This window comes from Vipera berus (genome assembly GCF_964194415.1).
Source record: "Vipera berus genome assembly, chromosome: 4".
Classification (NCBI taxonomy): Eukaryota; Metazoa; Chordata; class Lepidosauria; order Squamata; family Viperidae; genus Vipera; species Vipera berus.
Window position 1 is genome coordinate 91899474 of NC_138206.1, and position 144179 is coordinate 92043652.

The 144179-nt window shown below is 38.6% G+C and overlaps 5 protein-coding genes and 1 pseudogene across 7 annotated transcripts in view; 2 read left to right on the forward strand and 4 right to left on the reverse strand.

Moving 5' to 3' along the window:
• Positions 1-5422, reverse strand: part of CHAMP1 (chromosome alignment maintaining phosphoprotein 1) — an 8619-nt gene extending 3197 nt beyond the window's left edge. The window contains exons 1-2 of the mRNA XM_081327566.1: positions 5264-5422; positions 1-635 (exon numbers count right to left, since the gene is read on the reverse strand). The exon at positions 1-635 is cut by the window's left edge and continues 3197 nt beyond it. Of these exons, the coding sequence (XP_081183692.1) occupies positions 1-609 (609 nt within the window). The 5' untranslated portion in view covers positions 610-635; positions 5264-5422. The remainder of the gene's footprint in view (positions 636-5263) is intronic.
• Positions 5423-11609: 6187 nt separating this feature from the next.
• Positions 11610-20649, forward strand: LOC308667415 (F-box only protein 36-like; annotated as a pseudogene). Its single transcript has 4 exons — positions 11610-11709; positions 12113-12225; positions 20060-20230; positions 20485-20649. The product of its transcript is annotated as an F-box only protein 36-like (transcript).
• Positions 20650-23889: 3240 nt separating this feature from the next.
• Positions 23890-41385, reverse strand: UPF3A (UPF3A regulator of nonsense mediated mRNA decay; the record flags this gene model as incomplete). Its single annotated transcript, XM_081327748.1, has 10 exons — positions 23890-24088; positions 27139-27377; positions 30591-30748; positions 31952-32110; positions 32202-32257; positions 36199-36309; positions 36410-36508; positions 38191-38297; positions 39965-40071; positions 41236-41385. The coding sequence occupies 10 exons, from the start codon at positions 41383-41385 to the stop codon at positions 24021-24023; spliced, it is 1254 nt and encodes a 417-aa protein (XP_081183874.1). The 3' UTR covers positions 23890-24020.
• A 1108-nt stretch (positions 41386-42493) lies between these two features.
• CDC16 (cell division cycle 16) lies at positions 42494-66226 on the reverse strand. The gene is made up of 18 exons (XM_081327733.1): positions 66043-66226; positions 64942-64996; positions 63721-63818; positions 63186-63224; positions 62363-62503; positions 61793-61952; positions 61409-61503; positions 59910-60043; positions 57894-57973; positions 56063-56112; positions 54660-54733; positions 54357-54482; positions 52840-52992; positions 51782-51845; positions 46518-46579; positions 44220-44355; positions 43730-43820; positions 42494-43243 (listed from the first exon to the last, which is right to left on the reverse strand). The coding sequence occupies exons 1-18, from the start codon at positions 66088-66090 to the stop codon at positions 42981-42983; spliced, it is 1869 nt and encodes a 622-aa protein (XP_081183859.1). The 5' UTR covers positions 66091-66226; the 3' UTR covers positions 42494-42980.
• Positions 66227-73688: 7462 nt separating this feature from the next.
• CFAP97D2 (CFAP97 domain containing 2) lies at positions 73689-90340 on the reverse strand (the record flags this gene model as incomplete). Its single annotated transcript, XM_081327774.1, has 5 exons — positions 73689-73844; positions 81793-81985; positions 83943-84061; positions 84758-84838; positions 90248-90340. 5 exons carry the CDS (start codon positions 90338-90340, stop codon positions 73689-73691), a joined length of 642 nt encoding a protein of 213 aa, XP_081183900.1.
• Positions 90341-99181: 8841 nt separating this feature from the next.
• Positions 99182-144179, forward strand: part of RASA3 (RAS p21 protein activator 3) — a 152102-nt gene continuing 107104 nt past the window's right edge. For both annotated transcript variants that reach the window (XR_014026323.1, XM_081326879.1), the window contains exons 1-2: positions 99182-99374; positions 143446-143563. Coding sequence is in view for 1 of the 2 variants with exons in the window: in XM_081326879.1 (XP_081183005.1) it covers positions 99320-99374; positions 143446-143563 (173 nt within the window). In the remaining variant the exon portion in view is untranslated. The remainder of the gene's footprint in view (positions 99375-143445; positions 143564-144179) is intronic.

A 144179-nucleotide genomic window follows, 5' to 3' on the forward strand; every position in this document is an offset into this window, starting at 1 on the left:
CAGTGATTCTGAGGACACAAGTGGAATAGGATTTGGAAGTTCTGGTACAATAATAGTTTTTTGTGTTTCCAAACATGCAACTGAAAGAAACTTCTGATGTTCTATGGATGTAGCTGAAGTAGGCTTCTGTATCTTGGAATGTAGTCCCACATCAGACTTTAGCAATTCAGGGGGAGCAGGTTTTTGAGAATCGGGAGACACAGTACATTTTTGTGTTTCAGGAGATTGAGAAGGCTTTTGAGGTTCCACAAAGACAGGCTTTTTGAGGGATTCAGTTTCCAACATACCTTTCTGATCTTCCTTCCGTTTCTCTGGCAATGAGTGCTGTGCCGTGATATGATAATAGACATTACAGTACATTTTGCTGGTGAAAAAGCATTTGTGGCAGTGGAATAACTTTGCACTTTTTTGGTAAAATATGAGTTTCCCCAATCCTGCAGTATCCATTTCATCACAGAATTCAGGGTGAATAGTACCCATATGAATTTGTATGTTCTCATAGTCAGAGCCTCTGAAATTACAGTGATCGCATTCTAGGCTTTCTGTTGTTTTATGCAAAATCTTCAACATGTCCATTTTTCTACTGTCAGATTGCACAACACTACACATGTTCTGGACTGCAAACTGCACTATACCTGAAATAAAAGTTTTTTAAACAAACAATTAGTTCATAAATTGTTAAAATATAATTTGACTCTTAAATGGTTGCTCAATTTTTAAAATATAAATTGATTTTTGAATGGCAATTCACCCAAAGACAAAAATGGGTTCATAACAATTAAAGTTTATAATATCACAACCCAGCTAGAGAAGAAAATGTTAATATTTTCACCGCTTCATTCTTTATACAAAGTTTTAATATAAATCTCTGCACTGTTTACAGAAGCATCAACATACTTTAATAAATTTAAGCTGTTTTTACCAGTTCCAAATGGCTCATTTTTTTGTAGAAAGACTAAAAAATAAACATTGTATAAAGAAGACCCAACAAGTCACTAAAAGAAAGGAAAAGAAAGAAGCTATTATTAATACTGTTCTTTATCCATTTAAATACATGGGTTGTGAATTAGGTTGAGTGTCGTTCTCAATTTGGCTGTTGATATACTTTATACTATTTTTGGAAGGGGTCATATAAGCATTCTGATGGAATGTTCCATAAACAAACCCCAGATGGAGGAATATGTAACAATTCATTTTATGTTTGCAAATTGTGCTCAATTCCAAATATATGTAAAAGTATTATATTCTACTTAAAATAGTGAAACATATTTTATTGAGTCCTTATTTTAAAATCGGTAATTATACCTAAAAGACAGATGATTTAATGTTTATATTGCTTTAAACTTATCCAACTCTATTAGAATGGATGTCATAGTGCTTATTAACACAATATAGCAGATTCAGGAGGTGCAATGGAGAGGGAAGGGAAAAATAAGAGAGTTGGATTGCATGAATTCTACTGATACTATTTTAAAAATAATCCAAAATACCTAAATTATTTTCTGCATTATATACAATTATATGCAATGCATTATTTTACTATATAATATATAATGTATAAATTGTGCATTAATAATTAATGTATAATGTACTATACAATGTATACTTAGCTTCTTTAGAAAAGTAATATATAATTCATATTAACGTACACTCAAATGGAATTTGACACTATATGAACACTATACACTATATAGATCAGACACTATATCTGATCTGGATAAATCATCTTATTTCAGCATTTAATAAACATTTCATGTTCACTAAATGACCTTTGACTGTAGCATTGCTTCAAATTCAAAAGAACATCAAAATGGTCAAGAATCTGAATTCTATACAGGTATGTTTTGCTTTACAGAAGAAAATACTGCTTCTTTTACACTGTTCACCCATTTAGAGATTTAGAGATTAAAGCATTTAACAGTTTAGTTTACAGAGAACAACTGTAATGACCACTTTCAGGTACATTGCTATTTACAACTAGTGTTTACCTATGGTTTCCAGCAAAAAATAGCCTATATAGGTTTGCTTAATGACTGCAGCATTTGCTTAACAATCACCAGAATAAAAAGCTCATAAATGTGGATGGGGTGCGTGTTACGTGATGACTTAATATCATAATTGCCTGGCTCAATTATGGTCATAAGTTGAGGACTATCTGTAATAAACAAAATGCCCATCCAAACTTTTTAGATTTTTTTTAAGTCAGACATTTAAAAACAGAACACTGTATCTGAACATCAATACTGCAGTAAATGAAGTAGTTATATATTTTAGATTTGAATCCTATGCCATGAGATTTTTTTTAAAGCTTGGTTTTTTTTAAAAAAGACAGCCTCAGAAAATACATTTATAATTTAAGATATGTCAGACTAACTTTCTGAATCATTGCTGTTTTCTACTTTCTGTCATATTTATTCTGAAGATTTGTCTATGCTGAGAATAGTTTCTCTGTTCTTTCATATTTTAATTCTTGCGTTGGGGTATTTCAATGTATAGAATAATTTATTTCATTATCTTTATGAATCATTTAAAATGAAATTAGGAAAGATTTCGTTTTCCCAAAGTTTTCAATTTTTTAGACAACAAACAGATTTTCCATATTGACAGAGGAATACAAGGACCCCCCCATGTCCCCTGTATTCCTCTGTATCAATATGAAAATTGGTAGATATATCTAATCTTAAAATTAATATTTGATACTGCAAATAGATTTTGGAAGAATGGAAACTTTTCACAAAAGCAATAAAAGGTTTGAAATTTCCAAGTGGTAATATCTAGACCAGAGGTCAGCAACCCGCGGCTCCGGAACCACATGAGGCTCTTTCATCCCTCCCAGTCCTCCGCCACCTAAAAAAAAAAGTTCAATCAATTCCAACTTCTCATGGAAAAAAAAGATCTCATGAAGGTGGAATTGACTGAACTTTTTTTTAGTCCCACAAACAAAAGAAGTTTATGGGACTGCCCACAAGCTTTTTTTGTTTGTAAGACTGCACACGGTGGTGGCAGAAGTGATGGAGGACCACGTCAGACCTGGAAAGAAGGTGCCACTTGGGTCCAATCGAGGGCACGGGGTGGTGGTGGTTCTGCCAAACATCTTGCACGGAGCTGGGGAAATGGACCAGGTGGGGGGAGCTGCCAATTCTGCTGCCATGAGGCTTGTCAGATTCCCCCCAGTGGCCATGATCCCCCCAGCCAGCCAGCCAGCATCGCCTGACCTACCCCTTACCTGGCCGGCCAGCTGGCACAAAGCCTCACCGCTCTTCTCCTCCCCACTCTGCTCCATCCGAGTTGAAGAAAGCATAGATGCAGCAGTGGGATTGCTCTCAATAAGGCGGGCGCATACAAGCGAGCAGCGCACCCGGCTCTTATCGTTTGAGAGCAATCCCTCTGCTGCGCCTCCACTTTCTTCAACTCGGATGGAGCTGAGGAGCCGCTGGGGGCCTCTTGAGTGGGAAGGACGAGCTTTGCTGCTGGGCCATGCCTGGGCTATGTCCTGCCGCTGCCTCCCATACTCCACCTTTACTCCTGGGGAAAGCCACAGTGGCAGGGCGCTCCACGCGGGGGAGGTAGAAGGGAAAAGTGGCGGCAGGGCACACTCCATCTTGGGGAGGTAGGAGGGAAAAGCAGCGGGAGCGGGGCGCTCTGTGCAGGGGAGGTAGGAGAAAAAAGGTTGCTGACCCCTGATCTAGACAATCTTGATCTCAAAAAACTTAATACTAGGGATCATACCTACACAGTGCTTCACCAGGAGACTGCCAGGAAATTTGCCTATAAACTAGACTAGGGAATCATGAAAACGTCCCAACAGATAGCAAAAGCAAACCTCCTGATACTGCACCAATAAAAAATATACATATCCCTGTAGTAAGAACTAAGAATAATTTAAGTAACATTTTCATCAAATCTTCAAGACTCAACCATAAAGAAATGAACTAGCAATTTTTTGTGCATATGTATGCACACCTTGGAGTCAATCTTCATTCTTAAGGACTATTTAGAAAACTCCCTGCAATTTCCTTTTTTAGAAGTGGTTTGTCCTTGCTTTCCTCTTAGGGCTGAGAGAAAAAGTTATCCACCTGGCTTTGCACTTAAGACAGGACTAGAATTAGTAGTTTTCTGGTTTCTAAGGAGGTGCAAAATATTCACTGTACAAATTGTTCCAAGGGCAGAACAATCAGTTTTGAATAGTCCAGACCCTACTTAAATTTACCTATTTGAGGCTGGATCCATGCAGGAAATAAAACGGGGTTATTTTAATCTGAGCAGATATAGAGGTGGAGATCAAGAATACTGGTGGCTAAAAGAGGGACTGGAAAGCAAGTTCTGGGAAGGTCAGTTATTGGCAACCTGGTGGGATATGCTGTTAACATTTCTTTTTAAACAATGGATAAGTGTGTTTAAAAAGAGCTGATGGACACACGTTTAAAGATTTTTCCATATTTAATTTTAATTTTAATTCCATTTATATCCCGCCCTTCTCTGAAGACTCAGGGCGGCTTACAAGCTTAGCAGTAGCCTTCATTCTATGTATATGCCTGCTTATTAGGGCTTTCACACACACCCCAATATATAACAACAAATCCTAGATGATTTGTGATTTCGCATAAGAGCAATTTAACAGGATTGCGGTCTATAATATAGCATCGTAGTTAGCTGCCGCCTGTATCTTTGTGCCCTCCAGATATGCTAGACTAGAGCTTCCGTGTTGCTCATGAACATGGCTCGCCAAGAAGAATGAGGGGAGCTGTAATCTGGCGCAGCTGGAGAGCCCCCCCAAACTCGGGAAAAGGTTTCTACTCGCTGGAAGAGAACACGCTGTAACCTGACGCCATTCTCTTCCCCCTCTTTCCCCCCCCCCCCCGTCCCCAGTGTCGGAAATATATCAATCCGGTTAAAAGCTCAGCAGAATAGAGGCAGGAATCCGATACGGCCCCGGATGGGGAGGGGCAGCGCTCCCGCGACTCCCACAAAGAAAACCGGGGGGGGGGAGAAAACAAGCGCCTGAACCTGAGCAGCTGCGCGCAATACGCGCCCTGGACGGAAAGGCGAAGGGGACAAACCTGGAGTGGTGGCAGCACGAAAATGGAGCAGGGCGGGACGCGGGGGGGGGGGGAAGGGTGTGTAGGGAGACTCAAGAGTCACGCTGAGTCCGAGCCTCGCAGAGGCGCTCTTTCCGATTCCCTTTCCCTCAGAAGATTAACCGACCGACCCTCCCTCCCTCCTCCCTCCCGGTGCCAGGCAAAAGAAGGGGTAAAATACCTACCAGGAGAAAACGATAGTTTACGGGAGGGAGACAGAGACAGAGAGAGAGAAAGAGAGAAACGCTCCGACCGAACAGCCTCTCGACAATGGCGACAGAATCGACAGACCAGTGAGACGGGAGCTGGGGCGGGGGGCGACCGCAGTGGATGGGACAAAGAAAAAAGAGGGCTGACGCGACCGAGGAACCGCTTGTTGATTGGCTAGCGGCGCCCACTTGATTCCCAACGGAGGCATGGAGCTAGCCCCTCCTCCACTGTTAAGCTTGGCGCAGGCGCCAGGCAAAAAGAGGATGGCGCCCTCTGAGGGTGAAGGGGCTCGCGCGCTTTTAGTTGAGTGGGCGGCCCTGGGGTCGCGTGACGTGGGAAGCCGCGAAGCGTGCCAGTTCAAGTCCGTGGGTTATGTTCACGGGTCAGTGTGTTCTGGGGACCCTGAGCGTTGGGTTAATTAAAGTACTTGAAGGCAGGACAAGAAGCAATGGATGGAAAGTAATCAAAAAGAGAACCTAGAACTAAGGAGAAATTTCCTAACAGAACAATCAGTGGAACGACTTGCCTCCTGAAGTTGTGAATGCTCCAACACTGGAAGTTTTTAAGAAGAGACTGGACAACCATTTGTCTGAAGTGGTTGATATAGGGTTTCCTGCCTGAGCAGTGGGTTGGAGTAGAAGACCTCCAAGGTCCCGTCTAACTCTACTACTACTACTATTAAGAGCCTTGGTGGAGCAGTGGGCTAATGCCTCCTTAAGTAACACCAGCTGCCTGCAATTAGTGCAGGTTCGAGTCCCACCAGGCTCAAGGTTGACTCAGCCTTCCATCCTTCCGAGGTAGGTAAAATGAGGACCCAGATTGTTGGGGGCAATTAAGCTGACTTTGTAATAATGCCGCTTGGGTGTGTGTGTGTGTGTGTGTGAAAGCCCTAACAAGCAGGCATATACATAGAATGAAGGCTACTGCTAAGCTTGTAAGCCGCCCTGAGTCTTCGGAGAAGGGCGGGATATAAATGGAATTAAAATAAAAAATAAAATAAATAAATAAAATAAATTATTGTTGTTTAAGAATTATACTGAGCACCTCGTCGGAGTAATGACTATCAACTTAGAGGCTTTTAAAAATTGATTAAAGAAAATGAATAAACTTTTCTCAAGGATTATTATTGATGAAACTCTTCATGAGCTAGATACATTTGAATCCAAGAATCCTAAGCAAGGCTTCCACCAACACAAGACACTTAACATTTCATTGAACATGTGAATTCACTATTTCATTGGCTCTATTCCTAAATTGTATGAATGAGGTGCTAATTAATGTTGAAAGCCCATTAAAGTTTATATCACAATAATTTTTTTACTGTTTCAAATGTCATTATGCTTTTGCAACTTCACACAATACAATTTTACACAATGCAGATTTGGCTTTGACTTCCCAGTTCAGGTTCTGAAAGCACAAATAACTCCTCAGTGAGTTTTGAATCAAATTATATAGTATTACCTAGTGGTTAAAAGGAACTGAGGCCTCAACATGTAAAGTCCCTTTGTAAGTTGTAAAAGTTCAACATAAAATAAAAGCAAGCACATTATTTTTTTTTAATCCAGTTGTATTTCCCAAGGCATGTGAAGCTAACATGGCCACAATTATTACAGATAATTTGGTTTTACTTTTAGGTATGAGCCAGATTTTTTAAAGTTAATTAACTAAAGCACGGATGTCAAATTCACCACATCACATGACGTGTTGCGATGTAGCGTGACTTTTTTTTGCATTGCGGGAGCTGGGGTGGGTGTGACCTTCGCATGATGCAACCAGCCTGTAGGCTGGCAGTTTGACACCCCTGATTGTCTGCTGACCTCTAGTGGCTGACAACTTTACAATTAATAGCGAAACACTGGAGCTGAAGTACTGTACAAATGTTCTGAAAAATTAGAAAAGCCTATTAAGAGATTTTTCTTTTTTTTAACTTAAAGCATTAAAAGAAAAGAAAGTATGTCTCAATGTAAACAAAACACTATTCACAGGGCAAAAGTCACATATGTCTGGACCTGAGAATTATCTAAGTTCCTTTTAAAAATCTGCTATGATTTATTTATATCCCACCTTTATTATTTTTACAAATAACTCAAGGTGGCAAAGATCCAACACAATTTCCTCCTATTTTCCCCACAACAACCCTGTGAGGTGAATTGGGCTGAGAGAGTGACTGGCTCAAGGTCACCCAGCTGGCTTTCATGGCCAAGGCAACTTGAACTTATAGGGCAGGTTCCTTAATCACTAGACCAAACTGATTCTCTTATCCAGTATAAAGCAGGTCCTCTTCTACTATATAAGAGAAAGAATTAGTGTAACTGGGAAACTGTGAGTTCTGGTCCTGCCCTGAACACAAAGCTATCCAGATGATCTTATGCTAGTCACTTTCTTTCAGCCCACTTCTGAAAAACCTTACCAAGAGCCTTGTCTCTGCAGTCTCCAAGAATTAGATATGACTGAATGGAAGAAAAAACCCCTATTTCTGTGTATTTGTGTCTTGCCTTTCTTTCTGGAGTTCAAGATAATGTTCAAAGCATTTCCTTGTCCATTTTTCCCCCTGAAACAACCTCCCTGTTAGGATAGTTGGATTGAGAGTGACTAGTCCATACCCACAGTGAGTTGCCATGGCTGGGGGTGGAGCTGAAGTTGGTGTCTCCCTGTTGCTCATCCAAAACTTTACCCATTCCAGAAAATATTTCTAATCCTAACTACAGCAACATAGAAGAGAACTAGTGATATGATTGAACCAAGATTAAACATTTCAAACTTCCATTGATTTCAATGGAAGCTGCCAACTACAAGGAATTAACTGTAACAACTTTAATTTGAAGAAAGAGCCTGTGAACCTAGTAGCAAGTTCTTCAGGTAATTTTGTTTAGCAGATCAAGTGCTAATTTGGTTTGCAAAGTTGCCATTTAAACTTTCAAGGGTTCTATTGAATTGAATCTTATTGTAACTGGGAATTTCATGTACTAAGCTCCTTAAAGAAGTAGTTTACTTTTCCTTCCACAATTCTTTAACAAAATCTTGGCAAGGTTTTTCAAAAGTGGTTTACCATTGCCTCCTTCTGAGGGCTGATCTTAATTAGTCATTTAATTTTCTGCATCTATCTAAGAATTGGCTTTTGTGATGAAAAGTATGATTACAGGTCTATGGAGATTCTCAGTCATCCAGGTCATAGTTAACCCAAAGATGCTTTTTCATGAGGCAACTGGACTTTCTTGCAGGCTGGCCTGGCATGATAACGTTAATTGGGGTCCCAGTTTGTGTTCATTAGTGTTTCTTATTATTTTATTGTTCGGTCTGTATACCTTCCTTCCTCTGTACACCGCCCCGAGTCCCTCGGGAGAAGGGCGGTTTATAAAAACAAACAAATAAATAAATAAATAAATAAATTCTTTTAGCAAGTTGTTAATGCTACCTGGAGGCTTATCTGTGTCTTCAGGGTCACCTGAATAGTGGAAATGAGCGTGGAGCCTTCTTGGAACTGTTGAAAGGAATGTGTTGTAGACTGCTGACTCTTGTCCTGATCGGTTTGTTCTCCTATGCTGTGCCATATGTTTATGAAGTTGTTGTTTTGTTTCCCCAATGTACAGATCTGCACATAGCTTACTGCATTGTACTGCATATACCACGTTGCTCAGTTTGTATCTGGGTGTTTTATCCTTGGGGTGGACAAGCTTTTGCCTTAATGTATTCTTGGGTTTCAAGTATGCACATGTGTTGGTTGAAGATCCTCCTGAGCTTTTCCGATATTCCTGCAACACATGGAATGACTACGTTGCTTCGTTTATTGTTTTCTTCATCTTTTATGGAGGAGTTCTTGCTAGGTCTTTTTTGAGATTTGATGAAGGCCCACTTGAGATAGCCACATGTTCTGAGGGCTTCCTTGATGTGTTTTATTTCTTTTTCTCTGTACTGATAACTTCCATTTTGTGCTCCAGTGGGTGGTGTGAATCAAAATGTAAATATTGATCTTTGTGTGTGGGTTTTCTATAAATTTCAATGTTAAGGCTTCTGTCTTCCTTAATGTATATAGCACAGTCTAGGAAGGCTAGACTATTTTCCTTAACATCTTCATGTGTGAATTTGATGTATCTGTCCACTGAGTTGAAATGTTTTGTGAATGCTTCCAATTCCTGTGTTTTGTTCTTGACTCAACTATCGTCCACATACCTAAACCAGTGAATGAGTGGAATTCCAGTGAAGGAGTTTAGGGCTTTGGTTTCTATCTCTTCCATGTAGAGATTGGCCACAATGGGGGACACAGGTGAGCCCATGGCGCAGCCGTGTTTTTGTCTGTAGAAACCTTCACTCTATTAAAAATAGGTAGTGGTCAGGCAGAGGTCCAGGATGGCACATATGTGGTCTGGGCTGAGCTTGGTTCTGTCACATAGGGTGCTGTCTTGTAGCAGACATTTTTTTTCACTACCATGTCATTTGTTGGAATGCAATTGAAGAGGGAAGTCACATCATAGGAAACCATGGTCTTATCTGCGTCCAGTTTTATTTTTCAAATCTTGCTGGTGATGTCATGTGAATTATTGATGTGATGAGTGGTGTTACCAATTAGAAGAGCTAGTATGGCAGTTAGATATTTTGCAGTGTTGACCAAGTTGTTGCTGCTAACAATTGGTCTGAGTGATGTTCCCCCTTTGTGGATTTTGGGGAGTCCACATACACATGGCGTGGCTTCCCCAGGGTAAAGATGGTAGTATGGTGGCTGGTTGATGGTATTGTCCTTTAGTAGTTGTTGCAAGAAATCAATGACCTTTTTCTTGTAACTGCTGGTGGGATCTCTCTTCAGAATCTCATATGTGTAAGTGTCCTTCAGAAGACTGTTCACCTTGGAATATGATTACAGGTAGTCTTCAATATACAACCATTTGCTTAAACAGACCCCAAAAAAACTACCGGTACCTATAACCCAGATTGAAAATTCTGACATCCAGACCCCATCTGTGGTCCCATAACCACATTTATGATGGTTTGCAGTGACCCATGCTCACATGACCACGATTTACATTTTTGTTTCTGGTTTCTGGAAAATAAGGAGTTTGCTTAATGAATTAAGTTTACCTAACAACCATCACAAAAATCACATAAAATTGAGTGCAATCACATGGTGATCTGTTTTATAATCATCATAACTCACAACCAATATAATCATCATAACTCACAACCAATATTACAGGCTCAATTGTGATCGTAAGTCAAAGACTACCTGTATACAATATCTGGGGAAAGAACCATTATTGTTATTAGTAATTTTGTATTTGGCCTTTCTCACCAAAAGAGGTCCTCAAAATGCCTAATAATAGACAATGAAATTAGAAAGCAAAGTAAATGCAATTTTTAAAAGTGACAAATTGAAACATGCTTCTAAACTTTGCTAAAATGCACAGTATGTTCTCTAGGCTTATTCTGATGCCCTTTTGACAGCAGCTTCTAGAAATACTAAAATTGCTCATCTAAAGTGTTTTAATAGCTTGAGACTGTTATATCCACTAAAGATACCCATTTTCTCATTGGAATATGGCCAGTGACGAGGAAAATGGTTTGGGGGGGAGAAGGAAGGGGATTGATTTTAAACTTTCCCTGCTTTCTTTCTGCTTGCTTGCTTTATCTCTGTTCAGCATACATTTGGTACATCTTTGTCCAATGAAATGGACCTTTTATATGAGTTTTGAAGACTTGGCTCTTCCCCAGATATTGGGCTAGGCTAGGATATGATGGGGTTCAATTTTTTTGTTGTTACATTGTTTGCTACCTCCTGTTGGCCCTTTCATTTTTTGTTGTTGTCTGACTTATGTTTTGAATTTGTACATACGCAGAGTCATTTTGAGTAGTTGGCCTACAAATGTGACAAATAAATAAACTTCTCTAGAACTGGGTAACCTGGAGCCAAACACTGTTTCTCAGCAGAGGAAGCAGACAATGGCAATCTGCATGCCAAGGAAGCTGACAAATCCAGGTTGCCAGGAGTCAAGATGGACTCAAAGGCAGAGAGAAAGAAAAAGGAAGGAAGGAAGGAAGGAAGGAAGGAAGGAAGGAAGGAAGGAAGGAAGGAAGGAAGGAAAATTATTACTGCATAGTATTACTTAAATCCCCCCCATCTCTAAAATTCAAACATTAAACAGACTCATAGCTTTTCTTTTTTGTTTTTACTATTGCCCAACTGGTGATGAAAACACTATTCACCGGAACCCTCCTTAGGTAAAGAAACTGGTCTCAGTAATGTAAACACAAGCCAGTTATTTATTTCTTGAGCATATAAAATAGGCTGAGTTCAAGCTCTACAGAAGGTGTAGAAGCAACTTTGGGACATAGAATGTCTTCACTACTGCAGGAGAAACTTTGTGAAGTTCAGATTCAGGCTCCTGCTCCCCAGAAAGATTTTCACTACTTCACCATCACAAAAACTGAGGTAAAATGACATAGATCTTATTATTCTGAAATTAGAAACTTTATTGTATATTTTCAAAAAAAAGTGAAGATATGAGAAAGATGCACTTTTTAATCTTCTGTATAGTCAAGTGTCTGTTAAGTCAGCTAAGAGAATAAAATCTCAGGTAAAAGAGATAGCAGTTCCAAACAGCCATTCTGACAGATATGCCAGAGTTACGTCTGTATATATATATTGTAGTCATGGACTCCGAAACAAATAACACCATTCGTGTGCCATGTTTCTCTTTTCCTACACAATGTAATTCAAACACAAATGGTTGCAAATGATGTTTTCGATTTCTTGCTTTATGTTTAGATTATTGACAAAAATGGGAAAGGGCTAATAACTTACTGCACTCTTTTAAAAATTCTCAACACTGTAGGTTATCTGGAGATCATGGCAAATTACTTACCGACCTAATCAAGAAAAGATTTTTCCAAAGGAATTGAAGAAGACACACAGAGATTTTCTATTGGATGAACACTTACATAGCAAGTATTAAGTGGGAAAATAATTGTGTACCTCTCTCTCTATATATATACATGCATGCACATACAGTCATACTGCATACAGTCAAGGCTCCACTTGGCAGAACTTCATTCCTTAAATGAAATTAGAACTCAGTTTCCTGATTTCTAGCCTGATGTCTTAGCCATTAGATCAGACTGGTTCTTCATTATTGTTTGTTAATGTTATTGTTTGCAGCACAAAGATTTGATCTTCGTTGTGCTAGGATTGATAGGCAAACCTCCCATATAAATTACTCAAAGAAATTTTACCTTCTGAAGGTACACACAAATATAAATGGCATTTATCAGCATAACTCATCTCTTCTATAAAGTATAGCATCTGAACTTATAAAGATCTACAGTATCTTTTGCATACTATTTCTACTTATCTCTTTTCTTGTCACTTCTTATACCACTCTCATTTCTTCTAAAGCTGTTTTATGTAAGTTGCAAATCGGGGCCTTATGTTTTAGTTTAGTAGTATAAGAAACAACAAAAAGATTATATAAGATTGGCTCTAACTCTGCTGACCTTTCAAAAATACCTTAAAGACTTGGATGTGGTCCCAGGCATGGGGTTTGGTGGTTAGTTGGAGACTGGGAGGCATTATTACTTTATCAGATCTGTTTTTATCTTGGTGACCATTATAAATGTTGGGTCTTGATTGTTTTTAGTATTTGTTTAATTACTAGACAACTCAGGCCCCATTGGGTCATCATTTCAGAGATATTTGCTTACCTAAACTGAGAAAGAGAATATGGGAAACTGTCAGGAAGGATCAGAAACTCTTCCTTCCTCCCTCCCTCCCTCCCTCCCTCCCTCCCTCCCTCCCTCCCTCCCTTCTTTCTTTCTTTCTTCTTTCTTTCTTTCTTTCTTTCTTTCTTTCTTTCTTTCTTTCTTTCTTTCTTTCTTTCTTTCTTTCTTTCTTTCTTTCTTTCTTTCTTTCTTTCTTTCTTTCCTTTCTGTTCCTCCCTCCCTCCCTATCATTCCATCATTTCCTTCCTTCCTTCCCTCCCTCCCTCCCTCAAATTCCTGCCCACCTTCCCATTATTTTCCTTGTGGGAAGCTTGCAGGGAGAAAGTCAGAGAGGAAGCCAGCAAGTCTAATAATAATAACAACAACATAACAACAACAACAATAATAGCTTTATTGTCACTTTGAAAGTACACCAATCAGCATACATCAAAATGAAATTTTGTTGCATAAAGCTCTCAAAGGGTCACCACCTCCAATATACACTCCTTGTTTGTGGCCAGCTCAAGCTTCAGAATGTCCATTTTAGTCTTTAGGGAGCGAACGATGGCAAACAGGACAGATGGAAATGGAGCTCTGTGTAGATTATCCCTCAAATTAGCTAGTATTCCTGCACGACAACCTCGCCTCCTTTCCTTTTTCTGATCCTGTTTCTTGCACCTTTTCCTTAAAGGGGCGCCTGCCGCCTCCAACTCCTCCAAAAGCCTCTCTCCCATCCTCTGGGCCTACCGACAGCCTCATCCAGTTCCTTTGCTCCATAAGCTCCGGGACCTCTCCACCTCTGCCTCCTTCAGAAACAGCCCTGATTTGAATGGCTTCCGGTGGCGACGCAACGCCGAAGACAGCCGTTTTCGGGCTGCCCGCTCCGCAGCTGTGTTTTTCCATCGTAAACAGCGCCGATCAGCTGTTTAGATGGATTTGAAGCCCCCTCCTCGGGAGAAGAGGAGGGGGTGAGGCCCCAGGTAGGGGTTGAGCTCTCCGGGGCCGCCTGAGCTGAGAGTTTGGGCGGCTGAAGGATTGAGCCCCCCCGAAGCCTGGGTTGCTCCGAGCTGCGCAGCGCCCCTGCTCCGGGATTTATGGAGCAGAGCCAGGCGTTAGCAACCACCCCTGCCAAAAGGAAATACCTTTGATTATCAAGATGCAGGCAGAGCGGTACAGGAGGTCAAGGTGATGTGGACTCTTATCTTTACTCTGTAGCTCAATGGATTTTATAGCTTCAAAGTGAAAGTGCGCAATAAGTGAAAGTGGGGGAAGATGGCGGCTAAAACTTCTAAAGCTCTTCGGAGTGCGGGGTCTTCCCTGGTGCAACAGACCTCATTGCAAGCTTTGCTTCCTCCTGCACCTCCTCCGGCATTGACGCTTAAGGATTTACAAGATGCTCTTGGAAAGCATTCACAATTGATGTCTGACATGATGGATGAAAAGCTGAAAAAGTTGGAGGAGAAACTGGAGAAGAAGATGGAAGAGAAATTTAGAGCAATGAGGGTGGACATGTTGTCTATGATTGAATCTGTAGCTGAATGTGTGCAACAGCTGGATGAAAAAGTGAAGGATCTCAGTCAAAAGAACTCTATATTAGAAGCAAAAGTATCAGAAAATGAAAATATAAGGGATAAAATGGACGGAGAATTGAGCCTTGCTCAGTATCATCAGATGCAGTATGCTATTAGAATCAGGGGTTTAAAGGAGAACTGTAAAGAAGATTTAAAGCAGCTGATTTCTGAGGCTCTGGAAGGGGTATTGGGCCAGCCAGCATCTGAAATTGAGGGAAATATGGACAAAATTTTTCGTGTAAATCATGGATTGCAAGACAAAGGAAGTTACCCAGAGATGTGGTGGTCTATTTTACAAAGAGAGTAATTAGAGATGAAGTTATTCAAGCTGCCTATGATACTAAACTGGTAGTGGCTGAGCAAGAAGTCTTGGTTTTAAAAGAGATTCCTCCGAAGATTTTAAGGAGAAGGAAAGATTTTGCATTTTTAGTACAGGAACTTAAGAAATGTGATATTAAGTTTAGATGGGAGATTCCAGTTGGACTGGTGGTGACGCATGAAGGTAAAAGACATCGTCTGGTTACTGTGGCCCAGGCACGTGATTTTTATAGCAATGTGTTAAAAGCAACCCCCTTATCATTTTTGGAAGCTGTTAAGGGATACGGCGAGGGAAAGCTTCAAGATGTTGCAGACAGACAGATAGAGGACAATGGTGTTGGAGGGGATCAAGATACAGTTTCATTGGATGTTGCAGGAGGCCAGAGGAAGACGCGTGCCGCCTTAAGAAGAGCGAGACGAGAGCAAGAGCAAGACCAGCAGATAGTTATGGAATCTCCAAAGTGTATTTACAGTGAAGATGTGGGAGGGGCGCGGTCCAAAGAAGTTTTGGGGGTCATGACAGACATGCTCCAAAAGTTTTGGGGCGTTAAGATTGCTGATTAAATTTTTAAATTAGTATCTTAATGGATTAAATTTATCATAGAGGAGAAAGAAAGTTTTTTTTTAATATGTAACACAATTTAAGATGGATGTTATTTGCTTGTTAGAAAAGTATATTAGGGTTATGGACTAAAAGTGTGTGTTGAACTAAGAATGGGTATGCAAGCTCCTAATTAACAATAAGTTGTCTTACAGACTGCTTAACCCCTTTTTTTTTTTTTACTCTTTTTATTTGAACTCAAGGATGACCTGGAACTGCGAGACATTTGGTGTGATACATGCAAGAATTATTTTTGATTATGGTTTAGTTTGGTTGGAGATTATTAAGGTTAATAGATAGGCGCTTTTGGCGCGTAACTGAGAATTTGTTTTTTTTTTTCTTTGAAATTAATATGAATAAGGACTGGGATTAAGAAAATCTATTCTGAGTAAAGCTTTTTTTTGTTTTTCTCTTTTTCTTTTTTACTTTATTTGTAATATTAATATTGTTTGTATTCATTTTACATGAGCTAGAGGGAGATAGAACTAATAGTTTATTGCTGATAACATAGGGGTGCTTATGTTTGTTTTTTGATTTTATACCCTGTATTTAGCTCTGGGAAGTCGGGGGGGGGGGGAGGAGGGAATGGGGGGAAGGGATAGGGAGGGTTGGGTGGGGGTGGGGGAGGGGGGGATTAAAGTTAAAATGTATTGTAAAACTTTTTAAATAAAAAGAAACAGCCCTGATTTGCAATAGAATCTGTCGCTGGGCCAGCAGTCAGAACTTGTTGCCAGCAGAACAATTTCAAACAGCGTGAACGACTTTTAACGGTCTCACCAACAGTTCTGAAACAGCTAAAAACTCACCATGCCAGCAAATATTGTCGGTTGTATGTTAGCTTAGTCCCACTATGTTGCTCAAACACATTAAAATCTTCCTGATCATGTGGTCTATATCCCTTATATCCCTCCAAAAACTTTTCACCTTCGAGAGCCAATGCAGCCGCAGCTGATCCAGGCGTTGCCATCTTAACCAAGAACAGAAGGAAGGTAAGTGGGTACTTCTGAGAGGGGGAGTGAGTGAGGGGGTGCATAGGGAAGTGCCTTGCAGGTTGGGAGAGATGCACAGGTGTGCACAAAAGATGTCACATGAATTAGGGAAGGCACATGGGTGGGTTACATGAGTTGGTAAGGGTGTATGAGGTGCATGACAGGTGCCAGGTAGTTTGGATAGAATGCATGGGAGTTGTGAAGGTGTGCAGGAGATGCCCTGTGTGTCGGGGAGGGCATGTGTGTCAGGGAGCATGCACGGAAGGAAGTAACAGATGCCTGTGAGTGCTTGGGAGTGTGCAAGAGGTGCCATATCAGTCAGAGATGGCATCCTGATGGTGGCATGGGGCAGTAATAATGAGTGGTAGTGTTCTTTTTTTCCTGTTTCTCCCTCTCTCCTGCCTTCCCTCCCTCCCTTCCCCCCTTCCTTCTCAACAGTCAGATAAGAAGCTGCTGCTGGGTGGGGGAAGGAATGAGAAATTGTGAGAGTGGCTGGGAAACTGTCACAGCATGTTGAAAATGATCACATGACCACAGCAGTGGCCCAACAGCGTTAAAGCAGCCACAACTCTCCTAGGTTTCATCCCTTTGGGCATCACAGGTCCTGGATTTTGGAGACATTTTGTAAGTTAGCCCATTTGAGGTGCCTAGGTTCAAAAACTGTTGCCCTACAAAGCACTGTTTTGAGTTTTAGCAGTGTATAGATAGGATGTTTTCATCTGTTATTAGCTACCCAAAGCCACTATAGCAAGATGGCCATGATATAAATCTTATTAAATATTTTTTTTAAAAAAGTAATGACAGAATATATACAGTATATTAGAGGGACGCGGTGGCTCAGTGGGTTAGGATGCTGAGCTTGTCGATCAGAAGATCGGCAGTTTGGCGGGTCAAATCCTGAGTGCCGGGTAGCAGAGTGAGCACCTGTTACTCGTTCCAGCTTCTGCCAACCTAGCAGTTCGAAAGCACGTAAAAATGCAAGTAGAAAAATAGGGACCACTATGGTGGGAAGGTAACAGCGTTCCATGCACTTTTGGCATCTAGTCATGCCGGCCACATGACCACGGAGACGTCCTCGGACAAACGCTGGCTCTTCGGCTTTGAAACGGAGATGAGCACCGGCCCCTAGAGTTGGAAACGACTAGCACGCATGTGCGGGGGAATCTTTACCTTTACCTTTATACAGTATATTAGCAAGCCTTATTTCGTCCAAAGAACTACTTGACATTAATGAAGTACAGTGCAAACAGTTAGTAGGTTTTTTCCATAGAGTTCATTTAATTTCTTTCTATCTCTTTGTTTCTGGAGCACTTATTCTTATATAGAATCAGCTGTTCTGCTTATGTACTTAATGACTGGTGCCACACCTGCATGGGGATGGTTGCTATAGAGAAATCTTTTCATCATTGCAAATATCTTAAGTACATATACTGAAGCAAGGTCCTGAATCTTTCATGATAAATATCATTATACTTCAGGACAAATTCATTTATATATGGAATTTAAAAAACTCTCAAGAATGCAAAGTACTGCTGTATGTATATCTGTATCGCTTATGTACAAGAAATGCTTTAGTCATAATTATCTAAGGACAAGAAGACAACTTTCATATGAATTACCCAGGTAATCCAGAATTAGCATTCTCTTTCATCAAGATCAAGGCACATTACTTTTTACTTAGTGCTAATATGCTTTCTTACTTATATATTAATGTATCTTGGGTGGCTTTGGTACTATCTGAATTTGGTATTTATATATCTAAATAATATCTGAATAAATAAATAAGTTTTGTTCTGGCAGATTTACACAAATATAATTTCTACTAACAATTTGATGTTCTGCAAGCAATTGCATTAAACCATCTGATGGCAAAACTGCCAAATGGGTTGAAGCAGCCGACTTGTACATTGAGAAGCATTGGTTATAATCCATAGAGACATCATTGGGGGCACATGCTCCTCCATAGTATGTTATTGCATAACTTTATCTCATACTATTTCAGAAGGTATATATTATTTCAAAGGGGTTTGTACACACTGAAGTTTTCTCTGGACTTTGAAGCAAGTGGTTCTTAATTTGTGAGGATCTATTTCCAAATACACCTAAGCATACATAAACATATGGCAACTTCTTTAGAACCTGGGAATGCTACTTTATTTAGTGTGACAGGACGATGTGAGTACAGCAGTATTCTGAAGAGGAACGGAACATTTTAGAACTCACCAGAAAATTATTTCTCGAAGGGATACGTTTTGCAAATCTGTACTATGAATATTCTCTCAAAATACTAGGATATAAGGTTATCCAAAAGAATGGAATAGCAGGAGATTCTTTTCTAGGTTATTAATGGCTTTTCTAGTATCTAGAATAATTTTTTTTATCAAGAGCTATGTCCTTGCTCTGCCTTCAAGCCTTCTAGTTCATATCAATCTAAATGAAGCTTGACAATCTGACATGTTTGTTTTTATTTAATTTTTATATCACCAATATTTTATTCTACACTGGTCTGTGTACAATAAAGTGTTGACACAAAAATGCCCTGTTGAATAACCATATCCAACACTAAAACTATCAATAAAAATATCAGTCATTGACTAGGTGTCAAAAACCTATTTAAAAAGATAGGTCTCCACCTCAGTATCTGCTTGAAATATGCTTGTGGTATGTATATGTAACTAAATATACTTTAGATTTCTTTGCCATAATAAATCATAAATTTATTAGAGTATTTATAGTAAAGACTGACCCTGTCATCTTTCACACCATTTTTATAAGGTATTGGTAAAACATAGATAAGACATAGAAAAGGTAGATTCCATCTCATCTACTCAGAAGATCAATTGAATATAAACAAGATTTTATGTAACAATAGAATTCTTACAAACAATTGTAATTAATGTAATTTGCCAGGTCTCCAACTTTTTCCTTTCCATTTAAAATTATAGTTTTGTTTGTAAGTTGCTTTCACTTTAAATTGACAAACCAAGATTTTGTCATGCTAATCATAAAGGACACAACTGAAACATAAAAGTCATAAAATTCAGCTCTACTATCTAATTCTTTAAAAGGCTTATACCCTAGTCTCTCCAGAATTCTTGTTCCTTCACAATTAACTCCCTCCCCACTAATAGTATTCAATTTATATCACTAATTTCAGGTTGGCTCAAACTCAAATAATAATAATTCCAATCACTGCTAGCAGAACCCTCTCCATTCAAAAAGAAGCCACATTGTGTTCCATGAATCTGACTCTTAAGTAAATACAACCAAGTTTTATTGCTGCCTTCCATCTTCTTTTAGTACAGTAAAGGTTTTTCTCTTTTTATTCTTTATAGCTTCTTTTTCCAAATTATTTCTCCTCAGATGTAGATGTTTAATTGGGAAGGCTAATATATCAAAATTGAAAAAAACAACGCAGTACAGTTGTAGTCCCATCTAGCAACTATCTCTACAATTTATGAGGTGACCAGTGTTTTGCAATGACCTTTATTGTTAGAGTATGAATCTGCATTATATTGCTGTAACCATAATACACAACCTCACTAGTGTTTATTCTTACAGCACATGTGCTAAAAGTTTTCCCCCCTCTACTTACTTCATTCAGAGCACGTTCAAAGCATTTTTGGGAAAAACATGCTGAAGTACACTCTCAACTTGTGTCAAGGTCACTACGATTTCTTAGTTCGAATGCCTGAAAATCTGATTGTTCATATCATGTCATTTCTTAATATGGAGGATATTAAACAGTTGTCAAAAACCTGCAAAAGGTTTCAGCAGGTAACAACTTTCATTCTATTTGCTGTTTTAAATAATTGTCATAATATATAGTCTATAATTTATATGGTGTGATACAGAGGTTATAAGTCAACTAACACACTACTATGTATAAAGAGAAAACACTTAGCTTTGAGATATATCAAAAAATTAAGAATCCAATGGAGATGAGGTAGAAAAATCTATTTTGATTAAGATGATAATTTGATTTACTCATATGTAGAATATAATAAGCATTGCAGATATTTATCTTTCAGCTGTGTAACACCGATGAATTTTGGGAAAGAATAAAAAAATTGCAAGATAAATTTACTCTTGATCTACAGTCAGCCAAATTTCCAGCTTATGAAAAGCAAAGGAATTTTCATCAAAGAAAAGGCTATCTGACACAGATGCAGAGAAGGCACACCACATTCTTCTAAAATGTCGAGTTTATATTATATCTTCTTCTTAATAAAGACTAATATTCAGACTGCATAACATTACTGGGCCATAAATGTTTCATAGCATCTGTGGCTTCTGCTTCTTTCTTCTTCAGTCTTCTATTGTATATGCTCCTCAAGATACATCAATTCCTCTTTTCAGATGCTTGTATTATAACTTAGATTTTTTTTATCCTTTGGCTGTGTTGGTTTGGAATTCTGGGAGGTGCAGTTTCATACTCTAAAATGATAACCTATTGTGTTTATTTCCCAGTTAAATGAGAAATGATTTTCCCAGTTAAATAAGGATGACTTCAAAAGTTTATAATTAATACTTTTTAAAAAAATTATGCTCAATTAATAAAGGAGAATATTTGTAGCTCAGGGTTGACATAAGGGGTCCTTAATGCTCTCTGAGCTTGCTTCTTTTCTTGCAGACATTTCATTACCCAAACTAGGCAACATCATCAGTGCTAGTGATGATGTTATCTAGCTTGGGTAATGAAACATCTGCAAGAAAACAAGCTCAGAGAGCACTAAGGACCCCTCATTATGATCAATACTTTAAACAGAAACATTATGTACTAAAGCAGGACAACTCAGCATACAAAGGTTGTATCATCTCCCCTGGTTAGAAGGGAGAACAACTATTCCGAAAACAAGAAATTACATAAACTGCCAATTGACATGTTCATCAGTCTATAAATTACTTCCCATATTTTATTGATTGATTGATTGATTGATTGATTGATTGGGACTTATATGCCGCCCTATCTCTCGAAGGACTCAGGGCGGCTAACAACAATAACGTATAATAAATACAGAAGTTAAAATAAAAATAAAAATTAAAGGCCCCTGTAGAATAAATAAAAATTAAAATAAATTAAAAATTAGAGTTAAAAATTAAAAACATAATTAAAATCCCTGTCAGTCCAGGTCAGCCAGGTGGAAAAGGAGTGTTTTGAGGCCGCGGCGAAAGGACTGGAGATCTGGGGCCATCCGAAGCTCAGGGGGGAGCTGGTTCCATAGGGCTGGCGCTCCCACAGAGAAGGCTCTTCCCCTGGGGGTCGCCAACCGACATTGTCTAGCCGACGGTACCCTGAGGAGGCCTTCTCTGTGTGAGCGTACTGGGCGATGGGAAGTCGTTCCTGGCAGCAGATGGTCCTGCAAGTATCCCGGGCCTAAGCCATGTAGGGCTTTAAAGGTAAGTACCAGCACCTTAAATCTCACCCGGAGGACAACCGGTAACCAATGCAGCTCACGCAGGAGGGGTGTAATATGGGAGTATCGGGGTGCTCCCATCACTACCCGCACGGCCGCACTCTGCACCAGCTGAAGCCTCTGGGTGGTCTTCAAGGGCAGCCCCATGTAGAGAGCATTGCAGTAATCTATACGGGAGGTAACGAGTGTGTGGGTGACTGTACGTAGGGCATTTCTGCACCAGAAGTAAAAAAACCAAACAAAATGAGCCAATATTTAGATGACTAGATTTCAGTTTAATCTTCCAATGGCTGAAATTAACAAAAAATGTCCTTTATTTACATTGAAACAAATGCTGATAATAAGTAATAAAAAATCAAAACACAAGGTTAAAAAATAGTTAACAAAGGCCTGCATTTCTTATAAACAGAAAGCATATCAACATTATTGGTTTCCTGACTTGCCCTTACAACATATTTTTTTCACAAAAATGAGAAGATATATCTCATCACAATATATTCTAATAGCATAATGACCAGAGGGAACCTGTGGCAAGTACGGTACATTCTGCTGTATAATCTATTTATAACCCAAAATAGTTCCATCAATGACATGTAAAAATATATTTCATGAAATATTTACATACAAAAAACAGCTAATAAACCCACATATTGAAAAAAGGCAAAAGGATTTTAAAATGTCATTTCATGAAAGGCTAATGTTGCATTAAATATTCAGATTTAAGTCAGCCTTTTTTCAGGTAATAGAATGAGATACTGTTCAAAAAAGTTAAAAATAGATTGACACTTACCCAACATTTTATGAAACTGAAAAGAGACTAAATATGATAGGGTAGGCCCATACATCACAACTGTGTTTTCTCTGAAGTCCTATAAAAATGGTCTGAAGCTAGTGCTGAGCCTTCCTTTGCCCACATACTCCCCACTGAAAACTATTTTGCTTAAGTTGCTGTTTTGTTGGTGGCTATATGAGGCTGGAAGTCAGGGAAGAAGGTCCTGAAAAAAATAAGTCTTAAACAGCCCTTTTAATCACATGAATGTTGTGCCATTATGTCCTTGCAAACTATCAGAAACCTCATCATCTTATCTGTAAACCATGATCTTATAGAAGATCAAGCACTGTCCTACAATAATGATGCAAACACTGCATTTACTATAAACATGTTGATGATTCATATTAAAAGTTGTAGTTGCTGTAATTATTACATATTGGGACAAAACTATTGACAGGACAAAATCTAAGGTACTGTAATTGTCTTTCTCTCACTCACAGATATACTGTAAATATAGTTAAAGTTTCTACAAGACTTTTTTGTAAGTACATACAAACCTAGGAGTGTGAAAATGTCTATGGAGACATTTGAAAAACACCTTTGGGACTGTTAATGTAATTTGTAGAAGACAGTAAATATGCTTCAGTGAAAATGTCTGGAAATAAATATCTTAAATATTCCTTTTTTTAGCAGATGTAGCAATTTCTCAAAACGTTTTATACAAAACACTAAAATTTAAAATATGTTTTGAGTTACTAGAACTTCCAAACTCTACCTTCTAAAATATAGCATAATTTTCAGCAATATTGCCTCAAAAATCACTTCTCTATGTCTCAAATGAAAATCCCTTTGTTTTTAGGAAAACAACTCCCATTATGCAGAGATGCACATATGAATGTGTAAGAAGTTATTGATGTGTATGAAATTAATCCTAACACAAATATATATGATGACCACATATGTATCTATAGACATTTTGAAATAATGTTTTTTCTTCATATGCTGGCAGCATATAGCCTCATACTTGGGGGAAAAAGAGAATTGCTTTAATTTGATTCCAAGGGTGACAAATCCTTTCCTTTTTTTAAAAAAAGACCACATTCTTATTTACTTTATGTGATGTTTTATGTGGTTCAGACTCCGTACAGACTTTTAAACTTTTAAAACTTATGAGGTTGCCTACTAGAATTTTCTTGGCAATGCCGGCCAAGTTCTAAGAACATTCAGTTCTCTGTAGGGCACTAGATCTTAAGGCTGAATGTTCTGTCCATTTTATTCTGCATCTTCACTCTTCTCAGAACCACCACCAGCTGAGTTGTCTGCCTCATACCTTCTGTCATAAACTTCTTGAGAAATTTTTTCAGCACTGTCATAGAACCTACTTGTAGGTCCCATATGTGTTCGAATGCGAATTCCTGGTTGGTACAGCTGCATGGCTGGGCGATCCTGTGCAGGAAAAAAAAAGAATAAAGAAAGTACGTAAAAGTTCTGATAAAACTATTTAATTGCACTGGGGATCTCAATGCAGCCTAAGTGAATGAATACAGGTGAAACTCAAAAAATTAGAATATCGTGCAAAAGTTCATTTATTTCAGTAATGCAACTTAAAAGGGGAAACTAATATATGAGATAGACTCATTACATGCAAGGCAAGATAGTTCAAGCCGTGATTTGTCACAATTGTGATGATTATGGCGTACAGCTCATGAAAACCCCAAATCCACAATCTCAGAAAATTAGAATATTGTGAAAAGGTGCAATATTCTAGGCTCAAAGTGTCCCACTCTAATCAGCTAATTAAGCCATCACACCTGCAAAGGGTTCCTGAGCCTTTAAATGGTCTCTCAGTCTGGTTCAGTAGGAATCACAATCATGGGGAAGACTGCTGACCTGACAGTTGTGCAGAAAACCATCATTAACACCCTCCATAAGGAGGGAAAGCCTCAAAAGGTAATTGCAAAAGAAGTTGGATGTTCCCAAAGTGCTGTATCAAAGCACATTAATAGAAAGTTATGTGGAAGGGAAAAGTGTGGAAGAAAAAGGTGCACAAGCAGCAGGGATGACCGCAGCCTGGAGAGGATTGTCAGGAAAAGGCCATTCAAAAGTGTTGGGGACTTTCACAAGGAGTGGACTGAGACTGGAGTCAGTGCATCAAGAGCCACCACACACAGACGGATCCTGGACATGGGCTTCAAATGTCGTATTCCTCTTGTCAAGCCGCTCCTGAACAACAAACAACGTCAGAAGCGTCTTACCTGGGCTAAAGAAAAACAGACCTGGTCTGTTGCTCAGTGGTCCAAAGTCCTCTTTTCTGATGAGAGCAACTTTTGCATCTCATTTGGAAACCAAGGACCCAGAGTCTGGAGGAAGAATGGAGAGGCACACACTGCAAGATACTTGAAGTCCAGTGTGAAGTTTCCACAGTCTGTGTTGCTTTGGGGAGCCATGTCATCTGCTGATGTTGGTCCACTGTGCTTCATTAAGTCCAGGGTCAACGCAGCCGTCTACCAGGAGATTTTGGAGCACTTCATGCTTCCTTCCGCAGACGAGCTTTATGGGGATGCTGACTTCATTTTCCAGCAGGACTTGGCACCTGTCCACACTGCCAAAAGCACCAAAACCTGGTTCAATGACCGTGGGATTACTGTACTTGATTGGCCAGCAAACTTGCCTGACCTGAACCCCATAGAGAATCTATGGGGCATTGCCAAGAGAAAGATGAGAGACATGAGACTGAACAATGCAGAAGAGCTGAAGGCCGCTATTGAAGCATCCTGGTCTTCCATAACACCTCAGCAGTGCCACAGGCTGATAGCTTCCATGCCATGCCACAATGAGGCAGTAATTGCTGCAAAAGGGGCCCAAACCAAGTACTGAGTACATATGCATGCTTATACTTTTCAGAGATCCGATATTGTTCTATGTACACTCCTTGTTTTATTGATTGCATGTAATATTCTAATTTTCTGAGATTGTGAATTTGGGGTTTTCATGAGCTGTATGCCATAATCATCACAATTATGACAAATCACGGCTTGAACTATCTTGCTTTGCATGTAATGAGTCTATCTCATATATTAGTTTCCCCTTTTAAGTTGCATTACTGAAATAAATGAACTTTTGCACGATATTCTAATTTTTTGAGTTTCACCTGTATATAAAGAGATCTTTCTGTTATTACTTCATATTTAGTACGAATTAGTGTCTCGCTCTCGCTCTCTCTTCTTCTCTCCACTGAGAGGCAAGTATTCAAGCAAACTAAAAAGATGCTGGAGAAAATAGAACCTGAGAAAAATTGATAAGACAAATAGCACCAAATTAAGTCATGGAAAATTTTAGAGTCCCCACTCATGCTGATTAGAACAATTGCTAGTTAAATTCATACAAATATGGATATAATAATATTCAAAAAAGAGACTTAATAGTTTCTGGCATAAAGAGTTAATATTTTTAAGCTAATATTTTCAAGCTAATAACATTGGTCTGTCTAGCTAGCTAATAAGCACGGAGATTGGGATATAAGAGTGCTACAGAAATGATCACCTTGTAGCCTTTTGCTCAGTACTTAACAGTCTTCATAATGGAATGGCAGAGAAAAATGACAACTCAGATGTAATCCTAGAACCAATGGTGTAAGATTAATCCACAATTTAAAACACACTTACTTGTGTTGGGAATGTACTTCTTGGGAAACTGATTTGCTTTTCAAAAAACATGTTTAAAGCAAAGCTTCACATTCCTGATAAATTAACTTTTTATAATCAGGTTGCAACTGACAAAGGTTGCATAATCCATAATGGATAGTACTGCCGTTGCTGCTACATCATCAGGATAAGGCATTCTTTTTGCTACAGCTGCATATAGCCAAAGAATAAAGTGCCATATCAGAAAATACCGATGTTCTAAAAACAGAAGTATCAACAATAAGGCTCTTACAGAGTAAGTGTTCTTTTAAAACATTTCCGAAAAATAAATCTCTGCCTTTTTTGAAAAAGGATAATTTGCCCTGGCACTCATGTAAATTTGCTTTGTGCTCTTTGTTATTCACGAGGATCAGTGTTATTAGACTACTGTGGCTAATAGGCTTTTTAGAAATAGCGTATTAGAATATAAGGTCAGGATTTTTTGAAGTGGATAAGGTCCTGATAAGTTCTCATTAAGAGAATAGACACTCAATTGTGTAAAGCAGGTGAATATATTTTTTATTTTAGGAAGAAAAAAAATCATAAGAAAAAGGTTTTGTAATAATTTTATTTCAAATGGGGCTTGTAAATAAGCAGCAAGGGTTTCTTAGCTGCTTTGGTTTATAAAATGTGGATTTTTTTTCATGTTATTTCAACATAGTTGTTAAAAGTTTCATGCTAAGATGTCAAAAGCAAATCATCTGTGCCCCTGATGTAATTTTACTAATGAAAGATTATCCTAAATGAATAAAAGAACCTTATTTCTTATGCGCTCCTTTTTGGATGCCATGTCATCACACTTGTCCTCTTTACCCAGTTTGTCTACTGTGTCCACAGTGAAGCTGTAGTTGTAGTTCACTTTCTTTCCTCGGTCTTGGCTGTACCCTTTCTCCCACTTCGGCTCATCTTCGTTCCGTCTCACATATTTGTCAAATTCATAGTGAGTTCTGTGCTTTCGGCCATCTTCCAACCGATACCTTTGTCTCTCAGGTTCTTTTTCACGAAATCTTCTCTCTGAATCTCTTTGTTCTTTATCACTATCATTTTGTGATCTGTGTTTTAAAGGTGAGTAAACGTGAACAATTAATCAAGTGAACGTAAATTTGGTTATATTATTATTAGAGATGACACAAAAGGAGAAGTTATTGGCTGGAGATGGCTGGTGCAATAATAGAGAAGGCACCACCACCTTTCCACTCCAAACCTGTGTTGTCTTCTTTTAGTTTGCTGTAATTTTTTTGTAATTTTAAACTCTTTTTATGTTTATAATTATTTTTATAGTCATATGTTTTATTATGTGGGCTGCTCAAAGACACCTTGAACCCCAAGATGAGTGGCATATGAATTTAATAAATAATAATAAAAGGAGGCTTACCTGGGTTTAATTTTATATTTTGCATCCAGTTGAAAAAGAAAATTACAAAAAAGAAAGATGTATAATGTAAATGCTCGTTCCAGAATTTCAGCATTTGGTTAAATCTTTTCTTTGTAATACTTTTTTATTTTTCTTTCTAATCCTCTAATATTAAAAGCTATGGAACTTACATAGAAAAAGCAAAAGAAATTGTGGTAGTCTAATAGGTAATATACAAAAATTCCGATGATCAAGCAATATTTTTCCTAGAGCCATTCTACTTTTTAGTAAATAGTGAGCACTATTCTGATTCAATAAGCCTAATAATGATTCTGGAGAACCCAAATCTTACTTTCTAACTTCATTTATGCCTAATTAAGATAATGCCCCACTATAAATTATCAGAGAAAGGGACAATTTACTGAATCAGATAGTAAGGGGACTAAGGAATCGTATATAACTGGCTATTTGAAAGGGTAAACTAATTAATCTAGATTTTTTTTAAAAAAGCAAGTCAATGAATAAAATATATCTAAATAATCATATTCTTATAATAGAATGTATAAATATATTTTAAACTGAAGAAGCTAGTTAAATAGTTTTGAGATAGAGAGATGAAAGATAACACATTGCTACATTTATTTCTTTTTCTTAAGAAGACTGGTTTTACTTAAAAGAAGTTAAGATTTGGCATTTTCATTACAGAATTCTAATAACAACATTAGATATTTCCTCAATAGCTGTACTTTTATATCAGTGAAAAATGAGTTCTTTCAACATTAATTAAAATATGTACGGAAAATGCCATTCTTGGTTCTATAAAACTGGATATTTCCTCCATGCTTCCTGTTAGCTTGTCACAATGCCATGTTTGATTACAAATAGGAGAAAATCTACATTCCAGATGCACCAGATGGCTGTAAAGGATTGGAAGTTTCTTAAAAGAAAGCAGCTACGTACTAGTTTGAACAAATAGAACAGGACATAATAAGAAGCTGCAGAAATAATGAACATGCAGCCTCTAAGCTACATATATCCACTTATACTTCTATGTGTTATAGAAGGAGGAGGCAATCTTTTTGCTACCAAGAGCTGCATGCATCTATGAGTTGCATATTGGAGCCATATTCTAACAAAAGACATAGCAAGAGTAAACAATGGGCAAGGCTTGGTTTCTCACAAATGCAGAGCCTTCTTCACTGTTTATCATACACATACTTATTCTTCTGCCTTATCTGTACTTTTAATTTCCCGGAAATATTGCTAAACAAACAAACAAAAACATTTTGCTCTCTCGCTTTCCCAAGATTGCCAAAATAGAATGAATGCTATATTTCTGTACTTCAGTACAGCAGAATACAGTTTCTGCTTCATGCCTATGCAAAAATTTGAATGAGAGGGGAAATGTGCTGGAAGAAAAAAAATTCAAGAGATTAAACGCAGATCATGAATTTTAGTGTCTACAAGTGTCTTACAGCAATCAGACCAATGCCTGTGAGATGAGTTATATAATAATAATAAAGTTGGAAGATGCCTTGGAGGTCTTCTACTCTAACCCTCTGCTCAGACAGGAAACCCTACCATTTCAGACAAATGGCTGTCCAATCTCTTCTTAAAAACCTCCAGTGTTGGAGCATTCACAGCTTCTGGAGGCAGGTTGTTCCACTGATTAATTGTTCTAACTGTGAGGAAGTTTCTCCTTAGATCTACTGGTAGGTTGCTTCTCTCTTTGGTCAGCTTCCATCCGTTGCTTCTTTTTTTTTTAATCCCATTTATATCCCGCCCTTCTCCGAAGACTCAGGGCGGCTTACAATCTAAGCACAAATCAATGTGCTTAGCAATAGCCTTCATTCTATGTATATGCCTGCTTATTAGGGCTTTCAGCCCCCCCCCCCCAAGCGGCATTATTACAAAGTCAGCTTATTGCCCCCAACAAGCTGGGTCCTCATTTTACCTACCTCGGAAGGATGGAAGGCTGAGTCAACCTTGTCTTGCCTTCAGGTGCTTTGCAGAATAACTTGACTCCGTCTTTGTGGCAACCCCTGAGATTTTGGAACACTGCTATCATGTCACCCCTTGTCCTTCTGTTCATTAAACTAGACATACCCAACTCCAGCAACTGTTCCTTATATGTTTTAGCCTCCAGCCCCAAATCATCTTTGTTGTTCTCTGTATTCTTACCAAGGCATTGTAAAGTGGTATCAACACTTCACATGATCTTGATTCTATCCCTCTGTTAATGCAGCCTAGCACTGTATTGGCTTTTTTGGCAGCTGCAGCACACTGCTGGCTCATATTTAAGTGATTGTCCACTAGGACTCCGAGATCCCTCTCACAGTTACTACTATTGAGCAAGGTACCACCTATACTATACCTGTACATTTGGTTTTTCTTGCCTAAATGTAGAACCTTACTTTTTTCACCACTGAATTTCATTTCAGTCAACTAAGTTTATTTTAAAAAATTATACCTCATGGTTTAGCTGAAAATTCCCAGTACAGTTTACAGATCGATAAAAATATTTCTGCCTTCAAGTTTACAGTCTAAAATAAATGATAAGAAAAAAAATAAAACACTGAAATGAGAAAAGGGAACAAATGTTCAGGCACCAACTTTTAATTTTGTAAAGATCTTAGTACCTCTCATCATCCATCCACCCATCCTCCATCCTTTCTCTTTTTATCTCTCTCTCTCTCTCCCTCTTTTTTTCTCTGATATAGTCTCTAGGCCAGGAAAATAAAAGTTAGCTTATCATTGCCACTCACCACACAGCTCCAGCAAAATGATTTACTGTAGGAATTAAATTAATTTATTATTGCTCTGTAATATTAAAAATTTAATTCCACAGGTTTAAAAGAATTAACAAGATCTCAAAGCAATAATCAAAAGTGCCCAATAAAGAAATACTCACTTTTCCTTAAGTTCCTTTAGAGAAACTTCCAATGGCTTGGATTTTAAACTCCCATGTCCTGGTGATTTCTCCCATTTGTTGTCTTCAATATCACATTTTTCTTTTTCTCTGTGCTTTTCTGTAATCTGTTCATCCCCCTTTTCAGGTTTCTTAAGAAGCTAAGGAATATTTTAATATATATGTAGTTATTATAATATTTATCAAGTAGGTACCAAGGCAGTGAACAATAACTGAAATGAGGAATGGGGGAGAGAATTGAGGGTACTTTTTTATTTGAGTGTTTGAGTGTTTTTACTGATCTTTTTCATGTGTTTCTTATAAACACACGTAAAACTGAGTTTTATCAATTGCTTTTGGTGAAATTAGTTCTTTGTTATGTCGTCACTATTTAGTATTTTTTGCCAAATAGTCTCCTGGACCCCCATACATACAAGGAAAACAGCTCCAGGTCAGATTTAAGTAACTATTAATTCAATTGTTCCTCATTATTCCCTCTGATAGCCAATTCCATAGATTTCTGGAAACAATGGATTTAAATTGGTTAAATTAAGATTCATCTGTATCTCACTGCCAAGCTCATCCAATTCTACAGTTTGTTCTCTAGTACTCATTTTATTTATGTTAACAATATCTTGAATGTGAGGATAAATGACTTTTTAAAAGTCAATGTAATGTTCCAGTTGCCACTTTTCTACCACTGTCACCTGAAATGGCTCTAATGAAGCATTTGAGATGAAGGAAAAGCAAAGTTGGAAACTTTTTTCTGATGAAGTCCCTTAAATTAATTTATCTTAGAATGTAGCTCTGCCTTGAATAATGGGACTCTTCTCCTATAAAACTCATTCAGGAGTAGTAGACAGGAGTAGACAAGAGAGATTGTAAGAATGCACTGAAATAAGGTCATCTTACAAGCTAAACCAGCCCTATGATACTTGCTATTTCAGATCCTACTGAATTCTCAACACACCATTAGGATTTGTAGAACGTTAACAGTATATTAATGACATAGATAATAACAAATAACATAAATCAAGTGTACTATACAAACGAATCAGAGGTGCCAAGTTTCCTATGAATAATTTGTACATCTGTCTGTGTAATGAAGGAAATGGTTTCCCCTTCACAATTACCTTGCATATGGAGGAAATAACTTGAATTTTTAAAGATAAATGTTATTTATGGTCCTCCATGACAAAACTTACACATCACTTTTTTCTTTGTGAGGGAAATATTGTATAAATTCATTTATCATTTTAAAAAATGTTTCACAAAAACATGAATTAATCTAATATACTGCAAGCTTAGTATCATTAAAAGCACTGAAAACATACTGAAAAATATATTTTTGTTTTCTGCATTACCTTGATTCTTATTTCTTTTTCAGCAATTTTCTTTTGTTTCTCAGCTTCTTTTCTTTTGCGTCTTTCTTCCTCCCTGCGTTTCCGTTTCTCATCTTCTCTTAGCCGTTTTTTTTCTGATTCTCTTCTCCTTCTTTCTTCCCTTTTCTCTTCTCGAATTCTCTGAAATATTGGTAAAGGTTACGTTGATTTATATTACTATTACAAAAAACTGAAGTCAATATTTAAGCTATAGTCCAAAATACTAACATACCTGTTTTTCTAATTTTCTATTTTTAATATATTCCAAAAGTGGGGTGGTTCTTCTAGCTAAAACACAAAAAATGTGATGTAGTATATTCCATTCCTAAAATAAGCATGTTTTATAATATTTGTTAACATTTAAGCTTTAACAAGATAATTAATAAGAGGTAATTAATATTTCATTTGGTCTATGGGTTATTAAAGAAACATTTGTCTGTATTCCCATTTATCATATTGCTAATGAGTCTAAAAATCAATAAAGTAAGCCTCATAGTTGCAACACCAATATAGAAGTCTTAATAATAAGTTTTATTTTTTCCAACAAGTACTTTTCCTTGTATTTTCAATAATTTGAGTACAAAGAACATTTATTTCACTTTTGATCTGATGGATGAGAATTTTTTATAGCTTATACCTCTTTTATTTATGTTTAAATTATTGAAGTACATATTTGTACAAAATGTATATTTCAAATTTCTGTAATGCCATAGCTACTGATAGCTATTAATAACATTAATAACAGTTAACTGCTGAGTACAATATAGAAAATATTAACTTGTCTATGCTGCTTTTTTATTTCAATGGGAAAAATAAGGAAGAAATCTTTGGTAGACTTATAATAATCATATGCAGCCATGGAGAAAAGTGGAAATTATTTCTATTTCAGTTCATTATAGTTTTATATATTAGTGAGGACAAAGTTCCATTTCAAAGATAAGACATCACAAAAGGATAGCTATTAATAGTACCTATCTTAATATCTAAATGTCATTAACATGACTGCTTTTTAGAGATTTCAGGTTAAAACAATAGTCTATATTTTTTTAACTCTTTCCTAAAAGTTCAATGTGCTACATGTACTTTAACATAAAACATATTATTAACCAGGTAATTTTAAAATATTATAACCCAGGTAGATTGCGGTCACAAGCAGTTTTGACAGTAATTGCAAATGTTGGGGAGGGTTGGATTACACATGCAGAACATGATCAATGCCAGAACCTGCTTCTGCTTTGTTTGGGCAGTCACTTATCTAAAACAGTAGCACAATCCGATGGTTTCCAATTGGCTTCCTGCCTTCACTTTGCCTCCAACAGCTAGTGTTTGCTCATCTCTGCATCTTATTCACAATCTTCCCCTTCAGTGAGTGTTAATGTAAAGTTAGAGGGACCCATGGCATTGAATTTTCATATTTAGTTCACTATTTGTAAATAAGACTCTCAATAGGACTTTGCTCAAGGCCAATATATCCACAATGAGTGGTCTACATGCATCCATCAGCATTTGTTGGCTGTACCATTAGAGTGGCGAAAAATATCAGACCTCAGGTGTAAATAACGTGAGAGTAAGGAACAATTTTAAAAGAGCTGATGACTCAAGGATAAAAGGAATCTTAGCCATTTTTGTTTTGGGGAATGAAAAATCAATAATCTATACAGTAGAGTGACAGTTCTATACCTTTTGCAAAGTACTTCATATCCTCCATGCAATGTACGGAGAAAGCCAGCTTTGAAGCAAGTCATTGCTGAGATTTCAATGATAGCTTGCACACGCAATCCCACAGATTTTGCTCATCTAAAACTGGATTCCAGCTTTGCATGGAGAATCCATTTAGCTGGCACATCCATAGCTAGATTACTGATTCTAGATGAGAATTTGCTCCCACTCTGCCTGTCAGCTTGTTAAAGCAACATGGAGAGAAAAGAACAAAGTTTCCAGCTTTAGGTGCAGAATTTGCACAGCATGTGCACCCAAAGCTGGATCTCTATTAAAATATACTCCCACTCTATCTAGACAAGTTGGCAACAAGTTCATATTATTCTATAGTAATTGCTATAAAGAGATTAATCACAATAAAAATAATTACCATAAAAATAAAAGTGATACAAGAACTGAGGTTGGCAATCAAAAAAACCCAAAACCCTCAGAGTTGAGGAATTATGTAAATTTAAGTAAGCTCATCTTTCCATTTAAAATTATTTTTAAAAATGTCAATGCTTTATTGTATAGCAACAATGAAAATTATTATTTTATAAAGTTGCCATGTTTATGGTTTTATTTGATATATAGATTAAAATTTAATTGTTAAAAGTGGTAGATTTATTTCTTGTCCACTTCTAGGCAAAATGAAATCATTCATTTATTTCATAAAAATGGGAGAAGGATGTCAGATAAATTAAATTATCATTTTAAGGGGTCATGGCAAGTAATGTTAGGGAACCTTCATATAATCTAGCTAGCTTTTTCCTAAAAATATGAAAAGTTAAAAAATGCTAAAATTAGTACTGAATGATTAATAATTCCTTGCCTTAGCAATTCAATGGTGAAAAAAGTAAGGTTCTACATTTAGGCAAGAAAAACCAAATGCACAGGTTTAGTATAGGTCAGGGGTGTCAAATTCTCAATGTCACGTGACGTGTCACAACATATCGTGACTTTTTTTCCATTGCCGGCAATGGGGTGGGCATGGTTTTGGCATGACGCATCCGGCCCGTGGGCCAGCAGTTTGATACCCCTGGTATAAGTGGTTCCTTGCTCAATAGTAGTAACTGTGAGAGGGATTTCAGAGTCCTAGTGGACAATCACTTCAATATGAGCCAACAGTGTGCTGCAGCTGCCAAAAAAGCCAACAGAGTGCTAGGCTGCATTAACAGAGGGATAGAATCAAGATCACGTGAAGTGTTGATACCACTTTACAATGCCTTGGTAAGGCCACACTTGGAATACTGCATCCAATTTCGTTCACCACGATGTAAAACAGTTGTTGAGACTCTAGAACCCATGGCTCCGGAGCCGCATGCGGCTCTTTCAGCCATCTCCTGCGGCTCCCAGTCCTCTGCCATGTGCAGTCCAAAAAAAAAAAGTGGGACTAAAAAATTTCGACCAATCAATTCAAATATGCAGGGTAGGTGCATATCTCGCCTTGGCTCCACTGTTCAGTCAAACCCTGTTCTGCGCATGCGCGCATGTACGCGCATGCACACACATTTTTTTTGCGGCTCCCAGTTTTTCCTTTTGTGAGGGAACCGGTTCCGAGTGGCTCTTTCACTGTTTCAGGTTGCTGACCCCTGCTCTAGAAAGAGTACAGAGAAGAGCAACAAAGATGACTAGGGGACAGGAGGCTAAAACATGTAAGGAACGGTTGCTGGAATTGGGTATGTGTAGTTTAATGAAGAGAAGGGTGAGGGGTGACATGATAGCAGTGTTCCAATATCTCAGGGGTTGCCACAAAGAGCAAGTCAAGTTATTCTCCAAAGCACCTGAAGGCAAGGCAACCTAGAACTAAGGAGAAACCTCCTGACAGTTAGAATAAGGAACAACCTGCCTCCAGAAGCTGTAAATGCTCCAACACTGGAGGTTTTTAAGAAGAGATTGGACAGCCATTTGTCTGAAATGTTATATGGTTTTCTGCCTGAGCAGGGGTTGGACTAGATGACCTCCAAGGTTCCTTCCAACTTTATTATTATTATTATATTTGTGAATCGTATGTGGACATTATTGTCCAAAGGCTATTTTTACTTTTTTTCCCTAACTTATTTTAATTATGGGTTAACTTCATGTTAATATCTTTTTTATGAATCTTAACATTTATACAAAAAAGGAAGATTGCACCGAAATACCACAATGTAATTGTGCTAGTAATTTATTTTAGGAAAACAATAAAGCATGCAATAACAAAGCTCATTGGAAAAAATACTACTTAATTGATGGCATTTATTCAAATATCAAAAAGACAATTACAGTGGCCTCTGAATCCCCAATTCATAAAAATTGTGTGTATTTAAGTGTATCGCTATTAGATTCATTCAGGATTTAAGTACTATTTAATATATTTCCTAGACTAGCCATAAAATATTTATATGGATAGTTCCCCAAATTCATCAATACGTTGTCTGTACTTAGTGTAATGTCCTTTAGAAAAGCTGCCATGATCATAAGGTAAAAGCATGAACACCTAATCAGAAGAGCTTTTAATTACTGAATGGAAAAAAATCAGCTTAACAAACCAATGAGTTCTCTTGTTTTTGCCTCAATTTCTCCCAGAAGCGTTTCAGGGTTGGCACATATTTTTTCTTCTTCAGCGCAATAACTTTCTAAAAATTTTCTATATTCTGGATCTGTGAAAAATATAGAAAACAAAGTATTGCAAAAGAAGTTTATCTTAAATTACAGTAAGTAAGTTGGGAAACTGTTTCTACCATCAACAACAAAATGTACCATCTTCTATGCTTCCAGATTTTGCATCTTTCTTCTTTAGTTTCTTTTTAGAAATCTTTTGGAATGGTGCAAATTCAACAACAGCAGGATATTCCAAACCTTTAAAAAATCACAAAGGAACAGAATTATAAAGGATAATTAATTTTAAAAGTGAAATTCTTTTGAGAACAAATGTCAGAATCAAAATGGTTTATCCTATTTTTTCTGACCCAAGCTTATTACACATAACATCAAACCAGAAAAGGAAATCAGTAGACAAGAGCAAACTTCCATGAATCCACCAGATTTACAGTAACTGATCACGTCAGGATCTTCTTCATATTGCTTGAAAGAAGTTTTCTTCAAGTCAAGCTTTATTCCAATGACATCCAGGAAGGTCCTTTTTTTAAGCAGCTGAATGGGAATAGTTTGTCATTACCCTTTTCTGAAGTGATTTTTTCTATTGTGGAATTTAGATTAGACTTCTGGTAGTCCTGGTAGTCTCCCCTCAAAGTACAAAGCAACTGATGCCAATAAATATCTTTGTAGCAGTCCACCACAAAGGAACTAACTTTTATGTAAGATATATACTGTATGTTCTAGTTCACTTGACCTCACTTTCAATCATACAGCCAAAGCTTTAAGTATTGGAAAAGAATGCAACAAAAAACCCCAAAAACATTTAAATAGAATTTTGCTTTCAAGAATTCAGTGGATAGTTATCAGTGAGATCTACTGTGGATCCACAGGTCCAATCTGTGCTTCTATACTTGTACTACAGGTATTCCTTGACTTACAGTTTATTTAGTGACCGTTTGAAGTTTATTTTTATTTATTTATTTATTTATTTATTTAATTTGTATACCGCCCTTCTCCCGAAGGACTCAGGGCGGTGAACAGGGCAATACATAAAAACAAGATACAAAAATTAAAAATTATTAAAAAGTAATTAAACAGTGCCCATAGTAAATTAATACAGATTAACAGTTAAAATCCATTTATAAAATCCAACCCCGTCCCATCAGGCCAGGCCAGCTTGTTCAAAGAGATGGGTTTTAAGATCGCGCTGGAAGGAGCGGAGATCGGGCGCCATCCGGAGCTCGACCGGAAGATGGTTCCAAAGATCCGGTGCACCCACAGAGAACGCCCTGCCCCTGGGGGCCACCCGTCGGCATTCTTTGACCGGTGGCACCCTGAGGAGGCCCTCTCTGTGGGAGCGTACTGGGCGGAGGGAAGTTGACGCCGGCCGCAGGTGCTCCCCAAGGTATTCCGTTACAACAGCACTGAAAAAAGTGACTTATGACCATTTTTCACACTGTTGCAGCATCCCCATGGTCATTCGGATTTACATTCAGATGCTTGACAACTGGTTCATATTTATGATGGTTACAGTGTCCTAGGGTAATGCAATCCCCTTTTGCAACCTTCTAACAAAGTCAATGGGGAAGCCAGATTAGTAACAACCTGTTACTAATTTAACAATGTACCTAACAAATGTGGTAAGAAAAGTCGTAAAATGGGGCAAAACACAAAACAAATTTTTCACTTAGCAACATAAATTTTGGGCTCTATTGTAGTCGTAAGCTGAGGACTACCTGTACAATCAAACATCCTATGGGTTTTGGAGGTTACATAGGTAGGAATTGTCTGAAGCTCTTACTATAGCATTCAAAAATATGAAGTATTACATTATGATTGAAATTTTTGAGGAAGCACAAACCTCAGTGTTTCTTTAGCTCCATGCAACTTTTTATAACTCCAAAAAATTTTATGGATTCTTGCCACAGTAATTTTTCAGTTACCTTTATTGTCAATGAAGACATAGCCATCAAAGCGATCTCTAAAAAGAAGGATGTCATCGGGATTTCTAAAATTAATATATGCTCTTGAGTAGAGGTGGGGGAAAAGACTGCAACACAAGAGTGAATTTCAGTTACTTGTATGTAACTTTTAAAAGGAAAATTATAAAAATATATGTCTCAAAGAAAGCAACAATTATATTTATATATTTAAAGAAAATTCAGGCCATCAGAAATGCTATGGCTAATGAATTCTTAATAATCATTAACCTCTGTACAAGTGTGCTATTATTCAGCCAACTTAATTTTTTGTGGACTTTACCTTCAAGGTTTGAAAGCCACTATTCCTATTTTGGCTGCAAGTAAATTGAACAAAAAAGCCCTGGAAAACAGTGGAGGCAGGTTAGATCAAGTGGCCTTCCATTAAAAGAGAAGCGATTCTGAGCAATAATCAAATGATGAAAACTAAAACTTCTTTTTGGTACTAGTTTCCAATGAACTCCACAGTTTCCTAGTAACATCTTATACTAAGGAGTGATTTAACTTTTATTAATAGATTGCAACTGCTTGGGTTTGTACCCATACTAAATCATGACTCATGTGCTAAAGCCATAATGGCAGGTTTTGTACAATACTGTATGCCAAAATAATGAAACCATACTAAGGCCTACTACTACCGTAGTCTGTAAACACAGGTATACGATAGTGATCATATATGCTATAACGAGGAAACAACTTAAGATTTTATATCAGGACAGAATTTTTCCCTTTTCCCTTTCCTTTTGATGCCTTTTACAATCTTGCACACTTTAAAACTCTTATGGTAACATAGAGAAAAAATATACATTTGCACTAACAAACATGGTCCTCATGATGACAGAATCAAACAACCAGAATGCTGTAAGCTGAAGATTTGTGCTATTTCATATTATGAAGGTTTCTCTAAACTGGGAATGTTTCAATTGCTTTTTGAGGAACACATCACATCATAGAACAATGATCCATTAAAAATCCAGATTAAAAAATTTACATTCCAGTCTCTGAAATGGCTATAAATAGCCTGATAGTCTCATTAGAGGAGGAAGTAGTAATATATGATGTGATTTAGTTTTATTTAGTTGCAACTCTTCACATAAGAAGATGATATATATGGGAACCAGTTTGATCTAGTAGCTAAAGCAAAAGCATAGAAATCAAGGGACTGTGAATTCTAGTGCCACCTTAGCCATGAAAGCCAGCTGGGTGACCTTGGGCCAGTCACTCACCTCATAGGGTTGTTGTTCTAGGGAAAATAGGACGAGGAATGTATGTTGGATATGTTTGTTGCCTTGAGTTATTTGTAAAAATAATTAAGGTGGGATAAAAACAAACACATACATCCATACATGAATAAATAAAATTCTCAGAAGATCCACTCAACCTCGCTATATGGTCAAATGTTGTCCATTCTTAAACTATTTTTAGTTAAATACATTAGAAATACATTTTAATGTCTTAAATATGCATGAGAGAATATTCCTAACACATCCAAATCCTACATGATTTCTGCTCCCTGCTGTGAATCTCCCCAAATCAATTTGATTGATTTGAGTTCTAGTGCTATGATTACAGCAGCACATTCTGTATAAAATGTGTCATTAAATGTGTTATTAGTGAACAGTAATTTTTATACATACTTTGTATTAGAAACATTTTAGTTTAAAATGCATCCTATTGATGTTAATAGTAACAGACAAACTTGAAATAAACAATTATCTTGGTTTATACAAATACTCACCTGGGATCAGAGGAACAAAATTCAAAATAATCATGAGCTGGAAGTGGATGGAGTTGTTCTTCTAGCTGCTCTTTAGTAAAGTTAGGAGGAAGCCGGCGTATAACTACCTGCAAAATAATACAGGTAAAACTGTGAGCATACAAGTTTTACTCACGCCACTACACTCAAAACAAGCTTACAGTTGCTAATCTGAATTTTTGAAAAATACACTTCCCATTAGAAATACTCCTATATTATATAATATTCTTGAGAAGCACAATGCTGTCTCCGTCTCATTTCGTTACAACTTTGGGCCCTGGTGTTGTCTCTCAGCGTCCCTCATTCCTGACCATTCTGTCTTGAAGTGAGTGGCACTGCATTAATCCCACTTGAATGGCCACCTCTTTTCCAATCTTAGCGTCCCGATGGTACATGAGGCAAAGGACAAGGATGATGATCACGATGGCTGTACTGGTTGCTTCTGTCCTGATGAGGATTTGAAAGGAGGGTCCTATTTGCTCCAGGCAGACAAAGCAGACCGTTTTTCTGGCCAGGAGGGGGCCGGACTCAGGCTAGAGTTTTGGTTTTGGTAATGGTTTTTAAGGCCCTACATGGCATGGGTCCGGAGTACCTCGGGGATCACCTGCTGCCGGCGTCAACTTCCCTCCGCCCTGTGCGTTCCCACAGAGAGGGCCTCCTCAGGGTGCCTCCGGTCAGAGAATGTTGGCTGGTGGCCCCCAGGGGGAGGGCCTTCTCTGTGGGCGCTCCGGCTTTATGGAATCAGCTGCCGGTTGAGCTCCGGATGGCACCTGACCTTCGCTCCTTCCGACGCGGTCTGAAGACCTACCTATTTGAACAAGCCAGCCTGGCCTGATGGGGGATGTGTTGGGGTTTTTATTGTGGATTTTTATATTACTATCTATTGTTTTAGCTCAGGCTCTATTTAATTCTTTTTTAATTTTTGTACTCTGTATTTTTATATGTGCCCTGTTCACCGCCCTGAGTCCTTCGGGAGAAGGGCGGTATACAAATATAATAAAACTAAAACTAAACTAAAAACTAGAGAACCGGAGCCCAACTGCACCTTTCAGCATCGCTCCGTCCTCTCCGCACGTCCCTGGCGCGGTCTCCTGTACTCCCCCACCTTCCCCGCTTTGTCCCTCGCCAAGGCCCCTTTGTGCTCCAGGTGCGGTAGCCCCTCCCAGTCTCCCCCCCCCCCGGTCGTTCTTTCCTCGAGCACGCTGTCCTTGGTGCTGGAGGGCAGCCCTTCCCTTTGCCGGCCGGCGTCTCACTTTACTCAGCGTCGCTCTTTTCTCTTCCCGTTGTTGCTTGCCCGGCGGCAGCGCCAGGTTGGAAGGCGGCGGCGGCGGCGGCGGCCCCGGGGAGGAGGACGGCGTCTCTGACACACGACGCGGGGATTCTCGCTGAAGTGCAGCCTCCATGGCTGTATGACAGAGCCTTGCGATCCTTAGCCCGACGGTTACTCCGCCTCTTTAAAGCTTCAGCCCAGCTTCCTTTCAACCGCCGACCTTTGCCGGGAAACATCGCGAGAGCGGCCCCCGTGCCCAAGAGGGTCTCGCGAGAGCTAGGGGATCGGGCAAGGGGTTGGGGTTGCTAAGGGATGGCCCGCACCCAGGCTCTCGTTCAGAAAATCGGCATCTCGGCTGTGCTGCACCGGTCGTCTTTCATGGCTGCGAAATTGGCCCAATTAGTTCTAAGCGCCTGATAACCCATCATGTACTCATAGTTCATGGCACCATCCGTATTTCTATTTATAGTCTCTTCTCGATTTGTAGCCCCTATTAGAGAAATTGAGATAATGGTGCTTTTTGGTTGTCTCCCTCCCTTCCGCCCCCATCTCTTGAGTTTTCAGGATGTATGCGTTTGATCAGTATAAGAATCAAAAAATAATGTAATGCAAACTCACCTGTTCCATCCCATTTTTTTCTTGCAACAGCCTACCTGCAGGTCTTTTTTCCTTGTTTTTATGAAGAATAGTGTTTAATACAGCAGACAGCAGGAAAACAGTTAAATAATAGGCTACCCTCTTTGACTATGGCTATAGGACAGTTGAAATTAAATTTCAGAATTATTATGAAATTCTTGTGTTGCCAGAACTCAAGAGCATTTGGATCTGGCTTAGCAGTATTTATATTACAGCTTTCAATGGTACCTTTACTTATGTGAACTGCCCTGAAGCAACCTGAGACAACAAAATGCTTCAATATGTACTGCTACCCATAACTTCTCAGTTGTTAAGGAATTCATATTTACGAGCCTTGCTAGGAACTTTGCTGTGTAACTGCAGGGGTGACCATGAACACCTCTTTCTCTTCAATCCCTTCTTTCAAAATTTTAATCAACTGTGTTTGACTTCTGAGTTTTTCTGTGGTTTTGCCCCTTTACCGATACTCAGTACTTACAACCCTACTGCTATCTTTGACCGTAGTAATTGCTTAAATCTGCAAAAATACATGAATTATTTAGCCACTAATCTCTCCAGGGTGAGGAAGATAATCAAGAAACCATAGTCAAAGAAAGTGACAAATATTAGACGGGCGGCATATTTACTATCACAGTAAAAACGATTTGCCTACAATTCAGTGAAAAAAATGAATTCAGTTGATAATTTTTAACAATTATATGTAGAGATCAAATGAAAAATTTAATTCTGAATTAAAGAATAAAATATAATATCAAAACTACTTTTTTCAGGACATTCTGACACATAATTAAGATGGAAAAAGGCAAAGCAGCAATTTATCAGTTCATGGGTACAGAAACATATATATTGTAATCCAATTTGATTTTTTGTTTGTACATTCACTGTCTAATAGCAGTCCCACGATGCAGTGAAAGTTAAAAATACATTATTTTGAATAAAATTGATATAAACAGAATACTGTCACCATCTTAGACAGTTCTCTGATGGCCACATGGTATACATAGTTATATAAAACAACAAATTCATAAAGGGATGAATGATAAATTACTTAATGATTCTGCACAGTGATGAATCTGCACCAATATTCTAAGGTCATGTACTATGGTCTGACATGGATGTTTCTAACATCATGTCACTTTCATTCATTTCAATTTCAAAAGTTTCATCTAATGGAGGGGGTTCTTCTGTGGTTTTTCTTTGATGAGGTGCTTCCAATGCCATATTGCTTTCTTCTGTCGTTTGCCTTTCTATATCAAATTCCAATGCACCCCATGCAGGGGAGATGATGTTCTTCAATGTCTTCATAGTATGCACATCAAAATCATAGCATCTGAGTTTATCCTTAATTGCAGTCCCTAAAAGAAATCGCTTAGGTTAATTTTTCATATAGTTAAGATCTGTTTGTCATGTCATTTTTCTTTGTTGCATGTTGAGGGATTTGAGAAGTTTATCAGTAGTGAAGGAACCTTGATTTCAACTTGGAAATATGTTTTTGCAAATATAATGTTTATTAAAACTTTAAACAAAAAGGTAGAAGGTAACACAGACAGCAAAAAAGGAAAAATAAAAGAGAAAGCAAGAAAAAAGCAATGTGCAATACAAGGTCAAGAAAATGGAAAAGAAAAAAGTACCAAGAAGTGACTTATGATATTCTTCACAACGATTATAATATATATATTAAATTATATTTTTATCTTCATTTTATTATTATTATTAAGTCTGGTCAATCATTCACTATGCTAAATAACTACATATCATGCATGTTTCTTTGAGGTAACCACCACAGCCAGTGTGGGAAGACACGAACAAATATAAGGAGCAGTACTAAAATAACAACTTACCAATGTAGGCTTCAGAATCTCCAATATACATTTCTATGCAATGTCCAAGCATAGTAACTGAAAACGTATCATCCCTCCTAAGACCAAGGGCCTGTTTCAAAAGGACAAACAAATAAACCTAGCTTTTCAAGTATATCTAACAGATTAAAATTCTCTAAATGATTGTCCTTTGTAGCCAAAATAGTATCAATAACATACAAGGGAGAGGTATCAGCATATTAGGAAGAATTTTTCACATGATTTGCCACAGACCAGGGTCTTTTAGAAATATCCGATATAATTCATTCCTCCCACCAAACAACTCAGGTGAACTAAGCAGCATGTTGAATACAAACGGAATGTTAATATAACGTTAATGGGCGAAGGGAAACAAGTAAGGGAGTGGTGACAATCCTGAACATTTTGATATCCTATGCTTTGAAGTTGTGATTCTTTAATGCACATTTTTGTTTGTACAAATAAATATATACTGAATAAAATATACACATACTGTATGAAAATAATCAATTGCACTTTCAAAGTTTCCCATTAGACTGTGTATGTATCCAATTGCAGAATACGTGGAAGCATTTTGAGGGATCAAGACCAGAGCTTGACGATGATATTCAAGAGCTTCTTCATATTTCCTTTTAAAATAAAGATAAATAATGCATTTGACAAATTACTACAATATAATTAGCAGGATCCTTTAATATTTCTGTCTTATGATATACATTCTGCATTCTTCCAAGAACTCAAGGCAGAATACAAGGAATTCCAACTTCTACATTTTTTTCCACCCACAATAAAAAGCTGGGCTATACGGGCTGTGAGTTTTTATGGGTGAGGATACAGAAATATTACTCAGTCACTTGATAGTGAGCTAGCTGGCATATAAATTTGATGGATAATGGATACACAATCATAAGTGTGCACACCCTCTTATAAGTTTGGAAGTCGCTATATTCAGAATTAACCAATCACATTCAAACTGATGTTTAATAGTAGTCAGTACATTCTTGCAATCTATTAAAGTGATTCTGATCAACCCCATATAAAGTTCAGCTGTTCTAGTAGGATTTTTTTGACATTTACTCAGTTGCCTCTCACAGCAAAAGACATGGTCTACAAACAGCTTGGAAAGCATCAAAGCGATCCCATTGTTGGAAGGTAGCCAGGAGAAGGGTACAAAACTATTTCCAAGAAATTGGATAAACCATGAAACACAGAGAAGACAGTCATCAAGTGGAGAAAATAAGGCACAAGGACATTTTCAAGTACTGGATGTCCATCCAAATTGATGAAAAAACAAGAAGAAAACTGGTTCAAGAAGTTGCCAAGAGGCCTACAGCAATATTATAAAGAAGCCGTAGGAATATTCTTCATATCTGGACTGTGAAGTAGGGTTGCAAGACAGAAGCCTTTTCTTACAAAGAAAATCATCCAATCCCAGTTACATCTTGTAAAAATCTACATCAGGTCTAAAATCTACATCAGGTCTAACAAAAGCATGTGAGAAGATGTGTTATGGTTTGAATCTTTTGGCAATAATTCCAAAAGGTATCTTGGAAACATTATAAACACTGAGCATCATCAAAAGTACACCATACCCACAGTGAAGCATGGTGATGGCAATATTATGCTTTGGGGCTGCTTTTCTTCAGCTGGAACTGGGGCTTTAGTCAAGGTGGAGGGAATTATGAACCATTTTGGAACAAATCTTCAGGTCTCTGCTAAAATGCTGAAGATGAAGAGGAATTTATCTTTCAACATGACAATGGCCCAAAACATGCCTCCAAATCAACAAAAAATTGGCTTCACCAGAAGATCAAAATTTTGGAATGACCTAGCCAGAGCCCAAACCTGAATCCAATTGAAAATCGTTAGGGTGACCTGAAGAAGGCTGTGCACAGGAGATTCCCTTGCAATCAAACAGATTTGGAGCTCTTTTGCAAGGAAGAGCGGGCAAAGATTCCCAAGACAAGATGTGTCATGCTGATAGGCTCTTACCCCAAAAGACTGAATGTTGTCATAAAATCAAAATGTACTTCAACAAAGTATTAGTTTAAGGGTGGGCACACTTATGCAACTATGTTATTGTAAGTTTCTTTATTGCTAAAAAGGTAAAGGTTCCCCTGCACATGCATGCTAGTTGTTTCCAACTCTAGGGGCCGGTGCTCATCTCCGTTTCAAAGCCGAAGAGCCAGCGCTTGTACGAGGACATCTCCATGGTCATGTGGCCGGCATGACTAGACGCCAAAGGCGCACGGAACGCTGTTACCTTCCCACTGTAGTGGTCCCTATTTTTCTACTTGCATTTTTTACGTGCTTTCGAACTGCTAGGTTGCTAGGTTGTTATTCCCCTCCAAAAAAGATTTGACTTTGTTTTTCAATTGTATTGTACAACTTATGTTATACTAAAAGTGGAAAAAATTCTGAAGTGATATATCGTGGTCTGATTATTTTAAATCTCAAAAACTGGCATTTTAATAAGAGTGTGTAGACTTTTTATATCTACTGTAAATAGGTAGGTAGGTTGATAGATCTATCAATCTCCCTAGTCTAGTCCAACGGGAAACAAATGAAATAACAAAAAATAAATAAACAACACTTCGCCATTATACCACACCAAGTCTTATAATACAAAAATACTTTGCCTTTGTCTTCTGGGATGTTTTTTTCCAGTCTACCTATACAGTGCTAAGATTTTTATAAATTATAGAATTGAGACTAACATAAAATAAACTTAAAATAATAACTACCGGTTAAAAAGTTTCTCCCCCTTCAATCTCCATATGCACAGACTTACTTCAGTTTTCTGCACACATGGCCCAAGTTATTCAGTAAAGGTTCCCATTTATCTACAGTCACCTGTAGCAAAAGAACATCACATATAAAGAAATATCATTCTGAGGAAAGGTCCCACTTAAATAAGATAACATATTATTATAGTATGTCAGAAAATTTCCATGCGTGTATAAGGAATTCTTGAAATAGATTAGATTTAATGCCATTAAATCCTTTTTAAAATGACAAACTATACAATATTTTATAAATGAATAAATAATTCATTATGAATTCTTTCTCATTAATATATAACAGGAGCCAGAATATTTGGGGTTTCTTGATGGATATTTTCCCCACCGAATACCAATAAACTCCCTATGTTATAAGTTCCGGTTAGATTTATTGAGAGGTTTAATATGCATTATTTTGAGCATATAATTATCTGGAAAAAGACAATATTGGCTAATAAAAATTTAAACAGTAAATTAATAAAAAGTTATACTGACCATGATTATGCCCATTTGCACAAATATTGGAATCTGCAGCTATTGTCAGCCCTGTATTGCAATATGGATGAGGAAAACTGCTGTAGGAATTCATTTGTTGGTTTTGGTTAAGGTATCAGCAGCATGTTACTGATACTCAATTGTACATCACCACTCTTTGGCTAGGCAAGATATGCTGTGGAGATTTTAACCTATGTGTCTAGAGGCCATGAGGACTAGATAAGTTAGAACAACCTCACGTTAATTCTGATAATGGAGTGGATATTTGTAGGTGATAAATTTGTCTTGATATGATTCGCTAGTTCAGCTCAGGACAGGGTTCCATCCTTTTTTAAGAAGCAGCTCACTACTTTTCAGGTCTTCCTGTATACATAGTTGCTGCTCAAGTAGCAGATGATTTATTATTATTATTATTATTATTATTATTATTATTATTATTATTATTATTATTATTAATAATAATAATAATAATAATAATAATAAGAAGAAGAAGAAGAAGAAGAAGTTGGAAGGGACCTTGGAGGTCATCTAGTCCAACACCCTGCTCAGGCAGGAAACCCTATACCATTTCAGACAAATGGCTGGCCAGTCTCTTCTTAAAAACCTTCCAGTGTTGGAGCATTCACCACTTCTGGAGGCAGGTTGTTCCACTGGTTAGTTGTTTTAACTGTCTGGAAGTTTCTCCTTAGTTCCAGGTTGCTTCTCTCCTTGACTAGATTCCATCCGTTGCTTCTTGTCCTGCTTTCGGGTGCTTTGGAGAATAGCTTGGCTCCCTCTTCTTTGTGGCAGCCCCTGAGATATTGGAACACTGCTATCATGTCACCCCTCACCCTTCTCTTCATTAAACTACACATACCCAAATCCAGCAACCGTTCCCTATATGTTTTAGCCTCCAGTCCCCCAATCATCTTTGTTGCTCTTCTCTGTACTCTAGAAGAGTCTCGACATCTTTTTTACATCGTGGTGACCAAAACTGGATGCAGTATTCCAGGTGTGGCCTTACCAAGGCATTGTAAAGTGGTATTAGTACTTCACGTGATCTTGATTCTATCCCTCTGTTAATGCAGCCTAGCACTGTGTTGGCTTTTTTGGCAGCTGCAGCACACTGCTGGCTCATATTTAAGTGATTGTCCACTAGGACTCCGAGATCTCTCTCAGTTACTACTATTGAGCAAGGTACCACCTATACTATACCTGTGCATTTGATTTTTCCTGCCTAAATGTAGAACCTTACTTTTTTCACCATTGAATTTCATTTTGTTAGATAGTGCCCAGTGTTCGAGTCTGTCCAGATCCTCCTGTATTTTAAGCCTATCTTCTGGAGTATTGGCTATTCCTGCCAGCTTGGTGTCATCTGCAAATTTGATGAGTTCCCCATCTATCCCCTCATCCAAATCGTTGATGATGTTGAAGAGCACTGGGCCCAGAACAGAGCCCTGGGGCACCCCACTGCACACTTCCTTCCATGTAGATGCAGTTCCATTGAGGACCACACGCTGAGTACGGCCTGTCAGCCAGCTACGAATCCATCTGGTGGTGATGCTATCTAACCCACATTTTTCTATCTTATCAAGTAGTAGGTTGTGATCTACTTTATCAAATGCTTTACTGAAGTCCAAGTAAATTATATCTACAGCATTCCTCTGGTCCACTAGTTTTGTCACTTGGTCAAAGAATGCAATAAGGTTTGTCTGGCATGATCTGTTTTTGACAAACCCATGTTGGCTTTTAGTGATAACTTTATTCGCATCAAGATGTTCGCTGATTTGTTGTTTGATTATCTTTTCCAGAATCTTCCCAGGTATTGAGGTCAGGCTGATAGGTCTGTAGTTTCCTGGATCTATTTTTTCCCCTTTTTTGAATATGGGAACTACATCAGCTCTCTTCCAGTCCTCTGGTAGTTCCCCAGTGCTCCAGGATCTTTGAAAAATATAGTTCAGTGGTTCTGAGATCACGTCTGCCAGTTCCTTGAGAACTTTGGGGTGTAATCCATCTGGTCCTGGTGATTTGAACTCGTCTAGGCTGGACAGGTGCTCACTTACCATTTTCTTGCCTATCTTAACTTGCCTTTCTATTCTGTTTTTTATGGCACTGGTTTTGGTAGGTTGGACTGTTTTTTCCCTTTGTGTAAAGACAGATGCAAAAAACGAATTAAATAGTTCTGCTTTCACCCTGTTGCTTGTCACCTTCTTGCCACTTTCCCCCACTAATGGACCAATCATTTCCTTAACTTTTTTCTTGTTTCTTATATGTTGAAAGAAGCTTTTTTTGTTATTGTTGACTTTGGTCGCAAGCCGTAGTTCATTTTGAGCCTTAGCTTCCCTCACTTCATCTTTGCAGGCACGGGCTGTTTGCTGATATTCTGCCTTAGTTATGTGCCCCTCTTTCTACTTCTTATACTTGTCCTTTTTATCTTTCAGTTTATCAGAGTTCTTTATGCAGCCATGCTGCTTTCTTTTGAAAGCTGTTATTTTTCTTCTTTGTTGGTATTGTGCTAGACTGGGCCTTTATTATCTCACTTTTCAAAATTTCCCAAGCTTCTTGAGTTGTTTTCCCCTTTAGGATTCTCATCCGTGGAATTCTTCCCAAGGTCTCTCTAAATTTATTGAAATTAGCTCTTTTAAAGTCCAAGACTCTAGTTTGGCTGTATTCTATTGCTTGTGCTTCCATAATGTTGAATTCCAATATTGCATGATCACTTCCCCCCAAGGTTCCTGTGGCTTCGACACTTTCTATCATTTCATCTCTGTTCGTGAGAATAAATCCAATATGGCTAATCCCCTAGTTCCCTTCTCTACTTTTTGGGAAAGAAAGTTGTCTGCTAGGTTTGTCAGGAATCTGTTAGATCTTCCACTTGGTGCAGAATTTGTCTCCCAGTTGATATCAGGGTAATTAAAGTCCCCCATTACGATTGTGATGCGCTTCCTACATACCTTAGTTAACTGACTAGCAAAAAGTTCATCTATTTTCTCTGCTTGGTTGGGCGGCCTATAGTATACACTTATGGCAATGTCATTTTTCCCCCTTTTATATTGACCCAAATGCATTCAAGTTTACAGTTTTCATCATTGTTGTGCTCTATTTCTGTAGAGATAGTTATTTCTTATATAGAGAGCAACTCCACCTCCTCTTTTGTTTAGTCTGTTTCTTTTATATAATTTAAATCCCTCTAGCTGTGTGTTCCATTTGTGGGTTTCGTCCCACCATGTTTCCGTAATGGCAACAATATCATATCCGCCCTTTTACCTGAATTTCTAGTTCACCCTGCTTACTGTTCATACTCTGCGCATTGGTGTACAGACATTTGAGTCCTTTATGACTGACCCTGTGTTTACTTGCTACATAACCTGTGTGGTGCCTGAGTTCCCCTATTTTCTTAGATTGCCGGGGACAGTGATGTTCTGTATCAGTTAACTCACTGTCCCCGTTTAGTTTAAATATTCCTCCAGAAAAGCTGTGAATTTATTGCCAAGTAACTCAGTCCCTTTCTTGGATGGATGCAGACCATCTCTTTTGTACATTTTTTCATTGGACCAGCTACAGACATCGTGACTAATATAACCAAAGCCTTCTCCTTTACACCACTCCTTTAGCCACATATTAAATTCTGCTATACGCTGGCCTTTTCCATTTTGCTCCTTATACACTGGTAAGACCTCTGAAAAAGTGAGCCTACAGCCTATTCTGCTGAGTTCCTGCCCCAAGCTCTGGAAATCATTCTGCACAGAGAGTACATCGTTTTGGGACAGATCGTTAGTGCCAAGATGTACAATGGCATCCACATCACAGTCTTTGCTGGCATTGTTGACTATTTTGAAAATACGCTTCTTGTCCCTACTGGCAGTAGCACCTGGAAGACACCTGACCTCTTTTGAAACCTCTGTATCCTTTCCTAAATTTACATCCCTTATAATTGAGTCACCAACTAGAAGGTGGCTTCTCTTTTTGGGTACATTTCTTTTCTTGCATGACTGATGTGTAATACCTGATTCGCACTTCTCCCTGTCAAAAACAAGTTCATCTCGGACCATGGTCCCCTGCTTATTTGAGTTATCATCAATTACCTTGACCTGTTTCTTTAATGTCCCTGTTAAGGTCAGCAAGGGCACTGTATCTGTTATGCAGGGACACAGCTAAAGCTTTGGGTTTATGGTTCACAGCTCTCACCCTGCCAGATCCCACGGTTGTCCACACTGCCCTTCTCCTGCAGGATCTTTGCGGTAGAGGGGGCTGATAGCGTGGAGGCTCAGTAGAGTAGGAGGGCTGAACAGAACACCTGATTTCTGCCTGAAGAGCACAGATTACAGACCCTAGATGAATAATCTGTCCTTGTAGGCTAGTAATTGAGGGAGTGATCTTTGCCCAGCTTTGATGGATATGCAAACTGTAGAGATTTTTGGTTTACAAAGACCATCTGAATGTGATTCATGCCATTGTCAACCCATCACATATTCTACCCTTGAAAATGAACTGGAAGCTGCAATTGATCTTAAATGCAGAGAGTTGGCTACTAATAAGAAAAAGTAGGTTTGGTAACATTATATTTGTTTTTTGATAGTTTCATTGGCTACCTATAGGCTTCCAGGTCCAATTCAAGGTACTGGTTATCACCTGCAAAGCCCTCTATGGATTGATACGATACTTACAAGACTATGTATGTACATTCTGAAATCTTCATCAGCTGAATACTGGGCCCAAGAGATGTTCTACACTTATATTTTAAAACAGCACTAGCTTGTAGCCAACAGTCTTAGTAAGAAAAATATAGGTAACTAAATACCTCATTTCCAATAGCTTTGATCTTTTCTAGTGCATCAAGAAACCACTTTTCTGAAGTTTTCCAGCTGAAAGAAAATAAAGCACTTCATAATAGATATTTAAGTCTTTTCAATTTTTTTAAAAAAAATTAAAAATGAAAGGATATTTTATTTTGTGGATGGAACATACGATGTCTCAATTATATTTTATCAGAAATATAGGTATTAATCCATTCTATCATTGTTCATATTCCAAGGCACTGGTGAAAATGTAATAATTGCATACTTAATTAGGCTGTTTTTATTATGAGTGTGAAAGGAGACCAAGATGCTGAAGTCAACATCTCTCCAGTCACATTTGAATAAAAAATAAATGTGGGTATTGCTTTCACAGATAAATTAATACATAATTTATAAATATGGATAGGACAGAGTAAACCAAACTTTTTTAATACGGTTGCTCTTCATCCAAAATGCTAACAGACTTTCTTATTTCTTTGTTTCTCTTACTGCCTTGGGAATTTATGAAAAGATTATGGCTGATGAGGACCAGTTTCTATTTTTCAAAAAAACAAGTGTGTATGAAGCGCTAAAACATTAAATATGACCATGTCTTAAACACAAAATCTATCCACTGTGGTATCTTCAATGCATATGAAATAAACGTGTCTTTGATTTTCTTTCTTTTGTTTTTAATTACATTATGTTTTCCTTTGGAGGAAGAAATGAATTAAGAATGCAGCACTAAAAGTATCTTTTAAAAAGCTGACACATTTACATGCTTTTCTAAAGTCAGCAATTTGTGAAAATATGGGGGGAGGGGTTAGTACAGGAATATATTGACTATTTAAACTTGAGAGAAATAATTCTCAGGTTTTAAAAATAACATTTATAGTCATGGAAAGAAAAAAGTCATTGCTGTGTCAGCACATATTTTGTTCCTTATATTAAGTTTAATAACTATAATAGCAGTAATAAATGCTGCTACTGTAGCCCTGTAATTTAATCTAGTATGCAGAATAATATGCAGTATACAGCAGTATACTTTCATGCGTACAAACTGTCATAAAAATATACTTACTCCCCATTCTGAAATGCTACCACCCCAACTTCATGCATAACAAAAGGATCTTCAGGTGCAATACTTAAAGCTTGACTGAAAAAGCGTTCAGCTAATTTTGAATTGTTAGTCAATCCATACTCTAATCCAATGTACAACATTGGCAAATGGCAACTGCAAAAACAAAGATATTTAAGATGAAAGGGAGAAAAATGCATTTGCTTTTCAGCTACAACACAAAACTATCAAAAATACTGTAAATTTTCATATTTTTATGAAAGCATAATAAATCTTACAAGCAGAAAACAGATCCATGTTATAAAGTATATCCCCCCAAAAATATATTCTATCCACCAATTCATCAAATACAGTTACGAAGTTCAGTTATACAAGGCTAATATGTATCTTAGTGTAAATGCTAACCTGTTTTAATTCCATTTTTCTTTACATATGAACATTCCCTCATTAAGACATTGCTATCAAATTGCACTGATATCACGAATGAAGGCAAATATATGTGTCCCAGGATAATGCAGTAGAATATAGCTTCCAAGATCTGCAAGTGGGCATTGCAGGGGCTACCATAGAAGGACAAATCATGCACTGCATAGATCGCTTGGAAGTGAGAGATACTTCTAATGTAATCTACCAGATCCTCTGCATGGATTGTCCCTGTGACTATGTAGGAAAGGTGGGGAGGAAGCTAACCACCAAATTGCAAGAACACAAATGAGCAGTCAGATGAGGAGACAAACTCATTGGTAGCCTCACATTGCAATGAACAAGGACATACATTAAATGTATACGTTCAAGCTAAAATTGTTGGCTGTGCAGGTACAAAGATAGCCAGGGAAATGTCAGTCAACAGGAGTACTGATTTACCACTAGCTTATCAGGTACTTGGGAGCCAAGGACTTGGCAACACAAGAAAACAATAGCCGATCATCAGCCATCAACACCCCAATGAACCAATAAGAGGGCACCACATAAATACGACTAATAAAAAGGTAAAGGTAAAGGTAAAGGTTCCCCCGCACATGCGTGCTAGTCATTTCCGACTCTAGGGGGCGGTGCTCATCTCTGTTTCAAAGCCGAAGAGCCAGCGCTTGTCCGAGGACGTCTCCGTGGTCATGTGGCCGGCATGACTAGATGCCAAAGGCACACGGAACGCTGTTACCTTCCCACCGTAGTGGTCCCTATTTTTCTACTTGCATTTTTACGTGCTTTCGAACTGCTAGGTTGGCAGAAGCTGGGACGAGTAACAGGCGCTCACTCTGCTACGCGGCACTCGGGATTCGACCCGCCAAACTGCCGACCTTCCGATCGACAAGTTCAGCGTCCTAACCCACTGAGCCACCGCGTCCCTTCTAATACGACTAATAGGATAGTCCAAAGAACATATTCCAATAGAGAGAAGCCCCCTGAGGATGGGCTCCAGCATAAGCCCGAAAGCTCAGAAGATTAAACTTCTGGTCCTGGTGATCAACCCAGATTGGAACTTGCATTCCTATTCCCTGGGAATTGGAATTGTGACGTACCCCTTCATCAACTGGGCTGCTGTGAAATACGCAGCCATGGCCTGATCATGCTCACTCTCAACTGCAAATGAGTGTCCATATGCTATCCATGCTGGCCCATATGTTCTCTCTAGTGTAGTGGCTTTACTGAAACAGAAAAAAAAACAATTTTCCAAAACAACAGCTTAGTAAACTTGCAATATTATAACTATTTAATAAATAATTAAATTCTTAATAGAAATGCTATACTTCAAAACATAGATTTTTTAAAAAGAAATGACAAATATACTTCTTAGCTTCAAATTCTCAGGAAGTAAAACTTACCTGAGGTATCTTCTGGCATGTTCATTTTTATGGCCAACCATGAGATAATAGCATCCTACAGCAAACCAAGAGACCTAAAACCCAAAATTAAATTAAACAGAGTATTACAGAAATATAAATTAGAAAAACGAACACTTCATGAATCTAATACTACAATATATAAATGCATAGCCATATATGGTTCTGTGTCTTTAAAAGGCATATATGCAAATGTTTATACAGTACTCCTCCCTTCATTGCACTTGTCATGTTTTATATTAATCTTTTAATCTTTTATTGATTTTATCGTAATTATTTGATACTGAGCTGTTCAAAATTGTTGAGTCACGTGGCATACAAGTTTAATACATTATTATTACTCTATGTTTTTAACTATTTTGATAGCCTTGCTCTGACAAGTACATACATAGTTGCCAGTGATTTTTCTCTGTACATTTTCTTGAAAATTTGCTCCTGTTTGAGGCAATTCCTTATTTTCGCAGTGCTGAATCCATAGCATTTTGTTGCTGAGAAAACCTTTTTTCACATAGCAAGCAGAAAGCAGAATGGATTCTAATAACATTATAAGTATTGTGTGTATTTAAGACAGCATGCTGGTAAGTAACATAACCCCTTCTCTTTCATTCTGATGCATTCTACATTAAACTTGGTAATATCGGTAACTTTAGTTTAAATAAGAATATCCTACCAGAATCCTAGCTATGCTACCATTCCATTCTGTGTTTCCTTAGAATTTTTCTGAGGCCTTGGAAACATAACTGCTTTTTTACATGCTTGAATATTCTTTTTCTGATCTTCTCAGCATTGCTTTATTATATTACTTGCATTTTTATTAACAATGTCCTTTAGGAAAAAATCTCCAGCATCTGATTAATTAATGAAAATCTGTCATCACCTTGCACTTCAGCAACCACAATATTTCATACGACAATGGAATGGAGCAAATTTCTGCTCCAAAGCTTAGAATAAATATCAGAGACAAAGGTTTAATTCCCCAGAATCAGAAATCTAAGAGAGAGAGAGAAATCTGGAGAGAATCTAATGCCAAAGTCAGAAATTCTTTACATGGCAAGGGTCCAAGGCCTGTGTGCCTTACGACTTTACAAAAAAGAATATTATTCTAATATACACTTCCACATTTATAATACAGCTGTCCCTCATCATGGCAGATTGATCAAATTCAAATATTTATATTTATTGCAACTTTCTCACATAAATTGTGTCTGAATGTCTGGAATGTTTATATTGGACACTTTCTTGAGTGTTGCACAGTTTGTGCACGAATCAGCTTTAATATCCTCACCTAGACATATCAAATTGTATATTTCACTGTATACAGTCTAATGCTTATCTTTTGTTTAAATTATAGCAGTGCTATTAAAAATAAAAAATATATAACTTACAGGATTATTTGGATACAAATCCACCAGTTTATGAGAAAGATAGAAAAGTTCTAGAAAAATAGAATGAATATGTTCAGCAAGATTTATGTCAAACACAATAGAGAAATTATATCATGATTTTAAAAAGTATGTAAACTGAAAAGAAACCAGACTAAAAATATTTTTAAATGATTAAAATAATAAAATGACCCAACAAATGGTAGAAAGTTACACTATAAAATCTAATTTCCAAACCTCCTTTCTAACAGTTTCAAAAACATACGAAGACATCACTTACTTTAGTCTAATTAACAGGATAACATGCAAGCTGCATATTAATTAAAAAGTAGTATAGGTATAATTTTCATTTACTGGATCAACTTCCAATTTCCATTTTTTAAGATGCCAACTTTTTTGTTAGAAATAAGTGTCTGAATGGGTCTCATCTCTACCAACTTAAGTCTTGTTTTTTCCCAATACAAATGAAACAATTTTACAGTGTCTTGGTGACTTTGCACTGAAATCTACATGCTTACCTAGAAAACGGTGAATTAAAATACTGTAAAATTAGGTGCAATATTGACTCATTTTAGTTACATATTATAAATTATGAAACACAAAATCATTTTTTCTTGTAAAAGGAGTATCTTTTTTAAAGTTCTTAATGCAGACCCAAAAGTATGGTGCAATATTTGAAAAAATAATTAAATCTTACAAGCAAACTCTTGGGTTAGTATCATTAAATATTGAAATCATTACCTCACAAATAGAAAGGAAACAGAACCTCTCTCAGCCCATTGGCTGAAGTACAATGAAGGGGTGGCTGTTGAAAACATACTGCCTGCCCACCCAGGGCCCACTTAGCTGGCTGCCCAGGGGCTCCTCAGTAGAAAAAGTGGCAGGAGTGGGGAGTGACTTACAAGAGGGATTTGCAACCTCCTGCTGGCTTCCCATTGAAAAGAAGGCTGCAAATGATGATCATGAGACTGCAGGGTGCTGCATCTTTAAGTGCAAGCCAGTTGCCAAGCATCTGAATTGCAATCATATGACCACAGCGATGCTGTAACTACTGCAACATCAAGACCAGTTATAAGTTGCCCTTATTTCACACCAACATAACTTTGGTTGCTGAACTAGTAGTCATAAGCTGAGCACTACCTGTAGGCTGTTGTCCCAGCGAAACAGATTTAACTTCATTATATCTCTGCAAGTTGGCTGAGCCACATAAACAAGTTTCAGAGGTTCAGCTGTTAAAAGTCTTGAAAAGTGTCATACAGCTCCTGTCTTTCTTCAAAGGTCTTTGCATTTGTGGGAATTGGGTGCTGTCTTGGTGTTTTGTAGCTATAATTACTGCTAAGCTCACAAGCCTAGCTCCAGGCATAGGTCAAGCCAAGATGCTTACAGCCTGGCAGCTGTCAGGCCCCAAAACTAAGAATGACAGGTGAGTTCTTTATTGTTTCTACATCTATAGCCTGAATGTTGCCAAACTAAGCCTGGCAAACCTCCACTATCTGCATCTACTATATACTCTGAGAACAATTAGGGAGGTGCTGTCTCTTTTTTCCACACAAAATATCTGGATTGAATTGTCTCTTATTCCTCTCCAGTGCAGCCCCTTTCTTCTGGGAATCCAGCCTACTACATTCAATTACATCACCTTCCCCTCTGAAAACTCTTTTCTCCCCCTCCATTTTGTTCTCAATAATGAATTATTTGTATCCTTAGATATAAAGTGCCTGTTCATGATTCGCAATAAAAGTAACATTAGGAAAATAAAAATAAAGGAAATGCCTGGAAACTTTAAAAGTAATCTACTCATTTTCAACATACTGTACATAAAACAATTTCTCACCATTTGCTTTATTCAGCTCCACAAGTGTCCCAATATGTACAGGTAAACAACTGGCATGGAATGGATCCTTTTCCATTACTCTACAAATAAGCCCAAATAAGATCTTATAATTTTTTAGAAAGTTACTTCAAGTATAACCAAATCATTGTTATTGAACTTCAGATTGTAGAATTATAGAATTTGTTACTTTTGCATCCTGCCTTCCTTCAAAGGATCCAGAGGAAACCCTAAACGACTGCAGTTTCTTAAAATACACCAACCCAAATAATCAGTTTCATTCAAATTTCCTTAATTCCTTAGTCAGGAATAGAGATTCTATAGCTATGAAACTTTGGAAAGCCAGAATGACATTTATCTAAAGGCAAATAGCTGCGACTGGTATGCTCATTTAAAGGTAAAGGTTCCCCCACACATGCGTGCTAGTCGTTTCCAACTCTAGGGGCCGGTGCTCATCTCCGTTTCAAAGCCGAAGATCCAGCGCTTGTCCGAGGACGTCTCCGTGGTCATGTGGCCGGCATGACTAGATGCCAAAGGTGCACGGAATGCTGTTACATTCCCACCGTAGTGGTCCCTATTTTTCTACTTGCATTTTTTTTAACGTGCTTTCGAACTGCTAGGTTGGCAGAAGCTGGAACGAGTAACAGGTGCTCACTCTGCTACACGGCACTCAGGATTCGACCTGCCAAACTGCCAATCTTCTGATCGACAAGCTCAGCGTCCTAACCCATTGAGCCACCACGTCCCTTTATACAGCAGTATAAATGAGGAAAGGAAGCACCTTACCCTTAGAACACCCACTGTTCTTGAATTGGGATTCCAGTTGAGGGATACATTCTAAAATGGTTGTACTTAAATTGGAGGTAAATTCATGTAGAGCAGGGGTGTCAAACTGCCGGCCCACGGGCCGGATGCGTCATCCAGAAGCCATGCCCACCCCATTGCCAGCAATGGCAAAACTGTCCCGATACATTGTGTGATGTCACGAGTTTGACATGTCTGATGTAGAGGCTATAGAGAATGGTCACGAAGGACAGGAGGAAGAGCCACTTCCAAGGCAATCACCATGAAAGCAGGGTTTGAGCCCATTCCAAGAAACTAATTTCATTAAACTTCTCAAAGAGACCCCTCCTTAGTTGACATGGAGAAAAAGTGAGGGAGGGGAAAATGCAAAATTCTGTTAGTATAGCTATTACAACAAAGTAGCATTGGCCTATATGACATTGGTTTCTTAATCTGGTCTACCTTATAGGGCTGACATTTCAACATATCTTGGTAAAGGAGTAAATAGTAATTGCTTGTTTGTGAGTTGAGGCTCCAGTTTGGGACAGTTGCTGTCAAGATGCTTATGCAGAATCTGCTTTTCTTTGTGAGCGGAATGGCATTATTTAAGACTGAGAAAAAATTAAATGGGTCGAACAACTTAAGAACAACTGTCCCAAAAGAACAAAAAATACAAAAAGACATTACAGACATGATTGATTCTGTGTCCCAGTAGAATTCTTTCATTAATACTGTGACTTAGAAGAGAACATTCCTATTCCAGTTCAGGAATGCCATAGGCCAGGGGTAAGCAACCTTGGCTCTTTTATGCTGGCTCAGGAATTCTGGGAGTTGAAGTCCACGAGTCATAAAAGAGCCAAGGTTGCCTACCACTGCTATAGGCCAAGTGCCTGTCTTTGCAGCATTTTCCTTCAAGATCTTCTGACACTCCCCCAAGTGGCCTTATCCATATGGAACTCTCCATGGGTGAAGTTCCTCTCCAAGACCAGAAGCTAAGGAAAGGGTATCTCCACTTACTCTAACTTTTTGCATGATAATCCCTAGTTGTACAAATCCTTAACTGAATCCAACATTGCAAAGAATATAAGCACATAATTAATTGCTTTGTATTTGTAAACTAAAACAGATAGCTTTTAACCATTTTAATAAACACGACAAACCATTATTTCACAAGAATGCTAAAATATGCAAGAATGATCACAAATAAATGCTACTATTACAAATGCAAATACTTACACAGAAGTAAGTTTGTAGCACATTTTAAAATCACAGTTATAATAATGCCTTTCTGCTAAAGACACTACTACATCGAGGTTATCTTGAAGACCATCTACAGATTCAGGAATCGGTGTTTCACTGGGCTTATTATACTGCAAGCATAAGAAATTTCAGTTGAGAAACAAATAGCACCTCAGAAGAATAGAAAAATTTATCAGAGAAAACAGATTATTTTCATATCATCACCTTAGTTCAAAAAGTCTGCTTTCTCTAGAGATATTTGCTTAGTAAGATAAAACACATTTGCAAAAAACAATGGATATGTTTACTGAGATGCATTTACTCATCACATTTGATCCTTTCAACAGTTCAACTATTGAAGGTATCATTTAGTATCTCCCTCAAATGGCATTGTCACAGGTAATGCTTGATCTCCTTACTCATCCCATCCAGTATCAACCATATTGCCTGCTAAAAACGGAGATTTTTGTTTCTTTAGGCCCTTGTGCTCTAGACAATTCTAGAAAAAAACTACTAGAGAAAATAAAATCTGCCTTTGAACTCCCAGCTGTTTACTTTTTTGCACTTCCACCCATTTTGACCTCTGCCTAAATAAACCCTTTCTATGGCCAAGGAAATACTTTTCCTGTCCTTTTCTTTGAATTAAATCTGATGCTAAGAATGACCCTTTTAATACAGGAAGAAAGGAAAGCTGAATTTATTCCAAGTTTCAGGTCCTTCAGAAACCTCAATGCTATAGTGGGGGTGGGGGTGGCTTGATGTTCAGGGACACTCTGGGATCAGGGACACTGATCTGGAATGTGAGTACCTATGTGTGAAACTGAGCCACGGGGATACACTAAAGATCTAGAGGTGTATCTAACTGCCCAGCATCCTGGGAGACTTTCATGACCCATTTAGTGGATCTGGTAAGGCCTCTATCAGTTTCTCTCAAGTAATCTCTGCCTATCTTATGTAAGTGCCTCATTTACTCAAGAGATATGTGATCTGCATGTGAAAGGATTTTGATCACCTTTTACCATATCCAGATTATGTCTGATAGAGATGATGACAGCCACCAAGGACCTTTTTGAGGAGTTATAATTTTGAGTATGATTTACTTTTTAATGCTTACTGCATATGTTTTGAATTGTTTATATTTTGTTAACTACTAACAGTCACTGATGCTTGATACAAATATAATGAATTAATAATGATTTAAATCTCCATTTTTCCTATCAGCTTCCATCATTTGAGCCCTCACATGCTGAATCACCATAATATAGCTTAATACTATCTTATATCTTTATTTTCCCTGATTTCTGGGACATATGTATTTGCCCTCAGTTTCAGTTTTCTAATTTCAATATTCATTCTGCATTTCTCTTTTGAACCCTTATGATTGATGATTTCAGAAGAGCAGGCTCTAACTGATTTAAAATATATAAAAAGCTAGTATATGAACAATGTCTCATTGAGTCAAGGATTATCTGTAACATTTATTTTTAAAAAATTACCTTTTTTAATTTGTTCTCAAACAGAAAATGTAGTAATACTTGTTCTTCTTCTGTACACTGTTTTCTAAGAGGTAGAGATTCAAGTAGTTCTTTTTCTTAAAATAAAATGAAGTAAATAAAGATTTAAAAACTATATGGCATCCGGATGGTCCTTTCTTTTCATATATAAGGGCTTTACATTTCATTACCATCTCAGTAATTTGTTTTATGACACAGCAAAAAAGTAGCTATTGGCAAATCTTTCTCCTAGTGCTTGGCAATGTCCTAAAACCTAAATCTTGTAAAAAGATTAGTGAAGTTTGCATATGCTAACTAATGGATTTGATACACAGAATGTCATATAAAGTTTTTTTTAATTAAGTGAAGAAAAAATATTGTCCAAACCTTCTTCTGCTGTTAACATATGATGCGAAGTTAAAAGGTCAAATGCTTCAAAGCAGTAAACGTCAAGTTTCAAAGCCTCTTTGTAGCTGAACGTTGCTAGGGTTCTGTTGTCAAGAGCATCATAGATCTTTCCTCTCAAAAGGCAAATCGAGCTCTTGATCTAATAAGAAAGAATGGTTAGAATCCAAAGACTAAATCCGGGTTTTCAATTAGAATTTGAGCCCAAATTACATCTGAGAAATACACTGTTTTTTTATAATATGTGCCTTTCAACAGATTTTTTTATAGAGCTTTATAAATTGGTTCATTGTCTATCTAAATTAGGAAGTAAAAAGATTATACCCACTTATATCCTTTTACTGTAAGATTACTTTCCCCCTCTTACGGACCTCCAGTTTTGTTGGGAAAGGCTTTTTCAGAGGACATCAGACTGAAGTTGGTATGAATAAAATATGGGTCTATGTAGACACAACGGAGATTCCTAAAATACTTTGTTTTTACTTGATTTTCATCTAGCTAAAGTTAGATCTTCTAATAATCCTCCCAAACTTACTCCCAAGTAACACTTACTGAAGTTTGTGAAATTTCCCAGTCATTAGAACAGTCTTTCACTGCACTTTCATCCTTCAAGTATTTTTCAAACAATCTTTTGTTGATTGGTTCTTCCATATCAAGTATATCAAGAGCCTGCTGATATTCTTTTGCAGCATACTACACAGAGAAACTCAGAGTATGAACATTTGTGATTGAAGCAGCAGTGCATAGAAAATATTGCTTAACCAATTCAAACATTATATGTTTAAAGACAACTCTGTCTTCATACATCTACCCAGAAGTATTGCTTAACCAATTCATACATATGTTTAAACACAACTCTACCTTCATACATCTACCTACCCCACATTATACTAATTTGTCTCATCTCTTCAGTCTCATAATCTAGTATACAATGCTTCAATTTCTATTCACTTCTTCCATTCATTGAATTCTAATTATCTTATCCATGCTTTTTAATTCCATTCCCCATTTCTCTATTTTCCTCTAAAAATTATCTTCAGAAATAAACTGAAGATAGCTATTTATTCTCATGCTTCTACACCAACTCACATAGCTATAATTGTGTTGCCTTGTTGCAACCAAATTTAATAAATAACCAAAATAAATAAAATTGTTTATATAAATATTTATATTAATTCAGTTTTATTACTGTAGTTTTGTATCTTTACAAAATAAAAAGATTAAGAAAAATTATAATGCTTAAAGTATCATCTGAACTGTAGCTTACTTAAAAGTAGAAGATAGACAAAATCAAATTTTTAAATTTTGATTTGGGAATTTTTTTATTCTCATTGGCAATTTACTAGAAATGTGTTGTATGTCACTAATTACTTACATGACATCTAGCTGCAAGGTATTGACATGCTTCATGTAACTAAAGAAAATAGAAACTCTAATTAGTTTTCAGTTGAAGATGAACTGCATTAAGAGGACGATGCTCAATATGCCCTTTGTATCTCTTATTTATTCAATTTATCCAGTTCTACATTCATTTTATTTTATAAATTTTTCTATAACTTAACTGAACTATCTGTTTGCATTTACAGAGATGTTTTCTGGCTTTAAACAAAACACCAAAAGAATCCTATACATTCTCTATTAATGAGAAACTTTTTACCAAATGCAAAATTATAGCCCAGTGGAAGAGAAAGATGTCTATGGGAAAGAGAGAAAAAGAAATAACAGTGGTAGCATAAGTGGAGGTATGGTTGAACTAATTTTTATCTCCAGCTTTTCTGTTCCTGGCATCTGACTTTTAACACACTGCTCCCAGCAAATATATTCTAACCAGGAAAGAAAGAGTTCTCACACATGCTATAAAATAAATAAATTTAAGCTGAATTACTGCAAGTATGTCCGTGGTTACTTACCTTATCTAATTTTCTTGACCTAAGAGCATGTGCTGCCCTGTGATATTGTGATGTAAGGTAAAGACATTGAGCCAACCAATAAATATCTTGTGGATCTTCTAAAAATAATCATAAAGGCATATAAAAAAACAATATTACATATAGCTTATCAGTTGTATTTTATTTGCACGTTACTATTAATTCACAATACAATACACACTGATTGTTTTATTCACAACATTTCTATTGCATACAAATTGAGCTCATTTATAAATTCTTAGCATTGAAATTCACATGCATCTGCATGAACACTGCAACCATATGAAAGCAAACTAGGTATTCTGTGTGATCTGAGTATCAAAAGCCAGGGCATCCAGACAAAGCAGCTATACTGACTGTATGTGATATAGTGACAAGGCATCTAACTTACAAGAACACGTATTATGCAAGTAGTCCTCACTTAACAACCCTACTTGTGACAAGCAATTACACAGCTAAGGCATTCACTAAGTGGGAAATCACATGATCGCAACAGAGCTTTCCAGATGGAAATCTCCAATCTCTCCACTCTGGGGGATGTTTTTTTTTTTTGTAAGCAATTTCCCCTTGCCTGACCTTTTCCCATTGCCGGCATGATCACATTGCTTTTAATGTGTATAACAGGCATGTAAAACTGCTAGCCAGTGGGCTGGATGTGTCACACCAAAACCGTGCTCACCCCATTGCTGCAATGGGGAAAAGGTCATGATACGTCGCATTATGTCACATGACATCACGAGTTTGACATGCCTGGTGTAGAAGAACTAACAGTTTATTCTCTTGAAATCTCCTAGCACCCCAGGCTGCCAATACAACCACATTGCTTTTGATGTATAGAAGAGTAAACAGCTTATTTTCTTACAGTATCTTTTCTCTTCAATTTCTCTGCTCTGCAAGGGAAGAAAACAAACAAAAAAACACACACAAAAAACCAGAGGCCCGGCATAGGACAACATATATGGATTGTAAGGGCAATCACATGACTGAGGGATGTTATGAAAGTCATAAATAGATCATAAATTTATTTTTAGTACTGTCATAATTTCAAATTATTTGTGAGGACTACCTGTATAGCTCATCAGTTCTCAACTTTCCCACTTAAAATAGCCAACCCATAGAGTATATAGTAAGGGAAAATTAAAAGGAAAGTACAAAGTAATTTTTTAAAACACATACACATGTAAGATAAAATATGCAACTTACCATGGGACAATGATGCTACTTTATCTGCCCAAAATAGAGCACTTTGATACTGTTGCTGTTTTTGGGAAATAAACAATTACAATTTGTTATTAGTAAATAAATATATATGTATATATTATATACATATCTTCTAATCAACAAACTCTATACAGAATTCCACACTCCTTCCTGCATCTTAGTTTTGTAGCAAACCTGAAAGTTGGGTTAAGCTGAGAAATTTTGATAGGGCTAAAGATTATTAAGTAATTTTCATGAAAATTTATTCATGAAAATTCATGAAAAAGTCCTCAATTTACAAGCATTTGTTTAGTGACAGTTAAAAGTTAAAAACAGCACTGAAAAGTGACTTATGATCATTTTTCACACGACCAGTGTAGCATCCCCTTGATCCTGTGATCAAAATTCAGATGCTTGGCAACTGGCCTGCATTTATGACAGCTGCAGTGTCCTGGGATCGTGTGATCACCTATTGCTATGTAGAAGACATTTTTCTAATAAACCTGTACTGGAACAATGATGCTTCAATGTATTCTAGATCCACAAAGACAGAGACAAGCACTATCTTCAGTCTTGCACCATGTTCTTTTCAACCAAATGGAGAACAGATGGAGAGACCAATTCAAGTCCCCCAAACTGCAGGGACTTGTTTGACAGACACCAGGATTCAAAAACTGACTTGAAGGCATCAATCAATCAATCAATCAATCAATCAATCAATCAATCAAATAAATAAAATCCAAGGGCAGATAGTAACAAACAACATCCTGACATTTTTATGCAGTTCAAGGCACATGCATTCCTTCTCCTGGAGCTCTTGCCTCAACAGCCCTTTGCTGCTCCTCTTCCTCCTTCCAATTAACCAGGGACGAGTGCCAGGGAGAGGGAAGCCAGAAACTCACTCGCAGCTCCCGGGCGCGTTGCTTTGGAGATTCTCTAACCCCCCCCCCCACAAAGCCACAAAGCCCAACGCTCAGGAACGGTCCCACTCGCCCCACTTCCCAGACCAGGTCCAGGTGATAAGCAGCCACAGTGTCAGGACCCGAGCCCAGGAGGCGGCGGCAGGCAAAGGGATGCTGCCTCGAAATCCTCCCGCGACCTCACCTGGTCGATGTATTGCCGCACCCGCTTCCTCAGGCGCTCCAGATTCATCCCCCTTCCGTGCCCGCCCGCGGGAGGAACCGGGTGACCAGGCTGGCCCGTTCCCTGGAACCCCCCTCGGCGCTGCCGGACACCTTGCAACTGTCGCTATCTTCCTGACCCCGAGTGAGCCGCTTCCGAAACTTAAGACCCCGCCCCCTCTGCGTTCAACGCGTCCCTCTCGCCATTGCTTCACGAGTCCGTTAGCAATTACTTTCCTCCCCAGTATGGGCCTGTGTGCCGTTCTCAATTGCACCCTTATTTCGCCGGAAACGCGGCCTCTGCGCTTGGCGTTCCGGGGATATCTGACCTACAGAGGGTGAAGTACGGAGGCTTTACTTAGGAAAGTGGCAGTGTTGTTATTATTATTATTATTGTTATAATTATTATTATTATTATTATTATTATTATTATTATTATTATTATTATTATTATTATTATTATTATTATTATTAGTAGTAGTAGTAGTAGTAGTAGTAGTAGTAGTAGTAGTAGTATTTAATCATTTCTAGAAGGGAAAGAAATTGTGGGGAAGAGGCAGCAATCCTTTTATTCCGAATTTGAACGACATAGGTGGGTTCCAGAGTTATTACTTTTTATATATGTTAATGATTTATACATTAATGGCATTTAATTTTTTTCTTATAGAAAAAAATAATTGAGTAATGCAAAACAGAAATAACTCCTGTTTGAATTCAATGTAACTTCTTAATAAGTGGACATCACTAGGCACACTAAACCATCAGCAATCGATAAAGGAATTCCAATAATTACACCACAAGTTAAGTATTAAATTTACACTCTACCTTTCATCTAGACCCATTTTCTGCCTGTAAGGTACAGTGTGATTACCCAAGGCAACTCAGTAAACTTCTGTGGCTGAAGATGGACTTGAATCTGGGTCACGTCAGGCCATGTCCAAAACCTTAATTACATCTCTTATCCACAGAATTATTGAATAATTGAAACAACAGTATTACATTGGATTGGGTACTGAATTGTTATTTCTAGCTGTGGATGACCAGAAATTGAAATGCTACTTGCCACCAACTAGTGCTTTCATACCCAATGTTCAGTAATGATGGGAAGTGTTTTTCTTTCCAATTTTCTTATAAACGTATGGAACATATATTATGTGCAAATAAAATGTTGATACAGTTTATAATTGATCAGTTAGCATGGATTAAAATAGCTAGAATTAAAGAACTCCTAAACAACCCAATATGTAATAGAGGAATTATATAGTAATTCCTTCTAAAAATACTGATATGAAAGTTGGAAGTATTACTTTAATTATAGGAGGAATAGTACTAAAAAGTGAAGTCAGTCTGTTTTGATGAAGGAGCCACATAACCACATGATGGTGCTATAACATGGCAAGAAATCATAAATCATTTCTGGGTAACATTTTTAGCTCAGAGAACTACATGCATCACTTGCTGGCACTCAGAGGCTGTAGATGAATATGCATGTTCTCATTCCCCACTGCCCCACCCCAAGCACAGTTTAGTCTCCCAAAGCCTCATGCATTTCACTACCCTCCTGGTATCTATGCCTTTTCCCCTGCTTTCTTTATTTTCCCATTCCCTTCCCTACAAGTCACTCTGTCTCCCCAAAACTGGATGAGGTATTTTGAAGTGCATGTTGGTGAAGAGAGTTTACATGTTTGTAACTAAATCTATACTAGCTGTAGGTGCAGCAGTATTTTTCCCCCGTGAATATGGCTTAGGGTGAACATAGAGCATGGAACAGGACTAGTATTGGACTGTTGCCACAGACTACAAAAAAAATATTTAAACCATTATATTTATGTTTACTAATTAGCCATCACTTTAATAGCATTGAATGTAGTTTAGCTTTCATTGATATTTAAATTGGTCTTCCAATTTTTTTCCACCAAACAAGCTCAAAGTAACCTAATGGAGAGATATAAATAATCACTAGCAATCATGTATTTTAAGAAAAAAATAACAAATAGATCATTTAATTTATTTAAATTTTACTGAAGGCTAAAAATCAAGTAGTACAATTTAGGAAAGAACAGTTAGAAAGTGGAGGTGGTCACAGGATCAGACAACCAAAGTCATTCTATTCCTTATATATAAAACTTGTTTCAAACTTTATGTTAATTCTTAATACGGTTTGGTTTAGTATTAGTGTCTTATGTGAACCAGAACTATGGTTTATGATTTCAGCCTGCTGTGTAGATTATTCAATAAACCATGAATAGGGATCAGTTGGGATTCTTATTATTGTAGTAGCTTCCTTGTTGTGTAGCAACCTCCCTGTATGTGCTCCTTGACTCTATAAACGGATTGGTGATGGAGTGTTTTAGGCTTATGTTCCTGGGGGACTTCAGTCTGACTTCCATGGAAATGAGGTAAGAAATAGTTCAGAAATTCATGGCTACCATGATAGGCATGGGCTGTTCCAGTTCTTCCAGGATCCAACAGGCGTTAGTGATTTAATGCCATGCCTGATTTTTTTGTCAGAGCAGTGGCAATGTGATTTGGAGCTGGGGGAGTTATCTATTGCTTCCCTATAATGGTTAGTTCTCTTTGTAGAATACCATACCTCCAGAAGTTCGATTGGCCCAGACTCTACCTGCCTTCTTTAAGACAGGAGTCCCCAACCTGCGGGCCGAGGCCCACTAGTGGGCCATGGCCTCCCGGTCATCGGGCCACGGGACAGGCTGGCCAGTGCACACATGTGCCTGCATTCATCCCCACTCGCACTAGAGCTGTGGCTGTGTGACCTAAACAGAGCACTGCACGGCCTAAACAGGGCTCCATGCAGCCTAAACGGGGCTCCACGGGGCAAAAATGGGGCTCTGTCAGGCTCTGTCGCGCAAAAATGGGGCTCCATGGGGTGAAAATGGAGCTTTGCAGCGTGAAAATGGGGCAGGGCTAGTGAGTGTCACATAGCCACTAGCCCCACCACATTTGCATTGCATGCATGCTCGCGGTCCCGTTTGTGCGCATGTGCGTGTAAAATGCTTCCCTTTCCTTCCGGTCCACCAACTGAGAAAGGTTGGCTGAAAGGTCGTTAAACCCTCTGCTTTAAGGGTTTAAAAACTTGGCTGTGCCACTGGTCGTGGGGATATAGAAGTAAATTGTGCAGTGGTTATGCTGAATATAGATTTTTAAAAAATCTTGGATTTTGTTAATTTAATTGTATTGGTTTTATATATTTTAAAACTATGATCTGATTGTGTTTTTTGTAGCTTTAAAAATGTTGTAAGACACATTTTGGCACAGACAAAAATGAAATCTGGTAGTTTATGAAGTTTGCTTTTTATGATATTAGTACATGTTAAATTGATTTCAAGTACACCGTTCTAATTTTTATCTAAAGATAAATCTATGACTGTAAACAAGCAACCACCTACTCCTACACAGAAAGTAGCAGTTTGGAAAGTAAAATATCTGTTAAGTCGTGGGCTCTGGTGAGCAGGAATGAAGACACAAGGCTGAGTACAGGGAAACTCATTCTTTTATTCTTGCTGGAACTGTACTTTAGCTTGGGCCGCACCCACCCACAATATATAGCCTAGCCCTAAGGTAGCAGCCAATAGGATTGAACCCGCACTTGCCGCCTGGGGCTGACCAATTACAGGACCGGAGACGGCCTGTCTGTCTCTCCAGCAACGCACGTGGTGTAGTACCACAAGCCCTATACATAACACCCCTCGCTCCTAAGATCAGGCTATAATCCCCTTAATAAGCTTGACGACAGTCAAGACTTATGAATCACTCCCAACAACCATAATAACAAAATAACAAAATAATAAATAATAATGCTTATAAATTCAAGGTGGCTAGAATGACATTAAGCGACCTTTACAGACGTGCCATTGTAGTACGGACTACAATAAGATTAAACAACGGCTAAACGGCTTGCCATTGCAGTAAGAACTACAATGAGATTAAACAATGACTCAATGAACATGCTTACAAACAGTACAGGCAGTTTCAAAATGCCCCAATTTCTGTAGGTAGTGGTACAATTGTCACAACACTATACATCATTTTATTTTACAATTTAGTCTGTGAGATATGCCGGAGGTTTGTGTGGCCTGGAGGAACGCCTTGGAGTTCCCCTTGCTTTGTGGTCTACCAGCTTACCCAGTGGGCTGGGTAGTCCCATGTCCCCTTGTGCTCCATTGTCCAGGGGGATTGAAACACTCTGGCTGGCCTCACCAGGTTGGCCCACCCCAGAGTCAGTCTGTTCTGCAGAGTAGACACAGCGGTTGCTGAGATTCGGCTGGCTTGCCTGGTCAGGGGTTCCATGTTGCACTTCCGAGCTTCCTGGTTCTTCCTCGGAATCAACTTCTACTGAGAAGGGAAAACCCTGGTGGTTCTGGTGTGGGCTGGCTTGGGTACCAGTTTTAGGACCACGGGAGGGACTTATGCCACAGTCCTCACTTAGTGACAGTTCTGGAAACCTCTTCCTGAGTTGGTCGATGTGTCTTCTGACCAGTTGCCCTCCCTCCAACCCCACTTCATAAGATAGGGGTATGGATGCCTTGGTTACTTGACCAGGAACCCATAAATTCCCTGGCCCATAGTTTCTGGCCCAAACCCAATCGCCCATTTGCAGTCCCCTCAGGGGTTTTGGTCTAGAGGCTTCTGATGCCACTCTGTCTGGATGCAACCTGTCTAGTTTAGTAATTAAACGCCTTCCCCAACGGGCAGTGGTGCACGCGCACCTCTTCGAACGGGCGCGCGCACCTCCGCCCAAACGGGTAGTGGCGCCGCTCGTTGGGAAAGCTGCTGCGGCCTGTTTGCAGGGCTGCCACCTTCAGAGGAAGGCGGCAGCCAACGGACGGTGCCACTGCCCGTTCCGAGAGGTGTGCGCGCACCTCCGAACGGGCAGAGGTGCGTGCGCACCTCTCCAAACCTTTGGATAGGTGCGTGTGCACCTCCGCCCGAACGGGCAGTGGCACCGCTTGTTGGGAAAGCTGCTGCGGCCCGTTTGCAGAGCTGCCGCCTTCCTCCAAAGGCAGTAGCTCTGCAAACGGGCCGCGGCAGCATTTCTGTAAACGGGTGGCGCCGCCGCCTGTTCGGGTGGAGGTGCACGCGCACCTCTCCGAACGGGTGGAGCTGCGCGTGGACCTCTCCGAATGGAAAGTTGCCGTGGCCCGTTACTAAACTACATATTGCAGAGCACACATAACTTGCCAGTTTCTAAGGAAACTGGGCAATTTTTCCACTCAAAATGTGGCACTGAACTAAGCGACGGCAACGGAAATGCTATGGACTTGCACTTCCGTATTTCATTGCGTTTAAGAGGCCAGAGAAGAAAGGCTGGTTTGCTTTTTAACGAGCGCCAAGCAGTTCCTGACGCGACTCGGCTCTCAGAGGCTCCAGAAAAACCAAACCCGTCGGCTGTTTAGCTGGGAAAATTAAGTGCTGGGAGTTCTTTTTATAGCCACAAAGCAGCAGGAAAGTTCAGAGTAGGCGTGGTTGGGCCTCTCAGCGCTACCCTTCACGTAGTCGTGCACAGAGGTCCCCTTTTTCTGCTTGGGAGAATGCGAGGCTTCGGTGACCGAGGCCGCGATCGCGGCGGGTAAGGAAAAGGGAATTGGGCTTCTTTCAAGGGTTTGTTGTATCTCTGCCACCCCCCTCCACCCAGTCTCGCCCCTTGTGCTCTTTCTGCTGCGTGGGAGGCAGAAATACTGGGGCAGCCAGCACTGCCTGAGGGTTGATCGTGCTAAATTTCTGCCTTTCTCGTAGTTATTAAAGCATCGAATGGCACCAAGAAGAGGGGTGGGGTTCTGCCATTTTGTCGAAATGGGAAAACGTCGAAGTTGGGGAGCAAGTTCCTCGGAACTCTCCTGGACTTTTTAAATTAAATCAGCACAATACTAGGCTGTGTGGAGAGCTGATGCAATGGAGGAGGGCTGCCAGTTTGTAAGGTTTGGGCTTTTATGTTGTGGGGAAAAGAGCACTTTAACAACAGGGTCTTTTCTCGTAAAAAAAACCCAAAAGGCTCACGCTCTGTGTTGCTTTTCTTTCTCCCTGTATTTCTAAGACTACGGAAGCTTTGCCAGAAAATTTTATGCGGGTGGTTGAAAGATGGCATCACAATAAGGAGGTGACCGTTTGACTGGGTGCCAGATTAATGTCAGCTCTGCAAACGGGCTGTCGCCGCCGCGCAACCGGTTCCATCACACATAAAAAAAGTGGCAACCGCGCGCGTGCGTCTGCGCACGCGCAAGAAACAAAACATTTTGCGCATGCGCAAAACATTTTTTGTGCATGCGCATGCATGGACGCACGCACGCGACTCCCACTTTTTTTTATGTGTGATGGAACCGGTTCCCAGTGGCTCTTTTGCTTTTTCAGGTTGCCGACCCCTGTCCTAGGCAATGATCAAATACGTTTAAGTATAAAAGTAATGAGATTTCATTTTGCCTAATGTCTACAATGTGCACTTATAAATAAACACTATTGCAATTGTATTAATGTAAATGCACTATGCATGTTGCACAAATCAGACAAGGAAAGTTCTAAAACTCCTGAAATGTATTTAGAGGAACATGACCAGTACATTGATGTATATTTGTTGACACCTACTTGAATGTAGTAAAAGAATCCAGGTTTTAATGCCAATTAGTGATGCAGGCCCTAAAAACCTAGAAGTTCTTAAATTATCATAACATGATGGTTTTATTACTATTCTGTGGGGTAGATTCAGAATTATTTGTAGAGTTGAAACACACTCTGCTTTGTAATTAAATCTGCATTCATTTTATTTAACCAGAAAAAAACAAAAAAGTATGCTATAAACATACAAACATACAGTATGTTTAATTGCATACAATATGTATTTAATCGTCTGAGCCCAGCTAGATGGCGGTGGCAATATTGAAAAGGTGAAGTTAATATTTAAATAAGAAACCCTCTGAAAATTCCAGGGCTATAAGTTAAAATTCTATACTGTTATCAAGAAAACTACATAGATGTACTATACCTGTGAAGTTATCACGAGTTTAGGTTTTTAAAAAAATCATATTTCACACAAGTAAAGCATTGGATTGCATTGCCAGTTGCACAGAAAATGGCACATTTCTGAATCCCATAGCTCTGACAGTATAATTCAGAATATTTTTAAAGAAAAGCCACTAGAAAATCTGAAAAAATATTACAGAGCATCAAAATTGTTTTATTAATGAGCTATTGCTTAATTAATAGAATACCAAGAGTACAATTTACACAAGAGATTTCTGTTATTAACGCACTTTAACCACAGCCTTAAATAACTGTCCATCCATGCATCCATCCCATCCATCCTGTTCTAGTTTTCATTAACACTGTGACATTTGTTTTAGAAAAGAAGGTTCTGGCTATGACATACATAATATTCAGCCTTAAGTAGTGCTCTTGTAAGTTAATAATCATTAATGTAAATGAAATTTAGTTTTCAAAGAGGCTTAGGATGGCCAGCCTAATTAGCTTGCTAATAAGTTCATACTTAATACCTGGTGTGAACATTATTCACCTATGAGACATATCTAATATTTATAACTATACTAATTTCCCAGTAATTACATCAAGAACTCAAGCATGTAATGTCCATTGTCTGAACTGTGAATGTAAGAATTGAAATTAAGCCTTTTCTATTGGATTTTCTCCTTGACGATCTTCACTCAGTTCTTTGTCTTGGTGAATTACTTCTACTTCTTGTTCTTGCTTATCTGTCAGATGTTCAACTTTCAATTTGTTATCTTTCAGTCTTTTTTTATACGTTTTCTTATGTTGTCCCTGTGTGATGATAAATGATAAACGATTGTAGTTAAATGTAGCTTCATTTTCTTAAGACAGAAAGATGGATTTTCAACTATCTTTGCAAATTTTGCAAGTTAAGTACTCAGATATTTTATCTCAGTTAACTTTAATATTTTAATACAAATTTATTACTATAACAAATTCTATTACTATTGTTCTGTACCAGCCTGCTACCGGCCCTGCAGAAAAGGCAGGGACAACCCCTTTTACAAGAAGGCAAGAGGCTGGAATTACGCCTGCCAAATTTATTGCTACAAAAACAAATAGAACAAGACACGAACCAAGAAACAGAAGCTTTTCAAGCGGTTGCCTTCAGCAAACCAGCCCTCCCACGCATACCCCCTTAAATACAGTTCAGGGCGTGGCTTCTCTCTGCCTCCTTCCGAGGAGCCCCATTGCCTTCCTCTGTTTACTCCTGATTGACTGCCTCCTGCGTCGGGCGTCCTTGAACAGGGCCAGCTGTGGGTCATCTTCATCCACGCTGTCAGGCTCACACAGCTGGGTCTGCGTCGTGACCAGATGAGAGGGGCCTGGCTGGGGGCTCTCATCAAGCTGTCCAATCCCCTCAGCAAGCTCTTCAACACCCCCTTCCTCCTCCTCCTCTGAGTCGTTTGACCCAACTGCCGAACCCACAGGCTGACCCTGAATCACAACACTATCCCGCACCGCAGGGCCCTTCCCCCGGGTCTGCCGATCCGGATGCGGTCGGGATGGAAATTGTTCATGAAAAGCGGTCACCAACGCAGGGGCATGAACGGCGGTCGCATCTTCCCAGGTGAAGTCCTCTGGTCCGTAACCTTTCCATTCAATCAGGTACTGGAAACAACCTTTCAGCCAATGGGAATCCCTGATGCTGGCGACCTCGTACTCGGGGGTGCTGCCTCCATCACGAGGTCCTGATGGGGGAGGTTCCGCTCGGCGGAGTGGACAGGCCGGTTGCTCGGGGACCAACAGAGACCGATGAAAGACTGGGTGCACGTGCAGGGAACGTGGCAGAGTTAAGCGATAGGCGACTGGATTGATGACAGCCTCGACTGGGAACGGTCCTAAATATCGGTGATCTAACTTTCTCACTGGCCGTGTTGACGGTAGGTTCCTGGTAGACAACCAGACCCGATCTCCCACCGATAGTGGAGGCGTATCCTGTCTTGACCGATCAGCAAACCTTTTGTAATCGGCCTTGGCCTTCTCTAACTGACGTCGCACCAATCGATGGATCGCCTGTAACTCTGCCATGAAGTCGTTCGCTGCCGGCTCCGGTGAGTCCACGGGAGAAAGGGGGAAAAACCGGGGGTGATATCCCACATTGGCCAAGAACGGTGTCATCTGTGTGGAGGTGTGCTGCGAATTGTTAAATGCAAACTCAGCTATGGCCAGATAGTCCACCCAATTGTTTTGCTGCAGATTAACGTAGCAGCGCAGATATTGTTCCAGGATACCGATGACCTTCTCGGTTCCCCCGTCAGTTTGAGGAGGATGCACGGACGAGAGGCAAATCTTGATATCCAACGCATGCATCAACTCCTGCCAGAAGCAGGCTGTAAACTGGGCCCCCCTATCAGAGACGACTCTATCAGGGAGGCCGTGCAGCTGAAACACCTGCTGAATGAACATACGACTAGTGGCGCGGGCTGACGGTAAGCCGCAACAGGGGATGAAGTGCGCCATCTTGGTCAGCATGTCCACCACCACATACACTGTCGTAAAACCAGAGGATGGGGGTAAATCCATCAGAAAGTCCATGGACACAGCCCCCCAGGGTCTTTTGGGTGTCGGCAAGGGCTGCAGTAATCCAGGCGGGGCCCCTGTCGCTGACTTGGCCTGCCTGCATGGGATGCAGGAAGTGACATAGGACTGGACATCGTGTCGGACTCGGGGCCACCAGAAGGTACAGGAGACCAGTTTCAGGGTCTTGAACAGGCCAAAATGCCCCGCCGGTTATCGTGACACTGGCTGAGGATGAGTCCCCTGAGTGGCCCTCCCGGAACGTAGAGCCGGTCACGATAATACAAGAGTCCATCCGTGACCGTCCAAGGAGAATCTGGCCCCACCTCCTCCTTCCGCTGAGCCACCCACACCTCCTGCTGCTGTGCCTCCCGGATCCGAGCCCGTATATCAACCGGCTCCCGCACCTCAGCAAAAGACTCGACGGGGATCACTGTCCTGGGCAGAAGTTTGTCTTCCACTCAGGAATATTCGGGCTTCCTGGACAGAGCATCCGCTCTTTGATTGTGCCTGCTAGGTATGTACCGAACTCGGAAGTTGAACCTCACAAAGAAAAGAGACCACCGGATCTGGCGTTGGTTCAAATTCCGAGCGGTCTGCAGGCTTTCCAAATTCTTATGGTCCATCTGGACCTCGATTTGATGCCGCGCTCCCTCCAGATGATGCCTCCAGGCCTCGAATGCCACTTTGATGGCCAGCAGCTCCTTCTCCCAGATTGTATAATTGCGCTCCGAAGGGTTCAGTTTTCTTGAATGGTACGCGCAAGGGAAGAGGGTACCGCTGGGCGTCGTTGCCTGGAGTAACACCGCCCCAATGGCAATGTCGGAGGCGTCCGCCTCCACGACAAATGGCCGTTGCGGGTCAGGATGCTTCAAGATGGGCTCCTTCATGAAGGCTTCCTTCAAAGTCTGGAAAGCCCGTTGTTCTGGAGCGTTCCACTGGAACCGAGTTTTCTTCTGCAGGAGCTGGGTGAGGGGGGCTGTCAAGGCAGCAAACCCAGGGATGAAAGTTCGGTAATAGTTGGCGAACCCAAGAAGTCGCTGAACATCCTTCACGCGACGCGGGGGTTGCCAACTCTGCAAAGACTCAACCTTACTCGGCTCCATGGCGATGCCCTCAGGAGAAATGCGGTGACCCAGGAAATCGATGGTCACCCGGTAGAACTGGCACTTCTCCAACTTGGCAAACAGCCGATGTTCTCGGAGTCGCTGCAGGACCTGATGGAGATGCTGATGGTGCACCTCACGCGATGGGGAGTAGATCAGGATGTCATCCAAGTAGATCACGACAAACTGATCCAACAAATCCCGTTCATGAAATGCTGAAACGCAGCGGGGGCGTTGGTCAGGCCAAACGGCATCACCGTGTACTCAAAATGTCCATAGCGAGTACCAAACGCCGTCTTCCACTCATCACCTGGCCGAACCCTGACGAGGTTGTAAGCTCCACGCAGGTCCAGTTTCGTGAAGATCTTAGCCTCCCAGAGTCAGTCCAAGAGCTCGGGGATGAGGGGCAGTGGGTAACGATTGCGCACCGTGATGGCGTTGAGTTTCCTTTAATCGCAGCAAAGCCGCAATTCGCCCGACTTCTTTTTGACGAAGAGCACGGGTGCAGACACTGGCGAGGACGAGGGCCGGATGAAACCGCGAGCCAAATTCTTCTCCAGAAAGTCCCGCAATGCAGCCAACTCGGGGTCCGACATGGAGTACAAACGCCCCACTGGGAGAGGCGCATCAGGGACTAAATCAATGGGGCAGTCATAGAGCCTGTGCGGGGGTAATTGATCCGCCTCTGCCTCGCTGAACACATCAGCAAAGTCGGACAGTTCAGGAGGCAAGGAAACCCCTGGGGAACCCTCCACCTGGCCGGCACAGATATGGCGGGAGTGGTCCACGCACTGCAAGCTTGGGAAGGTGATCAAGTTCTGTGATCAATAGATCTGTGGGTCATGCGCCCGGAGCCACGCCAGTCCCAAGACCACGGGGAAATGCAGATCTGAGGTGATATAGAACTGGATGGCCTCCACATGGGAACTGATGGCCATACATAATGGTTGCATGGCGGCCGTAATTGGCCCAGACAGGAGCACTCGACCATCGATAGTCTCCACTAACATGGGCGGATCCACCGGGCATTGGGGAACAGCCCATTTGGCCACAAATGCTGAGTCCATAAAATTTGTAGTGGCCCCAGAGTCAATTAAGGCATGGACTGGAATCCCCTCTGGCTTGCCAGGAAGGATCAGACGTGCCTCCAATATCAGATGCCGTGGAGGTCTACAGGCAGCATCGAAAAGACGTCGCTCAGTGTTGTTGTGGGACGCCCGATCTATCACACCGTCTAGATCGGGCTCGGGGCGTTTCCCAAGAGAAGAGTAGGGGACTTTCTCGGGGCAGACTTGGTCACTGATGCCCGCTGTCGCTTCTTTGGGCAAAAAGCAGCCAAATGTCCAGGGTCCCCGCAGTAAAAACACAACCCCTCCGATCGTCGTCTGTTCATTTCAGTCACCGATAGACGAGACCTGGCGGCACCCAGCTCCATTGGCTCCTCCCTTTGAACTGGGGGCTCATGCACAACAGGGTCTGTGGGGTGGCACGGCGACTCGTTCGCTGCTGCAACCGAGCATCGATCTGCAGGCAGACATGGATCAGCCCATTCAGGTCTGAGGGAATATCCACACGGGCCAGCTCATCCAACATCTCCTCCGACAATCCATCCTGGAAGGCATCCACGAGCGCAGCCTCATTCCAGGCGGAATCCTGGCTAAGCAGCCGAAAATCGCTGATATAGCCCTGTAGGGGGCGTTGACCCTGCCTCAGAGCTTTCAGGAATCGAGTAGCAGTCTGCATCTTTATAGGGTCCTCATACATCAGATGCATATGATCACAAAACCCCACAAAGTTGTCCAACAATGGACTAGGTTGAGCCAGCAGAGGCGTGCCCCAACGAGCTGCATCACCCGAAAGAAGGCTTAACACAAACCCCACCTTATCCCGGTCAGTGGCGAAATCAGCTGCTCTCACGCTGATAAAGAGCTGGCATTGTCCCAGGAAAGCAGGAAACAGTTCTGGATTGCCAGTAAATTTATCCGGCATTGCAACTTGGCATTTTCTCCTGGGTGGGGGTGATGGTGGGGGTGCAGCATGGACCTGAGCTTGCAGTTGAGCCACCTGAGCTGCCAGCAAAGTGAGTTGCTGGGTGAGCTGGGCATTCTCAGCACGTAGCTGCTCCATAATATTAGTAAGGGGTGGGAGGCTGAAGGCAAACTGTTCTGTACCAGCCTGCTACCGGCCCTGCAGAAAAGACAGGGACAACCCCTTTTACAAGAAGGCAAGAGGCTGGAATTACGCCTGCCAAATTTATTGCTACAAAAACAAATAGAACAAGACACGAACCAAGAAACAGGAGCTTTTCAAGCGGTTGCCTTCAGCAAACCAGCCCTCCCACACATTCCCCCTTAAATACAGTTCAGGGCGTGGCTTCTCTCTGCCTCCTTCCGAGGAGCCCCATTGCCTTCCTCTGTTTACTCCTGATTGACTGCCTCCTGCGTTGGGCATCCTTGAACAGGGCCAACTGTGGGTCATCTTCATCCACGCTGTCAGGCTCACACAGCTGGGTCTGCGTCGTGACCAGATGAGAGGGGCCTGGCTGGGGGCTCTCATCAAGCTGTTCAATCCTGTCAGCAAGCTCTTCAACACCCCCTCCTCCTCCTCTGAGTCGTCCGACCCAACTGCCGAACCCACAGGCTGACCCTGAATCACAACAACTATAACAGTTGCAAGATTTGACAATATTGGTCCTTTTCTGGTTGCTCAGACTTGTTGAGACCTTGTCCCAATGCTCTTTAATTTATTTTAATTGAATTACAATTCAACTGAATGTATTGGTATTCTCAGGTATGGGAATTACTTACATTATTATCTCTCCTTTCTTGCAAAAGTTTCAGTCCCTTGACTCATGGAATGTGTGCTTTAGAAATGTTTTGAGATTTTGGATTAATGTGAAGCAGAGAAAGCATTGCAACTTCAAATTTATTCCTTCAAGCTATTTGTTGCATGAAGATAAAAGACTTAAAATCCTTTTGAAGGAAAATGCCTTTCCATGTTTCCAACATCTAAGAATTGCTTCTGTTGATCGTTAAAGCAGACCAGGATTTTAGGTATTACTTGGGTACATAAAATCTGACCTTAGAAGGATGGGAAAAGCAAGTGGATTGCATAATTTCAGTGCTAGTGGTATGTTATTTTGGACAGAAAGAAAAAAAGGCAATATTTTATTAAAAATATTAATTGATTTTTCTATTTGAAAACTGGGGTCCTATACTCTTAAGCACACTAAAACGTATGCATGTGCAGGTGTCTATGTACGGAGCTTTACATGACCAGTTAGTGGATTCATTCCAGACCTTGACACCATGCCTATCAGTTTGAACTGATTTGAAATGTTTCCTTAATGAGAGGCTCAAAAGGATCAATAATTACCTATGAATTACCAAAAATAATATTGTGAAGTAACAGTTATTTTCATATGCATACTGTACAAAATATGGCCAATACTGAAAGGATTGTTTGTTCATTGGTCCCATGTAACCAAAATGCCTTCCCTTTTTTCTCATTTGGTACTTTACTTCTTTTCTCCTATGGTGTTCTTTCTCATGCTTTAGAAAGCACCCACCCCATTCTCTTCTCTAGCAGGAATGTCTGCCTCATTTTCATTTCATTCCACACAAAGTTTCTACTCTGCCAGCATTTAGTGAGTTAGAAAACATAAAATTATCCTTTACAGATTGTAGAAAGGAGAAGACAGAAAAGATGTGCATGTTGTGATTCAGGGTCAGCCTGTGGGTTCGGCAGTTGGGTCGGACGATTCAGAGGAGGAGGAGGGGGGGTGTTGGAGAGGTTGCTGAGGGTGTTGGAGAGCTTGCTGATGAGAGCCCTCAGCCAGGCCCCTCCCATCTGGTTACGACACAGACCCAGCTGTGTGAGCCTGACAGCGTGGATGAAGATGACCCACAGCTGGCCCTGTTCAAGGACGCCCAACGCAGGAGGCAGTCAATCAGGAGTAAACAGAGGAAGACAATGGGGCACCTCGGAAGGAGGGAGAGAGAAGCCACGCCCTGAACTGTTTAAAAGGGGAATGCGTGGGAGGGCTGGTTTGCTGAAGGCAACCGTTTGAATAGCTCCTGTTTCATGGTTCGTGTCTTGTTTTGCTCTGTTTTATGTTAATAAATTTGGCAGGCTTAGTTCCAGCCTCTTGCCGTTTGTAAAGGGGTTGTCCCTGCCCTTTCTGCAGGGCTGGTAGTAGGCTGGTACAGAACAGTGCAGCCTAAAATCCTAAGACCAAGCAGATAGAAAAACCGTTTGGCAGTTGAAGGGCAAAGGAGGGCACAGAAAGGCCTGACTCTAGCCTGAAAGGGCAAATTCAAGAAGAACATGCATGTTGCCTTGATCTTTGAAAGAAGATCCAAACTTAAAAAATAAGAAATCTACAAATGAGACAAATTTGTGCCTATGTATTATATGTATGTGTCTGTGTGTATATATGAAACTAAGCATCTGATAGGTAACTTCCATTTTTATTATTATTAAAATAAAAGGAGAGGTAGTTGAAATATACATATTCACAATTGGTCTATCAATGCTGCAGGCAGGAAAAATTAATCTGAGTACTTCTTAGATCCCACAGCACAGAGAAGATCCGTTTCTTCCTCCAGCTCCAAAAATCCCGTCATTCAGAGATTAAGGGCTTCCCCATGAAATCCATTCCAGTGTAATCCCTGGTTATATGCTTTGTACATTGAATTCTCTTAATTGAATTTTTCACGATACCATTGCACTGATATTTAATAGTAATTATATAGACTAAATTCATTTCATTTAGCAGCTTTCTATATCCCACTTATTCATACTTTAATATATGTTTCATAAAACTTTCTAAATCCATCTCTTATAAACAAAGTGAGTTGCCATTACAGTCCACTAACTACCTGAACTAAGCATGGATTTAGCAAATGTTATTCAATTTGTTAATGGCAGATACTGAAAAATAAGTAAGTAAGTAAGTAAATATATATATATATTTCATTAGCACAAGTTTTCCTGCCCTAAATACTGCAAGAGGTACAGCTTAGCAACAGAAGACTTAGAGATACAGACCAACAGAACTGTGCAGTATGTATATAATTAACAGCAGTAATTACCTTTTTAACGTGCAACTCGCACAAGCTTTGAGGATATCTTGTAATACTGCTTATGTAGTTTTTATTTTTTCGCCAATCTTCACTCCATTTCTGCATACTGTAGCAAGATTTACACTTTGCAATTCTTTCCAGAATGGCACAATTTTCTTGGTTTATTCTGAAAAATTCTTGCTCTTGTTTTTCTCTGTTTAAACTAAAAGTGGGAGGGGAGCTCTGGGCAATAAATTAATCATTCAAGCATTAAAAGTGAAAGGCATTCTGTCCTATCTTCAAAATGCTAAATAAATATCATTTCTTCTTACTGCTCTGTACTAAGCACCTTCACTTAATTGTCAAGAACTTAAACTGAAATCATGGCTGTCTTCTATTACTGTTATATTGCTGTAGCTCACGCTACTTCTTATCTTCCATTATAACTAATTGAAGTTCTAATGTAAAGCATCTAAAATACTGCAAATTGGCAAGAGCTGAAAAACCACCACCCCCCCCCCCAAAAAAAAAATTAAAGCTTTTTCTTGGGCTATTGAACTGAACTACTCATCAGGAACCTTCCCAGTTTTTAATATAATGAATTTTAACCGATCTAGTTAAGTATATAGCATGAAAGTATCCCCTTAATTAGGCTGGTAATTATCACCTAAATAGTTCTTATTTTTATTACTTATATATACTTTTTCAAAAAATTAATGAAGTGTGCAGAGTTACAAGATTAAAATGCGTATACATGCATACAGTACATAAAGGTAAAGATTTCCCATGTCCGGTCATATCTGACTGTAGGAGTGGTGCTCATCTCTGTTTCGTGGCCTTCTTATGGCCATATGGCCAGCATGACTATGTGCTGAGGCACAAGGAGTGCTGTTATCTTCCCACTGAAGTGATACCTACTCGCATTTGCATGCTTTTGAAATGCTAAGTGGGCAGGAGCTGGGGCAAGTAACAGGAGCTCATCCTGCCATACAGCACTCAGGTCTCAAACCTGGGCTGTTCTAGCTGACAAGCTCAGCAGCTTTAACCACTGAGCCATTGTGCTCCTATACAGTACATAGCAATCAGCTTTAAGATTAGAATGTCTTTCTTGATTTTTTCCCTGGTTTAGCTCGCTAATATTCCTAATCTATAAGTATAGTACTGTTACACTAGCAGTAGTATTTCAATAGCATAGGGGTTATAATACAGTACTCAGAAAGTTACCAGTTTAAAACTTAGGCTTTTTTCCCTGAACTATCCTTTCTTTTTCCTGGGCTTTTTTATTAATCCACAGGTGCACCAGTGAAATGCTGAAGCTTTCTCTTTTTTTTCCCCTGGCACCAAATAAGTGGAGTAATAAGTCCTCTGCTGTGAAGCAGAAGCAACCACTTGTGAAAAGCTTAAGTCAGCAACTTTATTGACTTCTACATATATTACAAGAATCTCCCCAGATTCTTTGCCTTCCTCAGGAACAAGCAGATAAGGTTTCATGGATCTAGGGGAGGTGGGGAGGAGAGCAGGCTTATGCCTCTTGTAGCTGCACAAGGACTCAAGGCAAATTCCTTGCTTGACCTCTCCTACCAGCCAGGCTGGCAGTTTCCTAACATCTGCAATGCTTATTCATTTAAGCTACTTGGAAGCTGGGATGAAACCCTTCTTCAACAAAAATGATGAAATGATGCAAGTTGTAGCTCAGGCAAATAAAATATTGTTTTTTTAAAGGTACTGCTGGGCTTCAAACCAATAGTCCTCTACATCTCAAGTAAATGATATAACCACTAACACATTTTTTACACTGTTATAACAATTGCTGCAGCAGAAATTAGAAGTCAAATCTGGGAAAATGTAAGATGTTTCTTTTAGAGCTGATTGCTGTTTTATCTCTTAACTTTGTAAGCTGTATAACATTTTTCAGAAAGTATACATTTCCTGTAACCATGGACCACGGGGAGGACAGAGCCGGAAGGGAGAAGGGCTTAGGTCAGGGGTAGGCAACCTCGGCTCTTTTATGACTCATGGACTTCAACTCCCAGAATTCCTGAGCCAGCTGGCTCAGGAATTCTGGAAGTTGAAGTCCATGAGTCATAAAAGAGCCGAGGTTGCCTACCCCTGGCTTAGGTAGAATAATATACAGGTATTGCAACTAGATAATTGTTCATCATTTTTACTCCAAACATTACCTTTTGCTTTTATATTCATTTTTATTATCTACTCTTCCTTCAGTCTTCATGATGTAAGATATCTTCTTTAATAACAAATGGTTATCTCGTTCTATTGTAGACAAACGGTCCTTATCAAGCTTTAGGCATTAAAAAAGAATATTTTTAATAGATCATGTTCTTATTTCCAATTAATATTTTTCTGTCCCCTTCCCCATTAATGCTACCTATAGCACATAAATACAGGGGGTTGTTCTTTCTGGAAAAAAAACCACTTTATATTGGGCTTTGGTAACACAGAAAATTCTCAAGAATGTGGCCAACAATAAGCTTTGGGAGAGTAAAGCTTTTTATAGTAATAACTTGCTGTTCTGCTGCTATTATATTTTAAAGCTTTATAACCAGTGGCCAAGTGACCACATTTTATGGAACTAAATTCCACAGATCAGTTTTAGATTGTGCCAAGAAAGCATTTTTTTTTAATTTTCTTTGCATTTACTACCAATAATTTTGGACAAAAGTTACAAAAGTGTCTGCATAGGGACCTTTCTAGTTTTCAGGAGAATAAAAGTGAGAGATGGAAGAACTTTCAATCTTGCAAGATTGTATTAATGTAACCTTGCATTGAAGATACAGCTAGTACTCCTGGATGTGTTTCTTGTCTGACTGAGATCTTGCAAGGCTGACATCTAAATACAAAAATTAAAAAAAGACACAGAATAAAAAGATATTTTGATTGTAATCCATAAATGTTTTTGTTATAATAGTGTTCCTCATGATTTTTTAAACCCTCTAGTCTCTGTTATTGCTACAGCAAAGTATAAATCGCAACGTACCTTAAGTTTTCTTAATTTCAAATGAAGATGTCCATATGTTGGAGGAGCAGAAGTATCTACCACAGGCTTGGCTCTCAGGATCTACAGCAGGTTTAAAAAATCCTTTTTTGTATTTAATTTTCACTTGGAATGAATGAATCAATAAGGTTCTTACTTTTAGCTTGATGTTTAAATTCTGAAACTTTATACCTGAAGTACTATGGTTCTTACTAGTCAACAATTATTTATCGGCTTTTTCTCTCTCTATTGCAGTTAGAATTCTAACAGTGGTGACAGGATTACAGATATTCCTCGCTTAATGACCACCTGTTCAGTGACCAAAGTTACAATAGCACTGAACAAATGGTATTTAGGACTCACCGTTAAAGTTCTGGCCATTCCAGCACCCTGTGGTCATGTGATAATAATGACCCAGGCATGTATGTGTCAAGTGGGTTGCAGCATCCCACCATCATCACATGGCCAGCTTTCCACAAGCAAAGTCAATGGGGAAGCAGGCATGGAAATTCAGTCCTGTAAGTTGCTCCTGCTCCACGTTTTCTCTTGAGGAGTCTGATTATGTAGTACAAGATGCTGGGGCTCCATAATGTGCATCTGCCTGTAGCTCCATCCCCGTCTTCGCCTATCAGCAACCACCCCTCAACTAGCAGCACTTATGTGGTGCTGCTGCAGCCATTGGTACACCCACATAATAGCCCCCCTTCCCATTCATGCTTCTGCTGTGCCACAGCAGTCACAGTCTCCCACACCTGGCAGCAGTCAGCCTCCACCTGTCCACGCTCACACTGCACCACTGCAGCCATTTATCCACCCACCGCTTGCTTGCAAGTACCCAGAACCCTGCTTTTTTTCCTATTGATTGTGCTTTTTGGAGGCAGACAGGAAGTCACAAGAAGGTCCTTACTTAACAACATGCAATCCTTGTTTGATGATGGCAGTTGCCATTGCTAAACAATAAAGTCACAAAACAGATTGCTTAGGGACAGAAATTCTGGTTCCAATTATAGTTGTTAAGTGAGGACTACTTGCATTGAAACATCGCAAAGACTTTGAACATAATATAGTAATATAATATAACATAGCATACAGTAACACTAACCCTGTACGTATCTTTTTACAATTCTCTGTACTTTACTCCCAGATAAATTACATATTCATTTATTCATACATTTATTCATTATTTCTGCAAAATTTTCCCACAGAAAAATGTTTCAGAATAGTGACATATAACTAACACAGCTCTTTACATTATAGCAGGGCTTTTCAAGTTTTTCACAGATTGTATCACTTTTAGGATATGGCAATATTCAAGTACCACCAGTCGCCTAGCAAGGTGTCAAAAACTTGATGACTAAAAAAACAGTAAAAAAGTGATAAAGTACAGGTAGTCCTTGACTTACAACAGTTCGCTTAGTGACTGTTCAAAGTTACAATGTCACTGAAAAAAGTGACTTATGACCATTTTTCACACTTATGACCATTGCAGCATCCCCAGGATCATGTGATTTACATTCAGACAAGTCACAGTATCCCAGGGTCATGTGACCCCCTTTTGTAACCTTTTGACAAGCAAAGTCAGTGGGGAAGCCAATTTCACTTAACAACAGTTTTGCTAATTTAACAACTGGAGTGATAAAATGAGGCAAAACACATTTAACAAATTTCTCACCCCTCCTCCTTTTATATCTCCTCCTCTCCCCCTTCTATCCTCTCTTCTCTCCCCCCTTTATATCCTCTCTTTCCCCCTTCTTTTATATCCTTTCTCTCCCATCCTTCTTGTACCGTATTTTCCGGCGTATAAGACAACTTTTTAACCCATGAAAACCTTCTCAAAAGTCGGGGGTCGTCTTATACGCCGGGTGTTAGGGTTAGGGGTGGTTTTATTGTCCGATATTACAGGAAAAACCAGAGGCAACACCCCTCCACACATACACACACGCAGGCAACCTCGGCAGCTCATTGATAGGGGGGGAGGAAGAGGGAGAGAATCACAAAATTGCTGTCTGTTGTCGAGCCCTGCGGGCCCGACACTATGCAGGGGGTCTCGTTCCAAAAACAAGCCCTGCTTCACCTACTCACTCCCCCACTGCACACGGCTCACTCCATGACCCAGCGCTCCGACAAACAAGGGAGGAGGTCGCTCGTAATCAGCAAGCCCGACTATCAGCTGCTTCACGATGTTTGCACGCGCCTGCATCACAGGGCTTTGCTGAGGACCCCACAGGCACTCAGGAGGACAGCCCAGTCTGCCTTGCCATACAGGGAGCCTGGGCACTACAAAACATGCTAGCTGTTCTCTTGCCTGCCGACGGACCTGTGCTGGGACTGCATGCTATAGCCTGCGCGCTGGAGGCAAGGGCCGGCTGTTTTCCGTTGGTGTCAGATGGACCGGAGCCGGGGACTGCTGGAGGGCGGCCCTGAGACGTGTGGAGGAGCCCGCTGGAGCCAGATACAGATGGGGGGGGCAGTTGGTTGGAGAGCGATAGGCACACACTGGGAGCATGTTAGCGTTTTCACCTGGGTTGGGGTAGAGGGGGTTTGGAGAAGAGTCACCCAGGATACTAACAGCAGCAAGGTTTACAACGCTGAAGTTGTCAAGAGTCGGAAGCATGTGGAGGTTAAAGAAGCGCAGGCAGGCTCTGTATGCCGGAAGTGTACTTTGTACGTTACTAAGCACATTGATTTGTGCTTTAGATTGTAAGCTGCCCTGAGTCTTCGGAGAAGGGCGGGATATAAATGGGATTTTTTTTTTAAAAAAATTGCATCTTGGAGACAGGGAGAGCTGGGCAGGCAGGGAGGGAGGGAGAGCTGACCCACCCGATCCTAGCAGACTTTGTATGCAGTGGGGTAGTCTTATAGCCCAAACCCTATAATTTAACAGGAAAAGTAGGGGGTCGTCTTATACGCCCAGTCGTCTTATACGCCAGAAAATACGGTATGTCTTCTCTTCTCTCCCCCTTTATATCCTCTCTTCTTCCCCCCCATCTTTTATATCTCTCCTCTCCCCTTTCTTTTTTATCCTCTCTTCTCTCCCCCTTTTATATCATCTTTTCTCCCCCTTTTATATCCTCTCCTCTCTTTCCCCTTTTATATCCTCTCTTCTCTCCTCCCCCTTTTTCTCTTTGGTGCAACTCCAGCTGACTGCTCTCCTCAAGGCTGCGTGTCTCCGTCTCTCTTTTGCCATCCCTCTCTCTTTCCCCCCATTCTTTTTTTATCTTCCTCTCCTGCCAAAACCTGCTCCTTTTATAGCCTCTCCTCTCTCTCTGCCCCCTCTTCTTTTCCTCTTCCAGATGCGCTTGAAGTGCCGATCAGTTGTAGCTGCATGCACTGATCCTGGGCTCTCAGCAGAACCCAGGGAACACCTTACTCAGCTCCAGCTGAATCTCTGCCCAAAGACTGCGTGCAGCTGCCTGCCACCCCTGAGGCCGCTGCTAATCAGCTGTAGCTGCGCACGCCAATCCTGGGCTCTCAGAAGAACGCAGGCAATACCTCACATAGCTTCAAGGCCACCATCGATCAGCAGTAGGTGCGCATGCTGATCATGGGCTCACAGCAGAACCCAGGCAACACCTCACGCAGCTCCAGCTGAATCTCTGCCCGAAGACTGCATGCGGCTGCTTGCAACCCCCGAGGCCACCGCCGATCAGCTGGAGCTGTGCACGCTGATCCTGGGCTCTTAGCAGAACCCAGGCAACAGTTCATGCAACTCCAGCTGATTTTCCCACAAGCCTATGCAGTGCTGCTGCTGCTTCACCTTATCCAGTTTTACACTTTTTTTGCACTTTTTTTTACTGTGCTTTTCAACCCGTTGTACATGTATCACCTGCCAGGTGCTGACATACCACCAGTGGTACGCGTACCACTGGTTGAAAAGCCCTGCGTTATAGCACTAGTATTAACACTTAGACTTATATTCCACTTCACAATGCTTTACAACCCTCTCTAAGTGGTTTACAGAGTCAGCATGTTGCCCCCAACAATCTGGGTCGTCATTTTATAATCTCAGAAGGGGGAAGGCTGAATCAACCTTGAGCTAGTGAGAATCGAACAGCTGGCAGTTGGAAGAATTAGCCTTCAATACTGCATTCTAACCACTGTGCCACCACAAACAATGTTTACATGTTTAGTAACTCTTAATTTACTCCTAGGATTGCAACCTTAATGAGTTTGAATTGAGGTGTTCGCTGCATCTAGATACATGAAATTTCTCCATCATCATCATCATCATCATCATCATCATCATCATCATCATCATCATCATCGCATTTCTAGCCTACTCTATTTCCCAGTCTTTTCTATTTATAATGGTCACTCTTTATTACATGCCCCCATCTAGCACCTACAGTATTTATCCCTCTTAGTTCCTTTGTGTCCTCTATAACCATTTTCTACCTTGTAGCTCATTATGGACATAAAGCAAGTTTTTACATTTGCTCTTCCAAAACATTATATTTATAGGATGCCTATTTACCATTTGCCTTAAAAGGTTTAAGGTCTAAATAAGAACAGAATAATACTAAAGTAGAACTGTAATCAGTCTTAAGAAACAAATAGTTAAATGTTGTAGAATCAAGATGAATTACAGTGTAGTGTCATGAAAAAGCACATTTATCAGAAGATCAACGATCAGAAGATCATTGATTATGAATTTTCTCTAAGCCTGTGGTCCCCAATGTGACACCTGAAATAAGTGATCTCCAGTGCTTATTTGTAAATGTGCTCACTTGCCAGGAAAAAAGACTGTACAGTACTTCCGTAAATGTTAAATTTTCTATAAGCCACCTATTCCAATGGTATGATTACTAGTACTTGTAAGCTTCAAAAATAAAGGAAATCAATATCAATGGATTATTTTTCATCTTAAGAAAGATGGAAAATCAAGGACATCTTTGAATTGAAATTCAAGGATACATTTCCTATTATGTTAATTTTAAACATCAAATTACATTGGCACTTTAGAAATGTTTATACTAATTGTAATAATGCTACTAATGTAAAATCTATAGTAAAATTCTGTATCTTTTCAGCACTGATGATTTTTTGCATTAGACTATTTGTAAAAGGATAGTGATGTGACATACGGTATGTATTTTCCCCCATTATGGACATGTAATGCTGTATTTCTTGGAGGGTATCATGGCAGAAAAAGTCCATTAATAAATACCATTGATAATCACTTTAATGCTATTTCATCATGGAAATTAATAACTATGTCCAAAAAACTAATATAACAAGTACCCATAACTTTGGGAAATATAACATTTTTACTTTGGGTAAAAAAAAAGTTGGAAGGGGTTTTATGCCTAAATTCTGAGTACTGAAATTGTATTTGATTTAAAATGTGAAGTAGGAACAGCATACAGTGAATACCTATAAATAGGAAGGTCAGAGATGGCTAACAGATCTATCCTTGGTAGACCACAAAGGTATTTCCTTCTAACAAGTTTGTCTTTGTGCATAGGGCTTTATTTATCAGAAAGTTATGATTACCTTTTTCTTATGCTCTTCATAAGTAGCTTTGTCCCACTTCTGCTGAAGGTATTTATTGCCACATGGCAGAATTGGCTGGTAGGCACGATGCATCTTAAAACAACCTAAAATATATCTAAATCTGGAGTCCTTCAAGAAGTATGAGTCATCAGCTGGAACCTTCTTGAGCAAAGCTCTAACAACAGTGGTGTGTTTGCAGCAGGTCATGTGAGAGTTGTCATGGCATCAGTGTAGCAAAAATTGAATAGGTGGTGGTAGCATTTTAAACATTAACTGGGGGAAATGACAGATAAGTGCAAAGATTCCAAACAATCTCTTAGATTATGTTGATCAGTGGAATGATTATATTTCTGCGATCTTGCTTAGCAGTCCAAAATTAAGGAACAGGAGCAAATCAGATAATACATTTGGTAACACTGTAGACAAATATGGGTTTGCACAAATAAAACTCTTTAACTTCTTAGTCTTTATCATATAATCAGATACAAATGTATATAATTATATGTTTCTATTAACACATCTGTATAGTAATGTAAGTGAGAGCTAGGTTGATGTAGTGGTTAAGGCTAGAAACATCAGGCTAGAAACCGGGAAACTATGAGTTTTAGTCCCACCTTAGGCACAAAACCAGCTAGATGACCTTGGACCATTTTGTTTTCCCAGAAAGCAGGAAATGGCAAACCAATTCTGAAAAACCTTGACAACAAAACTGCAGGGACTTGTCCAGGCAGTCACCAAGAATCAGACATGATTGTACAGAAGGAAAACAAATAGTAATGTAAACTATGTAATGGTATAGCACTGTAAAGGGGTTGTTTATTTTCTAAAACAATTTATATCAGATTTCTTCATGTTCTGCGTGAAAATGGTCTCAGTCCGGAACTATTGATGTTAGAACCAGAAACGTTTGTCTTTACTGTACATTTACCTTTAAATCACCTCTTATTTATATTAGAGTCCAGAGAGCTTGAAGCTGTTGAGTATTAATCCAGCTTATTTCAAATAATTATGAAAACTAAGTACCCAGAAGAAACACATTAGTTTTCTGTTACAATATATATGCAATTCTTGCCATAATAATATCTGGAAACTACTCACCTAAGTGCATACATTAATATATCTTTGAAAATGTAAACCAGATTGTTTAGTCTTGCAGCTGCTGCTGGTCTTTACCATTTCAGAAAGAAAAAAAGCTTCATGCTTAAAGCTAAAAAACGATAACTTGTTCACTGAAAAATAGCCAGTTCATTTTCCTGATATACTAAAAACAACTACATATATTTGAGTAAGTTGGGATTACTGTAACTGAAATGGTAATTGAAATCCCTATGCCAGTGATGGCAAACCTTTTAGAAACCGAGTGCCCAAACTGCAACCCCAAATCCACTTATTTATTGCAAAGTGCCAACACAGCAATTTAATCTGAATACTGAGTTTTTAGTTTAAAAAAAAAACCTCATACGTTAACATCTTTTGTCTTAAAAGAAAAACACAATAACAAAGCTTTCAATGATACAACTTTTTACTGAAAGTTAAAAGTTTGCATTTGCCATGCTTTTGAACAATACATGTGATTTTTGCTGTTGTATGCTTGCTGATAATTTGTCTAACCTTGGCGTATACTTTGTAAGTTTGAGAGCAACACATGCAGCACTCAGGTCTTCTGTTAGTCTGTTTCTGGTGTCAGATTTGATATAACTCAAAGCTGAAAACAGTGCGCTCACTCTGGAGACTTGATTTGGCTAGGAAGGGGCTTGAGAAATGGCTATTTCCTATGAAAACTTAGCCAAAGAGTGAGGCGTGCGTGCCCACAGAGAGGGCTCCAAGTGCCCCCTCTGGCACGCATGCCATAGGTTGGCCACCACTGTCCTATGCCCTCAAGTAAAACCTAATTGGGCATTTTTCAGAAAACATATCTGTCAGTATTGGGACAGGCAAGTATCTGATATTTAAATATATTGAATATTATTAATTCCTCTTTCTAAGAAGTTGTATATAATTTTCTTGTTACTCTTGCTTTATCTGCAGCAGCTCTTTGAGGTATTTTAGGCTAAGAGCAGGAGACTTCACATTAGGGCTTGTGGTAAATCATACAGTAACTTCCCATAGTCTTAACCATTTACTCAGTACCCGACTACTGAGAAAGTTCTTTGACATGACTCAGGTAAGTTAAAATATTGCAGATCAGAAAGAAGCAATAACAGTGGTTGCTTTGTGTAGAACAAAGTTTTCAGAGCCTCTATATATCTGTGCTCTGAATATAAACTGATGGCTTATTCTTCCCACTTTTCTGAATTAATCGATAGTTAGAGGTTTCTTTGAGCATGAGCAAATGCAGTATGTTTACCAAAAAGTCCTCTTTAGCCTGAGAACTAGTGATTCCTATTTTGACAGCTCTACAGAGACACAGAACAGGGTCCCCATGTTGTATTAAGTCATTATGTAGTTTAGCTATGTTGTACATAACAAACCAACCATTGTGGTTTTAAAACAGGGTATAGCTTAAAATGTTCTGTAGACCCAAATGGTTATGAGATTTACATATTAAAATATGAATAATATGTAAAACCTAGCTATAAGTACTAGCATGGATTCATGGTAAAACAGCAGAAGTCTAGCTTGATGTAAATGTTTTTACTATCAGGTTGATGTTATATTTACTATTTCAGGCCTAATCTGACACTTCAGCCATTACCTTAATTATTAAATTCTGAATTTCTAGATTGGGACCAGATTCCTTTTCAGTTTTGCCTCTAGTCAATCATTTTCTTAACTTGCCAAGTTCTGCCTCCTCCTCCTCTTCTCCCCACACACTGCAGGGATATTTCTATTCTGTTTTAGGTCTGGCCTGTAGCACAGGATGGCATTCCTGGCCATCTGTCTTCAGTTTATTTATTGCATCTGTCTGGTGGAATGAGAATGCTTTATAGGAAGAGATTAAATGCCTGTCAAGAATGCTAAGGCTGATGTTTTGTTTTTTCTCTTTGCTCTTTCTCTCGTTTCTCAGAACATTAATGCTGGATTTAATGTGATGAATAGCCAAGAAATATATACAGTACAGTATATTTAGAACAGCATCTTACATTAGAGCTTTCCTATCCTAGGTAATAACATTCCATAGCTGAAAGACCAGATTCAGTGTATTTCTTGAAAAGGATAGTTAACATCCTCAACTCTCTTCCCACCCCCTCCTCCTCTCCTCTCCTTGGATTCTTAGCACCTGTAATGTGCAGCTATTAGATTCCCTGAACAAAGGAATGGCCACATAAAAGTGCAGCAGTTCAGAAGCCACAGCTGACTTCTGAGCCTGGTAGTATTCTTTTAACAGAGCCACCCTTTCATTCCTGTTCAAGTTCTGATATGTAAAATAACCATTAATTTCTTGCATGTTCACTCCCATTTGTGTATTTACATGTAATGTGGAAGTGCACATATTTATATGTTGCACCATCCTTATTTTTACTAGAGTAGAATTTTGATTAATTTACTGACTTTCAATTTCTCTCCTAATCTTTCAACTTGGAGTAGGGAGAAGGAACAAAATACTCACCTTTCTGTCTTCACCCTTCTCTAGGTAGCCTTCAGAAATCCCATACTGGCAAGCTGTAGACAGGATCTGAACCACACTTTCTGACTTCTGATTGTAAATGTTTGTAATTGTGTAAGAAAAAAGTCTGGGGTTTCTTCATGGGTGGGTTTGCACATTACCTCAGTCCATAATGTGGTACACCTGTTTGTGCTTCACTTATATGAATCTAATCAATCTTGATTTATTAAACAAGTCATGGCTTAATATTAGCCATCACAGATCTTTTTAAAGCCAGAGGCTTGGATCATAGCCACCAGGTGTATGAAGAGATGGAACTGCTGAGTTTTCTTCCTATTCATATGAAAAGCAAAAGCAAATCCTCCAAAAAGTGGTTTTGATTTTATGGTTGTTTATTTACAGATTATTTTATTTACAATATTGAGCAAAGACCTTCAATGCTTTTCACAGGTGTATATTGAATTTCAAGACAATTATTTCACTGTTGGTATAAAACAAAATTGCAATGTGTTTTCTGACAACCAGTATATGTACGTGTGAAAATCAAGGTGGCCTGGATAGAAGCTGAATAGGAGCAGTACTAAGATCAGTCTTGATTGACATCCTGATAGTTGGAATGGTGCTTGATAAATAACCTTGAGGGCTGAATAAGGCTTTTAGAGCGTACCTCATAGAGGGGCCAAAATGAGAGGTTAATAAACACTGACTGATCAAAACTTTCATTTTCTTCCATTTTTTTTCACATGTGGCTTAAGAAATACAGGTCAGGGTAGACTTAATTTTATGCTGGAATATTATTGTGTTATTAAGTAAACATTAATGGTACTAGAGTGGATGGGATCTGTTGTCTATTTTGGAGGAAATTTAAGGAGGGGAAGGCTCAATGCATTCATTTTGGCACTTGAATAGGAAAAGTTGGTCCAAATTCAGAAGCCGTTAACTTTTGAAATTGCTTCATTCACTTTAGAAATGTTTGGGGCCTGCAGAGGGAGTCCTGAGTGTTACTGAGTTTATGGTTTTATAAAATGTATGTTGCATTAGCAAATCAGAGTTAACCACAGTTTAGCATATTATGCGAACACAGTCTAACAGGAAATACAGGAAAAGTTGTTCATCTCTTTAGTTTGCTTCTCTTTATCATATACACAGTAGATATTCTAAAATGGCATAAAAAAGAATATTCCAAATAAAAACAGATTTACAGTTTACCAGCAGAGGGAGGAAATGCACTGGCCCTGCAACACAATGGAGATACTAGCGATGTGAGGATCCTCTTGGAAACAATATTGAGAGAAAAAGATGAACGTCCATGCTTTATTTCAATCTCTATTTTTGTACCAAGTGTGTATGGGATTCAATATTGCATGTTGGTTGTTTGATTAAAAAGGTCTAATACCTGGAAATGTAGACTAGTTCAGTTATGTGTGAACTGGTTTTTATTAGCTCTTGCCATTATGTTAAGATAATTACAAAATCTCTTTACTTCCTCTCAAGGGAAACCTCATGTACAGTAGTTCATTGAAAGGAAGTGGTTTCTGCCTGGTAGGAATGAGTCACAGAAGAAAACAGTTCTTTGTGGCACTCTTATTGTTGTCTAATTTAGGCTTTAGAATCCCATATAATTTGAACACCTGAAGTTCTAGATTGTAAATAACAATGAAACAATCTCTTTAGGGTTCCATCTAAATTAGTTAACTTAATCATCTAATTGTTTCTAGGATAGAGAATGGTAAAGAGATAAGACAAACTTTCTTACTTTCCTTATTGAAAATTTATGAGACAAATGCAAAGAGATAAGAGTGTTTGATCTGTTGAAAGGGTCCATACAGAAGTTTCATCTCTTGTTTTTCTTAATTTATTTTAAAAAAAATGATACCCAATCATGCCTTTTTAGAACAAATAGCTTTTCTCTCCTTCCATAATTTATGTCCTGATGCTTTAATGTTTTTTTCTTCCTTTTTACCCCAGAAGTAGAGAGTCCGCTTTTTTTCAGATCAACCAAACGTTGATCTATTGGTTATACATGAATTGACAAACCAACTTGTTGCCCAAGCCTGTTATTGTGGGCTAAGAGACAGTGACTGGTTCAAGGTCACCCAGCTGGCTTTGTGGCTAAGGCAGGACTAGTACTCACAAACTCCTAGTTTCTACTCTGATGCATTAACCACTACTAGACCATACTGGCTGTCCATTACTTAACACTTCTTTTTGATATGAATTCTGCACCTGATTGATCCAGAACAATGAAATAATTTTATTAGAAATCTTTACATTTGAATTTAGTAGCCATCATGTCTTGGCACAAAAAATATTGTAGCTTATATATGGTTTGCATGAGTTCCCAATAAAAGGACTTCATCATTAAAACTAGTATTGAAATATTCCACCATATTTTACAAAGTAGCATTTATAGTCTGTTCTTCAGTCGTATATCTACATGGAAGCTGAATAAATCTCAACGATCACTAAAAGCAACAACAACAAAACCTAGAAAATGGAAGCAGCATGAAAAATGTTATAAATCAGCCAGATAGTTGATTGTAAAATGCTAAACTCTGTTATGTAAGATACTTTAGGTACAGCAAGCAAAGTGCTGTTTCCTGAACTCGTACTCTGGTGTCTTTGGAAGGAAGACAGCATTATTGGTTGTTGGGATATTACTAAATAGCTAGACGGATATGGGAGAAGGCAGTTGCTGCAGTACCTTAGAGGACACACTTAGATTGTCAGACTGGGTGAAAACTCTTACTAAAAAAACATATGGGTGACATTGGGGCTCAAAGAAATTGGGGTGTACCCAGGCAAATTGCCTGACCTCAGGCAATTGCAGAAGAGCCTTCAGATTAGCACATTTCAGCAGTTTACTTTCAGTGCTCCTAAAGAACAAGTATCAGATGATTCCAATACCAAGAGCACACTCTGGTCTATATAGAGAAGATGAGATAGGAACAGCTGGCCTATATTAAACTGCCTTGAGCTTTACAGGAAGCTTTGCTCCATTTATAGAGTTCCCTTTTAATAATCTCTGGGAATGTCACCTTTTGGTTGTTGGGTTAACAAGATGTGATCTCAGGCTCTATTACCAGGTTCTAGACAATGGCCAAGCAAGTATATTAATGGTTGCTTTAAAAATGTTGGCTGCATGATTATGACAGTCTTCAAATTTCTAAGCTTGTATTGTGCTGATCACATTACTGTAGTTTATTTTATTGCTTTAGTTCCAAGTTATTTAGTTATTTTCCCCATTTCTTTGCTTTAATATACAAACAAGATTACAGCTTCTTCTCTCCCCCCCATCCCTGCAACACAAATGTTAAACAACTTATGACTATAATATTTATCCTGGTTAAATGCATACATTATACTAACTTCTTATACAATTATCTGTTGGGTTTGATAGGTGCATGATTTATAAAAAATAACTTGTAACTTTACTTCTTGTGAGAAAGCAGACATGGCTTATCCAATAAATCTTGATTATACAAACCATAATATAACCTGATGTGTAAAACAAAATATTATAATTTGTCCCAGGAGGGCAGCATTTTAGAAAATAATGATATAGTTAAAATAAAAATTGCTGGCACTAATCCTTTTTTTGTGTTATGTACCACCTTAAGCAGGATAGACAATCCATAGCTCATAGCCCTTCTGGATCAGTCATTTTCTGATACATCCTGGAGGTAATCCCAATTTAAAGTTTATTTTATTCATTAAATTTGTTTGCCACTGATGGTGAGATCTCTAGTTGTGGAGAGGACTGAATATAGCTGATAACTGCTGCATATGTTATTAATTTTATTACAAGTTCTTGCTTAATAACTGGCAAACAACTTTGCTGGGTAATTTGGCTTATTTGAATTGAGAAGCTGGAAGAGTTAGAATTCCCAGGACATTGTGTAACAACAACCCTGTATTTTCATCCAGTGTACACTTAGCAGAAGCCAACCAATGTCAGCTTTATGAATCATTCATGTTTTTAAATTGCTCATTGCTTGAATTGCTTTATCTATTGGTATGATTTTAAAAGCTCTATTTTACAGAAAGGAAAATGACCTGGAATTTAAGATAGAAAATATACAGAAAAAGGGGGAAAAATCAGGTTTCCATCACTTTATTTTCTAATGCTAATGCTAATTTAACACAACACACCATTTAAAAGGTAAGTTATTTTGGATAAAATTTTATCTTCCTTATTGGGGTGTGTGGGTGGGTAAACACTGTTTACTAGAATAAGGGCATGCCTTAATATGTTTTATGTAAACAACCCGTGAAATGGTTCCAGTATCTTTGCTTATCTGTAACAAATGTTGGTAGCTATTATAAGAGTTCTGTAAAAATTCAGTTGAGGTATAAGTTTTTAATTATAGCATTTTTCATGGTGAGATCATACTAAAATTTGTAAAGCTAGAGTAAGCAACTCTAGTTTATCAGCAAGTCCTCGTATAAGAATTTTTAGCAGAGGACACCATAAAATAAGTTAGGTGCATCAGGCTAAATTCTAGTGATTTGGTTTTGGTTTAGGATGTTAAATCATGACTTCGAGTTGAGCATGACATTTTCAATATAACAAAAGACTGGTAGATCATCATACAGGCCATATTGAGAATAAATTTTAAAAATAAATCAATTTTTTTAAAGGAAAACTTATCTGTAGCATATCACTTAGACCCCACTGTGGCCCTCTGCCGTAAACTATTTAAACATTTAAAGCAGCTCCAGTTGTTCCAGGTCGTTTCCAAACAAGGCAAACAGCTTGGTTCCCATTTATATCTGGTACCAAGGAGGACCTGAGAGATGCTGGGCTATTCCGCTGTCAACGTGAACTTAAGGGAGGAAGAGAAGTGTGGTCCTTTGTGCGAGAGAAGTCAGCACAAATCTTAGACTGGACAGATAGTTCTAGTGCATTACTTACGCATATGCCTATTTATTTTTTTAAAAAAAAACACAGTACAGTAACCAAGTGGCTCTGAAAGACATTCGTGCACCACCCCGCGGGATAAAGCGCGATTCTAATTCGAATGTTCCCTTAACATAAAAGAGAAGCGTAAACGAGGAAGCGGTTTCAAAGCTGCAGCCGCGACAGATGGCAAGGCAGGCCGCCGGTCAAGGCATTGCCGCCAAAGCCGTTTCCTTCTGCGTCCATCAGAGCCGTTTGCAACTTGCTGGCCCCTTCGGCCGAGCCGCCGCCACCGCCGCGCTCTCCAGCTGTTTGGTTTGTGCGACAAATCTCTCCTTGTTTCTTCTCCTCTCCTCCAATGGGGAGCGGGCTGCCCGGATTTGCCCAATGAGGAGCGCCACCCGGCCTGCCGTCAGCCAATAAGAGGGCGGGGGGGGGGTGGAGACGTCCGTTGCTGGAGATGTTCTCGCACGTCTTCCCCAGCGGGGGCGAAGTGGGGGCGGCCGTGCGTCTTTTCCCCCTGTAGTTCGGGGCGCGAGGCGCATTGCACTTGCCCGGCGGCGCCCCCCCCCTCTGCACCCGTCAGCCCAGCAGAGCCGGGCTCGCTCTCTGTCGCGGCTGCAGCATGGCGGTGGAAGAAGAGGGGCTCCGGGTGTTTCAGAGCGTCCGGATCAAAATAGGTACAGTGCGGGGAAAGAGAGGCGGCAGACCAACAAAGGGAGCGGGGCGAGACTCCTGCCATGTTCACCGGGGGGAAGCTCTGCGAGCCCCCGGGAGGCAGAAGCGGCGGAGCTCCAGCTCGCGCCGCTTGCGGCTCGGAAGGTTTCCTAGCTTCGCGCTCTCCGCTGCCTTTCTCCGAGAAGTACTTGCAGACAAAAGGGGGAAGCTGAAGAACCCGCCGCTTTTCTCGGCTGCGCGGGGCGGGCCCGAAGCGTCGCTTCGTCCGGGCTTGGTTCCTCGGTCCAAGGACGGCGGCGCGGGAAGGGCGTGCTGCGGGAGGATGGTGGCCAAGGGAAGTGAGGATGCTGCGAAGCAGGAGCGGGCGGGAGAGAAATCCGGGAGGAGAGAGTGACTTGCCAGTTAGTATCGAGCAGGAAAAAAATCGCCCTTTTGCCCGGCAGAAACCTGCCGGGATTGCCGTGCTGAGTTGACTTCCAGCTCTTGCTGCTGCCAGTCCCGGGCTCTTGGCTTCTTGCTGAAGCCAAGCGCTCCGAAACGAGTTTCTTGTGATTGTTAGTATGTAGTTATTTGCGGTTTCTGATCAAGTTCGACAAATCTCTCTCTGTTGAGAGACACTCTGGAGCAGGGGTCTTCAAACTTGGCCCTTTTATGACTTGTGGACTTCAACTCCCAGAATTCCTCAGCCAGCTTTGCTGGCTGAGGAATTCTGGGAGTTGAAGTCCACAAGTCATAAAAGGGCCAAGTTTGAAGACCCCTGCTCTGGAGGTTCATTTTTGACAGCTGATGTGCAGTTCACTCAATGTAATTTCCACAACTCCTTGACTATCCGAATGCTTTCTTTTCGTGGCACCTCAGTGCAACCCTTTCATGCTTTCTGCCACCAATGGTGGTGGTATGTGTGTGTGTGTGTGTGTAGGGGGGCTTTCATTGTACCACCCTGCCACCTCATTCACAAAATTTTGAGAACTGTTCAATAGGCTATTTGTCTTTCATTTGTAATTTCTCATGTTTACCTACTCTGCTTCTGTCATATTTTTCTCTCCAGAGAATCTGATGAAGGAAAGAAGGAATAGTTTATCCTGTTCTTTAGATTGATGTCTAGTACCCAGTATGAGCTTATAACTACAACAATGCTTATGGGTTCCTTTTGCATTCCTGCATCCCATAATTCTGCAGAGACTGCCAATCTCATTGCCATTTCCTGTTGGCACAGAATTTTCATGATGAAATACCAGTTTTTATTCCTCTTTGTTTCCATTGCTATTCCTTTAAGGTTTTTTTTCTTTCTTTTTTTAAAATGTAGGAACTTTATAACTTGGCCCTTTGTATGTTGTAAATCACACTAAGTTTAATCAAACTAAGTTTGCTTAATCAGTAGATACTTATATGGCTACAGCAGGGTATTTTGCACAGCAGGTCTTTTGTTTTAATACATTTGAGAAGAGCCCTTTAAGTGTTTTGTTCTTTAACTTGATTGATAAAACCCACATAATGGATTTGTATTTCATATTCATGTATTTCATACATTTTTGGACATGATAGGGTAATAACAAGCATACTCATTTTTCCCATACTACATATGCTTTTTGCTTAAACTGTTGTCAATTTCTCTAGTCCTCTAAAACTTTTTGAAATGATTTTGCAAGATAAAAAAATCTATACTTTAAGATGACAGTTTTGAATTACTGCCTGTAATTTACTGAAAAATTTTCATCAATACCATTGAACTATTTTGAATGTAGTTAGGCAAACAGTACTAAGATTGGCTTAGTGTATACACAGACTTTAAAAAAAATGAATTTAAAATCAATAGTGTTAATATAATAACTTTCCCCATATTCCAAATTGCTGATGCTTCAGTCTGTTATTAACTCTTCATAGCACGCCATGTAATTGCGTACCAGTCACATGCAGTAATTTAATTTGTTTGAAGGATGTGTCATTATTTTGACTGTTATGAATCACTTCCAGACTACTTCATTAAAAAGTAAGTAGCAGATATCACGGTTATAGTTAAAAATTTGCTGGTATTGATCTGACTGTACATTAGAGGGCAAACGCTGTACTCGCAACAAATGAAATCTAGTGGGATGATTCTGTTTGGTTCACCTAACCACAGTGTCTGTGGTTAGAACGTGTCTATTTACTAGGGCTGGGCAAAATATTTGAAAAGGGTCTCAAAGTGTGCTAATATAAGTGAAACATCTGTATTAGTGACATTAAACCAACGTGTCCTCTGAAGGACTCATGTAGCTGGTTTGATGGTGTCTATGGATATATTGCACGCAACATGTAGTCTTTCCAGCAGAACTTCCAGGGAAACAAAACAGCTGTGCAAGCACACAGAAATGCAACTGGGGCACAGCCTTTGTAGTAATTGTGTAAACCTAGATACAGCTGTGGTAGCATTTTAAGGAAGGGTATTAATATACTTTGCACTCACACTCATGCCACATTTCAAATACTTTCCACAGTCTTTATATTTTTGTTCAGGAAATGCTTAAGCAATATAGTACGAGAATTCCACTGAAATATATTGGATGTAAGTATGTGATAGGATGTTCAGTGCATATCATCAGAATGTGGATAATCCAGTATAATAATTCAGGATTTCCTTTTACTATCCTCAAAGAAAGGCTTTGTTACATAAAATACTTGTTATGAATAGGTTCGCTAAACAAAGTGTCAAAAGAACTTTACTGAGGAGTAAAACATAAGCCTGGCAATAAATTTGGGTCTCACACTGTGAATGTTTTTATTGTTGATCCTTATGGCAAACCGCTATGAATTTGGAGTTGATTTGGCTAGTGTACAAATGGAATGAATGAAAATGAAGTAAAAGCATGCAGCCTTACTAGAATTTGAAAGCCAAGTCCAATGAAGATTAATTGAACAGTAGCCATTTTCCTTTAATGTTTAGAGTCGCCCTATCTCAACTTCATAGAGGAACAACACGGAAAGAGCTGCGTACAGAACAAATCATTTGTCTTATATTTCTAACAACTCATCAGAATGTCCAACCCTCTTTCTTCATTTGTCATTGGAATTCTTATTTTAAAAGAATGGTGGGGAGAGCCCCAGATTTCTTTTTGACTAGGCTCCAAACCTTATTTGCTCCCTAATGATGGAAAGCAGCTATGCCAAGCCCTAGAGCGTGGACCTTAGTTTTAGAACAACTCCAAACCACCTACAAGAATTCAGAAGGAAATTTGTGTGTGAAATAGTCTTATGTCCCCTCAGTTTTCTCCTATTTTAAAACATTTTGGGCCTAAACTAGACGAACTGAAATGCATAATTACAGTGGATGGCAATATTAATAGCACTGAGGAGATAATATTCATTGGGATAAGTAAAATGTAATCCTTTTCCTTGTGATGATCCTGGCAAAAATAACCCTTCCTTCCATTCACGCTTGCTGTTAAATAGTAAGATCTTTATTAAGAAGCTTTTTGAAAAATGTGCATTATATTCCAGCACTGATTTCTTAAAAAAAGAGGACTCATTCATATGATTGCTCTATTTTTTTCTATCCTGAGATGCATTTTCCTTTGCTCTTTTTTTTAAAAGACTTCTTTCATAGTAGTTTGGTTCATTTATATACTGTAATTATTTTTGACTGAAGCAAAATAGCACAAAAAAGACAAAGGTTTAATCTCTCTTAATTATTTAAAATATGCTATAAACAAGTTAGCAGCTACTTCTTTGTACTGTGTAAATAGCAATTTCCAGTTTTCCCTTCCTATAGTTACTCCTGACTCATATCCTGAGTTTTTCCTGACGTTCCCGCAATCCTCAGGACAGACTTTTTATTTTGTGTTCAGGGAGTTGAAGCTGAGACAAAAGGATGGGAACTTTCCTTTGCCATTTTACACTTACTCCACATTATTGTGTTGACCTACGATGGAAATTATGCATCTCTTTCTCTACAAAAATTGGCAGGTAAATGAATTGAAGAGTTACTGTGTTAACATTAAAATATATATATAAAGGGGTTTTTAAAAGTTCAATTTAGTAACATTGAGCCTTTGAAAATTTTTGTAAGTTCAGAAATGCATATTTGTATGCATGTATGTACATATTCATATTCATTCATTGGCTAATGTGATGGAATGTACACCTGCAGGTGCAAAGGGGGAGACTTGGCAACACAGCTTTCCCAGCAAAAGGCCCAGATTAAGAGACTGCGCAATCCCAAACTGGATATGGGAGATGGAAGAGGATCAGGGTGGCTACACCTTAGAATCTCTCAGGATATATCTAGTAGGTTAGAAGTTTATAGCTTTAGTTTGGCAAGATTCTGTCCATTGTCTATAACATATAAGCACATCAGTGGAATCTCACTGTCTCGTCTCCGGAATTGGCGCTGGCAGTTACATTGGCAGTCATTCATAAGTTCTAATTGGTCTTAGCAGTTAGTTCACAAATGATTGCTAGGCCAGTATCCCATCTCTGTGGCAGGTCATTATTAAGAGGATTTTCTAGCTGCAGCATGGAAAAAGGGGGCAGGAATTACCACTAGAAAAGGTACCATGAAAACATGATGCAACTGACAGATAATTATTTCCCTCTTCCTCTGTCCCACTGAAATCAGGTAGGAAGAGAAGGTTGGCTTAATCCTGTTTTTGACCTTTATTAAAACATTTATCATGGTTGGCATGGGAAGTAGGTATTTTTCCCCTTTCTGATTGTTAAGGTTTCAAATATTGAAATAGCTCATTTAAACTTCTGTTGTGGGGATAATAAGTCTGTGCTAAGCTGGGGGTTACATAATGAATAGTGCATAAGTGAATAAGCCAGTGTTTGTTTCTGCAGCATATTATACTATGAACTCTGGTTAATGAAAGAGATTACAGAAAAGCTGATAAAGTTAACAGTCACACATAATCCAATCCTAGGTTTTTTTAAGCTATGGTTTGTTGAAATAGTCTTGACCTGGTTTGCACATAATGCTAAGCTGGGACCTTTCTTGGGGTGGGATAAGATGTCTGATTGTGTGCATTTTTATTGATTTTTTAGACAAGCCCTATACTGAAATTAATTGGGGATACAGTTTTTCTTATGTGGAGTGACTTACTCTAAAGATACTTTGATGTTTAAACCCCAGAGGCCAATGTATGATGATGGGAATTTCAGCAATAAAACTGAAGATAATTTTGATGAAAATAAAATGGTTTGAGGACAATATGTTGCCTGTACTAAACAAAAGAGGCAGATGGAATCTAAGTATTGGTAAATGAGTTTTTATTTGACCTGACATGTTTTTAAAAATATATTCCTTTTAAAAGGAACGTCTGAAATGGCCTTGGACTACTAATTGATGGGTGTGCTCTGTAAAACTGACATCAGTGCCCTTGAAGAAGGAGTAGTTGTTCTTAATAGCTTGGGCTAAATAAATACTTGGTATTCCTCACTCTCTTTTTTGACTTCTTCAGTGCCTATTTTCCTCTTTCATTTATCTCGCACCAGCCATAGTGTGGCTTATTTGATATAATTTGGTTATCTTCATCATTCCATGGTCTGCAGTTTTTTACAGCCTGTTATTTGAATTGTTGCACATTGAAAAACATAATACACATATTTCTTTTGTATTCTGTTTCTCTAAGGAAAAAAGACAACATATTGTTCCTCAAAGTTCCCATAGAATGCAAACTTTGCAACTTATAGGATGTAAACTTTGATGCAAGTTTAGGCAAACATTTTATGGAACAAAAACAAACTTTGATCATTATTTGCCAACAGACAATTTTAGGTTCAGTATGTGGATTGTCCTCAGGAGTGTGTGGGATAATAATATGCAGCTGTTAGCCTTTTATAAAGGTATCTAAGTATATTAAATATTCTGAAATCTTTAAGTACAGAATGCTTAAGGTTGTGTGTGTTACATTATGTATTTGATGCATCTCACATTTGCTGCATTTCAAACAACCGTGTGTGTAATGAAAGCATGCACAGTCATTAAGTGCATTACTTAGTCTTTAAGATGCTATAAAACTCCTGAGTACTTTTTAATTTAATTAACACTTTAACAACTTGACATATGTGCCTTTTGGGTGATACTCTTCTCCCCCCCCCCCCCGCCACACACACATGCCTTTAGAATTGGAAGAACAGGTTTTTCATTTCTTGTTTTTAAGCCATGTAGCAGGTAACCCAGATACCATCTCATAAGCATATATAAAATGTTTTTCCATTGAACAGAGTTAATCTACACACAGACACACACTTTCCCCACTCCTAATAGCAATAGCACTTAGAATTATATACTTCATAGCAATTTCTGAAATGGTTTACAATGTAGCATATTGCCCTCAACAATCTGGGTCTTCATTTTACCAACCCTGGAAGGATGGAAATCTAAATCAACCTTGAAATGGTCAGGGTCGAATTCCTGGCTGTGGGCAGAATTAGCCTGCAATATTGCATACTAACCACTGTGCCACCACATATGTAGTAGAAAGAATTAGTTGCTTTTGATGATGGTATATAACACATTGTATGCATTGTAGTCAACAAATGTTATATTTGTCCTAATATTTTAATATTTGAAGAATAATTTTGAAGTTGTTAATTTTTGACTTTCTCAACTTTTATTCATATACATATGTTTTGTCTGCATATTTATTAAAAATGATTGTATGATTTCTATAGGAGAGTAGGGTGTCCTATAAGTTGGTAGTTCTTCAGATCATGAGTATTGGTATCTCATATTGTTGAGATTTTTGTGACTCACTATAAATTATTTTGAAAGTGACAAAGTATGTACGTATGCCAATTTTTAAGATCAGATTTTGTAGGTACATCAGCTATTGTATAATTTCAGTAATTGTCTTTGTCTACTTACTAATATCTCTTGAAACTGAACCTTTGTTTTAAATAAATACATATATAAACAAAAGAAAAAATAACTTTGGAAAATTGCAGCTTTGATTGATTTTATTCTAACTTCTTTATTGATTGTTGTGTACTGCCCACAGTCATTGGATATCTGGTGGCATACAAGTTTATTACATCATCATCATCATATGAAAATCACAACTTCATTTCCAAATACTACCCACAAGCTAGAAATAAGGAGAAATTTCCTGACGTTTAGAGCAGTTAAATCAGTGGAACAGATTGCCTTCAGAAACTGTGGTTGCTCCATCACTGGGGAGTTTTAAGAAGAGGTTGGACAACCATTTATCTCAAGCAGTATAGGATCTTCTGCTTGAACAGGGGAACAGAAGACCTCCAAGGTCCCTTCCAACTCTGTTAGTGTATTATAATATTGAACCAGCTGCCTTAATTTACCCTCAAATTGTTACAATCATGAAATTGCTTAAGGAAGAACTGTTTCTCCACACATTGAGGCCGTCTCAGTGCTACACCTGAAATGTGTATCCTTTCAGTATACTATATTTTTTAATTTTTGTGAGGAAAATTATGAGGTCCAAGGCCTCTGAGTGTGCCAGAACCCTAGCATTTTCAAACAAAATTTGCTCATAGAATTTGCCAGTGTTGGATATAAAAAAAAAGTTTGTGTTGCTACATAATTTCCTCTTGCTGTTAGCACCGGGAGATGTAACAGAAGATTAATGCTAGCTTTCCTTGTAATATCTGAAGCTGCCTAAAGCCCATGGTTTCTACAACAATATACTAAAAATAATATACTACTTTATAAAAGGAATAGAGACTATTTTGTATCACTTTTGGAAGGATATGGAACTGATCCTTCAATGAAGATTACAAAATAATACAAAAAAGGGATGCTGTTATAATACGGTTAAATAGTAGAATGAAAGCCATTTTGGTGCTGTAGTAAAGGCACCAGTCAAGGAACCAAGAGACCTTAGGCACAAAGTGAGCTGGGTGACTTTGGATCAGTTTCTCTCTCTCAACCATAGGAAGAAGGAAGCAGTAACAAACCACTTCTAAAAAAATTTGCCAAGAAAACTGCAGGGACTAATCCCAGCAGTCACAATGAGTCAACACTGGACTAGAAGGTACACAGACCTCTCCCCTCCCCTGCACCTCTAGTAGAATAACACTGAGTTTATTCATTGCCATCTGTTAAATTTCTGTTTAGAAATGTTAAACCCATTTTAAAATGGGCTGAAAGCAAAGGACATTCTGGACCATACAGAAGTATTTTGGACTAAAGAGGCACCGTTTTGTTGGTGCTGTTTGCCTTTGAACATTTTTGCTCAGTTCTCTGTGCTTGTCATTTTATGGCAGAATAATGGATGATACAAGACTGAGAGCTTGTGTAATTCAGTGGGTCTGATATTTCAGGAGTAGTTTAAAGTCTGCAAAGAAACAATGTATGCCATGTATTAGATGCCTACTTAAGGGAAGCACGGAAAGAATCCTGCTCAACAACATAATATACATTAATACACATTAAGTATTCTTTCATTACTTCCTGAAAGTACTCGCTATGGTCAAAATCAAATATTGAAATAGGCTGAATGCTGCACACTGACTTTAGATCTTTGTTTCACAAATCTCATGCCATCTCTGCATGTTATGCTTCATATGCATGCCATAGAATAATGTTTATAATCAGTGTTTAAAATGTGAAGAATTCAATAAGTTTATCTCAATGTACTTTTATTGATGTTGATGTTCTTCATTTTAAAAAATGTGCTCTTCAAAAGTTTAAAAACACTACCATAGAGATCTTTACAGTTTTTATTTTATGAACTGTAAATTACATTTTTTACAGATATATTAAGGCATCCCTGGTTGTGATTATGTTGTTATCCGAAAGGGTGCTCAGTGCAGGTGGGTTCCTATACAAAATAGGGCACCCTTGCATTCTAGAGATATCTTGGGAAATTAATTTCTACATTTCCAAGAAGCTGAAAGTGTACTAAGTTGGAAAAGGGGAACATTGTGATTTCTTATGGCCATTTCATCTGAATAGTGATCTCCAAACATATGTTTTTAGGGAACCATGAATTTAACCATGGATTTAAACATAAATATAAAAGTAATCCCTTGTACTTTTTGATAATGGACATTACATTTTAAAATGTTATTAACTGAGAATTTACCTTATTTGCTAAATGATGTAATTATGCAAATAACACAATTTAACAAATGTAATTTAACTGACTCATGGAGATGCATCAAACCTGTCAGTTATTTCAAAGAAGACGTACAGATGGAAATTTGATTTGTTGCATATCAAATTTGTTAAGCAGGGCTCTGTTAAATCAAAATTGTACTTGTATTTGTATTTTAAAAAAATGGTTACTAGTAAATAGCCTCCATATTTAGAAATCTTAGTTCCAAAATATGTGGCAGAAACTAGGACTGCAGCATTTGTGCTACTTCTAAAACTGCTGTTCCACAGTGTGAGATAGTTCTTCATAGTTTGGTCCTGTGCATTACACATCAGCTTTCCTGATGCAAATCTTGCCCAGACCACTGAACTATCTATGCAGCCAGCAAACACTCTGCATCCATCCCACCAGTTGGTAATTTCCCCCTGCCTGACAGCTCATCTATTGTATCTATTATCTTCTCTAGTTTGCTTTACCTTTCTGCTTAAAGGTAAAGGTTCCCCTGCACATGTGTGCTGGTCGTTTCTGACTCTAGGGGCCGGTGCTCATCTCCGTTTCAAAGCCGAAGAGGCAGCACTTTTCCGAGGACGTCTCCGTGGTCATGTGGCCGGCATGACTAGACGCCAAAGGAGCACGGAACACTGTTACCTTCCCACCGTAGTGGTCCCTATTTTTCTACTTGCATTTTTATGTGCTTTCGAACTGCTAGGTTGGCAGAAGCTGGGACGAGTAACAGGCGCTCACTGTTACGTGGCACTCGGGATTTGACCCGCAAAACTGCTGACCTGATCGACAGGCTCAGCGTCCTAACCCACTGAGCCACCGCGTCCCTTTACCTTTCTGCTTGCTAGTTGCTAATTGGTCCTAAATTGTCCTCTACTTCTGGCACAGTCCTTTAATGGAAGAGCTCTTCAAGTTGCTGTAAAGAGAAGCAAGAGGTACAGCAAACCTCTAGTAGTAATGAAAAGTGTATCAGTGAAGAAAAGAAACTTGTCATTTGTAAGGTCTACATAATTTGTAGTGCCATAGTTCTGTTTGTGAAACTAATAGAAAAGTAGTTTTTGAGGAGATCCAATGCTCTACTGTTTTCCCTGCACCAGTAAGGTCTTGTCTCTAGCTGCTGAAAGATATGTGTATAGGGCAGGGAGTGAGGATGCATACATGCTATATTTTTGTCCCAAATATGTACAGTATGGTCTATATGTGAAATGTGCTTTTCTGAAAAGGAAAGTGGGACTGTTGGCACATATGTAAGAAGGTGTGCATGTGAGTATGCCCGCGCACATGTACACACATAGATATTCACGTAAAGTTATATAATTTTTTTTTTTAAAAAACAACCCTACACAATATTCTAAATAAATAAGATTTTTGTACTTAGTTATCATCCTCTGTATTTCCATACTGGAAAAGGAGATGATTAGGAGTGATATTTGGTTTTTCTTCAATTTTCTATGCCACGAAACAATGCTGTTGAACTGGTGCTTGTATATAAGGAGAGCAACATGAAAGAACTGCATGAAGGGCAGCTTGGAAGAAGCATACTAAACCTATTATCACCTTAATTTCCAGCTTTTCAAATTAATATTGCAAGTATGTGCACACTTTCACAAATTACTATCATGGCAAGTGTGAACTCATTTGCTCAAGAATAAGTGCAATACAGGAGAGAAATGACAGTCCCCCTTGATCTGTAGGCCATGGTTCCTCAACCCTGATATAGGCTTTTTCCATGATGATTTGTCCCTAACCTTTAGCTCTTCCAATAGCACTCCCATTTCCATTGTAACTTGTTGCTGGTCATCCTCTTCTCTTTGCTTCTACCTCCTCCATTGTGAGAGTCTTCTCCAGAGAACTGAGTCTTCACATGTTTCTAAAGTAGAATAATTTGAGCCTGTTCATTTGTAACTCAGGTGAGAACTTTGCATTGATTTCTTTCTTGGCATTCATGATATTCTCAAGACTTTTTTCCACCAAATTTCAAAAGCGTCAATATTCTTTTTATCCTGTTTCATCAGTCCAAGGTATGCCTTAAGTATCACTTAACCTGAAATAATAATCCTATCTGTCTGGGAGCAAATGGAATTGTAAGATTTCCGAGTGGAAATTTAAAAAGTTGTGTTTAATTCACTCAGTCCAACTTAGCACATAGTGATTCTGAGAGGATAAAATAGGGAGATCAGAAAACCAGGGACATCATCACAGAACAAAGAGGGATAAACGGTTAAAAATAAACAATTGTTGCAAAGCAAGCCCATCTGTAATTTGTGGGCTTTGATTGTAGTTGGAATATATAAATATAGCTATGGAGTTTGGGTTCTAACTTAATGGACGTTGATGGCATTCCTAGAGTGCAGAGTGAAAGAGTTGCTTTACATATAATTTGGAGGCATCTCTGGTTGGGACTGTCTGTTTAGGATGGTTGTGGTTGGAAAGACTGTAAAAATTGCAACAAGCGTTAAGATGTGAAAGGGTCTTTTCAACTGAAGTTGCAACTGTTCTTTCTCCTGAGTAAAAATTATTGCCCAAAATAATAAAATTCTACTTTGACAAGAAACAGACCTAGACCATTTCTCATTCTTTCTTCCTCTCTCCTCATCTCTGACAATGCAGAGTTTTTGAAATTGCAGAAACAGGTATAATTAGCATAGTATTGCAAAGATGTCTTAACTTTCAATTTGTTTTCTCAGCAGTATAATTTTGTTTTGTGGGAGTAGGTGACCTGTAAGGTCTGTAATGCATAATTATTGTTTGCTGGCCTTTAATTTTACTTGGTGGACTTACCCCAAGTTAGTTGTTACAAAGTTGAAACTTTCTCATAGAATGTGCAACTAAATCTTTTACTTGATGCCTGAATCAAATAAAATTTAGATGTATGAAAAATTTATTTGATAAGTTGGCATGGCAGATACCTATGTTCAGTACCAAGTTGTAAATGAATGGCAACTACATGACACATTGGATGTTTCTAAACTGCTCTTAAAGGTATATAATTTAATACATATTTTGTTATAATTACCGTAATTAGAAATTCCCAAATGGAGGAGGGGAATATGGCCTAGGGACAGAGAAAACTAGTTCAGCGACCACAGAATGGTGATTTGTGAAGTTTAGTATTGTCTGTTCTTTCCTTCCCAAGCTGTCAGATTTTGGGGTATTTTGGACTTGCTTGCTGAAAATTCTTGGTACTGTAGTCTCAATAGACCCTATGAACACCTGACTGGGTAAGACTGCTCTGGACACTGGTATTACCACATATAATTTGCTTTGTTGCAACTATGAGAGATGCTAAATACTGCCAAAACACTCCTTTGCTACTATATTGCAAATCTGTGTAATATGCTTTACATGAGGTCAAAGTTGCTTTAAGCTGTTGATTAGGATTGGCACGTCTTAATGGGTGGTAATGTGCAATATATGAGATAATTTGTTTATGTATTTGTTCCCAATACTTCAGAGGTTGAGTGGTGTCTGTGAAAGTATTTATCTAGTGTGTTCTCCTCCAAGTATGTAAGTATAAAATTCTCTTCTACCGTTGAAAGCTTCCACTTGGAAATATGCATGCATGCATGCATGCTGTTCCCCCACTGAAATAGAGTCATACAGGCATTAGAGGTCATTTAGTCCAACCATCAGTTCAGTGGAAGAATTCGTTGCAAACATCTTTTTAGATGAAAGCATTTGTGTGATAACGGAGGATTTGCTCTCTGCAGCAAAAGTAAGCTGATACAGGCAGCTAATTACTTATATGATTTGGATAATAGGGCCCAGTTCCTATTGTAATGTGACTGCATCTTAAGGCCTGGCAGTATGCTGTATATTCTGTAGGAAAGAGTCCAGATTGTTCTCCATGCAGCAAAAGAAGTGTAATAGTTCTGTAATAGTATGTGAGAACGACCTTGGGAGACAGGAGGAAGACTGCAATCTAGACAAGTCTGATGAACAAAATCTGAGGCCAAAAGAAGAGGGGTGGAAGAAGGGACTCTCCCTTGTTTTCAGGAGAGTAAAAATAAAAAGGGAGAGATAATTTTGAAACTTGCAAGACTTATGTCAGCCCTCTGAGATAGTCCAGACAAGAAGCACCCAGCAGGAGTACTAATTCTACTTTTATTTTAAGATTACACTGACAGAATCATGTTGCGGCTCTTCCTCCTGTTTCCCAAGGTCATTCCCACATAGCATCATAGGCCACATAAAGAACACTTATGGCTTAGATGTAGAGATCAAGTGAGGAAGATTGTCTGCAAATGGCCTCCTTCATTAGGGTCCCTTTGCAGATTTAACAATATGCAGATTTAACCCCTGACAATTGATCTTAGGGCCTTTCTTCATTTTTACCTCACCATGGCACAAAACAACATTTTTGCGGCATCTGTTTGCTTCTCTGTGTTGTTGCCTTTATTTTGCCCCAAACTCATGGCTGAGTAAGGCTTAGATCATCCTTAGCTGCATTGGTGTAAAAGTAATCTTTTTTACCCTTATTGGGTAAAAGTATGTACAACTTGTTAGGCTTTGTGACCTTCTTTATGGGAAGGAAGTCAGGTGATTGTATGATGGGGATCAAAGGCAATAGGGTCAGGATAGGAATTAGCAAACTCACAGATGTTGTAGAGCAGTAGTTTTCAAACTTGGCAACTTTAAGATGTATGGACTTCAACTCATAGAATTCCCAGCTACGGTCTTGGGAGTTGAAAGACTGCACAGTTGCCTGTTCAAAAAAAAATACTGTTGTAGAAGATTTTAGAAAAATTTCAATTTCTTTAATTCCAGAAGTCTCTGCTGTGTCAGCAGTTGAATGTAAGTAATCCTTTTACTAGATTAGGAATGACCAACATAGAAAAGAAATTTAGTCAAGAAATAAGGGTTTCTTTGGAGTATCTACTGCTGGGATGCATGGAAGAATCTGAAAGCCACGCGGGTGGTTCTTGTAATGAAAACGTTATACACAGAGAAATCATATTGACACATTTTCAGTTAGGAAGGAAAGAGTAAATGAGACATGGGCATAATGCCAAGAGGTTTGTGAAACACTTGTGCAAAATTAGAATTGGGAAAGGAATGCAAGAATTACACAATAGAGATTAAGAGAGACATGCATGTTAGAGATCAAGCTGAAGAAGCTAAATTTCTATTGCACAAGGAGTGTTTTGCTTAAAAGCTACAGCTTGTTCCCAGTCATGTTGGACTAACTAGAAACTCTATTACAATATCTCAGGGGTAGGTAGGGAATTGTTCCAGGTAGTTCATTGTGAAAGGATGCTGCTTTTCATTAATTTAGGTTGAAGCTCTGCCATTTCTTGCTTGTGGGAACTAAAACATCATGCTGAGCTTCATTAGCGGAAAGTTGGAAAAAAGATAAAATAGAATGCATTAACTGATAAAATATTTAATGAATTCTTCATACTTTTTGGTATGTCCGATTAACAAATTTATGTCACTCAGTCCTTGGCCCTCTATTTAATGAATCTTTTGATTCATTAAAAATGCAAGTGTATATATATGACAGTATCATTGAGAAAAACTCTTCTGTTATGTGGGTGAATAGAGATGGTTGGGAATAAGAAAAAACTTGCTGAGCCAACTGGAATAGTGAGGATAAGAGAAAAATATAATTGTACATAAAGAGAATGATAGTTCAAAAATGCATTCAGAGTGAGCAAGAAACATTTTAGAATAAAAGAGTAGAACAAACAGAAGTATTCTGATAGAATTTCCATTGTTTTGGAAATGGGTGAAAAGGGCTATACGAGGAGTCATTGGCAGGAGAAATGGAATTAAAAATAAAATTGAATTGAAGTAATATAATACTGAAGGGAATGCTGATACATATGGTCTATTTTATGAGATTTATAAGAGAATGATGGTGACATGTCCAAAGTGGAATTGAAACAAATGCTATAAAATGTTAGTCTCCAAAGAAAAAATGATAAAAAGGAAGCTTGAATGCTGTGAAAGTGTTGAAAAATAATAAAACTGTAAGCTTAAAGGATATATATAAATGTTAAAGTAAGGATGCTGTATGTTTATGAAGTACCTCTATAACTTACATAATGTGTGTGTGTGAATTGTATGTCTGTGCCTAATTATTAGAATATTTATTGTTCCCTTTTAGGGAAAAACAGTGGCGTAGCGTGGGTTGTCAGCACCCGGGGCAAGGCAAGCACCGCACCGCACGCCTGGCACCCCCCCTCCACAGTGGGCGGCGACCCAGCGGCTCGGATCGGATTCGCACAGCCAGCACTGCAGTGAGAGAGAGTGAGTGAGCCAGGCAGGGGCAGAAAGCTGCGAGTGCGAGCGTGCCCCCCCGATGTTGCGCCCAGTGCGGCCGACCCCCCCTGCACCCCCCACGCTACGCCACTGGGGAAAAATAGTTGTACCGTATTTGATAGGGAGAATGGAATGAATGATGAGAAGCTTCACATAAAGGGTTGTAATTTAGAGCAAGTAGATTATTAATTTATGGTTTTACTAAATAGGTGAAAATACATGAAGGTATTTTAATATACCTTAAGATATGAAAAGAAGAGTGTTCTTCTGCTCAATTTGTTAAAATGAAATGCAAGTTGAGTATTTTATTTTTTTTCTATTTATTATATTTACAAATAACTCAAGACAGCAAACATATCAACACACCTTCAGCCTATTTTCCCCAGAATAACAACCCAGTGGGGTCTGTGGGGCTGAGAGAAAGAGTGACTGACCCAAAATCACCCATCTGACTTTCATGGCTAAGGTGGGACTTGAACTCATGTTCTCCTGCCTTCTAGCCTGGTGCCTTAACCACTACATCAAACTGGCTCAGGAGTATGTCAGAAGAAACATAACGTTGAACTTAATGCAATGAAAATGGGTTATTCAAAAGTTTGTAAAACAAGAAAAGATAGGGTCAAGAACGAATAGATGAATTGAATACAAAAGTGAGTAATCAGTACAAAAATTTGCTGAGAGGACTTGATCCTAAAAAGATCCTAAAGAACGATTGAATAAATATACAAAGATATATTGGATGGATAAAAAAGTGGTAAATTAATAAAATGTTGGTTGGATGAAGTTGATGAGTTCCCCAAAGAAAGAGGCAAGAATTTTAAAAAGAATGTATGGGCCAGGGTATGGACATAGTGAAAGAAATGACGATTTGCAGGGGGCTGTATCCAGAGTCAGCTGTATCTGTTGGGCCATTTAGAGAGAAACTGCGCCTGTTGCCTCATTTTTGAAAGGCAACAAAAACAAAGGCCAGGAGGGGTGTTGTTTTTTTTATATTCCTGGTTTTGGGGAACATCCTCTCTATGGGAACCACGCTCTTCCCTGATTGCATTCTGGAAGATACTAAAAACAGAACTGTTTTGGAAAGCATTGTAATGAGACTGGACAATTTCTGTTTTGTGTTTTTAATAGTTTTTTCTGGAGCTGCTATGTTATTGTTTTGATTTTATGCTGAATTTATTTTATTTTCTGTATTAACTGAATTAATACAGAATTAATAATGCAATACTGTATTAACTCCAAGTCACATTTATATGTTGATTGCAGCAATATATAAATATAATAAATGTATTGGTGTAAACATGCTTTAGCTGTGTTTCCTTTTGTTATATCATACTTATAATTTTTTTGGCTAATTTCTGTTGCCTAATCTTTTTTTGTTCTTTGAATAATTTTCCAGAATGGAATAGTGTTATGAATTATGTACTCATGTATAAAAAAACTATAGCTCTGATCGTCTTGCCAGTAGTTGCAAGCGTTAAGATTCCAAAGTGGGATGTTTTGGGCATACTGTGATAATAATACTTGGCCTTCAATACACTGTGCATTTCTATTCTTACTTTATGTATTCATTTTGTATGGAAGACCCATGAGTGTTTAGCACTAGAAGATAACAGCATAATGTAAACTCAACTCCATTGAATCAAATGGGGCTTGTGTTTATGTTAAGGCATGGTATCATGACTCCCTAAAATGATAAATGAATGGGTGCAATCCCTACTTCAAATACAACAAATATTTCAATCTGGCAGAAGTTATACATAATGTTTAATCTATATATCCAAGATGGAACTTTGCAATTTTGTAAAATAAAGTGGATAAAAACACTGTAATCTATTAGTGCGTACTATACATTTTTATAGTCATTCCATAGTTGATGGAATATTTCTATACATTATGGTGGAAGAGATGGTGGAGGTATATGAATTCTGTACCATGTATTTGTGAGCAATGTCAATCGAGTGCCATTATCCAATAATACTTTTTCCACATGATCAATAGGTGTCTGCAGTTATCCTCTGTAAAAATGAACTTTATGTCCATTTCAGTTGCCTTACAAACCTAGTCCACAAAATACATCGTAGAATACTTTACTGAAACCAAGTAACAGAAACTTCTTGAACATTTTCGACATAGCAGTGGATTTGAATGTATCAAGATCTATACTGGGTGAAACAATTAGACATTTCAATGCTAAAATGTTTATTTCAAAACAACATTCTACAAGATGAATAAAATATTGGTGGTGATCTATAGAACCCAAATGCTTTCTGCTAAGAATAGGAAGCAGGGAGAAAACCAATTCACAAGAATTTTAATAATCAAAAATCCCTTCCATGCCTGAGGCAATTTTTTAAAAAAAGTGTTGGCCATCCTCTTAAACTGGTCAGCTTGAGAACCACAGGACAAAGAATACAACACTACAGCCAAACAGTCTAATTACAAGACTACTTTGTTTTAAAATAACCTCATTAATGGATTACATAAGAAGTAGGAACAATCTGGGGGGAATGTCTGGGGACAGACCCTTCATTTCTGGAGGGCAAGGAGGAAGGAGGAGGAGGAGGAGGATGAAAATGGATGGAATCATGTAGGACATACTTTTTCCCCCTGACATTTTATATCATCTTCCTTTGTTTTCTAACTATGATAATGTAGTTCTAGGGCTTAAAGTTTCAGCTTTCTTGTCTTCCCATCTGAAAAAATGGCAGGAAATCTTTCAGCCAGTTTTCAGTGATTGTGATTGAAGAAGGTATCCAGCTTTGCAAAAAATAAGCCCAGATGTTGTGTGAACTGCTAGAGGCCCAGATTGTCTACCTCTGATTAACATGCTGGAATATTTATTGATTTGCTACATTGGTTTATATTCTGTTCAGCTCCCACATCTCTGGAATTCGTCATTTTAACTTATGACTACCCAAAAATCCACTATAGTTTCTGTGGTGTAGATTAATTGAAAGTACCCTTGTGTTTATATTGCTCCGCCTTTGCGGCTCAAAGCCTTCAAGTTTAATTCACTTTGCTCTGGAGCCAGGCTGCTTGATGTTGAAATTTTCAAGTTAATTTCATAACTTGCTTTGATTAATATAAATATGTTCTTGAAATATCTGTTTTGTGCATGTACATTCCTGTTGGAAAGAGAGCTTTCAAAACTTGAGAGTACTATGTAAATAGGATGCATGTAGCCATGTGGGGAAGTGCATAGGAAAAAAGCTTCAACACCAAATAGTAGTACTGGATTTTCAAAACTATTTTCCCTCTTATATTTCCTTCTTATATTTGACAGTGTCAGCTGTTGGCATATTTGTTACAAAACCTTTAGAGGAAAAGGCAAGAAGTTGCAAATGTCTCTTAAATACATCTTAGAATATTATTTTTATGATGGACAAATATATTGCAATAGATGTGCAAGTTATTATCTGATCAATAGGGGGTTGCTGAGTGGATCTCCTTGGTAAATCCCTGATGGGAAGATAAATTACATTACTAATTAGAAGCATGCATGCCTACAATTTTCACATTCGCTAGCGCACTAGTACAAATCCATTTTTATTTCATTATTAATATCAAATCAGTTTGTTTTCTACATTTTCCTGCTAGAGATTCCTACCAACTATCTCTGTCAAGATCAACCCAGCATTGTTTAGAGCAGGGGTGTCAAACTGCTGGCCTGTGGGCCGGATGCGTCAGCGGGAAACCACTTCTACCCCATTGCTGGCAATGGCGAAAAAGCTCCAATACGTTGCGATGTCATGTGACGTTGTGAGTTTGACATGTCTGGTTTAGAGTAAGGGATTTCTTGCTTGCTTACATAACTTACATAATTGCACAACTCTGCTGTAGCTATTACATTTTGTATATGTCAGACTTTGATTTCTTAAACATATTAGGGCTGTGATCACTTTGCAAATGATTCAGAATAAATGGTTTGGACCTCACATGAGCAGAAACCCTCTCTATTAATTAAAGAACCCTCTCTTTATTAAGACCTCTGAGCAAGCCTGGAAAAAGTAGTGGCCTCTTTAAATAATTAGATTTTGTTTGTCCAGAATTGAGTGTTGGATAACAAACCTCAGATTAACATGAATGTTAATACATCTGTTTTTTGTTAAAACTGAAAACTTTTTAAAAACTCAAGAGAATATATATCAGAGTAGTGGGCCTTCATAATAAATTTCCAGCTTGCATCTCAGAGCTGGTGTTAGAATACATCTTGAATCCATGAAATTCCTTTAGTTGGTCATCATTTCCTTTCTCACTAAGTGTAGGTGGATGTCATAGGGTTCACTTCACAGGCTCTCGTAGGCTACTTGTAGTTTCCACTGATTTTCTCAAGGATGAAATTGTTTTATCTGTGCTAACACCAAGAGCTGCACTTCTGACCTTCATAAGTGTGTCTCTTCTAGTTATCCAGTCCAAAGTGAACTGATACTAGAGGTTCTGGCGAACGTTCAGGGAGATTGGAGAGTGAGGTGGAAAGAAGAAAATTAGTCTTTGCAGCACTGCATGAAAAGGCACTTCTTACAGCATGCAAATGCTGTATAATCCACATTTTTTTTTAATAAAAATGAACAATATTTACATTCTCAGGAAATATAAACTCTGACATACGGTATATAATGTTACACTAAGAATATAGGAACTGTGGTGGAATTAAATGTCCTCTGAAAATTTATTACATCACTCTAAACCTTTTAGAAAAAACATGTTAAAATGTTTAGTTGCTGCTTTGATCCCTTTATTATTCTGTTATTAAGTTGTGAGAACAAAAGTCAAGTAACACTAAGATATACTCAGTGCATTTTCAAATGTTGGATCTAAAAGACAATTTTATTAGCATGACTAGGTTAAATAAACTATAAAGATCTTACAAACAGCAAGCAGTTTTCCATAAGTGATTTGGGAATGCCTTTCTACTTAAATTGAGAGCATTATGAATGCATATGGTAGAAGAGGGTTATCAAGTTATGATGTAAAGTAAGTATCTCCACATGTTGGGATTCATGGGTGCATTTAGAGTTTAGTGGACTTAACAAGGTGCCAGTTTACCAGTGCCCCTTTCACTCATTTGCCTCCTCCTTTTCCCAGATTTTTTTTCTGGGCATGGATACATATTTTTTAAAAGCCATTGGACTGTACTTTTCATCTTTTTATTTCTAAAATAGCTTATAGTACCCATTTGGAGAGCTATTTTTGGAAATGAAGCTGCTATAGGCTGATGTTTTCCATTCCAAAAAGTCAGTTTCGTTTAAAAAAATAATGTAAACATTCAGCTGAAGCAGAAAGCATGGCAAGCAAGTATTCCGGTATCTAACATATTAATGCCACATTAATATTACACATATTATGTTGGGAATCCTAATGGTAACCCCAAGTTTGTTAAATATATGTTCAGCAGTGCTTAATGAGCTGATTCATTAATAAGTATATAAAACTGTAGGCTTGAAAATGCTTGTGTATTTTATAGCAGTGTAGCATTTATGAGATGAGGGATATATTTATATGTCCATGTTGCATACAGGCTTATGAACTTTTAATAAAAGCAATTACAAAAAGACTTTTTGATTATGGATCTTAAAATGCAGTCCCATGCCTTTGGCCTACAAGAAAACCCATGCTTCCCTGAATAACAATATTTTGCTATCTTAAATTCCCTGTTTTGGGAAAGGTGCATAGCTAGAAATCAAGAGAGTGCTGTAATGTGGAAATGAAACTTAGAGGTGCTAAATGCCACTGTCCGTCTTGTGTTAATATTTCTTCTGCCATAAATAGAGGAAGTGGTGATTCATGTTTAGCTTTTGATCTGGAGCCATGGAAGAACTTAGTATCTCTGGAATTGATGAGGCTCATTTGAGGTCATGAGTGTATTGCACAATCTGTCTGGCAAGTCACAAAATCCAATCCTACTTCGCAGCTAGAATGAAGGTCTGAAATTTGAAACGTTGAAGAATCAGGCATTAGTGGCATTCTCTTAATTTTTAAAAAATCTCTTACAGTTAAGATTTAAAAATATAGTTGCCTTTCAGTTCACATCTATGTGGTATGTAGAACATCATGCTCAGTGCAGATTTATCAGCCTATCAGGAGATTAATGCAACTTTTTTTTGTTTCTTACCAGCGTTATAAAAATGGAAGAGAGTTGAGCTGATGCACAAATTATAACCCTTTAGGACAAATATAGAACACCAGCTATGTATGGTGGCCTGCCAGGTGTTTGACAGTCCCTTTTTTTCAGTTGCAGGCAGGCAGCAAAACTCTAGATTTATCAGTTGGCAATTGGCCTAGAGTCCTGCTGATCTTTGTCTAAAGTGAACTCAGCTGCAAATTGTCAAGAGCAAATATGATACTGTGTTGGGAAATTGCAGGTTGAAATCAATGCTTGGCTACAAAATTATTTGGATGGCACTCTGTACTGCACACTGCCTTTTAAACTAATTTGAAATGTTGATCTTGTCTAATTTTGGAAGTAGTCATCTAAATGTGAAATAGAAAATTGAAACCATAGTATGTTATAGGTAAAACAGTGTTCTCTTTATTCTGTGGATAAGACAGTTTTGTGTCACTTCACTTTACTTAGTTTTCAACACTTCCTTATTTCAACCTCTCTATTCTAGAAAGAATTCCTTTTTCCTACAGGTAGTCTTCAGCTTACAATCACAATTGGGACCAGAATTTCTGTTGTTAAGTAAGGTCGCTATTAAGTGAGCTGTGCCTGATTTTACAATTTTTTTCATAACGGTGGGTAAGTGAAATACTGCAATTGTTAAGGGGATCACATGGTGGTTCAGCAAATTAGTTTCCGCCATTGCGACTTTGCTTACTGGAAGCTAGCTGGGAAGAGGATCCCATGAGCCTGGGATGCTGCAACCATCATAAAAACATGCAGTTGCCTAGTGCCTGATTTTTGATTATGTGACCATGGGGATGCTGCAGTGGCTGTGTGAGGACAGGTTTTAAGTAATTTTTTTCAGTCCTGTTGTAAATTGGAACAATCACTAAAAGAATAATTGTAAGTCGAGGTACCCGTACTTTTTTTTTATATTGCTAAGAAACAGAATAGAATAGAATAGATTTATTGTCACTTTGAATGTATACTAATCGGCATACAATAAAATGAAATTTCGTTGCAAAAATCATCTTATTAGTTCACCATATATGCTATTTTCATAATCCTTATTTAAGCTTAATTTCCCCTTAATATTCAAGCAATTCTTATCAGTCATAATTTTCTCAATATTATTCATCTAAATATCCAGATTTTCCATTCAGATACACCGTCCCAATGTTTTCATATTTCATGCTTTATAAAAATACTTACTGTTTATCTGTCTTATGAGATCTACCTATAACATCTTTTCTGATCAGTTTATATTTCACTTATATTTGTAAAAGTTAATTGTTAAATCACTATATATCCTATTTTCAAAGTTCTTATTTAAGCTTAATTTCCCCTCAGTATTTCAGTCATTCCTTAATCCTAATTCTCTTCAACTTAATTTACCTTAAAATTTCAAACTTTTCATGCACATACATCATCCCAATATTTTTACATTTTATATATTACAAAAAATACTATATTACTTATATCTCTTATCCCTCTTATTGTAAGTCCCCTTTATATCCAAAGTTATCTGTTCTTTTAACCATATTCAAACAAGTGTTTGCTCATGTAATACTCCATCTGGTAGGGTGAGTCAAATCTCTTGAATCTGTCTCTGGCCTTCTTCTTTTGCCAAGTAGCTTTCCAAGTTGATATATTCTGCTTGCCAGGAAGTTCTTGTATTTTTGTAAGTATTGTTCAGAGTGGAGAAGACAGGATGCATAGAATATATGCTTTTTGTCTCCCAAACTCTAATGGTTCTCCTGGCAGTTCTATAGTCCATTTTGTTAAATCTTCTTTCTTATCCTCAGGTTTATTTTGATGTTCTGATGAATAAAGTATCTTTTCCATTTTTAATGTTATATCAAGGTTTTTCCATGTTTGTGTTAAATTATAATTCTCTTCATTTGTAACTTCACTGATTAAGTCATTTTCTACTTTATGTTTTGTTATCTGATTTGTTTGTTCATTTTTTACCATCATTTTCTGAGTGTTTTTTGATTGTGGGTTTAGATCAGAGATGTGCTCATTTATGTCGTCAAAGTTGTTTTTGATCTCTTCGTGGTTTGAAGTTATTGTCATTTGTATCTGTTGTAGCATTACATACATTTCCTCCTGGAAATTATTTGTCTTGTCTTGAAATGTTGCTTCCAGTGATCATCTCAGCTGTCCTTACCATTCTCTGTATGGACTTTCTATCTGAGCCACTGCTGCCAGCTAAGCAAACTCAGCAGATGTAGAAGCAATCATCATCAAAACAGCAAGTGAAGAGTGAAGAAATGATAAGAGAGCTGTTACTTAAAAAAATTCTACTGAGGACAGAAACAAATGAAATACATTTACCTATAAAGTATTGAATCATTGATTTCTGGTCCTTATAATCATGTGTAATCATTTTACAATTTAGATTTCTATAGGTCAGAGGTTCTTGGAGCCTGCCTAGAAGTAGGATTCCAGGCTAATTGGTTTTGAAATTCCTCAAATCCTCAGCTTTTTAAGGAGTATGAAGTTCCTTTTTTTCTTTCAGAAAATGGCTAATGAGAAAGCACTCTTATAATCAATATGTATTGTTTTGCGTTATCTAATTGGTATAGCTAGTTTTACATTATTCTTGCAATCTTCTTTTTTTCTATTTGAATTTCCAGATGTTAGAATTTGTCTTTTGTAATTATATATATAATAAATAACACACACACACACACACACACACACATATATATGTGTGTGTGTGTGTGTGTATATATATATATATATATATATATATATATATATATATATATATATATATATATATATGTTAAATGCTTGTTAACTATTAACTATTTAGATTATTTAGGCCCCAAACATGAGACAAATCTTTATTTCCTGTTTCAACCTAACCGAAGGCCATCGACAGGCAGTAGTCACAACAGTGACAGCTCATATTTGTGTAAATTTTAGATTGCTAACAAAGAATTAAAGGGAGACTGATATGCATTTCAAACTTATTTGTTTTCATCAGTCAGCCATACCCTTCTGAGATTCGAACCTGGGCTGATATTGCCTAATGTGCAATCAGCCCAGGTTCGAATCTCAGAAGGGTATGGCTGACTGATGAAAACAAATAAGTTTGAAATGCATATCAGTCTCCCTTTAATTCTTTGTTAGCAATCTAATATATATATATATATATACCGGTATATATATATATATATATATATATATATATATATATATATATATATATATATATATATATATATATATATATATATATATATATATATATATATATATATATATATATATATATATATATATATATATATATATATATATATATATATATATATATATATATATATATATATATATATATATATATATATATATATATATGTAAGCCGCCCTGAGTCTTCAGAGAAGGGCGGGATATAAATGGAATTAAAATTATATATATATATATATATATATATATATATATATATATATATATATATATATATATATATATATATATATATATATATATATATATATATATATATATATATATATATATATATATATATCACTCCATAATAGAATTTTAAAGATTACAATCTTTAAAAAGTCTGATTTTATATGAGTTCAAGAGGAGTTAGCTGATGAACTGAAATAGAGTAGAAAAGAATCAAAATTAAATTAGAAAATGTAGCATCTAAAGTAATTTAACCAGCAAAATCTTAGTCTAGCCTTCTGTCTTTTCTGCTGAGGTTGGAATAAGACAGAATATATTATCACTTGCTAGAAACCAGTGTTTAGTGAGGATTGATCTAAATGCAGAAATTGTTTTTTTCCTTGCTTTTTATTGATATTGGGGTTGTAGTTAATTATATTCATTCATCAGGAGAAGTGACAATGCTAGTTAACCTGATTTCTTTGCAACCTTTATAGTTACATATTTGCTTTCAGTCATTGGTCTTCCATAATTATCTGACTCCACTTGAGCCATCTAACCAATAAGACCAATTAGACCATAAGATGAAAGCTCAGATAGACTAGCACAGGGGTGTCAAGCTTGCAACGTCATGTGTTGTGTTGCAAAGTATCACGACTTTTTTTCCATTGCTGGCAGTGGGGTGGGCGCAGTTTCGGCATCATGTATCCGGCCCAAAGGCTGGCAGTTTGACACCCCTGGACTAGGAAATGGAAGCTTATTTTACAAGGAAGACCACCTATCTTTTTCAAAACTGCAATACAGAGCCATGTTGATATTGGGTAGTTATGGTAGATTGGTGGTAGAGCTGAGGTTAGTATAGAAAAGAGATCAAGTTCAGACTGACATCTCCAGTAAGGCATGAGAAGCCTTCAAGCAGAAACCCTAGATAGCGATTGCTTTCTAGTAGTAATATTAGGCCAGATCAGTGAATGACTTGACAATGTACAGGTCATTCTTATGACTTAGAATAAGTCAAGGACTACCAGGTCACTTAGCAACTGTTTGAAGTTATGACAGACCCTGAAAAAGGGACTTACAACCAGATTTGATGTTCCAATGGCTGACACACACCTACACACATACCAGGTTATATGGCCACATTTTGGGCACTTAGCAGCATGTCCCATGGTCACATGATTATGATTTATGGCATTTATTTCCAGTTTCTGGGGGGGAAAGCCCCATTGTGAAGAATGGATTCACTTAATGATTGAATTGCTTGCTTTATGACTGCCACAAAAAAGAACATAAAACAGGCACAGTCATGTGGTAAGCCACTTAAAACCATCATGACTTACGACTGAAATTGTGGGCATAAGTCGAGAACTACCTTTATAGGGTAGGTTCTGTTTTATGACACTTTTCAGTGTTCCTACTTTCAGTGATGAATTATGCTCCCCGCAGACTATACCAAATTCAAAAATGTAAAAATACCCTCAAGAGATAATACAAAACATACGTTTGCGGTCTAGCTTTAGTAACCCTCCACAGAACAACAAATACAGATAAATATATTAGTCATGATTTCTGAAATCAGGCTAGTCATAATTTTCGTACAGTGTTAATTTAGTGTTTGTGACATTATCTTAACTGGCTGTTTGATATTTCTGGCTGTAGTTACGAAAAAGTGGAGAAATTAAGTGATAGTTCATTGGTTTTATGTTCTGCTTTATATGTTCTGTATTGTATATAAAACTTTGCTATTTTATAACAGGTCATTAATAGAAAGCTTTCTTGTCCCCTGTCTTTCTTCAAAATTAGTCTGATCCTTTACTGTGAAGCACATTGGTTTAGTGACTGCAAATTCTCTTGACTGTGAAGACTAAAGATTGAAATATATGTAAGATGCTTTAATTTTCACTTCTCTCTCTCTCTCCTCTCCCCAATAAAATGAAAATGGTACAGTGAAAATCAGCACTTCTAAATCTGTTCAAGCATCATAAAAGCTATTTAACTAAATTGTTATGCCCCCTTTTAAGATAGATTATGTAGTGTTGTTTTATTAGAGATAAAAAGCACTTACATTCAGTTTGCTCTGGTTATTGCATCTTCTTTCTTCTCTGGGGAGGGTCTGTAACGATAGTAAACAAAGTCCATGAGGGTTTCATCATAAGAGGTTTAACTGGAATATTTGGTGTGTGTGTGTGTGTGTGTGTGGTGTGTAATATAGTTGGAAAGATGCAGGGATTCAGTACAATACTGAATTGAATATAAATAAAATTGTACTTTATTTACTACAAGTAATTTGCTTGATGTACCTTGGCACATGCTGCCACATGTATAAGGGAGTTTGAGTAATGTTGGATGATGAAGTTCAGGCTTCAGTTTTCCAAATCCTTCTTAAATATAAGAACCATCATATTCTTAGCTTGCAAATGGTTGATGTTTTCTTTGTGACACAAAGCTGTTTATGCCTTACTGTATTCTATATTTAGCAATCCTTTTAAAATAAACTAAATTGCAGCTTTCCTTGGTTATGTAAACCATGTGTTTGTTACAGTTACTATATTCCAAAGTATGAATTTGTCTTTAAGTTGGCAAAATACATTTTTGATGTTTAATATTCTGAAACTTTAAACAAGTAGCTTTCACTTACTGCAGATGTATTTCTAAGAAAGTAACAGCTCTTCACCAACTTCTTAGTGGAGAATACATGGATGTCTTGCTACTGTCCCACTTAGTTTTAATTTTGTAAGCCAAACTCTACCCCATTGCTTTCATTGTATATTTTGACTAAAATAGCAGTAAATAGTACATCTATTGAAAGCAGTAGGAATTCAGTCCTATTTGCTTCAGAGGATATACTCTGAATACAATTAAATCTAAATCATACCTTATTTTTAAACACAGATGTTTTTCATGCTAATCTGCTTGGAGTCCTGGCTCCAAATTTATATTTGTCAATTAAAAGAAGCAGCATAAATAACACATAACTTGACAGTGACCATATTAATGAAAGTTATACATATAATTTTAATGACTTAAATAGTATTGTAAAGTAATTAGCTGTTTTGTGTACCCATAGTTCATGTACATTTATATGCATAGGATAAAAATGAACGGCCCTAGAGCAGAGAAGAAAGGCAAAGAATATGGCTTTTTCTATGTGCCTTCTTATACCATGTAAATAGCAATGTTCAAGTTAGCAACTTGATTTTATTCATTTGTTTGCTTGTTAGATTTAAAGCCCATATGTCCTTCAGAGGCTGAAGGTGGAAGATACAAATTATCTAAACTTATTTTCATATAATTCATTTTAAAAAATGTTTTATTCCAGTTTACAATTTACAATTTGTCTTGTGTTGTTGAGTGTGGTTTAAAATTTGCTAAGCATCTGAACAGAATTATAATTTGAATGTCCAGTGCTAACTTACTACACTTGCCCCTACCAAAGCAACTACAGTCCAGATATCCCAAAGGTGCTTTTTCAAGCGACAACTGGACTTTCTTGTTTTTCTTTGAAGAAATTTTGCTTCTCATCCAAGAAGCTTCTTCAGCTGGTCATTTGCATTCTTTTAGAGAGTCACTGAAGCCATTTGGAGGTTTACCGGTGTCCTCAAGTTTAGTGCAAATATATGTGGTGCCTTCTTGGTTGCAGGATGTTTTCTGCCCTGTGTCCTTTCACTGTTGAAAGGAGACACAGGCTGTTGGCGATGAGTTTGTGTTGTCTGCATCTCAAACTGAAGTGCAAATGGTTCCTGTAGTCTGCAATGTTTTCTGGAAATCCGCTCATACTCCCTCACCGTTCGAAGGCTGTTCATCCTAAAGTGCATAGCTAAATGTCTGTGGAGCTGTCTGCAAGGAACATAAATCCTTCCATTCCCCACCATCTAGTCAGAGCTGAAAGAGCTTCTTGGATGAGAAGCAAAAGGTCTTCAAAGAAAAACAAAGTCCAGTTCTATCCTGAAAAAGCAGCTTTGGGACAACCATGACCTGGATGACTGAAAATCTCTGTAGACACAGTCCAGATACAATGTGTGTATCCCATCTTTCAACTAGGAAAAGGCTGTAAGGGTAAATAATAATAATAATAATAATAATAATAATAATAATAATAATAATAATAATAATAATAATAATAATAATAATAATAATAAGAAGAAGAAGAAGAAGAAGAAGAAGAAGAAGAAGAAGAAGAAGAAGAAGTTGGAAGGGACCTTGGAGGTCATCTAGTCCAACCCCCTGCTCAGGCAGGAAACCCTATACCATTTCAGACAAATGGCTGTCCAGTCTCTTCTTAAAAACATCCAGTGTTGGAGCATTCACCACTTCTGGAGGCAGGTTGTTCCACTGGTTAATTGTTCTCACTGTCAGGAAGTTTCTCCTTAGTTCTAGGTTGCTTCTCTCCTTGACTAGTTTCCATCCATTGCTTTTTGTCTTGCTTTCAGGTGCTTTGAAGAATAGCTTGGCTCCCTCTTCTTTGTGGCAGCTCCTGAGATATTGGAACACTGCTATCATGTCACCCCTCACCCTTCTCTTCATTAAACTACAAATACCCAATTCCAGCAACCATTCCCTATATGTTTTAGCCTCGAGTCCCCCAATCATCTTTGTTGCTCTTCTCTGTACCCTTTCTAGAGTCTCAACATCTTTTTTATATCGTGGTGACCAAAACTGGATGCAGTATTCCAGGTGTGGCCTTACCAAGGCATTGTAAAGTATTAGTACTTCACGCGATCTTGATTCTATCCCTCTGTTAATGCAGCCTAGCACTGTGTTGGCTTTTTTGGTAGCAATTTTAAGTGTTTGGAATATTTGTGGGTATTCTAAGTGTCATTCAGTTGCTTTCAGTTTCCTTTCTTTTTCAGAAAACTTCTTTCCCATAGCAGAAATGGATTGGCTAACAGAGCCACTTTTTCATTTTAAAACATTTACTTGAAATGTTGTTGAGCTGGCCTCAAGAGGGATTACAAAAATCACACTGTTAAAAAAAACACCTCATCAGAATATCACCCAAAACAATATAACAGGCTAGTCCAGGGGTCGGCAACCTCGGCTCTTTTATGACTCGTGGACTTCAACTCCCAGAATTCCTGAGCCAGCTATGCTGGCTCAGGAATTCTGGGAGTTGAAGTCCACGAGTCATAAAAGAGCCGAGGTTGCCGACCCCTGGGCTAGTCTATTGAAGTCAGCTATTTATTTATGAGTTTTTTTAATGGTCAAGTTTATTTTTGCATGTTCCTGGCAAGCAGTGCAGTTGTTTGCAATACAACAGGGAATATAATTAAGCAATGGTAAATTACATCAGTTGAAGTAGCATTTTGTACAGGGTCAGGGAGATGACCATGGAGAAGGAATCCAGTGGCCATTAAGGAAATACCAGGTGCAGAAGGAACATGTGTTAAGTCCAGGGAGGCAGGGGAGAAGTGTTACAAACAGATTCAGACTACCCCCCCCCCCTTCCTGGGATATAAGAGGGAGGGAGGGAAAACACAGACAGATTTGCAAGGCTTTGTTATTAGACCCCACTTCAGTGAAGTGTAGTTCTAGTCTTCCTGTTTCTTGATCTGGCCAAACTTGAAGGGCTAATACAGTACGATTAAATATAGACAAAAATCCAACCTAGCCCTTCTGCAGAGTCATAAATGAGCAAAATGGAGAAAAGTGACTGCTTAGGTTTCACTTAAAATGAACAATATTCCAGCCTTATTTATCAAATTGATAAGGTTACCCATCTCACAAGAAGTGACTCTGAGTAGCATGCCATACAACAAACAAAGGCATGCCAAACACAGTCATATTTTTTAAAAAATTGAAAAACGCACACAAGAGATTTGATCAGCAATGGATCTGCCTCGAGTTCACTAGTCAGCTGAGATTCCCCCCCTAGGCCTGACGCTGAAGCCAAATTTTGAAGGACTTTTGAAAAATAAGGAAAGATGGAACTGACCTAACTTCATAGCAACTTTAACCTAACCTAATCTAATTTAACCTAACCTAGATTGGTTAAACGAAACATCTTTTTAGGCTACAAAATTAAATATTACTATTATCAAGTTATTACACAGCTACCTAAGATACCCAACTTGGAAAATGGAAAGCCTTGAATGTGAATTTTTTACATCTGATCTTATGAGTTAGACTTAAGTGCTTTCTCTTTCATGTGTAATATGGGAAATAACAATATTGAGTTGCATTAGAATGGGTAATTGGATTCATTGGTAAAAGTGAGTGGATAATACTGCACACTTGTTCTGGGAGAGGATTTGTGCATGTATATACAAGATGTGATAGGATTGAGAGATACCTAAATCTTATTCCAAAATTTCATTCCCTGCAACTCTGCAAAGATTCTTCCTCTATTCAGAAGGATAAAAAAACAAGATTTTTTACTTTTTTAATTAATCCAGTTTCATGCATTTCAACCTTTTTGCTATCTCATTCAATTAACAAGACATATAATGATACCAATGATTTTAAAGTTAACCTACCATTGAAATTCTGTATGCCTATATTCATATAACTCAAAATTTGTTTCCTTACTTTATGACATTGAAGAAGGAGAACTTCTTGAAGAACATTTGTGAATCAAAATAAGCTAGAATAAGGCTTTCATCATGTTCAGTGTATTGGATGACTCAGTTTTGGTTTGACTTGATTCTCAGATCTAGATTCATACAATGTTTTTTTTTCCCTCTCAAAGTTCATATTAGTCACTGTTTGGAAATTGTGTACAACGAATCACAGCAGATGTTTGGTCCTTAATTTACAGCATGTGCTTTATTTCGTCTGCCCGCTATTGTAAAACAAAAAAGACTGCTCATTTTTAAGGAACTGTAGAATCATGATTTTCAGTCTCTTTTCATGATATTTTTTTCTGAAACAAACAACATGCCTTTGTATATTTATATCAACTTTGAAAATTCCTCTAATAAAAATAACTTTTTATAAATATTACACTACCCAAGTTTTAATTACTGATTTCTAACATTTCTAAATTAAGGGGAAAATGTAGGGGAAGGAATGGCACAGCTTGGGGGCAGGGTCAAAAGAGGGATCAGCTAGTATACCTATGTAGCCACAAATATACTGAGTCTTACCCATTGTGAATTCTGTTGACCTTATCTAACTTTTAGTAGCCTAATCATTAGTCAGAAATATTCCTGTGTATAGGCATAAGCAATACATCTGTTTAATTGGAACTTAACGTGTGGTCCTGGTCTTTCTGCCTGATGGAAAATGAATCTCTTATCCATGCTTATATGGAAGAAATTCCCTTTTTATTCAGTGGGAGTTACTCCTGTAAAAGTGTCCTGTTGTAATTTTCTTATCAAGTGTATTGATACAAATTATCATGTATCTTGGTGATTCTTATTCTGCCTATGTACAGTGCACACGTGTGTACATCTATATGAAGAATTTCTTTGTAGGGAATAAAAAATCTGAATGTGCAACCTCGTGTTTTGATACAAACTATGGTGTGCAATTCTATCCTTACAAGGATGTAGTGTTCCTACAAGTACTTCAGTCTGCATTTATGAGAATCTAATCGAGACCCCCTGTTTCATCGCCAATGCTTTATACAGACTTGAAGTAGGATTTCCTTCTATAACTGCTTGTATTTGTATAGTTGCCTGAGACATTGATTGAAATTAAATTGATAGGGAGCAATTCTTTAAATCTAATTTGCTCTTGTAAGCAAGCTTTTTCTGGAAGAAGGTTATGGCAAAAGAATTTCTAGATCTAGGCACCTGGAGAAACCTTTTTGGGTATTTTGCCTCATCTGATTTAATATTTAAGTGGTATGTTGAAAAAAATATGCACAGATATAGTCCAGTGCTTTTCAGTGAGTCGGCCTACCTAGTGAAGAGGACTTAGTTAAGCAAGATAACAGGGTCTGTTCTAAGGGTTTGATTATGGTGATTAAGCAACATTAGGGTAAACTGCTGTGATTATTTTTGTCTTCCATAGCATCCATCTCTGAACAAGCACTAACCCTCAAGAGGAATAAAATGTCTGAGAGTACTCCCCAAACTCTAAGACTGGTCATAAATCAAACATGCCGACTTAGATTTTTGGATGTTTCCTGGGTTTTTTGTTGTTGTTGTTGTTCCTCCTAAAATAACATATTTTACTGGATCAACGTAATCTGATTTTATCCTGATTGCATACAATGGTTTGACAAAGCAATTGGCTGCTGGTAATCTGAAGAAACACTGTAATTAAAGTAGGCCTTTGACTACACGACCTCTTACTACAGAAATGAACAAGAGAGCCTGTAAAAATTCTTATCAGGGTCCCAAATGAAGCTTGATTAGTGAACACTCTTGAATATCCCAGTTTACTTTTCAGTTTGAAATAGCGTTTGCCTCTTTGGGTGAAGATGGGAGAAGGTGAATTCTCTTTTAAATAATCATGGAACATCTTTGATTTTAAAAAGCTGAAATAAGAGGAACATGGTCAAAATAGTAGATTATGGCCATGATGCATGTATGAAATAGGTTAAGCTTTGTTTACTCTGTCCTGTGGACTCTCCTAAGAAATAAATATGATGCAAACACATTTGATCCATGGGGGTATGATTTTTATCCTCATCACAAAGCAACTTTCTTCAATGAGGACTGTAACAATTAGATATTGTAGGTACATTAGTTAAGTGCTTTAATTCAGGACATGGGGGAAAATAGAACAAGAAAAACCTGTGCTTGGATTATAATTTGAGCATCCTAAATTTCTCCCAGAAAAAAAAATCAATTCTTGGTCTAGTGGATTGGATTGTACAATCACTATCAATATTGTCAGTCATTTGGTCACAGATCAGACAAACCCATTCTGTAGTTTTTAAAAAGATAAAATATAAATAAGATTCAATAATTCCTGAAAGGGACAGTGATAGTTTGATGTCTGGCTGTGTTCATATAGAAGTGAAAGAACATAACAGTGGATAGTTATTTGGAGAAGTGACATCGCCTACAAGTCTCTATGCTGAGAGAAGCAATGGTAAGCCACAGCCTACATTTGGGGGGCATCTGCAATGATCAGTTTGGATCTTTGCTTCTTTGACAGCTTCCTTTCAGAACAGTGAAAATAAGTTAGCTTATTTAAGATGAATATAAGTTAGTAAATCCTGAAAATAAGTTAGTAAATCCCATCTAATCAGGTATACTTTTTGAGTAAGCAATTACAAGATTTCAGAGGTTATTTTGCATTGTTCTTCATAATTTAAAATATTGCTTTGTATTTTGCTGTCAGTTCTTTAAACAACACAGAGTACAAATGTTAGCAGATAATTCGCGGTAACTTTAGTTGGTGAAGTATTTGCTATATGTCTGGTAGGCCTACATATATTTTCAGTTATTCTTTAGCACAGCAAACTGATACTTTAGCACAAACATTGCTCTAAAGCAGACATGTCAAACTCATGATGTCACATGACATTGCGTGATGTATCGGAGCTTTTCCCCCATTGCTGGCAATGGGGTGGGCGTGGTTTCCTTGTGACCCGTCAGGCCCGCAGGCTGGCAGTTTGACACCCCTATTCTAAAGAATGTCTGAGCTCTGTCACAGTACTATACCCATTTTTATATTGAGCACTAATGTTCCTATAATATATGAATATATTATATTATTGTATAGTATTTGGTGCTTTCGATGATAGAGGAAATTGAAACAAGAAACACATAAAATCAGAATTGTCATATTGACTTTTAGGCTAGATTTAAGACTAGAGAAGAAAAGCTGGTTTTTGGTGATGCAAAATCTATTTGGGATTACAGTTTTGAAGGAAAATAGAAGTGTAAGATATGGTACACACTACAAGTATGTAGTGTACACATACACTACATATATGTAGTCGTTGACATGACAACAATTAGGATCAGAAATGCACAGGCCCCAGTATGTGCGAACTGGAACAAATACTTCTAACACCATTTTCTTGAGCACAGGTTCTCAGGGCTGCGTCCTAAGTCCACGGCTATTCACCCTGTTGAGCCATGACTGTTGTGCTAGGTTTGCCACCAACCACATTGTGAAGTTTGTGGATGATACAACAGTAGTGGGCCTTATTCAAGATGACAATGAGGGTGCTTAGCGCAAGGAGATTGAGGGTTTGGTGAACTGGTGTAACGAAAACAGCCTAGTTTTAAAGATCGGAAAAAGCAAAGAGATCATTGTCGACTTCAGAAAACGGCACAGCCACACTCCTCTGTGCATTAATGATTCACCTGTGGAGATGGTTACCAACATGAAATTCCTGGGTGTGCAGTTAATAAGTAGGCTGGCTTGGTCGCTCAACAGCGAGACACTGGTGAAGCAGGCACAGCAGCGCCTGCATTTTCTGCATCACATGAGAAAAGCACCTCTTCTTCTATCCTTACCACTTTCTACAGTGGGACGATTGAGAGCATCCTGTCATACAACATCACAGTCTGGTTTGGAAGCATCACTGCTTCAGACAAGAAGGCAGTGCAGAGAGCAGTGAGGATGGCCAAAAAGATTATTGGCAGTTCCCTCCCTTCCATCCAGGACATAGCATATAAGCATTGCTTGAGCAGGATCCATAAGATTGTCTGGGACACTACACATCCTCTTCATGACCTGTTTTCCTTGTTACCTTCTGGGAGGAGGCTTCGTGATATTCAAAGCAGAACATCCAGATTCAGTCAGTTTTGTTCCATACAGTATTAACCTTCTGAACTCTAAAGCTTCCTCCTTCCATTATGTATTCAAGATGGACAGTGATTAATATTTATTTTATTTATTTATTTTATTTTATTGGATTTATATACCGCCCTTTCCCGAAGGACTCAGGGCGGTTTACAGGGTATTTAAAACCAAATCAATACAAACGTTAAAAACAATTAAAAAAGATTAAATCATCCCTAAAAAATAAAAACCCCAGTTAAAAATTCTCAGCCTGGGCCGGAGAGCTCAAAGAGCCAGGTCTTCAGGTCCCGGCGAAATGAACGAAGGTTGGGGGCAGTCCTAAGCTCCATGGGCAGCTGGTTCCAGAGGGCAAGCGCACCCACAGAGAAGGCCCTCCCCCTGGGTGTTATCCGCCGGCAGTCTTTTACCGGCGGCACCCTGAAAAGACCCTCCCTGTGTGAGCACACTGGACGAAGGGAACTTGATGCTGGCAGCAGGTGTTCCCTCAAATATCCCAGACCCAAGCCATTTAGGGCTTTATAGGTCATCACCAGCACCTTGAATCTCACCCGGAGGGCAACCGGAAGCCAATGCAGCTTGCGGAGTAGAGGTGTTACATGGGAGTATCGGAAAACCCCCATCACAACTCGCGCGGCCGCATTCTGCACCAGCTGAAGCCTCCGAGTGGTCCTCAAGGGCAGCCCCATGTAGAGAGCGTTGCAGTAGTCTAAACGGGAGGTCATGAGTGCATGAGTGACTGTGCGTAGGGCATCTCGGTCCAGATAGGGTCGCAACTGGCGCACCAGGTGAACCTGGGCAAAAGCCCCCCTGGTCATGGCTCCTATATGGTCTTCAAAATTGAGCCGTGAATCCAGGAGGATGCCCAAGTTGCGAGCCCTATCAACGGGGGGTAACACCTCACCCCTCATTGTTAAAGATGGAATAGTCTGGTTAAACCGAGATGCTGATATGCACAGCCACTCAGTCTTGGCAGGATTGAGGCGAAACCTGTTTCTCCCCATCCAGACCTGGACCGCCTCCAGGCAATGGGACATCACAGCGAGGGCATTGCTGGGTTGGTTCGGGGTGGAGAAAAAAAGTTGGGTATCATCAGCGTACTGATGATACCCCACCCCGAAAACACGAATGATCTCACCCGGTGGCTTCATATAGATGTTGAACAGGAGGGGCGAGAGAACCGACCCCTGAGGAACTCCACAAACGAGAGGCCTCGGGGTGGATCTCTGCCCTCCTGTCAACACCGATTGCGAGCGGCCCAGGAGATAGGAGGAGAACCACCGTAAAACGGTGCCTCCCACTCCCAACCCCCTGAGACGCTGCAGTAGGATACCATGGTCGATGGTATCGAAAGCCGCTGAGAGATCTAATAGGTCTAGGACAGAGGAACAACCCCTGTCCCGAGCCTGCCAGAGATCATTCACCAGCGCGACCAATGCCGTCTCCGTGCTGTGCCCGGGCCTGAAACCCGATTGGTACAGGTCCAGATAATCAGTTTCCTCCAGGAACAGAGGAAGCTGATGCGCCACCACGCTCTCAACAACCTTCGCCAGAAAGCGAAGGTTGGAGACTGGACGATAGTTATTTAAAACAGTCGGGTCCAGGGCAGGCTTTTTGAGGAGGGGTCTCACCACCGCCTCCTTCAAGGCGGCGGGGAAGACACCCTCCTTCAAAGAAGCAGTTATTACTGCCTGGAACCAGCCTCGTGTCCCCTCCCGGGCCGCATAAACCAGCCAGGAGGGGCACGGATCCAACAAACAGGTGGTGGAGCTCAGCCTCCCCATGATCCTGTCCACATCATCAGGGGAAACAGGATCGAACTCAGTCCAGATAACATGCTCAAGACCGTCCGATTCCTCCGCATCAGACTCCGCCCAAGCCGGCCCGGATCTGAGCGATTTTGTCCATCAGATGATGACTAAACTTCTCGGCCCGTCCCTGTAAGGGATCCTCCCTCACCTCCTGGTTAAGAAGGGAGCGAGTCACCCTAAACAGGGCGGCCGGGCAATTATCTGCGGATGTGATGAGGGCAGCGAAGTAATTAGCCTCCTCATCACAGCAAGATAAGACCTTATAAAGGTTCTTAGCTGCAATCGGTCAGATTCGGAACGGCTGGACCTCCAACCGCTCTCTAGACCCGTCTCCGACGCTTCATCTCCCGGAGCTCTGCAGAAAACCATGGAGCCCAACGGGATCTGCGCCGGGTCAGAGGTCGCAAGGGTACAACACAGTTGAGTGCCTCAGTGGCCACCTTTTCCCAGGCATCCACCAAGGCATCAACTGGGCTGTGAGTGAGGGCGATGGGTATAGACCCAAGCGCCATCTGGAACCGTTCAGGGTCCATTAGGCGCCTGGGGCGGAACCATCTAGTTGGTTCCACCGCCCAGCAGCGGGGGGTGGCATAACAGAAGACCAGCCGCAGGAGATGATGGTCGGACCATGACAGGGGAGTAACGACTGGTAAACCCCCTCCCAAATCATCCAACCACTGTCCAGACAGGAACACCAGGTCGAGAGTGTGACCCCCCACATGAGTCAGGCCTTGAATTACCTGGGTCAGGTCCATGGCCATCATGGAAGCCATGAAGTCCCGGGCTAACTCCAATGACCCTCCCAGGGAAGGCAGGTTGAAGTCACCCAGCTCTATGAGCCTGGGGAACTCCGCCGCCAACCCTGAGAGGGTGTCGAGCAGCTCGGGCAGAGCTGTTGCCACACAGCTGGGCTCCAGGTATGTAAGCAACAAGCTCATCTGAACCCGAGAACCACATCTCAGGAGGAGGGACTCCCGCCAATCTGGACAATGGTGGTCTCCCGCGGACATAAAGTCTCCCTGATAACCACCGCCACCCCACTGCCCCTACCCTGAGCCCGTGGCTGGTGTAGCACACGGAAACCTGGGGGGCATAACTCGATCAGAGGGACTCCTCCCTTCGAGCCCAACCAGGTTTCCGTAATGCATGCCAGATCCACGCGTTCCTCCTCGATCAAGTCACGAACGAGGGGAGCCTTATTAACAACGGATCTGTTACTTGTAGAGTGTAGATCTATACATATGTTGTTTATAATATGGTTAAATGTGTGTTATGTATGTGTACACTTTGAAAGCAAGCAACTAAATTTCATTTTAATGTGCCATTGTGCCCACAGTAAAAATGACAATAAAGATTATCTATCTTAAATTCCATTGCTAAGCAAAGTGGTTGTTAAATGAGTCGCACACAATTTTACCTTTTTGCCATGGTTATTAAGTGAATCACTGGAATTGCTGAGTGAATCATGCAGTCATTTTGTGAATCCAGTTCCCCCATTGACTTTGCTTGAAGCTGGCTGGGAAAGTTGCCAGTGGTAATGCTGCAACCATCATAAATACTTGCTGGTTGCCAAACACCGAAAATTTGATCACGTGACCATGGGAATGATGGCTGTGAGTGCAAGGACTAGTCATAAGTTCTTTTTCAATGCTGTTGTAACTTCCAGTGGTTAAATGAATAGTTGTAAATTGAGGACTGCCTGTATTACAAGATAATAGTTTTCTCATTCCATTTGGAACGGTTGGATTTAGAAACACAAAATCAAATGACAAAATGAGCTGAAAAAAGACTGCAAGATTCATTTTTTCCAACAAAACTGTTTAGACTGACTTCTATTGATTTGTTTCTCTCTCCTAAAATTAATTGCCAGCTTCGTTAACATAAAAATAGGCCAGTTTAGGATGCTGAGGCCCACTGCATGTGTGATAGGATAAGATAAATGTTCCTCTCCTCTAATTAAGATAATTAATGTATTTCTAAAACTGATTACAAATTGGAAATAGTTCAATTCTACAGTTTAGTTCAAGTTTTTGTTTTGCTTTGTTTTATTGACATTTAAAAAAATTAGTTGAATTATATTCCATCAGACTTCTAAATTAATTTTATCTCATTATAATTGCACTTCATTTTAAAAGAAAACGTTAATGTTTTTAATGATTAAAGTGACAAAAAAAGAAATTGAAAGAAAAAAATTAGCTTCAATCCACTGTAATAAAACTAAATAAATGCATGCTTTAGATTAGGAAAGGCTGAGACAAATTCAGAAGGTAACAATATAATTCATAAGCAGCACTAAGGAAATCCATATTCCTTTAAAAGTAGGAGTCGTACCCATAGGAAGAAAATAAAAACCAATTGTGGGATAATAAATATAAGGTTGACATAAGAAAAGCAAAAACAATATCCAAAAGCATATTTCTGTGTTAACATTTAAACAATACAATAACAACCTAAATAATGGCTGGAAAGTTAAAAGTGAATGAATAACAATTAAGGTTCAATTTATTTGCAGTTTAAGTTGCACGATCTTTGGGATTACAATAACTATTACTTGTACAAAATAAGCAATGAAGAAAAATGAAGGTTACAATTGAATTGGAAATAAAAGTCAATACTGTAACAGCTTTGTCATATTACCATATTTGGAGTGTGAACCAGATCCAGAAAAAGTTGTGATTTTCAGGTTTCATGAAAGATGATGTACTATGTAAAACCGGTAAACAGAGATTGTATGATTTATGATTTGGGTTCTATTTCTTTATAGGAAAAGCTAAACCTGTGAAGCTTTTTAGTAGAATATTTATTTATTTTATTTATTTTAATTCCATTTATATCCCGCCCTTATGATAGTAGTTAGAAAAATTACGCCTGGTGATTCATTGCAGAGGAAGTAGATAGATTTTTCTTTCTTCCAGACCAATAAAAGAACTTAATGCAGTGTATATTTAACTTAACAGAATACCCTATCCCAAGATGATTACTACCCTTAAAATGATTTAAGCAAATTAACAGAAAAACAGTTAACAGAATTAACAGTCTCTTTGTGATTTTTAACAGAGATAAGTTATTTGATACCTTCACATTTAAAGGTTAACATTTATAGAAGTGGAGCAGACAACCTGTAACACTCAGCATAGGTTTTGCAGATGAATGCCAGGGGAGTTTAAAAAAGAGGAAAAGAGGAATTGGGAGGGAAAGCTGTAATCTATTGTTGACAAAAGCAGGAGAAAAAACAAAGGGAAGAGAAAGAGAGAAGATCCTCTGTAAATGATGAGTTCAGTTTTCTGATAAGAATGAGCTGGCCTTCTAGCTGCTGGATATGTAGGAGGATATCATGGAGTTGGAGAAGGGACAGAGAAGAATGCCCAAAATAATCAACAGGTTGGAATAACTCTTCTGTCATGAAAATTTGCAAGATTTGGGACTTGGGGCTTCAAAAATAGGCACATAGAATTTTCTAAACTAACATGTTGTTTTAAGAAAGTGAATGGCAACATTTTTCTATATTTCATAATGCTGCAACCTGAAAAAAGTGGAAAATTCAAAATAAATAAAGGAAATTATCCTATGTCACATAAGATAAAGTGATGGCAAACAACTTCAGTGACTTTTAATGGGACTCAAAAATGAAGGATAATGCTAGCAGCTGTTAGTCATGATAATTACTGTAATTACCCACATCGGGATAATATAATGCAAATACTAGTGGTTGTGCACCAATAGCAGGGTGATGCTGTGCTCATTCGCTGCCTGGATATACCTGGGAACAGAGTGATGAACTGCATTTCTGCTTTTTCTTTATTATGTTCTTAATAGAAAAGCATAAAAATAAATAGTAAAAAAGCAATATTAATATAACATCTTATTGAAGTAAGTAGAGTGATTCCATGGAGGAAGAATTAAGGACTTCTTTAATCTTGCTAATTTATGTTGAGTAGGGCAGAAGCAGAAAAAGTAAGAAAGTCCTTCTGCATTCCCTTTTTTTTTAAAAAACTTCCCATCTAATGATACATGTAGAAGTTAAAATAACTGCTTCTGTTAGATGTAGTTGCTAGGTCAAGAGAAATACAGAGTTCTGGAATGCATGGGTTGAAAACCTCCACCATTTGTTCCTTGTAGATAGCCAAAATGCTCTTCCTTTCTCATTGTCAGGGATAAATACTAAGCCAGTGAGCTTTCCACAGGAATGCCTCAAGAGACTTAAAAGTCACCCCAGAAATATATCTCTCTGCTGGTGGGCCAGAAAATGATTATCTGTTAAAAAACTTAAACCTGAAATCAAAATCATGCATGATAATGGAATATTTTATTAATATGTATATGTAAAAATAGCATGCGTGTTTCTGGGAATAAACAGAAGAACATGAACTGGGAAGACTTTTACAGACTTTAATGCTTTGCATCTAATTAAGATGTTCCACTTTATAACAAGAACATCTGTTTGAACTAAAAAATCAAGATCACAGTTCTGTAGTTTTTACAGTCGAGATCAAAAAGAGTGCAAATGCCAAAATGTCATACAAGGGAAAGAATAAGTTGGAATTCTATTTCTTGGTCCAACTTTATAACGTACATAGAAGAAGAGGGCCTTTACGCCTTATGTCAGGTTTTTTAAGGCAAAGATGATGAGAGATTAAAATAAAAAAGTGTGCAGGAAAGATTGCTTAAATGACCAGCATAATTTGTGTTCTACTTAGATATCTGAGACTATTAAAAGGAACTTTTTGTACATTTATAAAGCATATATTGTTTAAGCTTTCAAAACTTATTAAAACCATTTCCCCATTGTCAGAATGGTGGGGATGGCAGGGAAGAAGGTGGATTTCATGGATTTTTGGCAGGATACTGCTGCTGGTAGTTTTTCTATAAATCATAAAGGATCAGAAACAAAAAAAAGCATGAAATAGTATTTTTTGAAGCAGTGTACTTTTAAATTCTGCTGTTGTAGATAGCCTCAGTCTTAAATGAGATAATGCCCAAAGGCTGCAAAGACTAAAATCCAAAATGTCTATGATCAAAAAAGCCTTACAAATTAAAGTACTTGAATGCATAATTCAAGTCATAATAGCACTTTATCCCTATCAATCCCAGCTCTTTTCTGTTAGGGGGAATCCAATAGATATGTCTATGCAAAAAAGTATAACCAATTGGCACATTAAAACTAAGCTTTAATTTTTAAGGAAATGATGATTAAACTTTCCCTTCCTTTGGATTATTTCTCTTACTTTATTTTGAAATACCAAAATTCCTAAATGAATGTGTATTGATGTGTGCAGTTACAGCCTCATCTCTCTCACTATTAAAGGTAAAAAAAACCTGCTGTTTTTAAACCCTATCATGCAGAGCCATTTTTTGCACAGTGATTTAACAGCTGAAACCCTCAATTTTCAACTGACCTATTCATAATGTGAGCTTTGCCTGCCAACCTCTTGTTGTGTGAGAAAGCTGATTAAATTGAAAGTTGCATCCAGCTTGTTAGTTGTGTCTTTATGTAATTTCTGCCAAAAGATAGCTACAATTTGGTTATTCATAGTTTTATGATTATTAAAATAATTGACAAGAGTAGTTCATATATTGGATATGTATTCTATTTATGATATTCATCCAAAATCTTTGTTTTCTTGATATGTAGCTTTTGTTTTCTGGGGATTAAATCTATGGCATTAGAAGAACATTAGAGTTCACTGAATAATTTTGCTTAGTTCTGAGAAACCTGAAACCTATAGCATAATTTTTCTTAAGATTTTATCCGATTGCCATGTTTTTGACATTTTTGCATATGTGCTATTTCCCTAGACTATACTCATACAAATGTTAGATCATTCCATAATTTGTCACCTTTCCTATTGCAGTCTCAAGCTAGCATGAAGCATAACATTATGTAGATAGTAGTGCCACCTTGCCTTGTGCTCTACTTATTTTTAGAATCCAATGATTTCATAGATGATGATACCAGAAATCTGTAGTAACCTGTAATTTCTCTAAAGGGCAGCATCTGTAATCATTTCAAAGTCCTTTTAGAGAAATAGAAGGTGAACCAACCCCTCTTCCCAAAGTTGGCCAAAGTGATTGGAAGAGCTGATATGAAATATAAAGCACAAACTATAAACCAGAGCACAAACTATAAAGTCCTTTCTCTCCCATCCCCATCCCACTTTTGCATGTACAGTATGTGTGACTCATATACTTTTCCTAATTTAAGATCTTCCTAGTACAAACTGTGAACACCCACACACAAATTATACCGCCCCCCCCACAGCAAATAGCAGGATTCCTGGCTGACAGTTCTGAGAATTTAAAAATCAAGACCAGTTTCATTTGCAGATAAACTGAAAATGGCTATAGAGACACAGAGCCAGCAGTGGATGGGAAGGTGGCATTTCCCTGTGTCATTTGATGGGCTGATTGGAGCTGAGTGTGATAGCTGTTTTCACATGGTTCACCTTGAGGCACCCAAGATTGTCTGCATGGGAATTTTGTATTGGGAGAAGAAGGAAATCGTGACAACTGGAACAATTAAGGGTGGCTCTGGGCTGGGGATAAGATGGAGGCACCATGATGTGAAAATGTCCATCAAACATGATTAGCAAACAGTTCTCTAGCAGGAGTATGATACACTTAGTTTCATACCTTAGTTTTAAAGCACTTAACCTTTTAAATGTGTACTCCAACTTGAACAAAGCATATTGCACATGTTAGGATATATTCAGTTAAAACATCAGTTTATGAGATGAATATCTGTCAGCTGTATCAGCACTCAATGTCTTCTTTTTTTGTCTTTAGGAGAAGCTAAGAATCTTCCTACGTATCCAGGGCCAAACAAAATGCGGGATTGTTATTGTACAGTAAACTTGGACCAGGAAGAAGTTTTCAGGACCAAAATAGTGGAGAAATCACTATGGTAATATTTCACTGAATTTAAATTATTTCAGCATTTGTACCTTAATTTATTTTAGGCACAGTATTCTGTTTTGTGAACTGGGAACTGTCATCAAGCAATTTTTAATATATGTAATAGAGCACAAATATAATGCAGAAACAGTAATGCTCAATAAAATCAACAGTTCCCTAAGACCTTTCTTCCTCCAATTGTTAAAACAAAAGTTACTCTGTTATGTTTTGCTTCTGTATTAATATATTCGATGTATGTACATTCCCTTTGCTCAGGAGCTTAAGATAGTATACAAAATGCCATTCCTTCCTCCAGTATTTCCCTACAATTACATCCTTGTGAACCAGGCTAGGCAGACAGAAGGTGACTGACCCAAAGTCACCCACTATGAATGAAGATGGCTGTGGGGAAGAGACTCCGTAGTGATTGTAGGGATGTGGAGTGAGATTAGGGTCTGTGGAGATACAACAGCCTTTTTCCATATGTGAAATTATGGTGCATATTGCCAGGAAAACAGGAGTAGGATAAGGCCATTAATGTATGGATAGAAACTGGCCAAGCAAGAATTATGTCTAAAATTGTCTAACACTTAAGCACCAACAGAAGTGGCTGCGTCTTTACAGAT

Excerpts from the sequence above, each read along its gene's own strand:
- CDC16 (XM_081327733.1), bottom strand. The coding sequence starts at position 66,090 with ATGAATCTGGAGCGCCTGAGGAAGCGGGTGCGGCAATACATCGACCAG. Across the intron at positions 61,504-61,792 it reads TATGTTAACAGCAGAAGAAG|AAAAAGAACTACTTGAATCT; the intron begins GTTTGGACAATA and ends TTTTATTTTAAG. Across the intron at positions 57,974-59,909 it reads TGCTACAAACTTACTTCTGT|AGTAATGGAAAAGGATCCAT; the intron begins GTAAGTATTTGC and ends GCTTATTTGTAG.